Source organism: Moschus berezovskii, chromosome 22 (assembly GCF_049115385.1).
Source record: "Moschus berezovskii isolate FMDL1 chromosome 22, NW_MosBer_1.0, whole genome shotgun sequence".
Lineage (NCBI taxonomy): Eukaryota > Metazoa > Chordata > Mammalia > Artiodactyla > Moschidae > Moschus > Moschus berezovskii.
Window position 1 is genome coordinate 18,201,349 of NC_142481.1, and position 144,179 is coordinate 18,345,527.

General features: G+C 42.9%; 6 protein-coding genes, 1 non-coding gene and 1 pseudogene across 7 annotated transcripts; 5 read left to right on the plus strand and 3 right to left on the minus strand.

Annotated features, from left to right (window-relative positions):
• Positions 1-2,516: 2,516 nt before the first annotated feature.
• LOC129546226 (major allergen I polypeptide chain 1-like) lies at positions 2,517-4,029 on the plus strand. Its single transcript, XM_055411097.2, has 3 exons — positions 2,517-2,579; positions 2,717-2,907; positions 3,880-4,029. The coding sequence occupies exons 1-3, from the start codon at positions 2,519-2,521 to the stop codon at positions 3,907-3,909; spliced, it is 282 nt and encodes a 93-aa protein (XP_055267072.1). The 5' UTR covers positions 2,517-2,518; the 3' UTR covers positions 3,910-4,029.
• Positions 4,030-38,550: 34,521 nt separating this feature from the next.
• Positions 38,551-40,137, plus strand: LOC129546229 (major allergen I polypeptide chain 1-like). Its single transcript, XM_055411099.2, has 3 exons — positions 38,551-38,681; positions 38,819-39,009; positions 39,971-40,137. Exons 1-3 carry the CDS (start codon positions 38,621-38,623, stop codon positions 39,998-40,000), a joined length of 282 nt encoding a protein of 93 aa, XP_055267074.2. The 5' UTR covers positions 38,551-38,620; the 3' UTR covers positions 40,001-40,137.
• A 3,529-nt stretch (positions 40,138-43,666) lies between these two features.
• Positions 43,667-43,773, plus strand: LOC129547406 (U6 spliceosomal RNA). The gene has a single exon (XR_008684079.2). It is a non-coding gene; the product is annotated as a U6 spliceosomal RNA (small nuclear RNA).
• Positions 43,774-66,065: 22,292 nt separating this feature from the next.
• Positions 66,066-68,270, minus strand: LOC129546885 (secretoglobin family 2B member 2-like). The gene is made up of 3 exons (XM_055412287.2): positions 68,156-68,270; positions 67,475-67,656; positions 66,066-66,290 (listed from the first exon to the last, which is right to left on the minus strand). Exons 1-3 carry the CDS (start codon positions 68,268-68,270, stop codon positions 66,189-66,191), a joined length of 399 nt encoding a protein of 132 aa, XP_055268262.2. The 3' UTR covers positions 66,066-66,188.
• Positions 68,271-89,021: 20,751 nt separating this feature from the next.
• Positions 89,022-91,148, minus strand: LOC129546884 (secretoglobin family 2B member 2-like). The gene is made up of 3 exons (XM_055412286.2): positions 91,081-91,148; positions 90,396-90,577; positions 89,022-89,210 (listed from the first exon to the last, which is right to left on the minus strand). Exons 1-3 carry the CDS (start codon positions 91,145-91,147, stop codon positions 89,109-89,111), a joined length of 351 nt encoding a protein of 116 aa, XP_055268261.2. The 5' UTR covers position 91,148; the 3' UTR covers positions 89,022-89,108.
• A 32,280-nt stretch (positions 91,149-123,428) lies between these two features.
• LOC148774369 (SS18-like protein 2) lies at positions 123,429-124,153 on the plus strand. Its single transcript, XM_088830194.1, has one exon. It carries the CDS (start codon positions 123,473-123,475, stop codon positions 123,704-123,706), a length of 234 nt encoding a protein of 77 aa, XP_088686320.1. The 5' UTR covers positions 123,429-123,472; the 3' UTR covers positions 123,707-124,153.
• A 12,043-nt stretch (positions 124,154-136,196) lies between these two features.
• Positions 136,197-138,426, minus strand: LOC129546887 (androgen-binding protein homolog). The gene is made up of 3 exons (XM_055412289.2): positions 138,349-138,426; positions 137,652-137,833; positions 136,197-136,430 (listed from the first exon to the last, which is right to left on the minus strand). The coding sequence occupies exons 1-3, from the start codon at positions 138,416-138,418 to the stop codon at positions 136,353-136,355; spliced, it is 330 nt and encodes a 109-aa protein (XP_055268264.1). The 5' UTR covers positions 138,419-138,426; the 3' UTR covers positions 136,197-136,352.
• A 4,706-nt stretch (positions 138,427-143,132) lies between these two features.
• The window catches only part of LOC129546883 (large ribosomal subunit protein uL3m pseudogene), a 1,357-nt pseudogene continuing 310 nt past the window's right edge, over positions 143,133-144,179 (plus strand).

The window sequence follows — 144,179 nt, forward strand, 5'->3', positions numbered from 1 at the left end:
CTCCCGCAGTGCAGACAGATTCTTTACCAGCTGAGCCACAAGGAAAGCCCAAGACTACTGGACTGGGTAACCTATCCATTCTTCAGCAGATCTTCCCAACCCAGGGATCAAACTGGAGTCTCCTGCATTGCAGATGGATTATTTACCAACTGACCTATGAGGGAAGCTACAATGGAGAAAAGACAGTCTCTTTAATAAGTGATGTTAGGGAAATTGGTCAGCTACATGTATTATAGAAGAATGAAATTAGAACACTGTCTAGCACCATACACAAAGATAAACTCAAAATGGATTAAAAACCTAAATGTAACATCAGAAACTACAAAACACTTAAACACAAGCAGAACACTTTTTAAAATAAATCACAAAAAGATCCTCTATGACCCACCTCCTAGAGTAATGGAAATAAAAATGAAAATAAACAAATAGGAACAAATCAAACTTAAGAGCTTTTGCACAGCAAAAGAAACCACAAACAAGATGAAAGGACAGCCCTTAGAATGGAACAAAATAATTGCAAAGGAAGCAAGTGACAAAGGATTAATCTCCAAAATATACAAGCAACTCATGCAACTCAACATCAGGAGAAAAAAATTAATGAGCAGAAGATCTAAACAGACATTTTGCCAGAGAAGGCATCCTAATGGCTAATCAACACATTAAAGAATGGTCAACATCGCTTATTATTAGAGAATCGCAAATCAAAACTACAATGAGGTATCACCTCACATAGGTCAGAATGGACATCATCAATAAATCTACAAACAATAAATGCTGGAGAAGATGTGGAGAAAAGGGAACCCTCTAGCACTGTTGGTAGGAATGTAAATTGACATAGCCACTGTGAACATTCCTTAAAAAACTAGAAACGAAACTATCATATGACCCACTACTGGGCATATACACTAAGGAAATTATAATTGAAAAAGACACATGTATCACAATGTTCATTGCAGCACTATTCACAATAGCTAGGACATGGAAGCAACTTAGATGGCCATCAACAGATCAATGGATAAAGAATTGGTGGTATCCGTATACAATGGAATACTACTCACCCATAGAAAGGAATACATTTGAGTTAGTTTTAATGAGATGGGTGAAACTAGAGCCTATTATACAGAACAAAGTAAGTAGGAAAGAAAACAAACATTGTACATTAATGCATATATATGAAATCTAGAAGAATCGTACTGATGAACCTATTTGCTGGGCAGGAATAGAGACGTGGACATACACAACAGACTTATGGACACAGTTGGGGAAGGGGAGGTCAGGATGAATTGAGAAAGCAGCATGGAAATACAAATATTAGCATGTGTAAAATAAATATCTAACGGGAAGTTGTTGCATAGAGCAGGTAGCTCAGCCTGGTGTTCATAAAACCTACAGGGATGGGATGGGATGGTTTGGGAGGTAGGACAGAGGTGCAAGAGGGAGGAGACATGTGTATACCTCTGACTGATTCATTTAGATGAACGATAGAAACTGACACAAAACTGGAAAGCATTTATTCTCCAATTAAAAATAAATTTTAAATACATTGATAACCAACAAGGATAACTGTATAGCCCAGGGAACTCTGCTCATTGTTTTGTGGCAGCCTACATGAAAGGGGATTATAGGAAAGAATGGATAATGTTCACACATATGGAAGAGTTCATTCATGGTCTACCTGGAACTATCATAACATTCTTAACTGGCTATAATCCAATACAGGAAAAAAAAGTTTAATTAGAAAGAAGAAGAGGCGGCAGAAAATATTCCTGTGTAGAACAAGGTACTATCAAAGCCACCAGGTGGCAGGCCTAGGTCAAGAGAAAACTAGAAACTTCTGGGGCAGAGCATACAAGAGATTTCAGGGCTCTATAAGTGATTTGGGAAAGTGGCCCAACAGAGGCCAATGACGAGATCAAATGAAAGTGAATGTGGAGTCGCTCAATCGTATCTGACTCTGCGACCCCGTGGACTATAGCCTACCAGGCTCCTCCATCCATGGGATTCTCCAGGCAAGGATACTGAAGTGGGTTTCCAACAGTGATAACAGCAGGGTGGGAGCCACCAGAGAGCCTGACAAGGGGATCAGGGCTCATGCTTTGGCCTGCCTGGCACTTACTCCCTGTAAGAGCTTCCTGAAAACCCGAGTCCACACCAACCTGTCTTCAAGGTCACATGTTCTGATAGGCTCCCACTGGTCATCATTCAGGAGGCATGATTTGGGAGCATTTTTGTCCTTTCTGGTCAACCTGGGGATTTTCAGTTGTTAAGCTTCCTGTGTCAGCTGCCCCTCCCACAGAGCCCTCCAGCAGGGAGGAGGCTGAGCCAGTGCCCTCTGTGGACTCAAGGACTAGCATCTTGCCAACACGCACAGCTCCTCCTCTGCAGCCCTGGGCACCTTCACACTGTGGTCTGGCAGAATCTCGTGAAAAAGAAAGTATCTGACACAGTCCCCGGGAGTGAGGACAAGCAGAGGTATAAAAGGGCTCCAGGTGAGTAGGGAGCACCTGCCACTGGCAACATGACGCGGGCTGGAGCTCTCCTGCTGCTCTGCGCTGCCTTGCTCCTCATCGCGGGTGGAAGTGAGTGGCTGGGACCTGGGCTTCCCAAGGGTTCTCTCACCTTCCCAGGGCAGCACTGAGCATCTCAGGAGTGGGAAGGGAAAAGTCTCTTATGATGAGTGCCTTACAGGGAGTGTCCCCATATCTTTCTGTTTCAGAGTGTGATGACATCTGCCCAGCCTTGAGGGACACTGTTGACCTGTTCATATCAGGAAGCCATGACGACTATATTGAACAAGTTGAAAAGTATAACCAAGACTCTGATGTACTGGAAACTGCTGATACCCTGAAGAGCTGTGTTGATGAGAAGTTGACACCCCAGGATAAGCAGGATGCTCTCAGTGCTCTGGTGGGTCAGGCTGTGTGTGAATGTGCCTGTGGGGCCTGTGTAGGGGGTGGGGATGTCAGGGGCCTATTCAGGGTACTGGGATGTGGGGGGATCACATCTTCTCCACCCTGGCTCTTCCCCGGGAACCTGGGGGCAAAAAGATCCTTATGAATGAGGATGTCGAGAGGATGTGGTCGACACCCACATGTCGTGGGTGGGGAAGGATCATGGAGGGAGACTTAGTCCAGCCCTGGAGCTCCTGAGCTGGCCCTGACTGCTCAGCACTGCCTGGTCCGAGGCCTGGGACCCTCCAGGTCCTCCTGATTCTGTGGTGCCACCTGCCTTTGGAGTTAGGCCCTCAGCGCTGTCCTCCCTGACTCTAGCCTCTCCAGCACAGGAACCTGACTCTGCTGCAATCCATTTCTATTGAGACCTTCTCTTCTCCAAATATCAGTTTTTTTCCTAATGCCTCAAGGCCCTATTCCATTCCACCAAACACCCACATATGTTCTTGGTCCCTGAATGCCAAAGGGCCATTATGCCATGCATGCCCTAAGAAGAGGCTGCTTCCAAAAGCTGCCCACCTGCTCTCCCAAGGTCTGAGATGACCAGAGTCGAGGGTCAGGGTGAATCCTTTCTCTGCTGCCATAGAGGTGGTGGGACAAGCAGCTGTTTCAGCTCTAAGTGTCCAAGGGCCAGAGGGAGGAAGCAGACAAGGATCAACTTACCCCTGAAGACTTCCAGGAGTCACTCCTGAGCCCTGTCAGGTGGTCCTCAGCAGTGTCCCCCATTCTGTCCCAGGAGACTGCCCTCAGCCCTCCAGGGAGACCACACAGTCTCTGTTCCTTTGGAGGAAGACTCATTGGGATGTACCCAGCTTTACCCAGTCACATTCAGAGGCCTCCCTGCACAGACCCTTCCCCTGTGTTCAGTGCAGCTTCATGTCTTTTGGAACCCTGAGGCCTCACCAGGTTTCTGCGCCTTCTTTTACAGAATAAAATATACTCAAGTTCTCTCTGCTGATGGAACTGTCCCTGCCAGGCACCCAAGGAAGCAACTTGCCTGATCCCTAAGTCATGTCAGCAACCTGCCACATCCAGGTGTCTGATTATAGAGGATTCCAGCAATAAAAAGCCTTGCAATTCACAGGAGAGTGCTTACTCATGGAGATTTGACATCAGTTGGGGGGAGGGAGGACACAACCACAGTGGAGAGCATCAGTGTGCCTTCCCACTGCAGCTGGATTTCAGTGCTGTCAGGTGCTCCTCCACAAATTCAACAGGTGGAGCATGGGTAATGATCATTACATCAGCTAGAGGGTCTGATCACTTCTTTCACAAGGGCCCTCAGGTCATGAGCATATTCCACCAAATTTCAACCTTGCAGCAACCTTGAGGCATAAGAGTAATCATCCTCGTCTTACAAGGGAGAATCTGAGGCTCAGAGAGGGTAAAGCGTCTGCTGAAGAGACACAGCCTTCCCCACCCGTCCATGCTCGGGAGATGAGCTCAGCTAAATCACCCTATGACTGTGCACATATTACAGTCTTTCTTTGGGCCTCTGATTTCTATTTATAAAATCAAACTTTCCTACAGTGTCCAAGTCTGGGGTAAGTCCAAAGTAAAATAATGACTGACAAATGGCCCCTGTCCTAAGTGCCTGATGGGAGAGTAAGAACGAAGGGTCAAGGAACACGTGCTGAACTCTGTCACTCCTTGTGCTTCAGTTTATCCTAATACCAACCCCCAATTTGTGGACTCAGCTGCTTCCACATAAACACACTGTGAGTTGGGTCTCACACTCAGAGTGGACATCCAGGGGCCTGGGGTACTAGCTCCTCCTGTGTCTCTGCTGCCTGCCCACGAACAGGGCCCCATGCTGGAGCTGTCTCATTCTTTTTTGCCTGAACCCACTCCATCTCTGAGAGCTTCTTCCCACCCAACAGCTCCCCTACAGTTCAGAGTCTGCTGGGCTTTCTCCAAAGGGATGGGCCTAAGACGGGGAATCTCTAAGGTCCTGATTAGGAGGAGGCTTAGGACAGGTCCCCAAGGAGATCCAGAGCTGCTTCTTCTCCCTGGGGAGGGAGCCCTGGGGGACGCGGTCGAGGTCTCCTTGCCCAGAGTGACACCGGGCCCTTGTCTCTGCCCAACACTCCACCCCCATAAGGGTCTGTCTGGGGGCCCTTCTAAGATGGAGACCTGACTCTGTGGGAGCTAAGGTGAGCTGAGCTGGTGAGCGTAGGTCCTGGAGCAGGGACCCTTCTCTTCATCTGACCCAGGATGTGTATTCCATCCCACCACCACCCAACTGATGTTAAAGCTCCAGGCCTTCAGAAAGGAGAGATGCCACCCTGATAAGTTAGGTGTCTCTTCCAATGTCTTGGATATAAAATTACCCTGTTCTGCAGTGAGTGTACAGATGTGACGGGACCAGTCAAAGATTTGGTGGAAATGAGTGAGGGGCAGTTGGTCCTCCTGGGAAAGACATAAGCCATATCCTGGCTCTAGTTCAGCTGCACAGGACACCTGATGTTGCTGTGGAGACACCTCCATATTGCCCACTGCCCCCTCCCCTCTCCCTGACTTCCTATAATCTACAGCACCCTTATGTAATCTGGGATTCGTAGAAAAGGCAGCATCTGATTTCTCCCAAATCCTTTTCTGTCTGACATCCAAAACTCAGAGTCTGCAAAGATACCTGTTAAAAACCTGTGGCTTTGGAGCTCTGATTCTCACATGAGCTTCCCTCAGATCATAAGAGCCCCACTTTGTTTCCACCTAGGCCAACCTGAGTTTACCTGCAGCTGTGGGATAATCCTCCACTGCAGACACTCCCCTCCTCAAACTCCTGCATCTCCCCTGCCTGGGTGGTGGATTTCTCCAGCATCTGGGAGCTTGCTGAACTACAGGTGCTTGTGTGCTCAGTTGCTTCGGTTGTGTCTGACTGTAGCCCACTAGGTTCCGCTGTCCAGCAAGAATACTAGAGTGGTTTTCCCTGCCCTCCTTCAAACCACTGGGAGGCTCACTGGGAGTTTCCTCACTTAGGTACCTGACATCACCTTCCTAATTACATACCTGCTCCAAAGTCTCTGTGTCTAGGTCACCTTTGTTGGGAACACAAAGCCTCACGGTGTCCTGTGTCCATCTGCCTGATCAGGAAAGACAAGAATTCAAGTGAAAGATACCCAGTAAAAGCAGAAGGAGGAAGGGAGAGGGACACTATATTTGAAGCTTCAGAGGCATCACAGAGAACAGGAACATCCCTACACAGAGAAGAGAAACCTGGTGGTGGGAGGGAGAAGCTCTCTGGCCATGTATTTCTGTGAACCTTGCAATGAGATATTCTCAATCAGCTGGTATAAGGTGTTCTGAGGGTGTACTCCGACCCTAGACTATAGGAATCCATGGGGGAATTCAGCCAGAAACACAAATGGCTACATAGAAAGTCATAGAGAGGTAGGCGCAAGATCCAGATGGTAGAAGAGAGGTTTCAAGACTGAGACAAGTTTCCAACAAGGAAAAGGCCAGAATGAGACCATAGTTGAGGACAGGGCTTGCCTTCATGATTGCAATATGAAGACCTGCAGAGATACATCCACTGCTTCAGTGTTACCATCATACCTTGAAGTTTCCTTGAAAATTATTTTAAAATATGTTCTATTATATTGAGTAAAGTTCCAATGGTATAACATGTTTATACTCATCTTTAGGCTGGCCATGCTCATGGAATCAGAACACAGGGTACCCAGACGGGGCTTCAGACCCAGGCTTCTGAAGGGGTTCACATGGAAGGGTCAGAGGTTCTTTCATGTACCCCAAGCAGGTACCCAAGGAAGACAGAGCTCAGCAGATCCTAAGCAGACAGACAAGATAGATGACAGAAACACATCTTCCACTCGGAAGGACACCATAGAAAACACACACATGGATTCATCATATCCATTTCCAGATTACTGAGGTAATGGCAAACTCACTACTTAATAGACAAACAGGCCCCACTTGCAAAGCCAGCAGAGCTGCACACAGGCCTGTGTATCTGGGCAGCCAGGGCACAGAAACTAGCATGGTCAACACAACACAGCCTGGAGAAGAGGCCCTGCTGATGATAGCAGGACAAGCCCAGATTCTCATCATCACCAGTTCTACCACAGAGGCAGCTCTAAGCAAACTTTCAGGGCTGGCCCAGCCTCAGGATCATCTTCCATGCTCAATTCGTGAGGGTTTAGCCCATTCTACACTCCTTCCAGACGGGCGTGGAAGGAATAATAACAAATCACAGAAATACCTAAATGATTTTGGTTTAGTTGTCTGAGAGAAAAAATAATAGCAAAGACCAAGATAACTAATAAAGCCCCAAATGAAAAGAGACCCTGATGAGACTTTCCTGGTGATCCAGTGGTTAAGAATCTGCCTTACAATGCAGAGGATGTTGGTGTGACCCCTAATCAAGGAACTTAGATGTCACTTTCCATGGGATGACAGAGACCTTTGTGCCACAGCTATAGCAAAACCTGCAGGCTACAAGGACCTTTCTTACATCTGCCACAAGAAGACCCCATATCCACTGCATTGGAAGACAGCCTCTTAACCACTGGATCAACAACATTGTAAAGCAATTATCCTCCAATTAAAAAATAAAATTTAATTTTAAAATATTAAACTTCAAAAAGAAGGAGAGAGAAAGACCCTGAGAAGAAGCCAGGAAGAATAAGACAACACAGGATTCAAGTTGATGATCCAAGTTCAGGGAGGCTTCTCACAGCTATGTGGTTGCAATACAGGCTTACAAATCATTCTACTCCTGAACCATCTGATTGCTTTGGAGTCGAAAATATAAAGTGAAAAATAAATGACTCATTCTCCTCTCCTCAATCTGCCGTGAAAAAGATAGTAATGGAATTTTAAACTATGACCCCATAAGGACAAAAAGAACAATATGGGGTTATCACTTAAGGATGAAATAGAACAGATTTTCAGAACAGAGAAAGCACAGAAAGATGGGGTGACTATGGGCAGAGAAAGTCATATCTAACAAATAAGACAGAGCCAGTTTTTCCTACACAATTCCAAAGAGCTCTGGGCTAAAGAGACATGAGCCCTGCAGTGGGTAAGTGTAAATACGGCCGCAGAACTGAAAAGAGGTAACTGATAAAAAGAAGTAAGTGTTATCTACATGGAAACACTGAAACACCTAACACTCCGCCCCCACCTCTTTCATGCACAGAACACATGCATTCAGGTAAACATCCTCCAAGAAGGAAGCTGGAGAGCCAGCTTGATGTAATGGTTCAGATCAGGGACTCTGGAGTTGCACTTCATGGTTCTAACTTCATGGTTTGCATTCAAAACGTGCACTTTCAATGGCACCACTGTAAGCTAGAACATAACAGAGGAGTGTCTTCAAATTTCTAAAGCAAATTTAGATTTTCATTCTGAGGAATGTATCAATCCAAATAGGTAACAATCAAATAATTCTCCTTCCTTGCATCTTCTCTCAAGAATGTACAAGAGGATGTACCTCACTAACACAAGAGAACAGACTGAGAAGGGGAAGATGTCTGAATTCCCAAGAGGAACTGAAGGGAAATTCAGGACAACCACTGTATGGGGTTTGGGAAGTCGTCATTCCACACTGGAGTCTAGAAGGAGGGACGTCTCTAGGTGATATTGCTCTAGAGAGGGGAAAGGCAGATCAATATATTGTTTTATGTGTTCAATCATGGGAAGAAGAGCTTTTATTTTTTCTTAAATGAAGAGATTCTTCTTAAGAAGAGCTTTTCATTTTCTCTTGGAACAATTTAGATACATGCAAATAAAAACAAAGTATGAGCAAGGCTAATGTATTACTAACAAAGTATAAAATATATATATATATTTTAAAGTTTATTTTATTCTAAGAATGCAAACATAGCTTAGAATTACAAATATATATAATAAACTGCATAAATACAACTGAGCAGGACCCTAAGAGGTCTTCCCACAACAGATCACTCCCCTACCATGTCTTCCATATATCTTTTGTTCGTAGAAACACTTTTGTCTTCTAGGCTTTTCCCAAGTTCCAAAGAGTACATTGGATCAGATGCCTGAGAAAATGCAGAAAGAAAAATAGTCAAGCAATAAAATATAATAATAGTTGAGCCATTAGATAATTCCAAAGGCCTTCAGTTACTCCTCAAGTGCCATATATAATATTCTGAATCATATCCTTGGAGGTTTCTTAAAGATACTGAAACCCCCATTAGGTGGAAGAAGTTAACTATGTTTCCCACAAGAATGTAGACTCCAGTCCTTTTGGAATCAGAAGGTTGGTAATGTTGACTACCGATTCCCTGATCACCAGCCAATCACAAGAAACTCCACAAGCTGATCACATATCCCACAAACCACCTTCCCTCACCCTGTCTTTAAAAACCATTCCCTGAAAGCCTTTGGGGAGTTCAGACCCCAGATACTACCTACCTGGACTCCTTGCTTGGCAATGAACACTGCATTTTCCTTCACCACAACCCAATGTCAATAGATCGGCTTTACTATGCATGGGCAAACTGACACAGGCCAAGATCAGTAACGTACAGAGACTGAGGCAAAAAACTGAATGATCATCTTAACTGATGAAGAAAAAAAGTGTTTATGATACTAAGCAGTTGTTTGTGATTTAGAAAAATACAAAATGGGAATAAAGAGTTCTTTGTAATCACGATGAAGTGCATTTATGAGAAAACCTCAACAAACATTATATTTGATGGTCAAATGTAATGAGCAGTCAATTTATTTTTTTTCTTTTTTCTGACTTCTTTCGTATATTTTTTAACATAAATTTATTTATTTAAGTTGTAGGCTAATTACTTTACAATACATAGTGGTTTTGCCATACATTGACATGAATCCACCACGGGTATACATGTGTTCCCCATCCTGAATTCCCCTCCCACCACCCTCCCTATCCCATCTCTCTGGGTCATCCCAGTGCACCAGCCCCGAGCATCCTGTCTCTTGCATTGAACCTGGACTGGCGATCCATTTCACATATGATAATATACATGTTTCATTGCCATTCTCCCAAATCATCCCAACCTCGCCCTCTCCCACAGAGTCCAAAAGACCGTTCTATACATCTGTGTTCTTTTGCTGTCTCACAAGTGGGGTTATCGTTACCACCTTTCTAAATTCCAAATATATACGTTAGTATACTGTATTGGAGTTTTTCTTTCTGTCTAACATCACTCTGTATAATAGGCTCCAGTTTCATCCACCTCATTAGAACTGATTCCAATGTATTTTTTAATGACTGACTAATATTCCATTTTGTATATGTACCACAAGTTTCTTATCCATTCATCTACTGATGGACATCTATGTTGCTTCCATGTCCTGGCTACTATAAACACTGTTGCGATGAACATTGGGGAACACATGTCTCTTTCAATTTTGGTTTCCTCGGTGTGTATGCCCAGCAGTGGGATGGCTGGGTCATATAGCAGTTCTATTTCCAGTTTTTTAAGGAATCTCCACACTGTTCTCCGTAGTGGTTGTACTAGTTTGCATTCCCGCCAACAGTGTAAGAGGGTTCCCTTTTCTCCACACCTTCTCTAGCATTTACTGCTTGTAGACTTTTGGATCATTCTGTCGTTTTTAAGATTGCATCCAAGTACTGCATTTTGGACTCTTTTGTTGACCATGATGGCTACTGCATTTCTTCTAAGGGATTCCTGCCCACAGTAGTAAATATAATGGTCATCTGAGTTAAATTCACCCATTCCAGTCCATTTTAGTTCACTGATTCCTAGAATGTCTATGTTCACTCTTGCCATCTCCTGTTTGACCGCTTCCAATTTGCCTTGATTCATGGACCTAACATTCCAGGTTCCTATGCAATATAGCATCGGACCTTGCTTCTATCACCGGTCACATCCACAACTGGGTATTGATTTTGCTTTTGCTCCATCCCTTCATTCCTTCTAGAGTTATTTCTCCACTGATATCTAGTAGCATACTGGGCACCTACCGACCTGGGGAATTCCTCATTCAGTATCCTATCATTTTGCCCTTTGATACTGTTCATGGGGTTCTCAAGGCAAGTATACTGAAGTGGTTTGCCTTTCCCTTCTCCAGTGGACCACATTCGGCTGTGGTCCATGTGATCAGATCGACTAGTTTCCTGTGATTATGATTTCAGTGTGTCTGCCCTCTGATGCCCCCTCGCAATACCTACTGTCTTATTTGGGTTTCTCTTACCTTGGGTGTGGGATATCTCTTCACAGCTGCTCCAAGAAAGCGCAGCCACTGCACCTTACCTTGGAGGAGGGGTATCTTCTCAAGGCTGCCCCTCCTGACCTTGAAGGTGGAGTAGCTCCTCTCAGCCATCCTGCGCCTGCGCAGCCACCGTCTATTGGAGGTGGGGTAGCTCTTCTCGGCCGCCAGCCCTAGCCTCAGGCATGGGGTAGCTCCTCTCGGCAGCGCCTCTTTGCGTGGTCGGTGGGGCCGGGGCCAGCGTCTCTCGCCATTTGCCCCAGTAATGCTGAAGGAGCCGAAGTTGAACGGTTCTATGAAGACCTACAAAAACTTTTAGAAATAACACCCAAAAAAGATGTCCTTTTCATTATAGGAGACTGGAATGCAAAAGTAGGAAGTCAAGAAACACCTGGAGTAACAGGCAAATTTGGCCTTGGAGCACGAAATGAAGCAGGGCAAAGGCTGATATAGTTTTGTTGAGAGAACGCACTGGTCATAGCAAACACCCTCTTCCAACAACACAAGACTCTACAAATGGACATCACCAGATGGTCAACACTGAAATCAGATTGATTATATTCTTTGCAGTCAAAGATGGAGAAGCTGTATATAGTTAGCAAAAACAAGACCAGGAGCTGACTGTGGCTCAGATCATGAACTCCTTTTTGCCAAATTCAGACTTAAATTGAAGAAAGTAGGGAAAACCACTAGACCACTCAGATATGACCTAAATCAAATCCCTTATGATTATACAGTGGAAGTGATGAATAGATTGAAGGGATTAGATCTGATAGACAGAGTTACTGAAGAACTATGGGTAGAGGTTGGTGACATTGTACAGGAGGCAGTGGTCAAGACCATACCCAAGAAAAAGATATGCAAAAAAGCAAATGGCTGTCTGAGAAGGCCTTACAAATAGCTGTGAAAAGAAGAGAAGTGAAAAGCAAAGGAGAAAAGGAAAGATATAAGCATCTGAATGCAGAGTTCCAAAGAATAGCAAGGAGAGATAAGAAAGCCTTCCTCAGTGATCAATGCAAAGAAATAGAGGAAAACAACAGAATAGAAAAAACAAGAAATTTCTTCAAGAAAATTAGAGATACCAAGGGAACATTTCATGCAAAGATGGGCTCGATAAAGGACAGAAATGGTATGGACCTAACAGAAGCAGAAGATATTAAGAAGAGGTGGCAAGAATACACAGAAGAACTGTACAAAAAAGATCTTCAAGACCAAGATAGTCACAATAACGTGATCACTGACCTAGAGCCAGACATCTTGGAATGTGAAGTCAAGTGGGCCTTAGAAAGCATCACTACGAACAAAGCTAGTGGAGGTGGTGGAATTCCAGTTGAGCTATTTCAAATCTTGAAAGATGATGCTGTGAAAATGCTGCACTCAATATGCCAGCAAATTTAGAAAACTCAGCAGTGGCCACAGGACTGGAAAAGGTCAGTCTTCATTCCAATGCCAAAGAAAGGCAATCCCAAAGAATGCTCAAACTACCGCACAATTGCACTCATCTCACACGCTAGTAAAGTCATGCTCAAAATTCTCCAAGCCAGGCTTCAGCAGTATGTAAACCGTGAACTCCCAGATGTTCAAGCAGGTTTTAGAAAAGGCAGAGGCACCAGAGATCAAATTGCCAACATCCGCTGGATCATGGAGAAAGCAAGAGAGTTCCAGAAAAACATCTATTTCTGCTTCATTGACTATGCCAAAGCCTTTGACTGTGTGGATCACAGTAAACTGTGGAACATTCTGAAAGAGATGGGAATACCAGACCACCTGACCTGCCTCTTGAGAAACCTGTATGCAGGTCAGGAAGCAACAGTCAGAACTGGACATGGAACAACAGACTGGTTCCAAATAGCAAAAGGAGTGTGTCAAGGCTGTATATTGTCACCTTGCTTATTTAACTTATATGCAGAGTACATCATGAGTAATGCTGGGCTGGAAGAAGCACAACCTGGGATCAGGATTGCTGGGAGAAATATCAATAACCTCAGATATGCAGATGACACCACCCTTATGGCAGAAAGTGAAGAGGAACTCAAAAGCCTCTTGATGAAAGTGAAAGAGGAGAGCGAAAAGGTTGGCTTGAAGCTCAACATTCAGAAAACAAAGATCATGGCATCTGGTCCCATCACTTCATGGGAAATAGATGGAAAAACAGTGGTAACAGTGTCAGACTTTATTTTTTGGGCTCCAAAATCACTGTCGATGCTGATTGCAACCATGAATATAAAAGACGCTTACTCCTTGGAAGGAAAGTTTGACCAGCCTAGATAGCATATTAAAAAGCAGAGACATTACTCTGCCAACCAAGGTCCATCTAGTCAAGGCTATGGTTTTTCCCGTGGTCATGTATGGATGTGAGAGTTGGACTGTGAAGAAAGCTGATCGCCAAAGTATTGATGCTTTTGAACTGTGGTGCTGGAGAAGACTCTTGAGAGTCCCTTGGGCTGCAAGGAGATCCAACCAGTCCATTCTAGAGGAGATCAATCCTGGGTGTTCATTGAAAGGACTGATGCTAAAGCTGAAACTCCAATACTTTGGCCACCTCATGCGAAGAGTTGACTCACTGGAAAAGAGTCTGATGCTAGGAGGGATTGGGGGTAGGAGGAGAAGGGGACGACAGAGAATTAGATGGCTGGATGGCATCACCAACTCGATGGACATGAGTTTGAGTGAACTCCGGGAGTTGGTGATGGACAGGAAGGCCTGGCGTGCTGTGGTTCATGGGGTTGCAAAGAGTCGGACACGACTAAGCGACTGAACTGACTGAACTGATGGTATTAGAAAGAGTTCTAGTTTCAGTCTTTTACAATTGGTTGACCTGTTTTCCCAGAACCACTTGTTATAGAGATTGTTTTTTCTCCATTGTATATTCTGGCCTTTGTCAAAGATAAGGTGTCCATAGGTGCATGGATTTATTTCTGGGCTTTCTGTTTTGTTCCATTGATCTATATTTCTGTCTTTGTGCCAATACCATACTGTCTTGATGACTCTAGATTTTTAGTAGAGCCTGAAGTCAGGCAGGTTGATTTCTCCAGTTCCACCCTTCTTTCTCAAGATTGCTTTGGCTATTCGAGGTTTTTTGTATTTCCATACAAATTGTGAAACTATTTGTTCTAGTTCTGTGAAAAATACTGTTGGTAGTTGATAGGGATTGCATTGAATCTATACATTGCTTTGGGTACTATACTCATTTTCACTAAATTGATTCTTCCAGTATGTGAACATGGTATATTTCTCCATCTATTTGTGTCCTCTTTGATTTCTTTCATCAGTGTTTTCTAGTTTTCTATATATAGATCTTTTGTTTCTTTAGGTAGATATATTCCTAAATATTTCATTCTTTTCTTTGCAATGGTGAATGGAATTGTTTCCTTAATTTCTCTTTCCATTTTCTCATTGTTAGTGTATAGGAATGCAAGAGATTTCTGTGTGTTAATCTTATATCCTGCAAATTTACTGTATTCATTGATTAACTAGTAATTTTCTGGTGGCCTCTTTAGGGTTTTCTATGTAGAGGATCATGTCATCTGCAAACAGTGAGAGTTTTACTTCTTCTTTTCAAATCTGAATTCCTTTTATTTCTTTTTTTGCTCTGATTGCTGTGGCCAAAACTTCCAAAACGATGTTGAAAAATAGTGGAGAGAGTGGGCACGCTTGTCTTGTTCCTGACTTTAGGGGAAATGTTTTCAATTTTTCACCACTGAGGATAATGTTTGCTGTGGGTTTGTCATATATAGCTTTTTATTATGTTGAGGTATGTTCTTTCTATTTCTGCTGTTGAATTTTTTCCAAGGCTTTCTCTGAATCTATTTAGATAATCATGTGGTTTTTATTTTTTAATTTGTTAATGTGGTGTATTACATTGATTGATTTGTTGGTATTGAAGAATCCTTGCATCCCTGAGATAAAGGTCAATTGGTCATGATGCATGATCTTTTTAATATGCTTTTGGATTCTGTTTGCTAGAATTTTGTCATGGATTTATGCATCTATATTCATTAGTGATATTGGCCTGTAGTTTTCTTTTTATGTGGCATCTTTGTCTGGTTTTGGTATTAGGGTGATGGTGGCCTCATAGCATGAGTTTGGAAGTTTAGCTTCCTCTGCAATTTCTGGAAGAGTTTGAGTAGGATAGGTATTAGCACTTCTCTAAATTTTTGGTAGAATTCAGCGGTGAAGCCATCTGGTCCTGGGCTTTTGTTTGCTGGAAGATTTCTGATAATAGTTTCAATTTCTGGGCTTGTGATTGGTCAGTTAAGATTTTCTATTTTTTCCTGGTTCAGTTTTGGAAAGTTGTACTTTTCTAAGAATTTGTCCATTTCCTCCAAGCTGTCCATTTTATTGGCATATAGTTGCTGATAATAGTCTCTTATGATCCTTTGTATTTCTGTGTTGTCTGTTGTGATTTCTCCATTTTCATTTCCAATTTTGTTGATTTGCTCTTCTCCCTTTGTTTCTTGATGAGTTTGACTAATGGATTGTCAATTTTATTTATCTTCTCAAAGAACCAGCTTTTAGTTTTGTTGATTTTTGCCATGGTCTCATTTGTTTCTTTTGCATTTATTTCTGCCCTAATTTTTAATATTTATTTCCTTCTACTTACCCTGGGGTTCTTCATTTCTTCCTTTTCTAGTTGCTTTACATGTAGAGTTAGGTTATTTATTTGACTTTTTTCTTGATTCTTGAGGTAAGCCTGTACTGTTCTGAACCTTCCCCTTAGCATTGTTTTTACAGTGTCCCATAGGTTATGGGTTGTGGTGTTTCATTTTAATTCGTTTCTATGCATATTTTGATTTTTTTTATTTCTTTGATGATTTGTTGGTTATTCAGCAGCGTGTTGTTCAGCCTCCATATGCTTGAATTTTTAATAGTTTTTCTCCTGTTCAGTTCAGTTCATTCACTCAGTCGTGTCTGACTCTTTGCGACCCCATGAATCACAGCATGCCAGGCCTCCCTGCCCATCACCCATTCCTGGAGTTCACTCAAACTCATTTCCACCAAGTCGGGGATGCCATCCAGTCATCTCATTCTCTGTTGTCCCCTTCTCTTCCTGCCCCCAGTCCCTCCCAGCATCAGAGTCTTTTCCAATGAGTCAACTCTTTGCATGAGGTGCCCAAAGTATTGGAGTTTCAGCTTTAGCATCAGTTCTTCCAATGAACACCCAGGATTGATCTCTTTTAGAATGGACTGTTTTGGGAGGAGGGAACAAGATGGCAGAGGAATAGGACGGAGAGACCACTTTCTCCCCAACAAATTCATCAAAATAACATTTGAACGCTGAGTAAATTCCACAAAACAACTTCTGAATGCTGACAGAGGACATCAGGCACCCAGAAAAGCAGCCCATTGTCTTCAAAATGAGATAGGAAAAAGCATAAAAGATAAAAAGAAAGACAAAAGAGGTAGGGACAGAGCTCCTTCCCAGGAAAGGAGGCTTAAAAAAGAGAGAAGTTTCCAAACACCAAGAAACACTCTCACTGGCGAGTCTGTGGCAAGCCTTGGAACCTCAGAGGGCCACATAACCATGAGGAAAAAGAAATAAATAATTAAAACCCCAGACTACACAACCAACGGTAACTAACAGTGGAGAAGCAGTGCAGACGCCCACATCCGCCATTCGCAAGTGGGGGCTGGGCAGGGAGGCTCAGGATGCACTGCTTAGAGAGAGGACCGGGCCTGAATGCCTCGAGGGCAATCTGAGAGAGCTAACTGGAGATAGCAAAGCAGACTGCGGGACAGCTAACCCGCGAAAAGGCGAAAAGCCCTAACCTAAGACTCCGCCAGTCCCGCTCACAGAACAAAGGACTGAGCAGAGGTAGCCGGCTCTGGACATCCCATCCCCCACCGAGACAGGCAGAGGAGGGAAGCCAGAGCCAGAAGAGGGCATTCACAGCCCCAGAGAGGCATCCGATACCAAACTGCAAACAGGCTTCGCTGCTAACCAAGACTTCTTGGGTTTCAGACCGGTCAACATCTGCCTGAGAAGGTGTGCCGGTTGTACACCCAAAAAACCGGGCGGCAGGGACCAGGGAGGTGATAAGTCACAGAGACTGCGCTCGCCAAACACCTGGTTACCTGAGATGCTGATACTGAGGACGGGCACAAAACGCAGGCCCAACCAAGTCTGCACCTTTGTGGAATACCTGAGTACCTGAACCTGAGCAGCTTAGACCTGGGATGTGCATGTAACCCAGCGCTGGCCTCAGACAGTTCCTGGAAGAGCAACCTAGAGCCTGTGCAATGTAGACTGGGACAGCTGACGCGCCATGAGCGGGGGCAAACCCAGTGTGGCCGAGACACTGTGAGCACGCCGCACAGGCACCAGAGATACTTGTCTGCAGCACTCCTCCCTTCCCACAGTACAACTGAAAAAGTGAGCCTTAAAAGTGTCCACCACTGACCCCTAGTGTCAGGATGGAAATTGGACACTGAAGAGACCAGTAAACAGAAGCTAAAACAGAGGGAACCACCTTGGAAGTGACAGATAGAGAAGTCTTGAGGCTACTGCAAGAATAAGACTGAAAACCAGAGGCAAGAGACTTAAGTCCGAATCCTGAGAACACCAGAGAACTCCTGACTCCAGGGAACATTAATTGATAGGAGCTCATCAAACGCCTCCATACCTACACTGAAACCAAGCACCACCCAAGAGTCAACAAGTTCCAGAGCAAGACATACCATGCAAATTCTCCACCACCACAGGAAAATAGCCCTGAGCTTCAATATACAGGCTGCACAAAGTCACTCCAAACCCACTGACATCTCATAACTCATTACTGGACTCTTCATTGCACTCCAGAGAAAAGAAATACAGCTCCACCCACCAGAATACCGACACAAGCTTCCCTAACCAGGGAACCTTGATAATTCACCCATCCAACCCCACACACAGCAAGGAAACTACATAATAAAGAGAAATCCACAAACTGCCAGAAGACAGAAAGGCCACCCCAAACACAGCAATATAAGCAAGATGAAGAGACAGAGAAATAACCAGCAAATAACGGTAAAGGATAAATGCCCACTGACTCAAACAAAAGAGGAAGAGATAGGGAACCTACCTGATAAAGAATTCTGAATATTGATAGTGAAAATGATCCAAAATCTTGAAAACAAATTGGAGATATAGATAAATAGCCTGGAGACAAGGATTGAGAAGATGCAAGAAAGGTTTAACAAGGACCCAGAAGAAATAAAATAGAGTCAATATACAATCAATAATGCAATAGATGAGATCAAAAACACTCTGGAGGGAACCAAAAGTAGAATAATGGAGGCAGAAGATAGAATAAGTGAGATAGAAGATCAGTTCAGTTCACTTCAGTCGCTCAGTCGTGTCCAACTCTCTGCGACCCCATGAATCACAGCACGCCAGGCCTCCCTGTCCATCACCAACTCCCGGAGTACACTCAAACTCATGTCCACAGAGTCAGCGATGCCATCCAGCCATCTCACTCTCGGTCGTCCCCTTCTCCTCCCGCCCCCAACATTTCCCAGCATCAGAGTCTTTTCCAGTGAGTCAAGTCGTCGCATGAGGTGGCCAAAGTATTGGAGTTTCAGCTTTAGCATCAGTCCTTCCAATGAACGCCCAGGACTGATCTCCTTTAGAATGGACTGGTTGGATCTCCTTGCAGTACAAGGGACTCTCAAGAGTCTTCTCCAGCACCACAGTTCAAAAGCATCAATTCTTCGGTGATCAGCTTTCTTCACAGTCCGACTCTCACATCCATACATGACCACGGGAAAAATCATAGCCTTGACTAGACGGACCTTGGTTGGCAAAGTAATGTCTCTACTTTTCAATATACTATCAAGGTTGGTCATAACTTTCCTTCCAAGGAGCAAGCGTCTTTTAATTTCATGGCTGCAATCAGCATCTATAGTGATTTTGGAGCCCAAAAAAATAAAGTCTGACAATGTTACCACTGTTTTTCCATCTATTTCCCATGAAGTGATGGGACCAGATGCCATGATCTTTGTTTTCTGAATGTTGAGCTTCAAGCCAACCTTTTCACTCTCCTCTTTCACTTTCATCAAGAGGCTTTTGAATTATTGATATTTCTCCCGGCAATCTTGATTCCAGCTTGTGCTTCTTCAAGCCAAGCATTACTCATGATGCACTCTGCATATAAGTTAAATAAGCAGGGTGACAATATACAGCCTTGACGTACTCCTTTTCCTATTTGGAACCAGTCTGTTGTTCCATGTCCAGTTCTAACTGTTGCTTCCTGACCTGCATACAGGTTTCTCAAGAGGCAGGTCAGGTGGTCTGGTATTCCCATCTCTTTCAGAATGTTCCACAGTTTACTGTGATCCACACAGTCAAAGGCTTTGGCATAGTCAATGAAGCAGAAATAGATGTTTTTCTGGAACTCTCTTGCTTTCTCCATGATCCAGCGGATGTTGGCAATTTGATCTCTGGTGCCTCTGCCTTTTCTAAAACCTGCTTGAACATCCGGGAGTTCACGGTTCACATATTGCTGAAGCCTGGCTTGGAGAATTTTGAGCATGACTTTACTAGCGTGTGAGATGAGTGCAATTGTGCGGTAGTTTGAGCATTCTTCGGCATTGCCTTTCTTTGGGATTGGAATGAAGACTGACATTTTCCAGTCCTGTGACCACTGCTGAGTTTTCTAAATTTGCTGGCATATTGAGTGCAGCATTTTCACAGCATCATCTTTCAAGATTTGAAATAGCTCAACTGGAATTCCACCACCTCCACTAGCTTTGTTCGTAGTGATGCTTTCTAAGGCCCACTTGACTTCACATTCCAAGATGTCTGGCTCTAGGTCAGTGATCATGTTATCGTGACTATCTTGGTCGTGAAGATCCTTTTTGTACAGTTCTTCTGTGTATTCTTGCCACCTCTTCTTAATATCTTCTGCTTCTGTTAGGTCCATACCATTTCTGTCCTTTATCGAGCCCATCTTTGCATGAAATGTTCCCTTGGAATCTCTAATTTTCTTGAAGAGATCTCTTGTGATTCGTATTCTGTTGTTTTCCTCTATTTTTTTTTTTTTGCATTGATCACTGAGGAAGGCTTTCTTATCTCTCCTTGCTAATCTTTGGAACTCTGCATTCAGATGCTTATATCTTTCCTTTTCTCCTTTGCTTTTTGCTTCTCTTCTTTTCACAGCTATTTGTAAGGCCTCCTCAGACAGCCGTTTTGCTTTTTTGCATTTCTTTTCCATGGGGATGTTCTTGGCCCCTGTCTCCTGTACAATGTCACAAACCTCTGTCCATAGTTCATCAGGCACTCTATCTATCAGATCTAGTCCCTTAAATCTATTTCTCACTTCCACTGTATAATCATAAGGGATTTGAATGAGGTCATATCTGAATGGTCTAGTGGTTTTCTCTACTTTCTTCAATTTAAGCCTGAACTGGCAATAAGGAGTTCATGATCTGAGCCACAGTCAGCTCCTGGTCTTGTTTTTGCTAACTGTATAGAGCTTCTCCATCTTTGGCTGCAAAGAATATAATCATTCTGATTTCAGTGTTGACCATCTGGTGATGTCCATGTGTAGAGTCTTCTCTTGTGTTGTTGGAAGAGGGTGTTTGCTGTGACCAGTGCGTTCTCTTAACAAAACTCTATTAGCCTTTGCCCTGCTTCATTCCGTGCTCCAAGGCCAAATTTGCCTGTTACTCCAGGTGTTTCTTGACTTCCTACTTTTGCATTCCAGTCCCCTATAATGAAAAGGACATCTTTTTTGGGTGTTCGTTCTAAAAGATCTTGTAGGTCTTCATAGAACCGTTCAACTTCAGCTTCTTCAGCGTTACTGGTTGGGGCATAGGCCTGGATTACTGTAATATTGAATGGTTTGCCTTGGAAACGAACAGAAATCATTCTGTCGTTTTTAAGATTGCCTCCAAGTACTGCATTTTGGACTCTTTTGTTGACCATGATGGCTACTCCATTTCTTCTAAGGGATTCCTGCCCACAGTAGTAGATATAATGGTCATCTGAGTTAAATTCACCCATTCCAGTCCATTTTAGTTCACTGATTCCTAGAATGTCTATGGTAACTCTTGCCATCTCCTGTTTGAACACTTCCAGTTTGCCTTGATTCATGGACCTAACATTCCAGGTTCCTATGCAACATTGCTCTTTACAGCACCGGACCTTGCTTCTATCACCGGTCACATCCACAACTGGGTATTGGTTTTGCTTTTGCTCCATCCCTTCTAGAGTTATTTCTCCACTGATCTCCAGTAGCATACTGGGCACCTACCGACCTGGGGAATTCCTCATTCAATATCCTATCATTTTGCCTTTGATATTGTTCATGGGGTTCTCAAGGCGAGTATAGTGAAGTGGTTTGCCATTCCCTTCTCCAGTGGACCACATTCGGCTGTGGTCCATGTGATCAGATCTACTAGTTTCCTGTGATTATGATTTTAGTGTGTCTGCCCTCTGATGCCCCCTCGCAATACCTACCGTCCCCAGCGGCACAGACGCGGGAGACGCCGGTCCCAGGCAACCAACCATGCAAAGAGGCGCGACGGTGAGGAGCTACCTCACGCCTGAGGCCAGGGCCAGCAGCCAAGAGGAGCTACCCGACGTCCAATAGGCGGTGGCTGCATGGGCCCAGGAGGGCCGAGAGGAGCTACTCCACGTTCAAGGTCAGGAGGGGCGGCCTTGAGGAGATACCCCTCATTCAAGGTAAGGTGCAGTGGCTGCGCTTTCGTGGAGCAGCTTTGAAGAGATATCCCACGCCCAAGGTAAGAGAAACCCAAATAAGAGATAGAAGATAAAATGGTAGAAATAAATGAAACAGAGAAGAAAAAAGAAAAACAAATTCAAAGAAATGAGGACAATCTCAGAGACCTCTGGGACAATGTTAAATGCCCCATCATCTGAATCGTAGGAGTCCCAGAAGAAGAAGACAAGAAGAAAGACCATGAGAAAACATTTGAGGGGATAATAGTTGAAAATTTCCCTAAAATGGGGAAGGAAATAATCACCCAAGTCCAAGAATCCCAGAGAGTCCCAAACAGGATAAACCCAAGGCGAAATACCCTAAGACACATATTAATCAAATTAACAAAGATCAAACACAAAGAACAAATATTAAAAGCACCAAGGGAAAAGCAACAAATAACACACAAGAAGATTCCCATAAGGATTACAGCTCATCTTTCAATAGATTCCCTTCAGGCCAGGAAGGAATGGCAGGGCATACTTAAAGTGTTGAAAGAAAATAACATACAGCCCAGATTACTGTACCCAGCAAGGATCTCATTCAAATATGAAGGAGAATTCAAAAGCTTTACAGACAAGCAAAAGCTGAGAGAATTCAGTATCACTAAACCAGCTCTCCAACAAATGCTAAAGGACCTTCTCTAGACAGGAAACACAAAAAGAGTGTATAAACTTGAACCCAAAACAATAAAGTAAATGGCAACGGGATCATACTTATCAATAATTACCTTAAATGTAAATGGGTTGAATGCCCCAACCAAAAGACAAAGATTGGCTGAATGGATACAAAAACAAGACCCCTATATATGTTGTCTACAAGAGACCCAGCTCAAAACGAGGGACACATACAGATTGAAAGTGAAGGGCTGCAAAAAGATACTCCACGCAAATAGAGACCAGAAGAAAGCAGGAGTAGCAATACTCATATCATATAAAATAGACCTTAAAACAAAGGCTGTGAAAAGAGACAAAGGACACTGCATAATGATCAAAGGATCAATCCAAGAAGAAAATATAACAATTATAACTGTATACACACCCAACATAAGAGCACCACAATATGTAAGACAAATGCTAACAAGTATGAAAGGGGAAATTAACAATAACACAATCATAGTGGGAGACTTTAATACCCCACTCACACCTATGGATAGATCAACTAAATAGAAAATTAACAGGGAAACAAAAACATTAAATGATATAATAGACCAGTTAGACCTAATAGATATCTATAGGACATTTCACCCCAAAACAATGAATTTCACCTTTTCTCAAGCACACACGGAACCTTCTCCAGGATAGATCATATCCTGGGCCATAAATCTAGCCTTGGTAAATTCAAAAAATTGAAACAATTCCAAGCATCTTTTCTGACCACAATGCAGTGAGATTAGATCTCAATTACAGGAGAAAAACTGTTAAAAATGCCAACATATGGAGGCTGAACAACACGCTGCAGAATAACCAACAAATCATAGAAGAAATCCAACAAGAAATCAAAATATGCATAGAAACGAATGAAAATGAAAACATGACAACCCAAAACCTGTTGGACAGTAAAAGCAGTGCTAAGGGGAAGGTTCATAGCAATACAGGCATACCTCAAGAAACAAGAAAAAAGCCAACTAAATAACCTAACTCTACACCTAAAGCAACTAGAAAAGGAAGAAATGAAGAACCCCAGGGTTAGTAGAAGGAAATAAATATTAAAAATTAGGGCAGAAATAAATGCAAAAGAAACAAAAGAGACCATAGCAAAAATTAACAAAGCCAAAAGCTGGTTCTTTGAGAGGGTAAATAAAATTGACAAACCACTAGCCAGGCTCATCAAGAAAGAAAGGGAGAAAAACCAAATCAATAAAATTAGAAATGAAAACAGAGAGATCACAACCGACAACACAGAAATACAAAGGATCAAAAGAGACTACTATCAGCAATTATATGCCAATAAAACGGACAACTTGGAAGAAATGGACAAATTCTTAGAGAAGTACAATTTTCCAAAACTGAACCAGGAAGAAATAGAAAACCTTAATAGATCCGTCACAAGGACGGAAATTGAAACTGTAATCAGAAATCTTCCAGCAAACAAAAGCCCTGGCCCAGATGAATTCACAGCTGAATTCTACCAAAAATTTAGAGAAGAGCTAACACCTATCCTACTCAAACTCTTCCAGAAAATTGCAGAGGAAGGTAAAATTCCAAACTTATTCTAAAAAATAAATAAAAAAATTTTTTTGAAAGGTGAGCATATATAAGAAGGAAGAGCTGCAAAGAAAATGATCTTTGATATAGGATACAACCTGGAAAACCTGAGAAGTATCTTCCAGTAAATAGAAAAACAATAAACTGTGATGTCATGAAAGTCAAACTGACAGAGTGGGGAGGGGGTGGAGAAGAAATGAGCTGTGACAAATGAATAAACATTAGAATTATGGCAATTAAATCATTATTCCACATAAATCCACAGAAAAAGCCCCTGCAGATCCATCTAGATTGTTTTAATGTTAACTAATTTTTCTCAAAGCCATTTTTTAAATTTTAATTGAAGGCTAATTACTTTACATTATTGTATTGGTTTTGCCATACATTGACAAGAATCTGCCCCGGGTGTACATATGTTACCCGTCTTGAAACCCTCTCCCACCTCCCTGCCTTTTTAAAAAATACCCATTCCTTCTTCAAGATTCAATAAACTGTTATTATTATATGTTAAACTAACTTTGACTCTATGTATGGGTTTTCTCTTCTCTCAGCCTGAGCATGTATCTATTCTCCACTAAAACTCGACAATTCATGGAGACTTTTATTTCTGTTGCAAAAATGTGGTGAGAACAATCCTCTGGATAGTTTCGATTTATCTCAAATTTTTGGTTGACTTCAAAAATTTAGTTTCTGGGAGTAAACATTAAGTTAATCTTTATGAGAACAAAGGTTAATTTAGATGGATTTGGGAAGGGTTGACATTGCTATGATGTCAGTTTATCTCATAGAAGGATACGATTTAGCCCTTAATCTGTTCAATTTTTATCTTGTACATTTCAACAAAATTTTAAACCTCTTTAGTATGACTTGAGGGCTTCCCTTGTGGCTCATACAAGGTAAAGAATCTCCCTGCAATGCGGGAGACCTGGGTTCGATCCCTGGTTTGGGAAGATCCCCCAGAGAAGGGAAGAGCTACCCATTCCAGTATTCTTGTCTGGAGAATTCCATGGACAGAGGAGCCTGGCAGGCTACATGGGGTCAGAAAGAGTCAGACACAACTGCTCGCTTTTCACTTTCACTTTCACAGTATGACCTTAACACTTAATACTAACTCCAGCGGAGTGTCCAGCACTTGGTATATGTAAATCAAGGTGTAGGAAGAGCAAACAGTGAATTTAAATGCCTAATTTAGGCAGTAGGTCAAAGAAGATCCAGGACTCAAGGCCCTGGCTACTTAGCATCAAGTCCCATGTTCAGCTCCTGGTGTGTGACCTTAGTACATCTGCCTGGCCAGAAGGTAGAGAGATTTTTATCAGTTATGCCACTCTTTCTGTGGGTCATACTGAGAGTAGCCTGACAATGACCTAGACCCTAAAAAACTGGAATAAAACCTAATCCCATCCTGGTAACTTCACATATCTCCTATTGTAATGCAGCGACCTATTTCATGCCTTTACAAGTAGGTTGGAGGGTTCAGGACACGTGCCCCATATGGCACATCCTTCAATCCACACTTCATAGCATGAGCTGCTTCCACAGAAACAACATTCTCACTCGGGTAGTTTCTTGTATACACTTCCTTCATCCTGGTCCAACACTTCACGGAGGTCCTGGTCCCCATGGCAGGACCAAGAACAGCAGTGGCACTTAGTGTCCCTGAAGAAATGTCAGGCTAGAATTAGAAAATGGCAAATGCCACTAGGAGGGAGAGGGGACCTGTGATGACCCTCTCAGGTCATCTCAGGAGTCACCATTCAATAACCAGAGGGATATTTAAAGGACTGGAAGTTCTGCCACTGTGCTGAAGGCCAGAGTAGGAGATATGCTATCTGTGCCCACAAACAACAATTTTATCCTTAAAAGCTATTGGCTATAATCTTGTTATAAACTATCTTACTGGCTTAATCTTGACACACAATCCCCATTTAGCAGATGACTAAATGATTTGAAAAAGTTCAACAAACTTGTCCAAGTTTCCACAGCTTGCCAGGGACATGGCCTAGGTTTACCATCATTCTGTCTTACCCTGGTCCCCATGCTCTCAATGATCACATGTGTCACTTCTCACCATCTCCCAACACCTCCTGCCTCACATCCTCCCCAGAGCACACGCACACTTGGCACAATGAGAAATGCTGCAGTGATTTTATTAGAGTCAACCTCATAGAGACCACATCAGGTGGTTGAGGAGAACAGGGCAGAAAGCTTGAGTGCACGCTGGCATTCCTGGGAAAGATCATCTCACCAAAGACGTCACACTGAGAAGTAATCCAGAAACAGCGTTCACCACTGTGGACACTCTATAGCCAGAGCAATCCTCATTTAAAATGATGGAACTCTGGGAGGGAATAGGAGGAGAAAAGACAGGACCTGATACCACAGCCAGGCTATCCTGTCTCCCCAGGATCACCTCACACCTCACCCTCAGGGATTCAGCCCCATCCCCAGCAAGAACCTCTGCCCACAGACCCACCACTGGAGAAGGGGCTGCCAGCAGGCAACACGGGGAGGATGACTCCTTAACAGTCCAAGCACAGGTGTCAGGAGGAAGACAGAGTCACCAACCGTGCCAGGGAGGGGAGGAGATGACAAGGGCCATCAGGGCACAGCCAGGACTAGTCCTGAGGGAGGAGCAAGGTGCTGGTGTCTGGGTTTGGGCCACACCTCTTGCACCTGAGCCTCCTCTGTCAGGTGTGCTGGGTGGACAGAATGTGCATGCAGGAGTTGTAAACAAACCCATGTGCTCTGTGTGCTCCTAGTAGTGCATGAAACTCTGTTTGCAGAAAACCTCTCGTTTTGAACAGACAATAATTTGAGGAAAATGTGTTGAGAAAGACTATTCACAATCTCCAGTATTACTTGACAAGAACAAAAAAGGAAAGATGGTTTTTTGGGAGATACACTGCTTGCTCAGGTGAGCAGTCACAGATGCCTAGAATCCTCCTCAGGAGCCTCAGGCACCAAAACACCACAGTGAAAATTCTGGCTTGTAGACAAAGAGACCATGTGGGTGGAAATGGGGCTCTAAGCCAGAGCAATGGCCATCAGAGTGGGAATAAGAGGTGACGAGACCACAGGCCAGAAACCTCACAAAGCCAGGGAGTTCCATGCTGGAAAGAGACTCTAAAGCCAGGGGCTCCTTTTCAATATTCCTAAAGTAGATGGCTGGATGGCATCACCGACTCTGTGGACATGAGTCTGAGTGAACTCCGGGAGGTAGTGATGGACAGGGAGGCCTGGCATGCTGTGATTCATGGGGTCGCGGAGAGTCGGACACGACTGAACGACTGAACTGAACTGAACTGAAAGTAGAGCTGACAAGACTCTTACACATGTGTGAGCTGAATGCTTCCTTTTCCTGCCAAACATTAAAATTCTACTTCTCCAATACTAGCTCCTATCACTGAGGGAAAAAAGTCACATGACTCAAGACACTTGGCCTACTGCATTGATATTACAACCCTATTCTGTGTGTGACCTGACTGGCATGATACAGGCATATTCAGTAACAAGAGTCTGGATGTGCAGATGGACTGCACTTGCCTATTACAGGTGTTGCAGGGTGAAGCAAACGGTTTATGTGCTTCTTTGTTTATAGCTCTTGTCTGTCACATATCCCCTGACTGCATGATCTATTCCCATGTGGCATACTGCACTATGCATGTGAGTGGGCACAGAAGGGTAGGGGATGAAGAGAGTAATTAACACAAGTTCTATAATGAAAAGCTTGGCATGAAATCCACTCTCATTGAAGCAATCCTGGAGTTTCCCTACAGCTTCCTTTTCCTCATCAGTAGCATCAACCAAATCGAATGTTGAGTTCAACAATGTTTTGCTTCCAAGCAACAGTGCACCAACCGCTCCATAAAACACAGGGCAGGCTTCCGCTGAAAGCACAAACAGAAAGCATCTTATGAAGAGGATTACCAGAGTAGGAGGTTCCTGTTTCTCACCACTTGATAGAACTCACATCCAAAGCTTCCAGACTCATCTCACACAGAGACATGCCCTCTCCCAGGACTACTTATATTCCAGACAGAAAACCACCCAGCAGAAGGGAGCTGTAAGAGGGGGTAGGCCTGGAGACCCCTCTGCCCTTGACCACCGCCCCAGGCATACCAGCCTGCTTGCTCCCTTCCAATGAGCACCACTACCCCCAAACTAACTATCCCCCAGTGTGTACACAGCTAATGACCCTTCCAACTCCATACCACTCCTTCCATTCAAAGACTGAAAGCCTCAAGGAGTTTGCACAGGACTCCTGAGCACTAATCAGACAGCTTTCCTCAGAATCTGCCCCTAGAGGTGGTGTGGACAGGACTAGGAAGGATGCAGTGAGACGGCACTGGGCAAGGATCAGGAGGGCCATCTGGATGGACCCTCCTTCCTACCCTCATGCGTCTCAAAGGTCAGCTCTCTGGTCACCAGCAAGGCCAGCACAAGCAGTGCTCCCTTCATCGTGGTGGCAGCTGGAGTGCTCTGCTGAGGGCAGGGTTTCTGTTACTTTAAAAACCCCTAGCTCCCTGAACTCAGCCCAAACCCCTCCCAGGAGGAACACAGTCCTGTGGCTAGACACCTGGAACATGTGGATCCCTTGTCCTTGGGGTGTTTACTGTGGGAAGCCCTTCCCTCTCTGAGAGCAGAGCTTATGGAGAACATGTAGGGGTATCTTTGCCAAAGACCAAGTGGAGCTGATAAAACCATGTACAAGCCCCTGTGCCCTTGTCTTTTGAAGTAAAATGCTGACTCAAGAGTTAATGACTGGAAACTGTAAGAAATAAATCTGTGGTGTTTAAATCAAAAAAAAAAAAAAAAGAGTTAATGACTGGGAAATGTGAAGATATAGAAAAAAAGAATATCTGTTGGGCTGGGAAACTGGTAACAATTTAGAGTATAATTCTTCAACATAACAGAATCGCCAAATTCCAAGTTTCCTAAAACGTACAAGGGCCTGACACACATTCCTAAGTTGTTTTTACAGAAGGTAGACCCCCCTCCAGATTAAATCTGCTGACCACAAGAACATAGACCATAAACGGGCTGAAACCAAAAGTTTGATGATGCTTGAAAATTCACCTTGATGCCAACCCATCCGAGAACTGTTCACCAGCTAATCATGCCCTACCCCTTAAACACTATAAAACTCCTCACTACCAAGGTGGTTAACATGGTCTTCAGGACATTATCCCAGTGTGTCCACCTTTGCCTGGCAAAGCAATAAAAGCTACTCTTTTTATTTCACCCAAAACACTGTTTCTGTGTTTCTATTTGGCACCAGAGAACAGAGGCTGTGATTACAGCAACACTGACATTTCTAAGTGATTCCGTTTGGAGCCAAGTACTCTGTTGTCCCAGCCCCAATGATCACCTGTTTTCCTGATCAACCTTCCCCCAACCTATCCTGCTTCCAAGGGCAGCATTCTCCAAAACTGAGCAGATAGAATCACAAAAGAGCCAAGGACAGGTCTACACCACCGTCAGGTAGAAAAAAGGTCATCCAGAATCCTTCCTTTTTCCCCAAAGTTAAGTCCTGGAGATAAGAATGCACATAAAATTGTGCGTTGAGGCCTTACTGAAGCCCTCAAATATCTTAACATGTTCAGTCTCTAGACTGGGCCCCAAGCAATGGTGGACAACCAACCTTGGGCTCCAAAATATTCCCAACAAGAAACATATAGGACTTACAGCCATGTGGGTTTTCACCAGGCTTCTAATTCTGTTAATTTCACATCATGCTACCAGTCTTTCTCAAACCCTTAAGAGAGCAAGTTCCTGGGCACATTCTTAACCCCTAGCCATCTAGCCTTGCCCTTTCTGGCTGTCTCATCCTCTTCCACCAGTGAACCTGATCTCAAGAGGTACCCGAACTGCACAGTTTATCCAGTAATATCAGTGAGCAGCTGTGGGGTTGTAAGGTTTGTCTCCTGCATCAGAGACTCTGAGGTCCACAATCTTACAGGCCACTGGGGATGGGAATTCTAAGGCCAAGAGTGCTGGGTTCACCAGAGGCAGCACTCCGTGTGTGAAAACTCTGTCAAGAGTATTGTTCTTTACAGCATTGAACTTTACTTCCATCACCAGTCACATCAACAACTGGGGGTTGTTTTCGCTTTGGCTCCATCTCTTCATTCTTTCTGGTGTTATTTCTCCACTCTTCTCCAGCAGCATATTGGGTACCTACCAATCTGGGGAGTTCATCTTTCAGTGTCTATCTTTTTGCCTTTTCATACTGTTCATGGGGTTCTTAATGCAAGAATACTGAAGTGCTTTGCCATTGTCTTCTCCAGTGGACCACATTTTATCAGAGCTCTCCATCATGACCCATCCATCTTGGGTGGCCCTACACGGCATGGCTCATAGTGTCATTGAGTTAGACAAGGCTGTGGTCCATGTGATCAGTTTGATTAGTTTTCTGTGATTGTGGTTTTCATTCTGTCTGCCCTCTGAGGGACAAGGATAAGAGGCTTATGGAAACTTCCATAGACTGACTGGGGGAAACTAGGTCTTGTTCTGATGGGAGGGGCCATGCTCAATAAATCTTTAATCCAATTTTCTGTGATGGGAGGGGCTGTGCTCCCTCCCTGTTGTTTGACCTGAGACCAAACCATGGTGGAGGTGATGAAGATAATGGTGACCTCCTTCAAAAGGTCCTGTGCATGCACCACCTCACTCATTGCCCCTGACCCTGCAGCAGGGCACCACCGACCCATGCCTCTGCCAGAGACCCCTGGACACTCACAGGCAAGTCTGGGTCAGTCTCTTGTGGGGTCACTGCTCCTTTCTCCTGGATCCTGGTGCACACAAAGTTTTGCTTATGCCCTCCAAGAGGGTCATTGGGAAAAACCATGATGCTGGGAAAGATTGAAGGCAAGAGAAGAAGGGGATGACAGAGGATGAAATGGTTGGATGGCATCACCAACTCAGTGGACATGAGTTTGAGCAAAACCTGAGATTTGGTGATGGACAGGGAAGCCTGGTGTGCTGCAGTCCATGGGGGTAGCAAAGAGTCAGACATGACTGAGCAACTAAACTTAACTGATAAAAAGGAACCCATTTGAGTCAGTTCTAATGAAGCAGACGAACCTAGAGTCTATTATACAGAGTGAAGTAGGACAGAAAGAGAAATATAAATATTGTATACTGACACATATATACAGAATCTAGAAAGATTGTACTGATGAATTAGTTTTCAAGGCAGCAATGGAGAAACCGACATAGAAAACAAATTTGTGGACACAGAGGGGGGAGAAGTAGGAGAGGGTGAATGTATGGAAAGAATAACATGGAAACTTACATTACCATATGTAAAATAGAGAGCCAATGGGAATCTGCTGTATGACTCAGGGAACTCAAACAGGGGCGCTGTGACAATCTAGAAGGGTGGAGTGGTGAGGGAGATAGAAGGGAGGTTCTGGAGGGAGGCGACGTGGGTGAACCTATGATTGATTCTTGTTGATGTTATGACAGAAAACTACAAAATCTTGTAAAGCAATTATCCGTCAATTTAAAAAAATTAAAAAACAAACAAAAAGCCCTAGTGCACCTAAACAAAACTAAAATAATGTGGAAAAAGAGACAACCATTCCTTACTGAAACATCTCTAGTTACACAGATAGATTATCCCCGCCAGGATAAACTTACTGCTCTGCACTCCCTGAGCATGGGCTAGACTCAGTAACTCATTTCCAAAAAAAAAGAGGAGGGGAGGAGAAGGGGAAAACAGTGCATATCTGACAAACATAACATTAACCAACAATCAAATATGACATATCCAGTGGTAAGACACACAGCTGTCACATGTACCCAGAATAAGGAGACAAGCAGGGGGCTTCAGCTCTGTGGTGTCTTTTGCAAAACCCAAAGTCTGAACTCTCCTCTGTGCTGTGCTCAGAGTTATAAGATATGTTTGACTCTCTGTGACCCCAAGGACTATAACCTGAAAGGCTCTTCTGTCTGTGGGATTCACCAGGCAAGAATATTGGAGTGGACTGCCATTTCCTCCACTCTACATTATAAGAACAACAGCAGACAGACTCAGCTTGGAGAGCCTTCTACCACACCTGACCAGTCCTTTTCAGACCTCCCAAGGCCATGACAGACTAGGAGAGAATGAGCAGTTCCACAGAGCAGAGGACACTAGGGACACATGACAATGAATGCAGTGTGTATAGATCATGTATTGCATCCTGGAATTCAAAGACACATTAATGAACAAGCTGCTGCTGCTGCTGCTAAGTTGCTCCAGTCATGTCTGACTCCGTGCGACCCCAAAGATGGCAACCCACCAGTCTCCCCCGATCCCTGGGATTCTCCAGGCAAGAACACTGGAGTGGGTTGCCATTTCCTTTTCCAATGCATGAAGGTGAAAAGTGAAAGTGAAGTTGCTCAGTTGTGTCCGACTCTTAGCGACCCCATGGACTTCAGCCTACCAGGCTTCTCCATCCACGGGATTTGCCAGGCAAGAGTACTGGAGTGGGTTGCCATTGCTTTCTCTGAAACGGACAATCTGGTGAAATCCAAATCCACATATTGTGAGGTTGAGTTATTAGTAATGCTCCAAAGTTATCTGTCAGTTTTGACAAATATTTTCAACTATTCTATAAATCCAAAATTGTTCCAAATAAAATTTTATTGAAAAACAACTTGATACAGAGAGCTCAACATGGTACTCTGTGACAAACTAGAAAGGTGGGATTGGATGGAAGGCAGGGGGAGGTTCATGTGGCAGGAAACATATGTATGCTTATGGCTGAGTCATGTTGTATGGCAGAAGTCAACACAAATTGTAATTATCCTCCAATTCAATGTACACCCAGGGCAGATTCATGTCAATGTATGGCAAAACCAATACAATATTGTAAAGTAATTAGCTTCCAATTAAAATAAATAAATTTTAAAAATATGTTTAAAAAGACAACCTGCATTGGGAAAGGGTTACATCAGGTGAATCCTCCACTGACCCTGCCCAGCTTGTCACTCTGATGTCACTGAATATCCCCACCATCCAGGGATGGGTCAGAGGACTCTATGGCACCCTTGAAAGGGCACTGGGCTGGATACATAGCAGCCACCTGTGTTACTCAGCACTCCAAGCCCTAACTCCTGCCCAGGAACCTCTGAGACACATCTGCAGTCACCTGAGCCACGCGTGGGGTGACCTTCAGAGAGGTGGCCCCCAGGCAATAGGGGTCATGGTGAGTTGCATGTTGGTCAGTTGATACTACAGCTCAGTACTTGGTGCCTCTTTGCCAAGAGCAGTTACCGGATGTGAATCCTATATGGCATAGGGTTCTGACTGTGGTCACACCTTGTGTCCCAATTCAGCTCTGGCCTTCAGCAAGCTTTAATCTACTACAGGTGACTCAGGCAAAGACCAGTCAGGTGCCTCTAGCAAAAAGCTACTTGATTCTGACCTATCAAACATTTTAAATCTTTATTTATTTTCTCCCAGGCAATATTTATAAGCATATCTATAGTAAATAGAACTAAAAATATTCTTGTTTATCAACTCCAGAGAAATGGAATATTCTGCCATTATTCTAACAAGCATTGTGCAACATCTACCGAATGCTGGGCCCTCTCCTAGTCCTGGGGACGCAGCAGCACACAGCAAGCTCTCGCTCTCCTGCAGCTCTTCATCACCTAAGAGGGAGTGAAAGACAGTGACCCCATGGGAAGAAGTGCTCTGGGGGAAGATGAATCAGGGGGAGAAGATAGAGGGATGTGAGGGAAGGAGAGGGAAGATTGCTTTGATAATAGGGCTCAATAGTCTGGGGAAACCTGTGCCCTGTGATACTTGAAGATAACTGAGGATGAGGCAATGCATCACACCACCACAGGAGCAAGAGCCTTCCAGGCCAGGAGGGCCCCATGTGCAAAGGCCCTGCTGCAAGAGCACACTTGGTCAGGTCAAGAAGTAGAAAGGAGGCATTCAGGGAGGAGAGAAAGGTAGGTATATGTTCATAGAGGCAGCAGCAGCACAGGACTGGTTGTGCAACTGGCCCAAAGATTGTGGCCTAGAAGGGGCTTGGCTTTTCCTCAGGTGGGAGGTCTGGAGAGGAGATGGTGGAAACAGTACAGAGACACCCAAGGGTCAAAAGAGGTTGCAGAAAACGAATGGACCTAAAAACTGTCATAGTGAGTGAAGTAGGTCAGACAAAGAAGCAGAAATAACTTACAACTTCTCTTATATGTGGAATCTAAAAAGACACGATACAAACGAACTTATTTGCAAAACAGAAAGAGACTGATAGACTTAGAGACTGAACTTACAATTGCCAGTGGGAATGATGAGGGTAAGGCATAGTTAGGGAGTTTGGGTTGGACAAGTACACACTACTATATTTAAAATGGTTAAGGATGGTACACCATGATCAAGTTGGGTTTATCTAACGGATGCAAGGATTCTTCAATGTATGTAAACCAATCAATGTGATACATCATATTAACAAATTTTTTAAATTTATTTTTTAATTGAAGGATAATTTCTTTACAGAATTTTGTTGTTTTCTGTCAAATCAACATGAATCAGCCATGATAAACTCCACAGATGCCGAAAAAGGTTTTGACAAAATTCATCACCCATTTATGATAAAAACTCTCCAGAAAATCAGCATAGAAGGAATCTACCCGAATGTAACAAAGACTGTGTATGATAAACCCACAGGAAACATTATGTTCAATGGTGAAAAACTGAAAGTATTCATTCTAAAATCAGGAACAAGACAAGGATGCCCACACTGACCACTGTCATTTTGGAAGTCCTAGCAATGGCATTCAGAGGTGAAACAAAATAAAAGAAATCCAGATTGGAAAAGAAAAATAAAACTCTCATTGTTTGCAGATGATATGGTACCACACACAGAAAACCCTGAAAATACTATCAAAAAATTAACAGAGCTAATCAGTAATTTAGTAATGTCACAGGATACAAAATCAACACACAAGAATCTTCTGTATTCCTGTACACTAACAATACTCAGAAAGAGAAATTAAGGAATCAATCCCATTCACTACTGACATAAAAAGAATAAAATACCTAGCAATAAACCTACCTAAGGAGACAAAAGAATTGTGTAGAGAAAACTATATGAGACACTGATGAAAGAAATCAAAGATTACACAAACAGATGGAGAGATATACCATGTTCTTGGAAAATTGTGAAAATGACTATACTACTGAAAGCAATCTAGAGATTCATTGCAATTCCTATCACAGTACCAACTGCATTTTTCACAGAACTAGAACAAAAAAATTCAAAATTCATGTGGAAACACAAAAGACCTCTTATAGTCAAAGCAATCTTGAGAAAGGAGAATGAAGCTGGAAGAATCAATCTTCCTTATTTCAGACTATACTACAAAGCTACACTCATCAAGACAATATGGTACATGCAGAAATAGAAAAATATAGAACAATGGAACAAGATAAAAGCCCAGAAAGAAACCCACACACCTATGGGCAGCTTTTCTCTGACAAGGGAGGCAAGACTACAAAATGGAGAAATAGCCTCTTCAATAAGTGATGTTAGGGAAATTGGACAGCAGTGCGTATTATAGAAGAATGAAATTAGAACACTGCCTATCACCATACACAAAGATAAACTCAAAATGGATTAGAAACCTGAATGGAAGACCAGAAACTATAAAACTCTCAGAGGAAAACACAGGCAGAAAACTCTTTGACATAAACCGCAGTGAGATCCTCTATGACCCACCTCCTAGAGTAACATAAATAAAAACAGAAATTAACAAATGGGAACCACTTAAGTGGTTAAAGGAGATCAATCCTGGGTGTTCATTGGAAGGACTCATGCTAAAGTTGAAACTCCAATACTTTGGCCACCTCATGAGATGTGTTGAATCACTGGAAAAGACTATGATGCTGGGAGGGATTGCGGGCAGGAGAAGAAGCAGACGACAGAGAATGAGATGGCTGGATGGCATCACCGACTCGATAGACATGAGTTTGAGTGAACTCCGGGAGTTGGTGATGGACAGGGAAGCCTGGCGTGCTGTGATTCATGGGGTCGCAAAGAGTCAGACACGACTGAGCGACTGAACTAACTAACTAAGTGGTTAAAAGCTTTTGCACAGCAAAGGAAACCATAAACAAGATGAAAAGAAAACCCTCAGAATGTGATAGAATAATTGCAAATGAACCAACTGACAAAGGATAATCTCCAAAATATACAAGCAGCTCATTTAGCTCAATATCAGAAAAACAAACAACGTAATCCAAAAAATGGGCAGAAGATCAAAATAGATATTTCTCCAAAAAAGACATCCTAAAATTTAATCAATACATGAAAAAATGCTCAACATCACTCAATATTAGATAAATGCAAAACTACAATGAGATATCACTTCACACCAGTCAGAATGGTCATCATCAAAAGAATCTACAAAAAATCTGGAGAGCAGGTGGAGAAAAGGAAAACCTCTTGTGCTGTTTGTGGCAATGTAAATTGATGCAGTCACTACGGAGAACACTATAGAGAATCCTTCAAAAATTAGAAATGAAACTACCACATGACCCAACAAACCCACTACTAGGCACATACACTGACAAAATCATAATTGAAAAAGACACCTGTACTCCAATGTTCACTGCAGCACTATTTACAATACCTAGTACATGGAAGCCACCTAGAAGTCCACCAGCAAATACAAGGATAAAGAAGTTGTGGTGTATATATATGCAATGGAATACTACTCAGCCATAGAAAGGAACACATCTGAGTCGGTTATAATGAGGTGGATGAAACTAGAGTCCATTACACAGAGTGAAGCAAGTCAGAAAGAGAAAAACAAATATTACATACTAATGCACACATATAAAATCTATAAAATGGTACTGATGAACCTATTTGCTGGACAGGAATAGAGACTGAGACATAGAGAACAGACTTGTGGACACAAGGAGGGAGAGAGTGTGATGAATTTTAAGAGTAGCATTGAAATACGTACATTCAGTTCAGTTCAGTTCAGTCGCTCAGTCATGTCCGACTCTTTGCGACCCCATGAATCACAGCACACCAGGCTTCCCTGTCCATCACCAACTCCCGGAGTTCACTCAAACTCATGTCCATCGAGTCAGTGATGCCATCCAGCCATCTCATTCTCTGTCGTCCCCGTCTCCTCCCGACCCCAATCCCTCCTAGCATCAGACTCTTTTCCAGTGAGTCAACTCGTCACATGAGGTGGCCAAAATATTGGAGTTTCAGCTTTAGCATCAGTCCTTCCAATGAACACCCAGGATTGATCTCCTTTAGAATGGACTGGTTGGCTCTCCTTGCAGTCCAAGGGACTCTCAAGAGTCTTCTCCAGCACCACAATTCAAAAGCATCAATTCTTCGGCGATCAGCTTTCTTCACAGTCCAACTCTCACATCCATACACGACCACGGGAAAAACCATAGCCTTGACTAGACGGACCTTGGTTGGTAAAGTAATGTCTCTGCTTTTTAATATGCTATCTAGGCTGGTCATAAGCTAATGGGAAGTTGTTGTATACAGCAGGGAGTGCAGCCTGGTGCCCTGGGAAAACTTAGGGGAGCAGAATGGGTGGTCAGGTGGGAGAAATGTTCAAGAGGGAAGGGACAAGTGTTTACCTATGACTGATTTATTTTGATATATGGTAAAAACCAACACACATTGTAAAGCATTTATCTGTCAATAAAAAAATAAATAAATTTTAAAGAAATAAAATAGATAATCAATGAGGACCAACTCTAAAGCAAAGGGAACACTGCTCAATCCTGGATGGGAGAGGAGTTTGGGGAAAAATGGATAGTTGTGTTTATATGGCTGAGTCCCTTTGCACTCCACCTGAAATGATCATAACACTGTAAATCGGTTATACTCCAATACAACAATAAAGTTTAATTTAAAAACAAAAAGGAAGTTTCAGACAATATTGCAGTGTAGAATGAGGTGCTATTAAAGCTGCCAGGTAGTAGGACCTGGCCAAGAGAAAAATAGAAATTTCTGGGCCAGCACATAGAAGTTTCCAGGCTCCAGATACTGATTCAGGGAAGAGGCCCAATAAAGGCCACTGACAAGATGAAGGACATGGTGACAACAGCAGGACCGGAGCCACCAGAGTCTGACCAGGGGCTCAGGGCTTGTGCTCTGGCCAGCCTGGCACTAACCCCTGTGAGACGATTCACTAATCACTGATCTAACTGTAAACTGCTAAAGTCCACACGATCCTGTCTTCAAGGTCACATGTTCTGATAGGCTCCCACTGGTCATCATTCAGGAGGCATGATTTGGGAGCATTTTTGTCCTTTCTGGTCAACCTGGGGATTTTCAGTTGTTAAGCTTCCTGTGTCAGCTGCCCCTCCCACAGAGCCCTCCAGCAGGGAGGAGGCTGAGCCAGTGCCCTCTGTGGACTCAAGGACTAGCATCTTGCCAACACACACATCTCCTCCTCTGAGGCCCTGGGCACCTTCACACTGTGGTCTGGCAGAATCTCGTGAAAAAGAAAGCATCTGACACAGTCCCCTGGGAGTGAGGACAAGCACAGGTATAAAAGGGCTCCAGGTGAGTAGGGAGCACCTGCCACTGGCAACATGACGCGGGCTGGAGCTCTCCTGCTGCTCTGCGCTGCCTTGCTCCTCATCACGGGTGGAAGTGAGTGGCTGGGACCTGGGCTTCCCAAGGGTTCTCTCACCTTCCCAGGGCAGCACTGAGCATCTCAGGAGTGGGAAGGGAAAAGTCTCTTATGATGAGTGCCTTACAGGGAGTGTCCCCATATCTTTCTGTTTCAGAGTGTGATGACATCTGCCCAGCCTTGAGGGACACTGTTGACCTGTTCATATCAGGAAGCCATGACGACTATATTGAACAAGTTGAAAAGTATAACCAAGACTCTGATGTACTGGAAACTGCTGATACCCTGAAGAGCTGTGTTGATGAGAAGTTGACACCCCAGGATAAGCAGGATGCTCTCAGTGCTCTGGTGGGTCAGGCTGTGTGTGAATGTGCCTGTGTGGGGCAGGGGTGTCAAGGGTCTGCTCAGGCCACTGGGAAGTGGAGGGCATCATTTCTTCTCCACCCTGGCTCTTCCCCGGGAACCTGGAAGCAAAAGAAACCTCATGAATGAGGAGGTAGAGAGGAAGTGGCAACACCCACAGGGTGGGAAAGGATCCTGTAGGAAAGCTCAATTCAGCCTTGGAGCTCCTGAGCTGGCCCTGACTGTGCTCTGCCTGGTCACAGGCCTGGGACCCTCCAGGTCCTCCTGACTCTATGACGTCACCTGCCTTTGGAGGTAGGTCCTCAGCACTGGCCTCCCTGACTCCATCCTCTCCAGCACAGGAATCTGACTCTTCTGTAAACCATTCACCCTGAGTCCTTCCCTTCTCCAAACATCAGTTCTTTTCCTAGTGCTTCAAGTCCCTACTCCACCCTATCTAACACCCACATATGTCCTTGTTCCCTGGACCCAACAGGTCTCACATGCCTAAAAGAGGTAGCTGCTTCCAAAAGCTGCCCTCCTGCCCTCCCCAGGCCTGGGATGCCCAGAGTTGAGGATCAGCCGATGCCCAGGGTCAATCCTCTCTCTGCTGCCCTAGAGGTGGTGGGAACAAGCAGCTGCTTCAGCTCTAAGTATCCAATGGCCAGAGGAAGGAAGCAGACAGGGATCAGCTCATCCCTGGAGACTCCCAGGTGTCACTCTGGAGCCCTCCCAGGTGGTCCTCAGCAGTCCCTCACTGTATCCCAGAAGACTTCCCACAGCCTTCCAGGGAAACCCCACAATCTCTGTTCCATTGAAGGAAGCCTCATTCGGAAGTATCCACCTTTACCTGCTCACATCCAGAGGCTTCCCTCCAAACAACCTGCAGGCCCCTCCCCTTGTTCAGTGCAGCTAATTGTCACATCCACCCCGAGGCCTCACCAGGTTTCTGTACCTTCTCTTACAGAATAAAATATACTCAAGTTCTCTCTGTTGATGGAGCCATCCCTGCCAGGAACCCAAGGAAGCCACTTGCCTGATCCCCAAGTAGTGTCAGCAACCTGCCACATCCAGGTGTCTGATTATAGAGGATTCCAGCAATAAAAAGCCCTGCAATTCACAGGAGAGCGCTTACTCACTGGAGATGGGGCTTTGTGGGTGCGGGAGAGGACATGGCCACAGGGGAGACCACCAGTGTGCCTTCCTACTGCTGCTGTATTTCAGTGTTGTCAGATGCTCCTCCACAAATTCAACAGGTGGGGACATGGGTAATGATCATTACATCAGCCAGAGTGTCGATCATTTCTGTCATCAAGATCCACAGGTCACATGCATCATCCATCAGTTTTATTCCTCTCAGCAACCTTGATGGGTAGGAGTAATCTTCCTCATCTGACAGGGGAGAATCTGAGGCTCGGAGTGGGTAAAGCATCTGCTGAAGAGACACAGCTTCCCTCACCATCTATGCTGGGGAGACGAGCTCAGCTACCTCACCTGTGACTGTGCGCATATTACAGTCTTTCTTTGGGCTGTTGTCATTTACAGAATCGAACCACCTCCCATCTTCAAGGCTGGGGAGAGGACAAAATAAAATAACAGATGAGAAAGGCCCCTGTCCTAAGTGCCTGAAGGAGAGGAAGAACAAAGGGTCAAGTTTCACATGCTGAACTCTGTCACTCCTTAGGCCTCAGTTGATCCTAATGCCAACCCCCATTGTGGACTCAGCTGCTTCCACATACAGGGTGAGTTGGGTCTCACCTTTAGAGTGAACGTCTAGGGGCCTGGAGATTCTCGCTTCTTCTGTTTCTCGACTGCCTGTCCACGAACCAGACCCCACGCTTACACTGTCTGATTCTTCTTCACCTGACCCCCACTCCTTCCCACTTCTTCCCACCTGACAGCTCCCCTCAAGAAAAGAGTCTGCTGGGCTAACCCACAGGACTAGATCTAGGACAGGGAGTCTCTAAGGTCCTCATGGTGAGGAGGCTTAGGACAGGTCCCCAAGGTGATCCAGAGCTGCTGTTTCTCCCTGTGGAGGGGACCCTAGGGGACGCGGGGGGAGGTCTCCTTGCCCCAGGTGACAATGGGCTCTGTCTCTTCCCACCACTCCACCCCTGCCAGGCTCTGGCTGAGGGTGCTCCCACCTGTCTCTGTGGAAGCTAAGGTGAGTTGAGCAGGTGTAAGCAGGTTCTGGCGCAGGGACCCTTCTCATCTGACCCAGGATGTGTATTCTATCTCCGCCTCCCACCTAACAGATAAAAAAGCTCCAGGCTTTCTGAAAGGAAAAGCCACCCCTATGAGTTAGGTGCTTCTTACAGTGTCTTGACTATAGACTCACCCTGCTCTGCAGTGAGTGTACAGTTGTTATGGGGATCCATCCAAGGATGTGGCAAAGATGAGTGAGGGGTAGTTGGTCCTCCTGGGGAAGAGAGAGTCTGTCTCTTGGCTCTTGCTTAGCTGCACAGAATTCCTGAGGCTACTGGGGTGATACCTCCATATTGCCCACTGCCCACTCTCCTCTCTCTGCCTTCCTCCAATCTATAGCACCCTTATCTAATCTGGGGTTAGTAGAAAAGGCAGCATCTGTTTTCTCCCAAATACTTTTCTGTCTGACATGCAAAACCTCAGATGTGTGGAAAGGTAACTATCAAAAACTTGTGGCACTTGATCTCTGATTCTCACATGAATCTCCCTCTGAGATCATAGAAGCCCTACCTCACCTCCACCTAGGCCAACCTGAGTTCACCTGCAGCTGTGGGATAATCCCCCACCGCCGACACTCCCCTCCTCAAACACCAGCATCTGCCCTTCTAGCTTGGTGGATTTCTCCAGCACTTGGGAGCTTGCTGAACAAAGCTCAGTAGAAAGTGTGGGGAGTTCATGCCCACAGGGCAACCCTCAGACACTACAGACCCCAGCCTCCTTGATTGCTGGTGTGTCTCCTTAGAGGTGAGCTCCACACTCTCTCTTAAAGGGCTCCAGGGTCCTTGAGCCCCACCTGCTCACCCCCGTGGCCTTTCTCACTTGGGTGTTCACTGTCCTTAGTTCCTCACTTCAGCACCTGACATCACCTCTCTAATTACCTACATACTCCCAAGTCCCTATCTGGGTCTCCTTTGTTGGGAACACAAAGTCTCATGGTGTCCTATGTCCATCTGCCTGTTTATGAAGGAAGAGAATTCAAGTAGAAGATGCTCAGTGAAGGCAGCAGGAGGAAGGGAGAGGGATACCATAGTTGAAGCTTCAGAGGCATCATCACCCTACACAGAGAACAGGAATCCCGGTGCAGGAGGGAGATGCTCTCTAGCCGTGTATTTATCCAAGGACCTTGCATGGAGATATTCTTAAACTGCCCTGAAACGGTGTTTGGGGGCTGCACCTCCTACCCAGCCCATAGGAATCTGCTGAGGATTCCAGGCAGAAGGACATATTGCCCCATGGATCAAGACCTGGAAGCCAGAAAGTCAGAGAGAGAGATGGGAGCAAGCTCTGAGTGCCAAGACAGAGGCAACAAGACTGAGACAAGCGCCCCAGAAGGAAAAGCCCAGAATCAGGCCACAGTCGAGGACACAGCTTGTCTTCATGATTCCAGTGAAGACTGGCATACACATACCCACTGCTTCTGTGTTGCCATCATACCTGGAAGTTTTCTTCCGAATTCCTTTTGAAAAATACTCTGCTATATTGACTACAGTTCCAGTGGTGTAACATATCTCCCGTCATCCTTAGACTGGCAATACTCATGGACTCAGAACACAGGATACCCAGTCAGGGCATCAAACCCAGTCATCTGAAGCCGTGCACGTGGAAGGACAGATGCTCTCTTATGTGCCCCAAGAGGGACTCCTCAGGAAGGCACAGACCTCAGCAGATCCTGAGGGGTGCTCAGCACAGGAAAGAGTTGACAGAAACACATCTTCCATTCAAAGGACACTGTTGAAAATATATGGGTGGATTCATCTTGTCCATTCCTAGATTACTGAGGTAACTGCTAACTGACTACTTTGCTAGATAAATAGGTCCCACTTGTAAAGTTTGCAGGGCTTCACACAGCTTCATGCATGTGGGCACTAAGGACAAAGAAATTGGCATGGGCAACACAACACAGTCAGGTGAATAGGCCCTACTGATGATAGCAAGACCAGCCCAGACTCACATCATCAGTGCTTCTACCACAAAGGCAGCTCTGAGCAGACACACAGGGCTGGCCCAGACTCAGGAGCACTCTCCACACTCAATCCGTGAGGGATAAGCTTATTCTACACTCTTTCAGAAGAAGCATGGAAGGAATACAATAAATCAGAGCGAGACCTAAACCATTTGGACTAATGGTCCATGAGAAAAAATAAAGAGCAAGGGATAAGACTACTGAGGAAGCCCCTAAATAAGACAGACCTTGATGGGACTTGCCTGGTTCTCCAGTGGTTAATAATCCACTTCCAATGCAGGGGATGCTGGTTTGATCCCTGGTTGTGGAATGTCACATGCTGTGGGGCCCCTAAAACCTATGTGCCACAACTAGAGTGAAGCCTGCGCACTGCAACAAAAGTTCTCATAAACGGCCACAAAAAGATCCCTTGTGCCACAACTAAGACCAAACAGAGCTGAAAATTAAAAAAATAATAATAATAACAAATAGATATTTTAAAAGGAGAGAGAGAGAGTGCTTGCTTCAGCCACACATATACTAAAACTGCAACAATACAGAGACGCTTAGCATGGCCCTTGAACAAGAACGACAAATAAATCTGTGAAACATTCCATATTTTTTATGTGTAAAATAGACATCTAGCAGGAAGCTACTGTATAGCACAGGGAGCCCATCCTGGCACTCTCTGATGACCTAGAGGGGTGGAATTGGTGATGGTAGGGGGAGGTTCAAGAGGTAGGAGATATATGTATATATCTATAGATCTATCTATATATATATAGGCAAGAATACTGGAGTGGATTGCCATGCCTTTCTCCAGGTACGTGTGTATATGTATACACACACACACACACACATATAACTAATGAAGTGTAAAACTATATCTATTTTATTTTATTCTAATGCAAACATAGCCTAGTATTACAAATATATATAATAAACTGCATAAATACAACCAAGCAGAACCCTAAGAGGTCTTCCCAGAACAGACCACTCCCAACCATGTCCTCCACATGCTTCTTGTCTGTAGAAAAACCTATCTCCTAGGTTTTCCCCAAGTTCCAAAGAGTATATTTATAATCAGAGATGTAAGAAAAATTCACAGAAAAAGAAAAAAAGTCAAGCAAGACAATATAATAATAGTGTAGCCATTCAACAATTAGATAAAGTCAAAGACCTTCTGTAACTCCTCAAGGGCTACACATAGTATTCTGAGCCATATCCTTGGAGCTGTTTTGCAGATACTGAAACCCCCATCAGGTGGAAAAAATTAACTGTATGTTTCCCACAAGAATGTAGACTCCAGTCCTTTTGGAACCAGATGGTTGATGTTGACTCTAGATTACCTCAGCACCAACCAATCACAAGAATGTCCACCAGCTGATCACATATCCTAAAAACCCTTCTCCCTCAACCTGTCTTTAAAAACCTTTCCTGGAAACCCTGTGGGGAGTTCGGGCCTCTGAAGTACTAGCTACCTCGACTCCTTTATTGCTTTGCGTTGCATTAGTCGCTCAGTCGTGTCCAACTCTTTGCGACCCCATGGACTGTAGCCTGGCAGGCTTCTCTGTCCATGGGATTCTCCAGGCAATAACACTGAAGTGGGCTGCCATTCCCTTCTCCAGGACTCCTTCATTGGTTCCCTATAATAAACACTGCACTTTCCTTCACCACAACCTGGTGTCAATAGATTGGCTTTACTGAGCATGGGCAAACAGACTCATACCTAGTTCAGAAGCATACACAGACTGAAGTAGAAAAATTGACTGATCTCTTAACTGATAAAGGAAATAAACAGTATTATAATACTAAGCAGTTATTTGTGATTTAGAAAAAACTTTAAAAATTATAATAAAGAGTTCTTCGTAATCATGATAAAGTGTGTTTATAAAAAAAACTCAGCAAATGTCATATTTGATGGTAAAATGGTATGAGCAATCCATTTAAAACGAGAAACAAGGTAATGATGTTTGAATTGTTGTTTGTACTAAACACTGTAGTATATTTACTAACTAATTCAGTACGAAAAGAAAGTTTGATGATCTCAAAGTAGAAAACAAATAAATAATTAAGAATATCAGACTTTCCTGGTGGTTCTGTCGGTTGGGAGTTGGCCTACCAATGCAGGGGACATGGGTTTGATCCCTGGTCTGGGAAGACCCACATGATGCAGGACAACTAAGCATGTGCACCAGAACTACTAAGTTCCCACTCTTAGAGCTTGGGAGCTGCAACTACTGAAGAGGTGTGCCCTAAGTCCCATGTACTGCAACTACTGAAGACTGCACATCCTAGAGTTCAGCCTCTGCAAGTAGATAGTCGCTACTCACTGTAAGTAGATAAAGCCCACATATAGTGATGAAGACCCAATACAGCCGAAAAAAGAGAGAAAAGGATATCAATGACCATTAAAACAAGGATCTTTGAAAGTTCAAAAAATTTTATAAATGTGTATCACTTATTTAAAAAGCATTAAGACACAAATTACCATAATAAATAAAAGAAGGGATGTCTTTATAGATCCACACACATAAAAATAAGAAAGCACTAGCAACAAATTGTGCAATTAATTGGATGGCTTAATGAATTGGCCACTTTTCTTGAAGACAAAAATTACATAAAGTGACTCAATGCAAAAGAGAGTATCTAAATAGCCATATATCTGTTAAGAAAGATAAACTTTAATAAAACCATCACATATAGAAAGTTCAAACCCACAAAGTTAAAGAGGGGAATTTTATTATATATGTAAAGAAGAAATAATAACAAACCTATATAAATGCTTTAAGAAAATGGAGAACAAATGAACCTTCCCAACTCATCTCTTGAGGCAAGTATTTCCTCATATATTTTTAGGAAAAACCATTACCAGAAAACTATGGACTGATACCATTCATAAACATTTACTCACAAAAATCAACACATTAGCAAATCAAACCCAGCAACACATAAAAGAAGCAGCACATAAAGACACAGTGATCTTTATCCTGGGCATGCACATTTCGTTCAACATTCAATCAAGGTAATCCATCACATTAACAGAATAATGGAGAAAAGTCATATGATCATCTCAACAGATGAAGAAAATATGTTTTAAAAATCAAAGCATTCACCTAGAGGGGTGGGATGGGGTGGGAGGTGGGAGGAAGTTTCCAGAGGGAGGGGACATATTTACACCTATGGCTGATTTACATTGATGAATGGCAGAAACCAACAAATATTGTAAAGCAATTATCTTCCAATTAAAAATAAATTTTTTTTTAAAAAATTGAACTATTCATAATAAAACACACCCATGAACTAAGAAAAAAGTATTCTTCTTCAACATTGTGAGCATACTTACAAAACCACCTACTAACTGAATACTTAATGGGAATACTAACTAACTGAATACTTAATGGGAAAAGATTGAATGTTTTCCTCCTAAAATCGAGAAGAAGGCAAAGATGTCCACTTTTATAATTTTTTTTGTAACATTTTACTGACAATTCTGACTAGTAAAACAAAAGAATAAAAAAGGAACACAGACTGGAAAGGAAGAGGTAAAACTATGTATCAAATCATGCAGAAAAGAAATAGAAAAAACTAAACACCCATTTTAAAAAGCAGGGACATTACTTTGCCAACAAAGATCTGTCTAGTCAAGGCTATGGTTTTTCCCGTGGTCGTGTATGGATGTGAGTGTTGGACTGTGAAGAAAGCTGAGCGCCGAAGAATTGATGCTTTTGAACTGTGGTGTTGGAGAAGACTCTTGAGAGTCCCTTGGACTGCAAGGAGATCCAACCAGTCCATTCTATAGGAGATCAATCCTGGGTGTTCATTGGAAGGACTGATGCTAAAGCTGAAACTGCAATACTTTGGCCACCTCATGCGACGAGTTGACTCACTGGAAAAGACTCTGATGCTGGGAAAGGTTCGGGGTGGGAGGAGAAGGGGACGACCGAGAATGAGGTGGCTGGATGGCATCACCGACTCTGTGGACATGAGTCTGAGTGAACTCCGTGAGTTGGTGATGGACAGGGAGGCCTGACGTGCTATGATTCATGGGGTCGCGGAGAGTCGGACACGACTGAGCGACTGAACTGAACTGAACTGAAACATCCATTAAATTTCTCAGTACAATAGTAATAGAAGAACATAGTCTCCATCTAACAAATGGCATCAAAATAACAAAGAAGACTTCAGCTGACTGCATTTAATGAACAAACGCTGGATTTTTCCCCCTAATATCAAGGATGAGGGAAAGTCACTAGTCTCCTTTTCTATTTAACATTGGACTGGAAGCTCTCACAAGTGCAATAAGGCAGGAAATAATGAAAACAAACTACAGTTGGAAGGGGAAAAAAATCAAACTCTCTTCCTCACCGTTCCGTTCCGTTCCGTCGCTCAGTCGTGTCCGACTCTTTGCGACCCCATGGACTGCAGCCTACCAGGCTTCTCTGTCCATGGGATTCTCCAGGCAAGAATACTGGAGTGGGTTACCGTTTCCTTCTCCAGGGGATCTTCCCGACCCAGGGATCGAACCCAGGTCTCCCGCATTGGAGGCAGACGCTCAGAAAAGAACATAATATACAGAGAAAAACCTAAAGAATCCACAAAAACACCACTAATTCATGTAAGTGAGTTTAGCATATTTGTAAAATACAAGTCAGTATATAAAAAATCATGTGTATTTTACATACTGGCAACAAACAATTTAAAATCAAAGTAAAATATCACAATAGCACCAAAAATGTAAAATATTTTGGCAGGGAATTAATAAAATATGTGTAGAACGTGTAAAATGGAAAGTACAAAATTAGTACTTAATTTCTAAGTAAAGTAAAAGTCACAAAGAATGCTTATTTAAAGACTTAATAAGATTTCAATTCTATTGATCTTTAGAGTCAATACAATCTTGATTTATATGCCAAGCAGGGGGATTCCCAGGTGGTGATAGAGGTAAAAAAACCTGCCTGCCAATGCAGGAGACTTAGGAGACTGGGGTTTGATCCCTGGGTCAGGAAGACCCCCTGGAGGAGGGAATGGCAATTCACTCCAGTATTCTTGCCTATAGAATCCCATAGACAAAGAAGCCTGGCAAGCTACAGTTCATGGAGTCGGATAGAGTTGGACATGACTGAAGTGAATGATTACACATGTACATACCAAGCAGGAAGTGTGTAGAAAGTGAGAAACTGATTCTAAAACTTATATACAGAATAATGTTAGCAGGATGGTTTAGTAAGAGATCCCAGTCTCTATCTCCCCAATGGAAAAAAAAAAAAAAACAAAACATTGGACAGGCAGATGTTAATGAAAATAGTTCTGACAGAGCTCAGGAGTTCAGTTAAAAAACTGAAGCAACACAGTAGTACTGCAGGAAGGGGCACCCCTTCCAGGGGCCAAAAGGGGGCTCCAGTCAAACACTTGAAATGAAATGTCCAAGGAGACACACGTGCTGACGAGGTAAGAGACTTTATTGGAAAGGGGTGGCAGGACAGAAAGCAGTAGGGTAAGAGAACGCAGGAGAACTGCTCTGCCACATGACTCACTGTCTCAGGTTTTATGATGATGAGGTTAGTTTCCGGGTTGTCTCTGGCCAATCATTCCAACTCAGGGTCCTTCCTGGAATTGCATGCACTGCTCAGCCAAGATGGATGCCACTGATGATTCTGGGAGGTGGTAGGACATGCAGCATCTCCTTTTGATCTTTCCCAAATTCTTCTGGTTGATGGTGTCTTACTAGTGCCATGTTTCATACAGGACTTCCTGTTGTAAAATAACTCACACAAATGGTTACTATGGTGCCTGGCCAAGGTGGGCAATTTCAGTCAGTGTGTTTCCCCTAACAGTAGCATGAATTAAAATGAGGGAAAGTTGTGGAGGAAACCAACAGCCAGCACAACTACTACATATGCCCACAGCTCTCACCACAGAAGGTCTCACAGGTTTCAAGGTCTCAGAGTCCTGGTGCTGAGTCCCTCCACTCTCCCTAATAGGACCCATGACAGCTAGTGCCTCCTTGGAACTCCACACAGCCATCATGCATACAGCTAAGCTATCCCTGGTACTGAAGCCAGGTGCATACATGCTACCAGCTATGACCTCAGCAACTGAACTTGTGCCTGCAATCAGACCCAGATTTTAACACAAGCCCTATCCTTGCCACGATGCATACTCCACTGCCCCTGTGCATTTACCTACAGCCTCACAGCTGAGTCTGTGCACACTCCTGGCACTACCAACCACCACCACCTGCCCTAGTTTCCTATTACTGAACCCAGAGACACTGCTGAGCACCATTACACTAACAGTGAAGACTCCAAAAGGAAATTAAGAAAAGATAAAATACTTAGAATGAATCACAAAGGGGGAAAAACTTCTACATTGAAAACTACAAAATACTGATGAAAAACATTAAAGAAGACACAAAGAAGTAGAACAACATCCCACATTCACAGATTGGAAGACTAATGTTGTTATGATATCCATACCACCAAATATGATATAAACAGTCAATGAATTCCCAGATTCCAAGACATATTTTTTAAATTTTTTTTCTTTTTTATTGGAGGCTAATTATTTTACAATATTATATTGGTTGGTTTTGCCATACATTGACATAAAGAACTAGAAAAATGGTCATAAAAATCATATTCAACCACAAAGGAATCTGAATAGCTAAAACAATCTTGAGAAAGAAAAACAAACCTGGAGGTACCACACTTCTTCGTTTCAAAACATATTACAAAGCTGCAGTCATTAATATAGTACGATACTAACATGCAGACATATAGACCAGTGGAACAGAAGAGAGAGCCCAGAAAACACACACTCATACACGTACACTCAACTGATCTTTGACAAGGTTGCCAGGAATACAAAATGGGAAAAGATGATCTCTTCCATAAATAGTGTTGGGAACTACTGGATATGGTAAAGAAAAAGAATGAAATTTTATTTTTATCTTATACCACACACACAAAACAATTCAAAATAGGTTAAACACAATGCCTGAAACTGTAAAATTACTAGAAGGAAACATAGGGGGAAAACTGTATGACATGGGTTTGGCAATGATTTCTTGGATATTAAAACCAAAGCACAAGAAACAAAAACAAAAGAGGACAAGTGGAACAAAGTAAAATAAAAAGTTTCTGCTGAGCAAAGGAAATCATCAACAAAGTGAAAATGCCACCTACATAATGGGAAAATATTTTCAAACCACATATCTGATAAGAAGTTAATATCCAAAATAAAAAAGGATTCCCACACTAGGCTTCCCAGGGGTCGCTGGTGGTAAAGAACCTGCCTGCCAATGCAGGAAACATAATGAGACATGGATTTGATCCCTGGCTGGGGAAGATCCCCTGGAGGAGGACATGGCAACCCACTCCAGTATTCTTGCCTGGAGAATCCCATGGACAGAGGAAACTGGCATGCTGCAGTCCATGGGGCCACTGAGTTGGGACACAACTGAAGTAACTTAGCATGCACACAAAAGTACCTACACCTCCATTAAAAGAAAAAACCAAAAAACATTCCAACTAAAAATTAAGCATTGGACCTGAATAGACAGTTCTCCGAAGAAGATAAAAGAAGGGCAAGCAGGTATATAAAATGTTCTCAATATCAATAATTATCAGGGAAATATAAAGCAAAACCACACTGAGATGTCACTTCATACTTATTATAAAGGCTATTTTTAAAAAACACATGCAAGTACTGGTATGGATGCCGAGAAACTGAGACTGTAACCTGGCACAGCCATTATAGATAAGAGCATGGAGGGCCTTCAAAAACTGAAAAATACAATGCCATCTGATCCAGCAACCCCACTTAAGGGTATTTATCTAAAAGAATTAAAATCAAGATCTCAAAGAGATATTGCAATCCCAGGTTCATTGTACCACTATTCGTGGAACATGGGGGTAACCCAAATATCCATCTATATATTTATATAGATAAATAAAATGTGATATATATATATATATATACACACACACACACACAGTGGAATATTATTCAGTCTTTAAAAAGAAAAAATTTTACTATATGCAGCAATATGGATGAGCCTTAAGGACATTATTGCAAGTGAAACAAGCCAGTCACAGAAAGGCAAATTCTGCTTGATTCCACTCATATGAGGCAGTATATAAAGTGGCTAGTTAAACTCAAGAACTCCCTGGTGATTCAGTGGTTAGGACTCCATCTCTCATTGCAGAGGGCCCTAGTCAAGGAACTAAGATCTCACAAGTTACATGATGCAACAAAGATATAAAACTATTTTTAAAGTATTTTTTATTAAAAAAAGAAAGCATTTAGAGCGATAGAAACAGAAAGTAGACCAGTGGTTGCCAGGGGCTGACAGTAGTTGGCAAACGGGAATATCTGTTGGCAGGTTATACAATGTGTAAAATGCAACACTTCTGGAGAACTAATGTACAATATTGTGCTTACAGTTAACAAGACATACAAAGTCATTAAAAATGTAGATTTCCTGAGGGAAGTGTTAGGGCTGCTGGGACATTGACACAACAGGTATAAACTGGGATTGTCCCACTTATAGGAGATAAAGAAGCTTCAATTTTGGCTCCTTTTGGGATGGTGTTTGTCATTTTTCTACCAGGTATACTACTATGACTGAGTCTTCTTAACGTGTCATTTCCTAGGTTTGAGTTCACTTAGCTAATGAGAGTACATGAGCTTAGCACACAAGCCTGATATCTATGGCTATGTGTCCATTGGTCAGTCTCTTTTGCCATTGAAAGTAATTTAACTCTGCTGATGAACTAGGCTGTCTTTGTCCTTTAGTTATAAGCATAGAGCTGAGCAAGCCAGGGGACAAAAGACCTGGCACATTCTGTCTGGTCAATAAATATTTCAATAAAGGAGACATTGTTGGAGGTGTTATTGAAAGCCACCAACTTCCTCACCTCACCTGAGAAACTGTTTCTGTCCTTGTAACAGTAGTGATCTTGGCAGAGATTCTATGGCTGTAGGTGTATGATTCATATAAACAAATAAATATGTAATAGAAATTTAAATGAAGAATCAAAAAGCTTAAAAAAAAGAATGTACATTTCATATGGTTTTCCATGACAATAAAAATATAATTTGGAAAATAGAACAGAAGGGTCTGCTATCAAGTAGCTAGATTAACAAATTTTGGTATACCAACATGAAGAAATACTACTTGGTAAAACCTAACCTAACCTATCGCTTGGAGAATTTTGAGCATGACTTTACTAGTGTGTGAGATGAGTGCAAATGTGTGGTACTTTGAGCATTCTTTGGTATTGCCTTTCTTTGGGATTGGAATGAAGACTGACCTTTTCCAGTCCTGTGGCCACTGCTGAGTTTTCCAAATTTGCTGGCATATTGAGTCCAGCACTTTCACAGCATCATCTTTCAGGATTTGAAAGAGCTCAACTGGAATTCCATCACCACCACTAGCTTTGTTCATAGTGATGCTTTCTAAGGCCCACTTGACTTCACATTCCAAGATGTCTGGCTCTAGGTCAGTGATCACGTTATCGTGATTATCTTGGTCGTGAAGATCTTTTTTGTACAGTTCTTCTGTGTATTCTTGCCACCTCTTCTTAATATCTTCTGCTTCTGTTAGGTCCATACCATTTCTGTCCTTTATCGAGCCCATCTTTGCATGAAATGTTCCCTTGGAATCTCTAATTTTCTTGAAGAGATCTCTTGTTTTTCCTATTCTGTTATTTTCCTCTATTTCTTTGCATTGATTGCTGAGGAAGGCTTTCTTATCTCTCCTTGCTATTCTTTGGAACTCTGCATTCAGATGCTTGTATCTTACCTTTTCTCCTTTGCTTTTCGCTTCTCTTCTTTTCACAGCTATTTGTAAGGCCTCCTCAGACAGCCGTTTTGCTTTTTTGCATTTCTTTTCCATGGGGATGGTCTTGGTCCCTGTCTCCTGTACAATGTCACGAACCTCCGTCCAGAGTTCATCAGGCACTCTTTCTATCAGATCTAGTCCCTTAAATCTATTTCTCACTTCCACTGTATAATCATAAGGGATTTGATTTAGATCATATCTGAATGGTCTAGTGGTTTTCTCTACTTTCTTCAACTTAAGTCTGAATTTGGCAATAAGAAGTTCATGATCTGAGCCACAGTCAGCTCCTGGTCTTGTTTTTGCTAACTGTATAGAGCTTCTCCATCTTTGGCTGCAAAGAATATAATCAATCTGATTTCGGTGTTGACCATCTGGTGATGTCCATGTGTAGAGTCTTCTCTTGTGTTGTTGGAAGAGGGTGTTTGCTATGACCAGTGTGTTCTCTTGACAAAACTCTATTAGCCTTTGCCCTGCTTCATTCCGTGCTCCAAGGCCAAATTTGCCTGTTACTCCAGGTGTTTCTTGACTTCCTACTTTTGCATTCCAGTCCCCTATAATGAAAAGGACATCTTTTTTGGGTGTTCGTTCTAAAAGATCTTGTAGGTCTTCATAGAACCGTTCAACTTCGGCTTCTTCAGCATTACTGGTTGGGGCATAGGCCTGGATTACTGTAATATTGAATGGTTTGCCTTGGAAATGAACAGAAATCATTCTGTCGTTTTTAAGATTGCATCCAAGTACTGCATTTTGGACTCTTTTGTTGACCATGATGGCTACTCCATTTCTTCTAAGGGATTCCTGCCCACAGTAGTAGATATAATGGTCATCTGAGTTAAATTCACCCATTCCAGTCCATTTTAATTCACTGATTCCTAGAATGTCTATGTTCACACTTGCCATCTCCTGTTTGACCGCTTCCAATTTGCCTTGATTCATGGACCTAACATTCCAGGTTCCTATGCAATATTGCTCTTTACAGCACCGGACCTTTCTTCTATCACTGGTCACATCCACAACTGGGTATTGGTTTTGCTTTTGCTCCATCCCTTCATTCCTTCTAGAGTTACTTCTCCACTGATCTCCAGTAGCATACTGGGCACCTACCGACCTGGGGAATTCCTCATTCAGTATCCTATCATTTTGCCCTTTGGAGTTGGTGATGGACAGGGAGGCCTGGCTTTCTGTGATTCATGGGGTCGCGGAGAGTCGGATATGAGCAACTGAACTGAACTGAACTGAACTATTCATGGGGTTCTCAAGGCAAGTATACTGAAGTGGTTTGCCATTCCCTTCTCCAGTGGACCACATTCGGCTGTGGTCCATGTGATCAGATCAACTAGTTTCCTGTTACTATGTTTTCAGTGTGTCTGCCCTCTGATGCCCCCTTGCAATACCTACCGTCTTATTTGTGTTTCTCTTACCTTAGTCGTGTAAAATCTCTTCACAGCCACTCCAACAAAGTGCAGCCTCTGTACCTTACCTTGGACGAGGGGTATCTCCTCAAGGCCGCCCCTCCTGACCTTGAACGTGGAATAGCTCCTCTCGGCCCTCCTGCGTCCACGCAGCCACCACCTGTTGGACGTGGGGCAGCTCCTCTCGGCCGCTGGCCCTGGCTTCAGGCGTGGGGTAGCTCCTCTCAGCGCGCCTCTTTGTCTGGTCGGTTGCGCCGGGGCCGGCGTCTCTCGCGTCTGCGCCACCGGGGCCGGCTGGCAGAAAGTGAAGAGGAACTCAAAAGCCTCTTCTTGAAAGTGAAAGAGGAGAGTGAAAAGGTTGGCTTGAAACTCAACATTCAGAAAACAAAGATCATGGCATCTGGTCCCATCACTTCATGGGAAATAGATGGAAAAACAGTGGAAACAGTGTCAGACTTTATTTTTGGGGGCTCCAAAATCACTGCAGATGCTGATTGCAGCCATGAAATTAAAAGACGCTTACTCCTTGGAAGGAAAGTTATGACCAACCTTGATAATATATTGAAAAGCAGAGACATTACTTTGCCAACAAAGGTCCGTCTAGTCAAGGCTATGGTTTTTCCCGTGGTCATGTATGGATGTGAGAGCTGGACTGTGAAGAAAGCTGATAGCCGAAGAATTGAAGCTTTTTAACCGTGGTGTTGGAGAAGACTCTTGAGAATCCCTTGTACCGCCAGGAGATCCAACCAGTCCATTCTAAGGGAGATCAATCCTGGGTGTTCATTGGAAGGACTGATGCTAAAGCTGAAGCTACAATACTTTGGCCACCTCACTCGACGAGTTGACTCACTGGAAAAGACTCTGATGCTGGGAAAGGTTGGGGGCGGGAGGAGAAGGGGACGACAGAGAATGAGATGGCTGGATGGCATCACCGACTCTGTGGACATGAGTTTGAGTGAACTCCGGGAGTTGGTGATGGACAGGGAGGCCTGGCATGCTGTGATTCATGGGGTCGCGGAGAGTCAGACACGACTGAGCGACTGAACTGAACTGAACTGAAATTTTTGGTAGAATTCATCTGTGAATTCGTCTGGGCCAGGGCTTTTGTTTGCTGGAAGATTTCTGATTACAGTTTCAATTTCCATGCTTGTGATGGATCTGTTAAGGTTTTCTATTTCTTCCTGGTTCAGTTTTGGAAAGTTGTACTTCTCTAAGAATTTGTCTATTTCTTCCAAGTTGTTCATTTTATTGGCATATAATTGCTGATAGTAGTCTCTTATGATCCTTTGTATTTCTGTGTTGTCTGTTGTGATCTCTCCATTTTCATTTCTAATTTTATTGATTTGGTTTTTCTCCGTTTGTTTCTTGATGAGTCTGGCTAGTGGTTTGTCGATTTTATTTACCCTCTCAAAGAACCAGCTTTTGGCTTTGTTGATTTTTGCTATGGTCTCTTTTGTTTCTTTTGCATTTATTTCTGCCCTAATTTTTAAGATTTCTTTCCTTCTACTCACCCTGGGGTTTTTCATTTCTTCCTTTTCTAGTTGCTTTAGGTGTAGAGTTAAGTTATTTAGTTGGCTTTTTTCTTGTTTCTTGAGGTATGCCTGTATTGCTATGAACCATCCCCTTAGCATTTCTTTTACTGTCCAACAGGTTTTGGGTTGTTGTGTTTTCATTTTCTTTCGTTTCTATGCATATTTTATTTCTTGTTAGATTTCTTCTAAGATTTGTTAGTTATTCAGCAGCCTGTTGTTCAGCCTCCACATGTTGGAATTTTTAACAGTTTTTCTCCTGTAATTGAGATCTAATTTCACTGCATTGTGGTCAGAAAATATGCTTGGAATTGTTTCAATTTTTTTGAATTTACCAAGGCTAGATTTATGGCCCAGGATATGATCTATCCTGGAGAAGGTTCCGTGTGTGCTTGAGAAAAGGTGAAATTCATTGTTTTGGGGTGAAATGTCCTATAGATATCTATTAGGTCTAACTGGTCTATTATATCATTTAATGTTTGTGTTTCCCTGTTAATTTTCTTTTTAGTTGATCTATCCATAGGTGTGAGTGGGGTATTAAAGTCTCCCACTATGACTGTGTTATTGTTAATTTCCCCTTTCATACTTGTTAGCATTTGTCTTACATATTGTGGTGCTCCTATGTTGGGTGTGTATACAGTTATAATTGTTATGTCTTCTTCTTGGATTGATCCTTTGATCATTATGTAGTGTCCTTTGTCTCTTTTCACAGCCTTTGTTTTAAAGTCTATTTATCTCATATGAGTATTGCTACTCTTGCTTTCCTTTGGTCTCTATTTGCGTGGAATATCTTTTTCCAGCCCTTCACTTTCAATCTGTATGTGTCACTTGTTTTGAGCTGGGTCTCTTGTAGACAACATATATAGGGGTCTTGTTTTTGTATCCATTCAGCCAGTGTTTGTCTTTTGGTTGGGGCATTCAACCCTTTTACTTTTAAGGTAATTTACTTTGCCATTTACTTTATTGTTTTGGGTTCGAGTTTATACACCCTTTCTATGTTTCCTGTCTAGAGAAAGTCCTTTAGCATTTGTTGGAGAGCTGGTTTGGTGATGCTGAATTCTCTCAGCTTTTGCTTGTCTGTAAAGCTTTTGATTTCTCCTTCCTATTTGAATGAGATCCTTGCTGGGTACAGTAATCTGGGTTGTACGTTATTTTCTTTCAACACTTTAAGTATGCCCTGCCATTCCTTTCTGGCCTGAAGAGTTTCTTTGTAAGATCAGCTGTTATCCTTATGGGAATCCCCTTATGTTTTATTTGCTATTTTTCCCTTGCTGCTTTTAATATTTGTTCTTTGTGTTTGATCTTTGTTAATACAATTAATGTGTGTCTTGGGGTATTTCACCTTGGGTTTATCCTGTTAGGGACTCTCTGGGTTTCTTGGACTTGGGTGATTATTTCCTTCCCCATTTTAGGGAAGTTTTCAACTATTTTCTCCTCAAGTATTTTTTCATGGTCTTTCTTTTTGTCTTCCTCTTCTGGGACTCCTATATTCGAATGTTGGGGTGTTTAACATTGTCCCAGAGGTCTCTGAGATTGTCCTCATTTCTTTTAATTAGTTTTTCTTTTTTCCTCTCTGTTTCATTCATTTCTACCATTCTATCTTCTAGCTCACTTATCCTCTCTTCTGCCTCCGTTATTCTACTGTTGGTTCCCTCCAGAGTGTTTTTGATCTCATCTGTTGCATTATTGATTGTATATTGACTCTTTTTTATTTCTTCTAGACCCTTGTTAAACCTTTCTTGCATCTTCTTGATCATTGTCTCCAGGTTATTTATCTCTGACTCCAATTCATTTTCAAGATTTTGGATCAGTTTCACTATCATTATTCAGAATTCTTTATCAGGTAGGTTCCCTATCTCTTCCTCTTTTGTTTGGTTTGGTGGGCATTTATCCTGTTCCTTTACTTGCTGGGTATTTCTCTGCCTTTTCATCTTGCTTATATTGCTGTTTAGAGTGGCCTTTCCGTCTTCTGGCAGTTTGTGGAGTTCTCTTTACTGTGGAGTTTCTTCACTGTGGACGGGGCTGGATGGGTGTCTTGTCAAGGTTCCCTGGTTAGGGAAGTTTGTGTCGGTGTTCTGGTGGGTGGAGCTGGATTTCTTCTCTCTGGAGTGCAATGAAGTGTCCAGTAATGAGTTATGAGATGTTAGTGGGTTTGGACTGACTTTGGAAAGCCTGTATATTGAAGCACAGGGCTATGTTCCTATGTTGCTGGAAAATTTGCTTGGTATGTCTTGCTCTGGAACTTGTTGACCCTTGGGTGGTGCTTGCTTTCAGTGTAGGTATGGAGGCGTTTGATGAGCTCCTATCGATTAATGTTCCCTGGAGTCAGGAGTTCTCTGCTGTTCTCGGGATTCGGACTTAAGCCTCTGCCTCTGGTTTTCAGTCTTATTCTTCCATTAGCCTCAAGACTTCTCCATCTGTCACTTCCAAGGCGGCTCCCTCTGTTTTAGCTTCTTCTTTTGCTGGTCTCTTATGTGTCTAATTTCCTCTCCACACAAGGGGGCGGTGGTGGAGGACACTTTTTTATGCTCACTTGTTCAGTCCTGTTGTGGAGAGGGAGGAACGCTGCAAACAAATATCACTGGTGTCTGTGGGGAGTGATCACAGTGTCTCGGGCCACACTGGGTTTTCCCCTGCTCAGCATGTATGTGCTTTCCCTGTTTATACTGCTTAGGCTCTAGGTTGCTTTGCTGGGAACTAGGTTGCTCTGCTGGGAACTGTCTGAGGCTGGCGCTGGGTTGTATGCACTTCCCAATTTTAAGGCGCTCAGGTTCAGGTACTCGGGTACTTCACAAAGGAGCAGACTTGGTTGGGCCTGCGTTTTGTGCCCTTCCCTGGTCTGAGCAGCTCAAATGACCAGGTGTTTGACGAGCACAGTCACTGCAACTTATCACCTTCCTGGTCCCTGCCGCTTCTGGGTGTACCACCAGCGCACCTCAGGCGGATGTCGACTGGCCAGAATCCCAAGAAGTCTTTGTTAGCAATGAGGCCTGCTTGCAGTTTGGTATTGGATGCCTCTCTGGGCCCACAATTGCCCTCTTCCAGCAATGGCTGCCCTACCCTGCCTGTCTCGGTGGGGGATGGGATGTCCACAGCTGGCTAGTTCTAGTCAGCCTTTTGTTCTGTGAGCGGGACTGGTGGCGTCTTAGGTTAGGGCTTTTCACCTTTTCGAGGGGTAGCTATCCCACAGTCTGCTTTGCTATCTCAAGTTAGCTTCCTCAGATTGCCCTCAGGGCATTCAGGTCCGGTCCTTACTCTAAGAAATGCAGCCCACGCTCCCTGCCCAGCCCCTTCTTGCTAGTGTCAGATGCGTGCTTCTGTGCTGCTTATCCACTGGGAGTTACCATTGGGCACGTAATCTGTGGGTTTTAATTATTTATTTTTCCTCCAGATTATGTTGCCCTCTCAGGTTCCAAGGCTCGCCACAGACTCACCAGTGAGTGTTTTCTGGTGTTTGGAAACTTCTCTCCTTTTTAAGCCTCCCTTCCCAGGATGGATCTCCGTCCCTACCTCTTTTGTCTCTCTTTTTATCTTTTATATTATTTCCTAGCTCCTTTCAAAGACAATGGGCTGCTTTTCTGGGTGTCTGATGTCCTCTGCTGGCATTCAGAAGTTATTTTGTGGAATTTACTCAGTGTTCAAATGTTCTTTTGATGAATTTATTGGGGAGAAAGTGGTCTCCTTGTCCTATTCCTCTGCCATCTTCCTCCCTCCCCCTCTCTCTAATTTTCTTGAAGAGATCTCTAGTTTTTCTTATTCTGTTGTTTTCCTCTATTTCTTTGCATTGATCGCCGAGGAAGGCTTCCTAATCAATCTTTGCTTTTCTTTGGAACTCTGCACTCAGATGTTTTATTCTTTCCTTTTCTCCTTTGCTTTTCCCTTCTCTTCTTTTCACAGCTATTTGTAAGGCCTCCCCAGACAGCCATTTTAGTTTTCTGCATTCCTTTTCCATGGGGATTGTCTTGATCCCTTTCTCCTGTACAGTGTCATGAACCTCCATCCATAGATCATCAGGCACTCTGTCTATCAAATCTAGTCCATTAAATCTATTTCTCAATTCCACTAAATAATCATAAGGGATTTGAAACCTATATGCAGGTCAGGAAGCAACAGTTAGTACTGGACATGGAAGAACAGACTTGTTCCAAATAGGAAAAGGAGTAGGTAAAGGCTCTATATTGTCACCCTGCTTATTTAACTTATATGCAGAGTACATCATGAGGAACGCTGGGCTGGAAGAAGCACAGGCTGGAATCAAGATTGCCAGGAGAAATATCAATAACCTCAGATATGCAGATGACACCACCCTTATGGCAGAAAATGAAGAGGAATTCAAAAGCCTCTTGATGAAAGTGAAAGAGGAGAAGGAAAAAGTTGGCTTAAAGCTCAACATTCAGAAAACGAAGATCATGGTATCTGGTCCCATCACTTCATGGCAAACAGATAGGGAAACAGTGGAAATAGTGTCAGACTTTATTTTGGGGGGCTCCAAAAATCACTGCAGATGGTGATTGCAGCCAGGAAATTAAAAGACGCTTACTCCTTGGAAGGAAAGTTATGACCAACCTAGATAGCATATTAAAAAGTAGAGACATTACTTTACCAACCAAGGTCCATCTAGTCAAGGCTATGGTTTTTCCAGTGGTCATGAATGGATGTGAGAGTTGGACTGTGAAGAAAGCTGAGCGCCGAAGAATTGATGCTTTTGAAATGTGGTACTGGAGAAGACTCTTGAGAGTCCCTTAGACTGCAAGGAGATCCAACCAGTCCATCCTAAAGGAGATCAATCCTGGGTGTTCATTGGAAGGACTGATGCTAAAGTTGAAACTCAATACTTTGGCCACCTCATGCGAAGAGTTGATTCATTGGAAAAGACTCTGATGCTGGGAGGGATTGGAGGCAGGCGCAGAAGGGAACGACAGAGGATGAGATGGCTGGATGGCATCGCCGACTCGATGGACATGAGTTTAAGTGAACTCTGGGAGTTGGTGACGAACAGGGAGGCCTGGCATGCTGCGATTCATGGGGTCGTAGAGTCAGACACGACTGAGCGACTGAACTGACCAAGCTCTAGTAGTTTCCTGGTAGAGTCTTTAGTGTTTTCTATGCAGAGGATCATGTCATCTGCAAAAACTGAGAGTTTTACTTCTTTTCCAATCTGGATTCCTTTTATTTCTTTTTCTGCTCTGATTGCTGTGGCCAAAACTTCCAAAACTACGTTGACTGTAGTGGTGAAAGTGGGCACCCTTGCCTTGTTCCTGACTTCAGGGGAAATGCTTTCAATTTTTCACCATTGAGGATAATGTTTGCTGTGTGTTTGTCATATATAACTCTTATTATGTTGAGGCATGTTCCATCTATTTCTGCTTTCTGGAGAGTTTTTATCATAAATGGATTTTGAATTTTGTCCAAGGCTTTCTCTGTATCTATTGAAATATCATGTGGTTTTTATCTTTCAGTTTGTTAATGTGGTGTATTACATTGATTGATTTGTGGATGTTGAAGAATCCTTGAATCCCTGGGATAAAGCCCACTTGGCCATGATGCATGATCTTTTTAATATGTTGTTGGGTTCTGTTCGTTAGAATTTTTTAAGGATTTTTCATGTATGTTCATCAGTGACATTGGCCTGTAGTTTTCTTTTTTTGTGTGACATCTTTGTCTGGTTTTGGTATTAGGGTGATGGTGGCATCATAGAATGAGTTTGTAAGTTTACCTTCCTCTGCAATTTTCTGGAAGAGTTTGAGTACGATAGGTTTTAGTTCTTCCCTAAATTTTTGGTAGAATTCAGCTGTGAAGCCGTCTGGTCCTGGGCTTTTGTTTGCTCGAAGATTTCTGATTACTGTTTTCATTTCCGTGCTAGTGATGGGTCTGTTAAGATTTTCTATTTCTTCCTGGTTCACTTTTGGAAAGTTATACTTTTCTAAGAATTTGTCCATTTCTTCCAAGTTGTCCATTTTATTGGCATACAGTTGCTGATAGTAGTCTCTTATGATCCTTTCTAAGTGGATTAAAGATCTAAACGTAAGATCAGAAACTATAAAACTCCTTGAGAAAAATATAGGCAAAACACTCTCTGACATAAATCACAGCAGGATCCTCTATGACCCACCTCCAAGAGTAATAGAAACGAAGGCAAAAATAAACAAATGGGATCTAATTAAAATTAAAAGCATTTGAATAATGAAGGAAACTATAAGCAAAGTGAAAAGACAGTCTTCAGAATGGGAGAAAATAATAGCAAATGAAGCAACTGACAAAGAATGAATCTCAAAAGTATACAAGCAACTCCTGCAGCTCAATTCCAGAAAAATAAACGACCCAATCAAAACATGGGCCAAAGAACTAAACAGACATTTCTCCAAAGAAGACATACAGATGGCTAACAAACACATGAAAAGATGCTCAACATCACTATCAGAGAAATGCAAATCATAACCACAATGAATCCAAAAATCTACAAGCGATAAACGCTGGAGAGGGTGTGGAGAAAAGGGAACCCTCTTACACTGTTGGTGGGAATGCAAACTAGTACAGCCACTATTGAGAATAGTGTGGAGATTCCTTAAAAAACTGGAAATAGAACTGCCATTCGACGCAGCAATCCCACTTGCTGGGCATACATACTGAGGAAACCAGAATTGAAAGAGACACGTGTACCCCAATGTTCATCGCAGCACTGTTATAATAGCCAGGACATGGAAGCAACCTAGATGTCCATCAGCAGACGAATGGATAAGAAAGCTGTGGTACATATACACAATTGTATATTACTCAGCTTTTAAAAAGAATACATTTGAATCATTTCTAATGAGGTGGATGAAACTGGAGCCTATTATATAGAGTGAAGTAAGCCAGAAAGAAAAACACCAATATAGTATGCTAATGCATATATATGGAATTTAGAAAGATGGTAACAGTAATCCTATATATGAGACAGCAAAAGAGACACATGTAAAGAACAGACTTTTGGATTCTGTGGGAGAAGGCAAGGGTGGGATGATTTGAGAGAACAGCATTGAAACATGTATATTATCATATGTGAAACAGATCACCAGTCTAGGTTCTGTGCATGAGACAGGGTTCTCAGGTCTGATGCACTGGGATGACCCTGAGGGATGGGATGGGGAGGGAGGTGGGAGGGGGGTTCAGGATGGGGAATCAGCCTACACCCATGGCTGATTCATGTCAATATATGGCAAAAACCACTACAGTATCATAAAGTAAATAGTTTCCAATTAAAATAAAAATGTTTAAAAATAAATAAGTAAGAAAAATATAGATCTAATAGTTGATGACTTACAATATGTCACTTCAGAAGGAAACAACCACTAGCAGAAATATAGAAATGACCCCCCAAAAGAATTGTTATTACATAATTTATTTGCTACCTGGTGTGAATAAGTCACTTAGTTCTCTGAAACTCTCTGGGCCTTTCTACCTATCAAGTGGCTTACCAACCTTGCTGTTAGGATTAATTACATTATGTGTAGTACCCAGTGTAGCATCTGATGTGCTCAATGATACGTGGCTGTTGCTATGGTAACTGGGTTAGTAACATAAAAGCTATGACAAGGATAAACAGTGTATTGACAAGCAAAGACATCACTTTGCCAACAAAGTTCATATAGTCAAAGCTATGGTTTTTCCAGTAGTCATGTATATGTGAGAGTCATACTGTAAAAAAGGCTGAGTGCCAAAGAATTGATGCTGGACAAGACTCTTGAGATTCCTTTGGACAGCAAGGAGATCAAACCAGTCAATCCAAATGGAAATCAACTCTGAATATTCTCTGGAAGGACTGATGCTGAAGTTGAAGCTCCAATACTTTAGGCACCGGATGCAAAGAGCCAACTCTTTGGAAAAGACCCCAATGCTGGGAAAGGTTGAGGGCAGGAGAGAAGAGAGTGACAGAGGATGGTATGGTTGGATGGCATCACTGACTCAATGGATATAAGTTTGAGCAAGCTCTGGGCTATAGAGAAGGACAAGGAAGCCTGGCATGCTGCAGTTCATGGGGTATCAAAGAGTTGGACCCGACTTAGTGACTGAACAAACAACAATAATACAATAATTAGGTATGTGGCCTTAGATAATAATAGGTTTCACACACCAAAAATAAGGCCCTTCTAAATTTCTCAAAATCTTTGAGTGCTTGAACGAGAGGTTCTCCAACTTCTGTGCCCATCTGGGACCACAAAGTTTCAGTGGTCTTGCAGATTCTAAAAGGTTGATTTAAAAATCAACATTTTTGAATTGTTTTTCTCTCTAACCCTTTAATCTTTTATTTTTGACTATCATTTAACTTAGCAGCAATGAAAATTTGGATTCATACAATTATGAAAGGTAGTTGATAAGTGAGGTTGAGTGCCTCATACTGCAAGATTTCATGAGCCTTATAAAGTCAGCTGGACCTCCTTTCAGTACTGCCTGATGTGCTGATTAGAAATGTCCCTGTACCAGAGGGGTGGCATGGGGAGGAAGTTGGGAGGGGGGTTCAAGATGGGGAACACATGTACACCTGGGGCAGATCCATGTCAATGTATGGCAAAACCAACACAATAATGTAAAGTAATTAGCCTCCAATTAAAATAAATAAATTTTTTAAAAAATATGAAGAACTAAAAATAATAATAAATAAATAAATAAATGTCCCTGTCAAATGGTTCTTTGTACATAAGAATGCATTGCTTAGATTCATCTATATATGATAAAAATATGAATTTAAGTAGAATCAAAATTAGGTCTAATTAATATGTGAGAAGAAACTAGGCATTAGAGAAATAATTTCAGTGGTCCTGTAAGGAAGCAATCAGTTAAATATACAAGGACATTCTAAACTAAAATGACTTCATATCACCATCAATTAAGGTAAAAAAGAATTGCACCATTATAAGAACAGACAGAAAGTGGAAAGTAACCTAACAACTAAACATGATAGAGAATTTTCTTTGGAGTTTGATTCACACATGTAACAGTGGGAAAAAAAAAATCTTTAGCTGAAACTCTAGGATATCAATTCATCTCATACAAGAATACAAATAAGCCCTTAATCTGTTCAGTTTTTATTTTGTACTTTTCAACAACATTTTAGACCTCTTTAGTATGACCTGAACACTTAATACTAAGTCTGGCAGAGCATCCAACCCTTGGTATATGTAAAATCAAGTTGTAGAAAGAACAAAAGTGAATTTAAAGGCCTATATTCAGATAGCATGTCAAAGAAGAGCCGGGACTCCTCACCGCTTACCCCAAGTCCAAACTTCAGCTCCCAGAATGTGACCTGCTTGGCCAGAAGGTAGAGACATTTTACCAGTAGTGCCACTCTTTTTGTGGGTTATGCTAAGAGTAACCTGACAGAGGCTTAGACCCTAGGATAAAATATAGTCCTTTCCTTGTACCTTCACAAATTTCCTACTATTAATGCAGCTACCTATTTCATGCTCTTAGAATTAGGCTGGGGCATTCAGGACACTCGCTCATGTGGCACATCCTGTAATTCACACTTTACAGCATAAGGAGTTTCCACGGTAACAACATTCCTGCTGGGGTAGCTTCTTCCATCAACTCCGTTCCTCCTGGTCCAACACTTACTGGGGGTCCTGGGCAGTGGTACTAAGTGTCCCTGAAAAAAAAATTCCGACTCCTCAAAAGTCATCCACCTAACAATTAGAAAATGGTAAATGCCTCTGGGTGGAAGAGGGGACCTGTTTCAAGCTTGCTCAGGGCATCTCCTGAGTCACTCATCAGTAACAAAAGGACACTTAAAGGACTAAAGGTTCTGCCCCTGTGCTAAAAGCCAGAGTGAGATATGCTAGCTGTGACCACAAATAACAGTTTTATCCTTCCAGGCTGGTGATGACAAGGGTTACCTGTATCTTCTTTTGCTTAATCTTCATACACAACCCCCATTTAGCAGATGACAGAATGACTTGAGTAAGTTACCATAAACCTGCCCATGGTTCCACAGTTTGTCTGGTCAGGGCCTAGGTTTACCTCGTTCTGTCTGATCCCAGTTCCCATGCTCCCCACAGTGACCACATGGGTCACTTTTCACCATCACCCAAGACCTCCTGCTTCACGTCCTCCCCACAGCAGACAGACACTGGGCACACTGAGCAATGCTGCAGTGATTTTATTAGAATAAGCCTGATAGAGACCACATAGGAGGGACAGGTGTCAGGATTCCAGCTTCAGTTGAGAAGAACAGGGCGGCACATGGAGCGCAGACCAGGCATCACTGGCAAAGACTATTTTACCAAAGAGACCGCACTGAGAATTATTCCAAAGACACTACCCAGAACCGAGGACACTTGATAGCCGGTGCAATCCTTGTCAAAGATGATGGAACCCTGGGAAGGAGTAGGAGGAGGAGGGACAACACCTGAGCCCACAGTAGGGCTATCCTGTCTAACCAGCATCACCACATGCTATACCCTCAGGGATTCAGCTCCCTCCCCAGCAAGAAACTCTGCCCACAGACCCACCAATGGAGAGGAGGCTGCCATCAGGGACCAGGGGGAGGATGGCTCCCTCATAACCCAGGCACAGGCATCAGGATGGAGACTAGCCATCACCCCAGGGAGAAGTGGAGATAATAAGGGCCATCAAGGAACAGCCGAGGTGGGTCCTGAGGGAGGAGCAAGGTGCTGGTGTCTGGGTTTGGGTCACACCTCCTGCAACTGAGACTCCTCTGTCAGGTGTGCTTGGAGGATAGAATGTGCGTGCAGGAGTCATAAACAAACCCATGTGCTCTGTGTGCTCCTATTAGTGCATGACACTCTGTTTGCAGAAAACCTCTCGTTTTGAACAGACAACAATTGGAGGGAAAAAAATGTTGAGACAGACTATCCAAAATCTCCAGTATTGTTTGACAAGGAATAAAGGAAAGATGGTTCTTTGGGAGATATACTGCTAGCCAAGGTGAGCAGTCACAGGTACCTAGAAGCCGCCTCATGAGCCTCAGGCACCTAAACACCACAGCGGAAAATCAGGTTTGTAGAAACGGAGACCAGTGGAAATGGGGCTCTGAGCCACAGCAATGGCCATCAGAGTGGGAACAAGAGGAGATGATGAACTTATAAAGCCAGGGAGTCCCATGCTGGAAAGAGACTCTAAGGCAGGGGCTCCTTTTCAATATTCCCAAAGTAGAACTGACATGACTCCTACATGTGTGTGAGTTGAAAGCTTCCTTTCCTGCCAAACGTTAAAATTCTACTCCTCCAATGCTAGTTCCACTCACTGAAGGAAAAAATAAATCACCTGCCTCAACACACTTGCCCTCGCAACCCTATTTTGTGTGTGAGTTGATTCGCATGCTGTGGGCATATTCAGCAACAACAGAGGCTATATGTGCACATGGACTGCCCTTGCATATTACAGGTGTTGCAGGGTGGATAAAGGGTTTAGTGCTTCTTTGTTTGTAACTCTTGTCTGTCATATATCCCATGACTGCATGATCTATTCCCATGTGGCATACTGCACTATGCATGTGAGTGAGTCGCAGGGCAGAGTCGGGGTCAGGAGAGTAAATTACCACGAGTTCTATAATATTCAGCTTGGCATCAAATCCCGCCTCATTGAAGCAATCCTGGACTTTTCCAAACGCTGCCTTTTCCTCATCAGTAGCATCAACCAAATCGAGCGTTGAATTCAACAATGTTTTGCTTCCAAGTAACAGCGCAGCAACCCCGCCATAAAACACAGGGCAGGCTTCCACTGAAGGAAAGACAGAAAACATCTTGTCAAAGAATAACCAGAATAGGAGGTTACTGTTTCCATCACTTGATAGGAAGTCACATATCCAAAGCTTCCAGAATCACCTCCCACAGAGACCTGGCCTCTCCTAGGACTACTTAACATCCCAGACAGAAAACCTCCGAGCAGAGGGAGCTCAAGAGGGGTGAGCCCTGGGTACCCCTCTGGTCTTGACCACTATCCCCGGGCATATCAGCCTTCTTCCTCCCTCCCAATGAGCACCAATACCGCCAACAAAATATTCCTCAGGGTTTGCACAGCTAATGATCATTCCAGCTCCACGCCACCCTCTATATTCAAAGACTGACAGGTTCAAGGAATTTCTGCAGGACTCCTGGGCACTGATCTGTCAGCTGCCCTTGGAATCTGTCCACAGAAGTGGCTTGAACAGGAATGTGGAAGATGCAGTGAGATAGCAAGAGGCAAGGATCAAGAGGGCCATCTGGAACCTCCTTCCTACCCTCATTTGTCTTGAAGGTCAGCTCTCTGGTCACCAGCAGGGTCAACACAAGCAGTGCTCCCTTCATCGTGGCAGCAGCTGGAGTGTGCTGCTCAGGGCAGGGTTTCTGCGGCATTATAAACCACCAGCTCCCCAAGCCCAACCCACATCCTTCCCAGGAGGACCACAGGCCTGTGGCCAAGAACCTGGCTTGGGTCGTTCTCTTGGACCTTGGGGTATTTACTTGGAAGCCCATCCTACTCTGAGAACAGTGCTCAGGGAAAACTTTTGGTAGCAGCTTTGCCAAAGATCAAGTGGACCATTTCTAAGTGACTCGATTTGAAGCCAAGTGCTCTCTTGTCCCATCCTCAACCATCACCTGTTTTCCTGGTCATCCTTCCCCCAACCTATCCTGGCTCTGAGGCAACACTCTCCCAAACTGAGCAAATGGAATCACAGGAAGGCCAAGGACAGGTCTACACCACTCTCAAGTAGAAAAAAGATCATCCAGAATCCTCCCTTTTATCCAAAACTCAAGTTCTGGAGATAAAAATCAGGAGTTGCACCTTCCTGAATCGTCAAATATGTTAACATCTGCAGTCCCTAGACAGGGCCCTGAGCACTGCTGGACAGCAGCTTTGGCCTCCAAATCATTCCCAAGAAGGAACTCACAGGACCTGGGACCAGATGGATATTCTCCAGCACTGATAATTCTGATAAATTTGGATCATGCCACAACTTTTCTCTAACACTTAAGGAAGCAAGTTCCTGGCAACATTCTGGACCCCCAGTGGTTGAGACTTGTCCTTTCTGGTTGTCTCATCCTCTTCCATCAGTGAACCTGGTCTCAAGAGGTACTAGCCCTGCACAGTCTATCCAGAAACATCAGTGAGCAGCTGTGAGTTTGTGTGGTTTGTCTCATGCATCAGAGACTCGAGGTCCACAGCCCTACAGGACACTGAGGACAGGAGTTCTAAAGCCCAGAGGGCTGGGCCATCAGAGGTGGCATTCTACATATGAAAACTCTCAGTGTCAAAATCAAACTTCCACGCTGGGAGAGCAGTTGGTTAGCAAAAACAAAATGAAACGGACCTTGAAACTCTAAAAGGAAGTGTGAGGCACTCTCAATGGCCAAACTGGAAACGGTCTGACAGACAAAATATATAACAGAGTATTGGATGATAACCCAAAGTATAAAGTAATATGTTTGAGTCCATACTGATACAAACAAATGATTAAGTAAATAAATGGGGGCTTCCCTGGTGGTCCAGTGGTTAAGAATAGGCCCTCCAGTGCAGCAGTAGTTGGTTTACTCCCTGGTCAGGGAACTAAGCTCCCACCTGCCCTGGGGCAACTAAACACCTTCCAGCTGCAACTAGAGAATGTGCTCTGCAAAGAGAAGGCCCACACGCCACAACAAAGACCTAGCCAATTTAAATAAAACTAAACTAAATAATGTGGTGAAGAGAAAACTATTTCTTACTGAAACATCCCTAATAACAGACAGATTATCCCCTCCAGGATGGAGAACATACTGCCCTGCACTCCTCCCTGAACGTGGGCTAGACTTAGTAACTCATCTCCAAAGAAAAGAAGAGGAGAGGAGAAGGGGAAAACAGTGCAGGTCTAACAAACACAGTGTTAATCAATAGTCAAAGCTGACACACCCAGTGGTAAGACACACAGCTGTCACATGTAACCTGATATAAGGAGACAGGAAGGCCGCTTCACCTCTGTGGTGTCTTCCTCAAAAACCAAAGTCTAAACCCCACTCTCTGCTATGCTCAGTTGCTTCAGTCATGTCCCACTGTTTGTGACCCCATGGACTGTAGCATGTGAGGCTCCTCTGTCCATGGGCTTCTCCAAGCAAGAGTACTGGAGTGAGCTGCTGTTTCCTCCTCCACTCTACATTTGTCTTCTATACAACAGCAGACAAATTCAGCTTTGAGGTCCTTCTACCATCCCTAGTCAGTTCCTGGGATGGCCAAAGTCATGACAGACCCATAAGAGAGTTAAAACTTAGGCAGTCCAGGGCCCTTTAAGGAGGAGGTGAACATTCTCCCTCATGCTATCCTAAGCCTTGTGCAATAATGTATCTTACCCAAGAACTGGCCTTTCATTAGGTCCAGAACCTATGAACATGGAAATTTTCTTGATTATGTTAATGATTATAATGTTAATGTTAATGATTATAATTGTAACAGATCTTGTCTGGGAACCTGTTACTCAAGACTTGTACCCCTGATTACACAGCAACAGTATATCTCACCCAGAGAAGTTGTATGGAACCATTCTCCCTGGCAAGACCCGTGCTCTCTGGCCAATCTTGTGCTGAAGTTATCTCAGGATGTATGCCTTCAGAAAGGGTCTGGTGGAACTCTTACAACCTTGAGGTATTCTATTTATCTGTTCTTAGCAGCCAGTATGAGAAGTATGTAATGCCATGCTTAAACTAGTGAGGGTGGGTACTCTTTCTACCCCCTTCTGATATCCATGTCAGAAGCTTTCTCTGTCCTGTCACTTTAAATAAAAATCCTTGCAGCACAAAGATTTGAGTGACTGGGACTGTCTTTGGTCCTGGAGTCAAATCTTCTCCTTTGGAGACCACAAACACAACACCAAACTCCATACGTGTAAGCTATTACCAGGAGAGAATGAGTGACTCTACAGAGCAGAGAACACTGGAGACACATGACAATTAATGCAGTGTGTGTAGATTGTGGATTGAATTCTGAAACCCAAGACACATTAAGGGACAACCTGGTGAAATCCCCATAATATGTGAGGTTAAGTTAGAAGTAATGCTCCAAAGTTGCTTGTCAGTTTTGACAAATATTTTCAATTCTTCTATAAATCTAAAATTATTCCAAGTTAAAATTTTATTGAAAAACAACTTGACACAAGGAGTGCAATGTGGTACTCTATGACAACTTACAGTAATGGAATTGAGTGGGACATTGGGAAAGGTTCAAGAGTCAGGAGAAATGTGTAAGTTTACACCTAGGCCATCATGTATGGCAGAAGCCAATATAATATTGTAAAGTAATTATGCTCCAATTAAAAATACATTTAAGAAAACAACTTGCATTAGGAAAGGGTTATATATGCTGTATTCCAGCGACTCTGACCACATCTTTGCCCTGATTTCATCAAATGTCCCCACAATTCGGGGATGTCTCAGACAATCCTGGGGCACCCTTGGAAGGGAACTGGGCTGGATCCATAGCAGGCACCTGTGTTACTCAGTACTCCAGGCCCTGACTCCTCTCCTCACAGAGCTGCAGAGGGCACTGGGGGCAGTGTCTTCTGAAGGACAGTAGTCATGGGATGTATGGCAGGTGTCCCACCACACAAAAGTTCTGCCCCAAAAGAAAACAGCCAGCATGTGCAGCCTGGGCCTTGGGGGTGTTCACCTTCCTGCCCAGGAAGCTCTGAGACACATCTACAGCCACCTGATCCCTTCTGGGGTGACCTTCAGTGCAGTGGCACCTAGGCAGTAGGAGCCCTGGCAAGGAGGGGCTCCACGGTGGTCAGCTGACACTATAGCTCAGTACTTGGTGCATCTTTGCCAAGGGCAGTTACAGGATGTGAATCCTATTTGGCACAGGGTTCTGACTGTGCTAATACCTTGCATCCCAACTTCAGTTCAGTTCTTCAGTTAACCTGAAGTTCACTCAGAGGAAGAACAGCCAGGTTCCTCCAGCCAAAAGCTATTTGACTCTGGCTTACCAAACACTTTAAACCTTTATCTTATTTATTTAATGCCAGGCAATATTCATAAGCATATCTATAGCAAATAGAACTAAAAATACTCTCAATTATCAACTACAGAGAAATGGAATCCTCCTGCGATTACTCTAACAAACATTGCACATCTACTGAATGCTGGACCCTCTCCTGGTCCTCAGGATGCAACAGCACACACAGCATAGCTCTCGCTCTCCTGCTGCTCTCCATCACCTAAGAGGAAGTTAAAGACAGTGACCCCAAGGGAAAAAGCACTATGGGGGAAGATGAAGCAGGGGGAGAAGACAGACGTCCATGGGGGGAGGATGGAGGCAGTAACCTTTGATATGAAGACTCGAGATACGAGGAAATCTCTGCCCTGCAATACTTGAAGACACCTGATGATGAGGGAATGAATCAGGCAACCACTGGAGGAAGAGCCTCCCAGTTAAGGTGGGACCACACAGAGAGGCCCTGTGGCATAAGCACACCTACTCTGGTCAAAAAGCAGACAGGAGGTATTCAGGGAGGAGAGAAAGATTGAGATAAGTTCACAGAGGCAGCAGCAGTGCAGAACTGGTTGTGCAACTGCCCAGAGACAATGGCCTGGAAGGGGCCTGGCTTTTCATCAAGTGGGAGCTCTGTAGAGGAGATGGGGGAACATTACAGAGACACTCAAGGGTAGAAAGGCTGCAGAAAATGGATGGACCTACAGACAAAGCTTGTGGAGGTGATGGAATTCCAGTTGAGCTATTTCAAATCTTGAAAGATGATGCTGTGAAAGTGCTGCACTCAATATGCCAGCAAATTTGGAAAACTCAGCAGTGGCCACAGGACTGGAAAAGGTCAGTCTTCATTCCAATCCCAAAGAAAGGCAATCCCAAAGAATGCTCAAACTACCGCACAATTGCACTCATCTCACACGCTAGTAAAGTCATGCTCAAAATTCTCCAAGCCAGGCTTCAGCAATATGTGAACCGTGAACTCCCAGATGTTCAAGCAGGTTTTAGAAAAGGCAGAGGCACCAGAGATCAAATTGCCAACATCCGCTGGATCATGGAGAAAGCAAGAGAGTTCCAGAAAAACATCTATTTCTGCTTCATTGACTATGCCAAAGCCTTTGACTGTGTCGATCACAATAAACTGTGGAACATTCTGAAAGAGATGGGAATCCCAGACCACCTGACCTGCCTCTTGAGAAACCTGTATGGCAGGTCAGGAAGCAACAGTTAGAACTGGACATGGAACAACAGACTGGTTCCAAATAGGAAAAGGAGTACGTCAAGGCTGTATATTGTCACCCTGCTTATTTAACTTATATGCAGAGTATATCTTGAGAAGTGCTGGGCTGGAAGAAGCACAAGCCGGAATCAAGATTGCCGGGAGAAATATCAATAATCTCAGATATGCAGATGACACTACCCTTATGGCAGAAAGTGAAGAGGAACTCAAAAGCCTCTTGATGAAAGTGAAAGAGGAGAGTGAAAAGGTTGGCTTAAAGCTCAACATTCAGAAAACAAAGATCATGGCATCTGGTCCCATCACTTCATGGGAAATAGATGGAAAAACAGTGGAAACAGTGTCAGACTTTATTTTTGGGGGCTCCAAAATCACTGCAGATGCTGATTGAAGCCATGAAATTAGAAGACGTTTACTCCTTGGAAGGAAAGTTATGACCAACCTTGATAATATATTAAAAAGCAGAGACATTACTTTGCCAACCAAGGTCCGTCTGGTCAAGGCTATGGTTTTTCCAGTGGTCATGTATGGATGTGAGAGTTGGACTGTGAAGAAAGCTGAGCGCCGAAGAATTGATGCTTTTGAACTGTGGTGTTGGAGAAGACTCTTGAGAGTCCCTTGGACTGCAAGGAGATCCAACCAGTCCATTCTAAAGGAGATCAATCCTGGGTGTTCATTGGAAGGACTGATGCTAAAGCTGAAACTGCAATACTTTGGCCACCTCACGCGACGAGTTGACTCACTGGAAAAGACTCTGATGCTAGGAAAGGTTGGGGGCGGGAGGAGAAGGGGACGACAGAGAATGAGATGGCTGGATGGCATCACCGACTCGATGGACATGAGTTTGAGTGAACTCCGGGAGTTGGTGATGGACAGGGAGTCCTGGCGTGCTGTGATTCATGGGGTCGCGGAGAGTCGGACACGACTGAGCGACTGAACTGAACAGACTGTCATAGTGAATGACGTAAATCAGACAGAGAAGCAGAAATGTCTTATGACATCTAATATGCGGAATCGAAAAAAATGATACAAATGAACATATTTCCAAAACAGAAGACTGATGGACTTCGAGAATGAGCATATTATTGCCACTGGGGAGGATGTCAGAGAGTTTGGGATGCTCATATATATACTGTTATACTGAAAATGAATAAGGATCACACATGATGATCAAGTCAAGTATATACAAGGGAGGCAGGGATACGTCTATACATGCAAATCAGTCAACGTGATACATTATATTAACAAATTAAAAGATAAAAGTCAACTGATGGCATCTGGTGCCATCACTTCATAGCCAATAGATGGGGAAACAATGGAAACCATGACAGACCTTAATTTTTTCGGCTCCAAAATCACTCCAGATGGTGACTGCAGCCATGAAATTAAAAGACGCTGGCTCCTTGGAAGAAAAGCTATGACCAATGTAGACAGCATATTAAAAAGCAGAGACATTACTTTGCTGATAAATGTCCGTCTAGTCAAAGCTATGGCTTTTCCAGTAGTCATGTATAGATGCGAGAGCTGGACTATAAAGAAAACTGAGCATCAAAGAGTTGATGCTTTTGAACTGTGGTGTTGGAGAAGGCTTGAGAGCCCCTTAGACCTCAAGGAGATCCAACCAGTCCATCCTAAAGGAAAATCAGTCCTGAATATTCACTAGATGGACTGATGCTGAAGTTGAAGTTCCAGTACTTTGGTCACCTGATGTGAAGAATTGACTCACTGGAAAAGACCCTGATGTTGGTGATAGAGTCATTTCCTAGGGAGGTTGATAAGAAGTCCAGGGGTCCCCAAGGAGAGCAGGGTCTGGAATTTTCAAGGAGGAAGAAAGGACAAACTTTTTGTCCCCCTCTACATTCATTAGGATTATATAACAATAATGTATCCTGCTTGAGGACAGTCTCTGAAAAAAACCTTCAGGCTAATCCTGTTATCTTAAATGTAAATTATGGGAGTAGGTCTAGTGAGGTCTTTACAACCTCCAGACATTCTTTGGATTCATTGTAATAACTAATTCCTCATTCAGTATCCTATCATTTTGCCTTTTGATACTGTTCATGGGGTTCTCAAGGCAAGTATACTGAAGTGGTTTGCCATTCCCTTCTCCAGTGGACCACCTTCTGTCAGACCTCTCCACCGTGACCCGGTCTCCTGGGGTGTCCCCACACGGCATGGCTTAGTTTCATTGAGTTAGACAAGACTGTGATCCGTGTGATCAGATCAACTAGTTTCCTGTGATTATGATTTCAGTGTATCTGACCTCTGATGCCCTCTCACAATACCTACCATCTTATTTGGGTTTCTCTTACCTTGATCATGGGGTATCTCTTCACAGCTGCTCCAGCAAAGTGCAGCCACAGCACCTTACCTTAGATAAGGGGTATCTCTTCATGGCCACCCCTCCTGACCTTGAACGTGGAGTAGGTCTTCTCGGCCCTCCTGCACCTGCGAAGCCACCACCACATGGACGTGTGGTAGCTCCACTCGGCCGCTGCCCCTGACCTTGGGCAAGGGGTAGCTCCTCTTGGCCGCCACCCCTGGCCTCAGTCATGGGGTAGCTCCTCTCGGCCGCCACCTCTGGCCTCGGGCGAGGGGTAGCTCCTCTCGGCTATGCTTCTGCATGTGGTTGGTCATGGAGCTGGCGTCGCTACTGGAGATCAGTGGAGAAATAACTCCAGAAAGAATGAAGGGATGGAGCCAAAGCAAAAACAATACCCACTTGCGGATGTGACTGGTGATAGAAGCAAGTTCCGATTCTGTAAGAGCAATATTGCATAGGAACCTGGAATGTTAGGTCCATGAATCAAGGCAAATTGGAAGTGGTCAAACAGGAGATGGCAAGAGTGAACGTAGACATTCTAGGAATCAGTGAACTAAAATGAACTGGAATGGGTGAATTTAACTCAGATGACCATGATATCTACTACTGTGGGCAGGAATCCCTTAGAAGAAATGGAGTAGCCATCATGGTCAACAAAAGAGTCCAAAATGCAGTACTTGGAGGCAATCTCAAAAACGACAGAATGATCTCTGTTCGTTTCCAAGACAAACCATACAATATTACAGTAATCCAACCCTATGCCCCAACCAGTAACTCTGAAGAAGCTGAAGTTGAACGGTTCTGTGAAGACCTACAAGACCTTTTAGAATGAACACCCAAAAAAGATGTCCTTTTCATTATAGGGGACTGGAATGCAAAAGTAGGAAGTCAAGAGACGCCTGGAGTAACAGGCAAATTTGGCCTTGGAGCACGGAATGAAGCAGGGCAAAGGCTAATAGAGTTTTGCCAAGAGAACACACTGGTCATAGCAAACACCCTCTTCCAATAACACAAGAGAAGACTCTACACATGGACATCACCAGATGGTCAACACTGAAATCAGAATGATTATATTCTTTGCAGCCAAAGATGGAGAAGCTCTATTCAGTTAGCAAAAACAAGACCAGGAGCTGACTGTGGCTCAGATCATGAACTCCTTATTGCCAGTTCAGGCTTAAATTGAAGAAAGTAGAGAAAACCACTAGACCATTCAGATATGACCTAAATCAAATCCCTTATGATTATACAGTGGAAGTGAGAATTAGATTTAAGGGACTAGATCTGATAGATAGAGTGCCTGATGAACTATGGACAGAGGTTTGTGACATTGTACAGGAGACAGGGGCCAAGAACATCCCCATGGAAAAGAAATGCAAAAAAGCAAAACAGCTGTCTGAGGAGGCCTTACAAATGGCTGTGAAAAGAAGAGAAGCAAAAAGCAAAGGAGAAAAGGAAAGATATAAGCACCTGAATGCAGAGTTCCAAAGAATAGCAAGGAGAGATAAGAAAGCCTTCCTCAGCAATCAATGCAAAAAAAAAAATTGAGGAAAACAACAGAATACGAAAGACAAGAGATCTCTTCAAGAAAATTAGAGATACCAAGGGAACATTCCATGCAAAGATGGGCTCAATAAAGGACAGAAATTGTGTGGACATAACAGAGGCAGAAGATATTAAGAAGAGGTGGCAAGAATACACAGAAGAACTGTACAAAAAAGATCTTCAAGACCAAAATAATCACGATGGTGTGATCACTCACCTAGAGCCAGACATCTTGGAATGTGAAATCAAGTGGGCCTTAGAAAGCATCACTACGAATAAAGCTAGTGGAGGTGATGGAATTCCAGTTGAGCTCTTTCAAATCCTGAAAGATGATGCTGTGAAAGTGCTGCACTCAATATGCCAGCAAATTTGGAAAACTCAGCAGTGGTCACAGGACTGGAAAAGGTCAGTCTTCATCCCAATCCAAAAGAAAGGCAATGCCAAAGAATGCTCAAACTACCGCACAATTGCACTCATCTAACATGCTAGTAAAGTTGTGCTCAAAATTCTCCAAGCCAGGCTTCAATAATAGGTGAACTGTGAACTTCCAGATGTTCAAGCTGGTTTTAGAAAAGGCAGAGGCACCAGAGATCAAATTGCCAACATCCGCTGGATCATGGAAAAAGTGAGAGAGTTCCAGAAAAACATCTATTTCTGCTTCATTGACTTTGCCAAAGCCTTTGACTCTGTGGATCACAATAAACTGGAAAATTCTGAAAGAGATGAGAGTACCAGACCACCCAACCTGCCTCTTGAGAAACCTGTATGCAGGTCAGGAAGCAACAGTTAGAACTGGACATGGAAAAACAGACTGGTTCCAAATAGGAAAAGGAGTACGTCAAGGCTGTCTATTGTCACCCTGTTTATTTAACTTATATGCAGAGTACATCATGAGGAACACTGGGCTGGAAGAAGCATGAGCTGGAATCAAGATTGCCGGGAGAAATATCAAGAACCTCAGATATGCAGATGACACCACCCTTATGGCAGAAAGTGAAGAGGAACTAAAAAGCCTCTTGATGAAAGTGAAAGAAGAGAGTGAAAAGGTTGGCTTGAAGCTCAACATTCAGAAAACGAAGATCATGGCATCTGGTTCCATCACTTCATGGGAAATAGATGGGGAAACAGTGGAAACAGTGTCAGACTTTTATTTTTCGGGGACTCCAAAATCGCTGCGGATGCTGATTGCTGCCAGGAAATTAAAAGATGCTTACTCCTTGGAAGGAAAATTATGACCAACCTAGATAGCATACTAAAAAGCAGAGACATTACTTTGCCAACCAAGGTCCGCCTAGTCAAGGCTATGGTTTTTCCCGTGGTCATGTATAGATGTGAGAGTTGGACTGTGAAGAAAGCTGATCGATGAAGAATTGATGCTTTTGAACTGTGGTGTTGGAGAAGATACTGTTCAGTATTTCAGTCTCTTGAGAAACCTGTATGCAGGTCAGGAAGCAACAGTCAGAACTGTACATGGAACAACAGACTGGTTCCAAATAGGAAAAGGAGTGCGTCAAGGCTCTATATTGTCACCTTGCTTATTTAACTTATATGCAGAGTACATCATGAGGAATGCTGGGCTGGAAGAAGCATAAGCTGGGATCAAGATTGCTGGGAGAAATATCAATAATCTCAGATATGCTGATGACACTACCCTTATGGCAGAAAGTGAAGAGGAACTCAAAGGCCTCTTGATGAAAGTGAAAGAGGAGAGTGAAAAAGTTGGCTTGAAGATCAACATTCAGAAAACAAAGATCATGGCATCGGTCCCATGAAGTGATGGAAATAGATGGAATAGATGAAATAGATGGAAAAACAGTGGAAACAGTGTCCGACTTTATTTTTTTGGGCCCCAAAATCACTGCAGATGCTGATTGCAGCCATGAAATTAAAAGACGCTTACTCTTTGGAAGGAAAGTTATGACCAACCTTGATAATATATTAAAAAGCAGAGACATTACTTTGCCAACAAAGGTGCGTCTAGTCAGTTCAGTTCAGTTCAGTTCAGTCGCTCAGTCGTGTCCGACTCTCCGCGGACCCCATGAATCACAGCACGCCAGGCCTCCCTGTCCATCACCAACTCCCGGAGTTCACTCAAACTCATGTCCACAGAGTCGGTGATGCCATCCAGCCATCTCATTCTCCGTCGTCCCCTTCTCCTCCCGCCCCCAACCTTTCCCAGCATCAGAGTCTTTTCCAGTGAGTCAACTCGTCGCATGAGGTGGCCAAAGTATTGCAGTTTCAGCTTTAGCATCAGTCCCTCCAATGAACATCCAGGATTGATCTCCTCCAGAATGGACTGGTTGGATCTCCTTGCAGTATAAGGGACTCTCAAGAGTCTTCTCCAACACCACAGTTCAAAAGCATCGATTCTTCGGCGGTCAGCCTTCTTCACAGTCCAACTCTCACATCCATACATGAACACGGGAAAAACCATTGCCTTGACTAGACGGACCTTGGTTGGCAAAGTAATGTCTCTGCTTTTTAATATACTATCAAGGTTGGTCATAACTTTCCTTCCAAGGAGCAAGCGTCTTTTAATTTCATGGCTGCAATCAGCATCTGCAGTGATTTTGGAGCCCAAAAAAATAAAGTCTGACACTGTTTCCACTGTTTCCCCATCTATTTCCCATGAAGTGATGGGACCAGATGCCATGATCTTTGTTTTCTGAATGTTGAGCTTCAAGCCAACCTTTTCACTCTCCTCTTTCACTTTCATCAAGAGGCTTTTGAGTTCCTCTTCACTTTCTGCCATAAGGGTAGTGTCATCTGCATATCTGAGGTTATTGATATTTCTCCCGGCAATCTTGATTCCAGCTTGTGCTTCTTCCAGCCCAGCGTTCCTCATGATGTACTCTGCATATAAGTTAAATAAGCAAGGTGACAATATACAACCTTGACGTACACCTTTTCCTATTTGGAACCAGTCTGTTGTTCCATGTCCAGTTCTAACAGTTGCTTCCTGACCTGCATACAGGTTTCTCAAGAGGCAGGTCAGGTGGTCTGGGATTCCCATCTCTTTCAGAATGTTCCACAGTTTATTGTGATCCACACAGTCAAAGGCTTTGGCATAGTCAATAAAGCAGAAATAGAAGTTTTTCTGAAACTCTCTTGCTTTCTCCATGATCCAGTGGATGTTGCAATTTGATCTCTGGTGCCTCTGCCTTTTCTAAAACCTGCTTGAACACCTGGGAGTTCACGGTTTATATACTGCTGAAGCCTGGCTTGGAGAATTTTGAGCATGACTTTACTAGCGTGTGAGATGAGTGCAATTGTGCGGTAGTTTGAGCATTCTTTGGCATTGCCTTTCTTTGGGATTGGAATGAAGACTGACCTCTTCCAGTCCTGTGGCCACTGCTGAGTTTTCCAAATCTGCTGGCATATTGAGTGCAGCACTTTCACAGCATCATCTTTCAAGACTTGAAATAGCTCAACTGGAATTCCATCACCTCCACTAGCTTTGTTCGTAGTGATGCTTTCTAAGGCCCACTTGACTTCACATTCCAAGATGTCTGGCTCTAGGTCAGTGATCACGTTATCGTGACTATCTTGGTCGTGAAGATCTTTTTTGTACAGTTCTTCTGTGTATTCCTGCCACCTCTTTTTAATATCTTCTGCTTCTGTTAAGGCTATGGTTTTTCCCGTGGTCATGTATGGATGTGAGAGTTGGACTGTGAAGAAAGCTGATCGCCAAAGAATTGATGCTTTTGAACTGTGGTGTTGGAGAAGACTCTTGAGAGTCCCTTGGACTGCAAGGAGATCCAACCAGTCCATTCTAAGGGAGATCGATCCTGGGTGTTCATTGGAAGGACTGATGCTAAAGCCGAAACGCCAATACTTTGGCCACCTCATGCGACGAGTTGACTCACTGGAAAAGACTCTGATGCTGGGAAGGGTTGGGGGCGGGAGGAGAAGGGGACGACCGAGAATGAGATGGCTGGATGGCATCACCGAATCTGTGGACATGAGTCTGAGTGAACTCTGGGAGTTGGTGATGGACAGGGAGGCCTGGCGTGCTGTGATTCATGGGGTCGAGGAGAGTCGGACACGACTGAGCGACTGAACTGAACTGAACTGTTGGAGAAGACTCTTGAGAGTCCCTGGGACTGCAAGGAGATCCAAGCAGTCCATTCTAAAGGAGATCAATCCTGGCTGTTCATTGGAAGGACTGATGCTAAAGCTGAAACTCCAATACTTTGGCCACCTCATGCAATGACTTGACTCACTGGAAAAGACTCTGATGCTGGGAGGGATTGGAATCAGTAGGAGAAGGGGACGACAGAGAATGAGACGGCTGGATGGTATCACCTACCTGATGGACATGAGTTTGAGTGAACTCCGGGAGTTGGTGATGGACAGGGAGGACTGGTGTGCTTTGATTCATGGGGTCGCAAAGAGTCAGACATGACTGAGCGACTGAACTGAACTGAAAACTTCCAAAACTATATTGAATAGTAGTGGTGAGAGTGGGCACCCTTTACTTGTTCCTGACTTTAGGGAAAATGCTTTCAATTTTTCACCATTGAGGATAATGTTTGCTGTGGGTTCTATATATGGCTTTTATTATGTTGAGGAATGTTCCTTCTATGTCTGCTTTCTGGAGGGTTTTTATCATAAGTGGATGTTGAATTTTGTCAAGGCTTTCTCTGCATCTATTGAGATAATCATATGGTTTTTACCTTTCAATTTCTTATCACATTGATTGGTTTGCAAATATTGAACAATCTTTGGATCCCTGGTATAAAGCCCACTTGGTCATGATGTATGATCTTTTTAATGTGTTGTTGGATTCTGTTTGCTAGAATTTTGTTGAGGATTTTTTATTCTATGTTCATCAATGATATTGGCCTGTAGTTTTCTTTTTTGTGGCATCTCTGTCAGGTTTTAGTATTAGGGTGATGGTGGCCTCATAGAATGAGTTTGGAAGTTTACATTCCTCTGCAATTTTCTGGAAGAGTTTGAGTAGGATAGGTGTTAACTCTTCTCTAAATTTTTGGTAGAATTCAGCTTTGAAGCCATCAGGTCCTGGGCTTTTGTTTGTTGTAAGATTTTCTATTACAGTTTTCATTTCTGTGCTTGTGATGGGTCTTTTAAGATTTTCTCTGTCTTCCTGGCTCAGGTTTGGAAGGTTATACTTTTCTAAGAATTTGTCCATTTCTTCCAAGTTGTCCATTTTATTGGCATATAGTTGCTGACATTAGTCTCTTAAGATCCATTGTATTTCTGTGTTGTCTGATGTGATTTCTCCATTTTCATTTCTAATTGTGTTGATTTGATTCTTCTCCCTTTTTTTCTTGATGAGTCTGGCTAATAGTTTGTCAATTTTATTTATCTTCTCAAAGAACCAGCATTTAGTTTTGTTGATTTTTGCTATAGTCTCGTTTCTTTTTCATTTATTTCTTCCCTAATTATTATGATTTCTCTCCTTCTATAAACCCTTGGGTTCTTCAGTTCTTCTTTCTCTAGTTGCTTTGGGTGTAAAGTTAGGTGATTTATTTGATTTTTCTCTTGTTTCTTGAGGTAAGCTTTTATTGCTATGAACCTTCCCCTTAGCACTGCTTTTTACTGAATCCCATAGGCTTGGGGTTATCATGTTTTCATTTTCATTTGTTTCTATGCATATTTTGATTTCTTTTTTGATTTCTTCTGTGATTTGTTGGTTATTCAGAAGCATGTTGTTTAGCCTCTATATTTCGTATTTTTAATAGTGTCTTTCCTGGAGTTGACATCTAATCTTACCACATTGTGATCAGAAAAGATGCTTGAAATGATTTCAATTTTTTTGAGCTTACCAAAGCTAGATTTATGACCCAGGATGTGATCTATCCTGAAGAATGTTCCTGTGCACTTGAGAAAAAGGTGAAATTCATTGTTTGGGGTTGCAATGTCCTATGGATATCAATTAAATCTAACTCATCCATTTTATCATTTAAAGTTTGTGTTTCCTTGCTAATTTTCTGTTTAGTTAATCCATCCATAAGTGTGAGTGGGGTATTAAAGTCTCCCACTATTATTGTGCTACTGTTAATTTCCCCTTTCATATTTGTTGGCATTTGCCTTATTTATTGTGTCACTCCTATGTTGTGTGCATATATATTTATAATTGTTATATCTTCTTCTTTATCCTTTGATCATTATGTAGTGTCCTTCTTTGTTTCTTTTCACAGCCTTTATTTCAAAGTCTATTTCATCTGATATGAGTATTGCTACTCCTGCCTTCTTTTGGCCTCCATTTGCATGAAATATATTTTTCCAGCCCTTTACTTTCAGTCTGTATGTGTCCCTTGGTGAGGTCGGTCTCTTGTAGACAACATATATAGGGGGTCTTGTTTCTGTATCCATTCAGGCAGTCTTTGTCTTTTTGCTGTGGCATTCAATCCACTTACCTTTAAGGTAATTGTTGATAAGCATGATCCTTTTGCCATTTACTTTGTTGTTTTGGGTTTGAGTTTATAAACCTGTTCTGTGTTTCCTGTCTAGAGAAGATCCTTTAGCATTTGTTGAAGAGCTAGTTTGGTGGTTTGAATTCTCTCAGCTTTTGCTTGTCTGTAAAGCTTTTGATCTCTCCTTCATATTTCAATGAGACCCTTGCTGGGTATAGTAGTCTGAGTTGTAGGTTTTTCTCTTTCATCACTTTAAGTATGTCCTGAAAGTTATGACCAACCTTGATAATATATTAAAAAGCAGAGACATTACTTTGCCAACAAAGGTCCGTCTAGTCAAGGCTATGGTTTTTCCCGTGGTCATGTATGGATGTGAGAGTTGGACTGTGAAGAAAGCTGATCGCCGAAGAATTGATGCTTTTGAACTGTGGTGTTGGAGAAGACTCTTGAGAGTCCCTTGGCCTGCAAGGAGATCCAACCAGTCCATTCTAAGGGAGATCGATCCTGGGTGTTCGTTGGAAGGGCTGATGCTAAAGCCGAAACGCCAATACTTTGGCCACCTCATGCGACGAGCTGACTCACTGGAAAAGACTCTGATGCTGGGAAGGGTTGGGGGCGGGAGGAGAAGGGGACGACCGAGAATGAGATGGCTGGATGGCATCACTGACTCTATGGACATGAGTTTGAGTGAACTCTGGGAGTTGGTGATGGACAGGGAGGCCTGGCGTGCTGTGATTCATGGAGTTGCGGAGAGTCGGACACGATTGAGCGACTGAACTGAACTGAACTGAACTGCCATTCCCTTCTGGCCTGAACTTTCTATGAAAGATCAGCTGTTATCCTTATGCGGACCCCTTTCTGAATTCTTTATTGCTTTTCACTTGCTGCTTTATTTTTAAAAACTAGTTTCACCGGGCTAATAGAGATTCACAATATTTTTCCTTTAATATTTTCAATACTTCACTTCATCACATTGTTTCCTAAGGGAAGTGTGCTGTCCTCTTATCTTTGTTGTTTCTCTAGCTGCTTTGAACACTTCAGTTTTATCACTGCATTCAAGAAATCTGATTACAGTGTGCTAAGTGCAATGTTCTTCATTTTTCTTATGCTTAAAGTTCAGTAGGTGTTGTATATCTATAAGCTTATACTTTTCATCAAACATGGGAAGTTTGTAGCCATCATCCCTAAGAGATTCCAATTAATCATGCATTTCCCCTCCCACAGATTTGTCTCACAATTCATTGATCTACTTATCATTTTTAAACAGTTTCTGTTTTTAATTTTTATAGTTTCTTTCATTGTCTATTTCAAAGTCATTAACATTTTCTCTTACAGTGCCTAATCCATTGTTAACTCCATTTACTGGAATTTTTTTTTAATCTATTCAAGTTTGAGTTTTTAAAAAATGTATCTATGCTTCTAGCTTACATGCCCAAGTGGTTCGCTCCCTTCTTAAACATTTGAAATACAATTTTTAATAACTTTTAATATTTCATCTAATATGCTGCGTTTGTTTCTATTGATTTCTTCTTCAATTGTTTATATTGATGTTATTCTTCAACTGTTTATTTTGATGGTTTATTTATATTGATTATTTCTGATAAAAGTTCATATTTTCTGCTGCTTTATATGCCTGCTACTTACTTTTCGGATTTCAAATATTCTAAAATTTAAACTTTTAGGTGCTAGGTACCTCTATAGTTCTATAGATATTTATCAGCCATATTTCTTTTATTTTTAAATATCTTGATCCATTTGCAGCTTCTTTTAAGTATTGTTGTTTCTGTTTTCAGTCATGAAGTCATGTCTGACTCTTGTGACTCCATGGACTGTATAGCCTGCCAAGCTTCTCTGTCCAGGGATGTCCAAGACAAGAATACTGAAGTCATTATTATTTCCCTCTCCAGGGTATCTTCCCAACCTGGGATCGAACCCATGTCTCCTGCATTAGCAGGTGGGTTCTTTCCCACTGAGACACAAGGGAAGCCATTTAAGCATTGTTAAGATGACACAAAAGCATCCATATTAAAGGTAAATTTTATACCACTGCCAAGAAACCTTCCTGAATAAACGACTTGACATTCCATGAATAACCATGGTATCCCTACAAGAGAGGCTGTTAGAAGTACAAATTATTTTCAGACTTGTATAAATTCTTGGTGTTATTTCTTCTGCTTCTTTCAGGTTGTTATTTCCTACATTTGGGCAGTTTTCTCACATGAACACATCGGGCAGTATTCAGTGAATACGGTGGAGACGTGTTGCAGAACCCAGGAGTTCTATTTCTGTGCAACTCTCTCCTCTTCAGTATTATCTCCCAAAATGTCACGACACTGACCGTATTGGACTCGTAACTCTCATGGACTCAGAGAAACTGCTCTTTTCTCTCCTTGAACTCCTGCCTCCTGCAGGGCAATCTGTCCAGGCAGTAAAGGGGGGACAATCATAGAGCGCAACTTTTTCCCCTTCTCTCAGAGACCACTCTCCTGTGCTAACAGAAGTTCAATTTCTGGACATCATTCTTCCCTATATTTTCTCCAGGTTTACTTATTTCAGGTGGAAGGATAAATCCACCACCTGCCCAGAGTCAATAATTTTTTTTTTTTTTTTTTGGTCTTACTGTCTTGGGATATTCCATTGACTATCAGCATGGGAAAGGCATTGTTTTAATTATATATTTCACACTGGAGTAAGCAAAGAACATTCTGGAATTTCGCTTAGTAAAGAAAGGGTAATACATAGATAGAAAGACAGATGACAGATAATCTCCAAATGGAGAATATTTCTTTAACGACTAGAATTTCTTTACCTATGCAGTTTATGCCTGATGCTGGTTGAAACATAACAAACAAGAAAGCCTGGCATCTTGCTGGTCTGTACCTTGCTGTGCACACTGTTCGTTGAACCCAGGCTAGGCAAGGCATGAGTGGGGAAGCTGGAAGAAAACTTGAAGAGCTGTATGATCTGCAGACATGTTTATTCTCTCTGGGCTGGCACTGACAGCCATAGCAGCAGCAGACATGCTGTATTCTCTCCTCTCGTGCACCCCGTGGACACAGCCACAAGGCAGCCTCACCACCACCTAAAGTAGCCACAAAGTGGACATAACACAACACAACCTCCAGAGCTTTTTCAGGTGAAGTTTATATACGCTTACAGAACAAAAGTAGCCCTGGTCAACTGAGTACCTTGTGATGTACATGCGCAGTAGCTGTTTCAGGATCATTGTTTACAAAACGTGGGGCAAGAGTAAGAGGGTGTGGGGCGAGAGAGCCTGACCATGCCATCTTATCTAATTTTCTCTTCCCCTACACCTGGTAAATACATAGCACATTAGAAAAGAAATCAGGGAAAGAAGATGGGCGATAGAGGACAGAGGAAGGGGTAGGCTTGTTATAATTTAAACAGAATTGACAAACTCATCAATGAGGGGCTTCCTTGGTGACTCTGTGGTAAAGAATCCACCTGCCAATACAGGAGACATGGTTCGATCTATCCCTGGTCCCAGAAGATCCTATGTGTCGTGGAACAACAAAACCTGTGCGCCACAGCTACCGAGCCTATGCTCTAGATTTCAGGAGCCCTAACTACTGAGCCCATGTGCTGCAACTACTGAAGTCCACAGGCCTGGAATCTGTGCTCTGGCACAAGAGAAGCCATGGCAATGAGAAGCCCACTCACCACAACTAGAGAAATGCCCATACAATAATGAAGACCCAGAAACACCAAACATAAAAATAATAAGAAAACAACAATGAAATAACATTTGACTGATGTCCTGAAAAGGTATACACGGTATATTTTGCCATGCAATAACACTTTTTTTCTTTTGTTTAATTATTATTTTTTTTAAAATTTATTTATTTTAATTGGAGGCTAATTACTTTACATTATTGTATTGGTTTTGCCATACATTGACATGAATCTGCCCCGGGTGTACATGTGTTCCCCATCTTGAACCGCCCTCCCACCTCCCTCCCCATCCCATCCCTCTGATTCATCCCAGTACACCAGCTCTGAGCATCCTGTATCATGCATCAAACTTGAACTGGCGATTCATTTCACATATGATAATATACATGTTTCAATGCCATTCTCCCAAATCATCCCACCCTTGCCCTCTCCCACGGAGTCCAAAAGACTGTTCTATACATCTGTGTCTCTTTTGCTGTCTCGTATACAGGGTTATTGTTATCATCTTTCCAAATTCCATATATACGTGTTAATATACTGTATTGGTGTTTTTCTTTCTGGCTTACTTCATTCTGTATAATAGGCTCCAGTTTCATCCACCTCATTAGAACTGATTCAAATGTATTCTTTTTAATTGCTGAGTAATACTCCATTGTGTATATGTACCGTAGCTTTCTTATCCATTCACCTGCAGACGGACATCTAGGTTGCTTCCATGTCCTGGCCATTATAAACAGTGCTGTGATGAACATTGGAGTACACGTGTCTCTTTCAATTCTGGTTTCGTCAGTGTGTATGCCCAGGAGTGCGATTGCTGGGTCGTATGGCAGCTCTATTTCCAGTTTTTTAAGGAATCTCCACACTGTTCTCCATAGTGGTTGTACTAGTTTGCATTCCCACCAACAGTGTAAGAGGGTTCCTTTTTCTCCGCACCCTCTCCAGCATTTAAGTTGTAGAAAGAGTGAAAGTGAATTTAAAGGCCTAAATTCAGGTAGCAGGTCAAAGAAGAGCCAGGACTCAAGGCCCTTACTGCTTACCCCAGGTCCAACCATCAGCTCCTAGAATGTGACCTGATTTCACCTGCTTGGTCAGAAGGTAGAGACATTTTACCAGTAGTGTCACTCTTTTTGTGGGTCATGCTAAAAGTAATCTGACAAAGGCCTAGACCCTAGGATAAAACCTAGTCCTTTCCTTGTACCTTCACAAATGTCCTACTGGTAATGCAGCTACCTATTTCATGCTCTTAGAACTAGGCTGGGGCATTCAGGACACTCGCTCATGTGGCATATCTTGTAATTCACACTTCACAGCATGAGGTGTTTCCACAGAAACAACATTCCTGCTGGGGTAGCTTCTTCCATCCACTCCCTTCCTCCTGGTCCAACACTTCCTGAGGGTCCTGGTCCCCATGGCAGAACCCAGGAACAACAGTGGTACTAAGTGTCCCTGAAAACAAAAGGTCTGGCTCCTCAAAAGTCACCCACCTAACAATTAGAAAATGGTGAGTGCCACTGGGAGGAAGAGGGGACCTGTTACAAGCTTGCTCAAGGCATCTCCTGAGTCACTCATCAATAACTGAAAGTACACTTAAAGGAATGGAGGCTCTGCAAACATGTTAAAGGCCAGAGTGAGATATGCTAGCTGTGGCCACAAACAACAACTTTATCCTTCCAGGCTGGTGATGGCAAGGGTTACTTATATCTTCTTTTGCTTAATCTTCATACACAACCCCTATTTAGCAGATGACAGAATGACTTGAGAAAGTTACAATAAACCTGCCCGTGGTTCCACAGTTTGTCTGGACAGGGCCTAGGTTTACCTCGCTCTGTCTGATCCCAGTTCCCATGCTCCCCACAGTGACCACATGGGTCACTTCTCACCATCACCCAAGACCTCCTGCTTCATGTCCTCCCCAAAACAGACAGACATTGGGCACTGAGCAATGCTGCAGTGATTTTATTAGAGTAAGCCTGATAGAGACCACATAGGAGGGACAGGTGTCAGAATTCCAGCTTCAGATGAGAAGAACAGGGCAGCACATGGAGCGCAGACCAAACATCACTGGCAAAGACTATTTTACCAAAGAGACCACATTGAGAATTGTTACAAAAACACTGTTCAGCACCGAGGATACATGATAGCCATTGCAATCATTGTCGGAGATGATAGAACCCTGGGAGGGAGTAAGCAGAAGAGGGACAACACCTGAGCCCACAGCAGGGCTCTCCTGTCTCCCAAGAATCACCTCACCCTCCAGGATTCAGACCCCTCCCCAGAAGAACCTCCTTGCACAGACCCACCACTGGAAGGGGGCTGCCATCAGGCACCAAGGGGAGGATGGCTCCCTAACAGCACAGGCACAGGTGTCAGGAGGGAGACTAGCCACTAGCCACGCCGGGAGGGAAGAAGACAAGGGTCAATAGGGCACAGGCAGGACTATTCCTGAAGGCAGAGCAAGGTGCTGGAGCCTGGGTTTGGGTCACACCTCCTACACCTAAGCCTCTTCTTTCAGGTGTGCTAGGTGGACTAATGTGCATGCAGGAGTCATAAACAAACTCATGTGCTCTGTGTGTACCTATTAATGCATGAAACTCTGCTCATAGAAAACATCTCGTTTTGAGCAATCAACAATTTGAGGAAAATGTATTGATACAGACTATCCAAAATCTCCAGTATTGTTTGACAGGAACTATAAAGGAAAGATGGTTCTTCGGGAGATACACTGATAGCCCAGGTGAGCAGTCACAGGTGGTACCTAGAAGCCTCCTCAGGAGCCTCAGGCACCAAAACACCAGAGTGGAAAATCAGGCTTTGTAAACACAGAGACCATGTCAGTGGAAATGGGGCTTTGAGTCAGAGCAATGGTCCACAGAGTGGGAACAAGAGGAGGTGATGAAAACTAACAAAGCCAGGGAGTTCCTTGCTAGAAAGAGACTCTAAAGCCAGGGACTCCTTTTCAATATTCCTAAAGTAGAACTGACACAACTCCTACATGTGTGTGAGTTGAATGCTTCCTTTCCTGCCAAGCATTAAAATTCTGCTCCTCCAATGCTAGTTCCATTCACAGAGGAAAAAAAAAAAATCACCTGTCTCACCACACTTGGCCTCACAACCCTATTCTGTGTGTGAGTTGATTCGCATGCTGTGGGCATATTCAGCAACAACAGAGGCTGGATGTGCAAATGGACTGCCCTTGCATATTACAGGTGTTGCAGGGTGGAGAAAGGGTTTAGTGCTTCTTTGTTTGTAGCTCTTGTCTGTCACATATCCCAGGACTGCATGATCTGTTCCCATGTGGGATACCACACTATGCATGTGAGTGGGCAGGGAAGAGTGGGGGGTCAGGAGAGTAAATTACCACAATTTGTGCAATGTGCAGCTTGGCATTAAAACCCTCCTTGTTGAAGCAATCTTGCATTTTTCCAAAGCCTGCCTTTTCCTCATCAGTAGCCTCAACCAAACTGAGCGTGGAGTTCAACAATGTTTTGCTTCCAACTAACAGCGCAGAAAGCACAGCATAAAATGAAGGGCAGGCTTCCACTGAAGGAAAGACAAAAAATACAACATCTTGTCAAAAGAATAACCAGAGTAGGAGGTTCCTGTTTCCACCACTTGATAGAAACTCACACATCCAAAACTTCCAGACTCACCTCCCACAGAGACCTGACCTCTCTCAGGACTGCTAATATCCCAGACTGAACACCTCCCAGCAGAGGGAGCAGCAAGAAGGGTGAGGCCTGGAGACCCCTCTGGCCTTGACCACCATTCCCAGGCATATCAGCCTTCTTCCTCCCTCCCAATGAGCACCACTATCCCCAACAAACTATCCCCTAGGGTTTGCACAGCTAATGACCCTTCCAGCTCCACACCACCCTCTCCATTAAAGACCGAAAGTACCAGGGAGTTTGTGCAGGACTCCTGGACACTGATCTGCCACCTGCCCTCAGATCTGCCCTTAGAAGCAGCTAGGACAGGACTGTGGAGGATGCAGTGAGACGGCATGGGGCAAGGACCAGGAGGACTATCTGGACCCTCCTTCCTACCCTCATTCGTCTTGAAGTTCAGCTCTCTAGTCACCAGCAGGGCCAGCACAAGCAGTGCTCCCTTCATCATGGTGGCAGCTGGAGTGCGCTGCTCAGGGCAGGGTTTCTGATGCTTTATACACCACTAGCTCCCCAAGCCCAGCCCACATCCCCCCAGGACCACAGGCCAGTGGCCAGTAACCTGGCACAAGTGTCTCCTTTGGCCCTTGGGGTGTTTACTGTGGAAGACCATCCTACTCTGAGAACAGTGCTCAGGGAGAACTTGTGGTAGCATCTTTGCCAAAGATCAAGTGGAGCTGACATTTCTAAGTGACTCCATTTGGAGACAAATGCTCTGTTGTCCCAGCCCCAACCATCACCTGTTTTCCTGGTCATCCTTCCCCCAACCTATCCTGGCTCTGAGGCAACAATCTCCCAAACTGAGCAGATGGAATCACAGGAGGGCCAAGGACAGGTCTACACCACTCTCAGGTAGATAAAACGTCATCCAGAATCCTTCCTTTATTCCCAAGTTCAAGTCCTGGTGATAAGAATGGGGAGCTGGGTTTTTTTGCATCTTCAAACATATTAACATTTGCAGTCCCTAGACAGGGCCCTGAGCACTGCTGGACAGCAGCCTTGGCTTCCAAATCATTCCCAAGAAGGAACTCATAGGACCTGGGCCAGGTGGATTTTCTCCGACACTGATAATTCTGATAATTTCAGATTATGCCGCCAACTTTTCTCAAACACTTAAGGAAGCAAGTACTTGGAAGCATTCTGGACCCCCAGTAGTCCAGACTTGTCCTTTCTGATTGTCTTACCCTCTTCCAACAGTGAACCTGGTCTCAAGAGGTACTAGCACTGCACAGTCTACCCAGAAATGTCAATGAGCAGCTGTGAGGTTGTGTGGTTTGTCTCATGCATCAGAGACTCTGAGGCCCACAGCCCTACAGGACACTGAGGACAGCAGTTCTAAGGCCCAGAGGGCTGGGTCCATCAGAGGTGGCATTCCACATGTGAAAACTCTCTCAGTGTCAAAATCAAACTTCCACATTAGGAGAGCAATTTGTTTGCACAAACAGATGACATGGACCTTGAAACTGTAAAAGGAAGTGTGAGACGCTCCCAATGGCCAAAGTGGAAACAGTCTGACAAACAAAATATATAACAGAGTATTGTATGATATCCAAAGTATAAAGTAATATGTTTGAGTCCATACTGATACAAACAAATGATTAAGTAAATAAATGAGGACGTCCCTGGTGGTCAAGTGGTTAAGAATCTGCCCTCCAATGCAGCAGTAATTGGTTCAACCCCTGGTCAGGGAACTAAGCTCCCACATGCCCTGGGGGAACTAAAAACCCTCCTGCTGCAACTAGAGAGAACATGCTCTGCAAAGAGAAGGTCCACATGCCACAACAAAGACTTAGCCTATTTAAACAAAACTAAACTAAAATAATGTGGGTGAAGAGACTATCATTCCTTACTGAAACATCCCTAATAACAGAGTTAGATTATCCCCTCAAGGATGGGGAACATACTGCCCTGCACTCGCTGAGCGTGGGCTAGACTTAGTAACTCATCTCCAAAGAAAAGAAGAGGGGAGGAGAAGGGGAAAACAGTGCAGGTCTAAGAAATACAGTGTTAACCAATAGTCAAAGCTGACACACCCAGTGGTAAGACACACAGCTGTCACATGTACCCTGATATAAGGGGACAGGAAGGGCGTTTCACCTCTGCGGTGTCTTCCTCAAATCCCAAAGTCTAAACCCCACTCTCTGCTATGCTCAGTTGCTTCAGTCGTGTCCCACTCTTTGTGACCCCATGGACTGTAGCATGTGAGGCTCCTCTGCCCATAGGCTTCTCCAGGCAAGTGTACTGGAGTGAGCTGCTGTTTTCTCCTCCACTCTATATTTGTCTGCTATACAACAGCAGACAAATTCAGATTTGAGGTCCTTCTACCATCCCTAGCCAGTCCTCCTGGGATGGCCAAGGCCATGACAGACCCCTAAGAGTTAAAGCTTAGGCAGTTCAGGGCCATTTAAGGAGGAGGTGAACATTCTCCCTCATGCTTTCCTTAAGCCTTATGCAACAATGTATCTTACCCAAGAACTGGCCTTTCTTTAGGTCCAGAACCTATGATCATGGAAATGTTCTTCTTACCCTCTATGTTAAAGATTATGATTCTAACAAATCTTGTCTGGGAACATGTTACTCAAGACTTGTACCCCTGACTACACAGCAACAGTATATCTCACCCAGAGAAGTTGTATGGAACCATTCTCCCTGGCATGACCTGTGCTCTCTGACCAATCTTGTGCTGAAGTTATCTCAGGATGTATGTCTTCAGAAAGGGTCTGGTGGAACTCTTACAACCTTGAGGTATTCTATCTGTTCTCACCAGCCAGTTGAGAAATATATAATGCCATGCTTAAATTAGTGAAGGTGGGTACTCTTTCTACCCGCTTCTGATGTCCATGTCTTAAGCTTTCTCTGGCCTGTCATTTAAATAAAAATCTTTGCTGCACAAAGCTTTGAGTTACTGAAACTGTCTTTGGTCCTGGAGTCAAATCTTCTCCTTCAGAGACCACGAACTCAGCACCAAACACCATATGCATAAGCTATTACAAGGAGAGAATGAGTGACTCCACAGAGCAGAGGACACTGGAGACACATGACAGTTATTGCAGTGTGTGTAGGTTGTGGTTGAATTCTGAAATCCAAAAGCATCTAATGGACAACCTGGTTAAATAAAAAATAATATGTGAGGTTAAATTAGAAGTACTGCTCCAAAGTTGCTTATCAGTTTTGACAATTATTTTCAACTCTTCCATTAATCTAAAATTACTCTGAAGTAAAATTTTATTGAAAAACAACTTGACACAAGGAGTTCAACGTGGTACTCTATGACAACTTCAGTTCAGTTCAGTTCAGTTCAGTGCTCAGTAGTGTCCGACTTTTTGTGACCCCATGAATCGCAGCATGCCAGGCCTCCCTGTCCATCACCAACTCCTGGAGTTTACCCAAATTCATGCACATCGAGTCGGTGATGCCATCCAGCCATCTCATTCTCTGTCACCCCCTTCTTTTCCTGCCCCCAATCCCTCCCAGCATCAGGGTTTTTTCCAATGAGTCAACTCTTCACTTGAGGTGGCCAAAGTATTGGAGTTTCAGCCTCAGCATCAGTCCTTCCAATGAACACCCAGGACTGGTCTCCTTTAGGATGGACTGGTTGGATCTCCTTGCAGTCCAAGGGACTCTCAAGAGTCTTCTCCAACACCACAGTTCAAAAGCATCAATTCTTCAGTGCTCAGCTTTCTTCACAGTCCAACTCTCACATCCATACATGAACACTGGAAAAACCAGGAGTGTAATTGGGTGGGACATGGGGGGAGGTTCAAGAGGCAAGAGACATATGTATGCTTACAGCTGAATCATCTTGTATGCAAAAGCCAACATAATATTGTAAAGTAACTATCTTCCAATTAAAAATACATTTAAAAAAACAACTTGCATTAGGAAAGGGCTGCTGCTGCTGCTGCTGCTAAATCACTTCAGTCGTGTCTGACTCTGTGCAACCCCATAGACGGCAGCCCACCAGGCTCCACTGTCCCTGGGATTCTCCAGGCAAGAACAGTGGAGTGGGTTGCCATTTCCTTCTCCAATGTGTGCAAGTGAAGTCGCTCAGTCGTGTCCGACTCTTAGCGACCCCATGGACTGTAGCCCACCAGGCTCCTCCATCCATGGGATTTCCAGGCAAGAGTACTGGAGTGGGGTGCCATTGCCCTCTCCGGGGAGGAAAGGGATACATGTGCTGTATTCCATTGACTCTGACCAAGTCTTCACCCTGAAGTCACCAAATGTCCCCACAATCTGGGGACGTCTCAGAGGATCCTGTGGCACCCTTGGAAGGGCACTGTGCTGAATCCCTAGAAGCTACCTGTAACTCAGCACTCCAAGCCCTGACTTGTCTCCTCACAGAGCTGCAGAGGGCATTGTGGGCAGTGTCTTTTGAAGGACAAGAGGCATGGGATACAGACAGGGCTCCCACCACACAGACGTCCTGCCACCAAAGACAAAGAGCCAGCATGTGCAGCCTGGGCCTTGTGGTGTTCACCTTCCTGTCCAGGACCCTCTGAGACACATCTGCATCCACCTGAGCCCTCGTGGGGTGACCTTCAGGGCAGTGGCCCCCAGGCAACAGGAGCCATGGCAAGGAAGGGCTCCACAGAGGCCAGCTGACACTGCAGCTCAGTACTCGGTGCCTCTTTGCCAGGAGCAGTTACCGGATGTGAATCCTGTTTGGCATAGAGTTCTGACTGTGGTCACACCTTGTGTCTCAACTTCAGATCATGTCTTCCATAAACCTGAAGGTGACTCAGAGAAAGAACAGCCAGTTGCCTCCAGCCAGAAGCTACTTGATTCTGAAATGTTTACCTTATTTATTTAACCCCAGGCAATATTCATAAGCACATCTATAGTAAATAGAACTAAAAATATTCTTGTTTATTGACTCCAGAGAAATGGAATATTCCTGCCATTATTCTAACAAACATTGTGCAACATCTACCGAATGCTGGGCCCTCTCCTAGTCCTGGGGATGCAGCAGCACACAGCAAGCTCTCGCTCTCCTGCAGCTCCTCATCACCTAAGAGGGAGTGAAAGACAGTGACCCCACGGGAAGAGGCGCTCTGGGCGAAGATGAAGCAGGGGGAGAAGACAGAGGGCCTTGGGGGGAGGATGGAGGCAGAACACTTTGACAGCAGTTCTCAAGAGTCTGGGGAAATCTGCCATGTGATACCTGAAGACACCTGAGGATGAGGGAATGAATCATGCAGCCACTGGAGGAAGAACCTTCCAGACTTGGAGGGCTCCATGTTCAGAGTCCCTGCTGCAGGAGCACACTTGGTCAAGTCAAGAAGCAGACAGGAGGCACTGAGGGAGGAGAGAAAGGCAGGGATAAGTTCACAGAGGCAGCAGCAGTGCAGGCGTGGTTGTACAACTGGCCCAGAGATTGTGGCCTAGAAGGGGCCTGGCTTTTCCTCAAGTGGAAAAGGAAAGGAAGTAGTGGAAACAGTACAGAGACACTTATTAGTAGAAAGAGGCTGCAGAAAATGGATGGACCTAGAGACTGTCATACTGAGTGATATAACTTAGAGTAACAGAAACATAACTTGTCTTATATGAGGAATCTGAAAAGACATGATACAAATGACCTTATTTACAAAACAGAAACTCACAGATTTAGAGAGACTCACAGATTTAAAGAACAAACTACTATTGCTGGGAGTAAGGATAGGGGGAAAAGATATTAGAAGTTTGGAATGGACAGGTGCACCCTACTATATTTAGAATGGATAACCAAAAAGGTCCAGCTGCATAAGCGCAGGGAACTCTGCTCAATATTATGTGGAAGCCTGAATAAAATTCTTCAGCCAGTTAGGACTGCACACTACAACAGTGAGAGTAACAACTAGCAGAATAATTTCAATAGCAAAAAAAAAATTATGCATAATCTTATTTTTCATAAAAGTATAAGAAGTTCAAACAGCTATTATTCAAGAATAGCCATTTCTTTTGCATCTGAGTCACCAAGAATGAACAGTTTTAAAACTTGCTAGGAATTCTTGGAGGCTTTTGAAATAATAATCCAACTTACCTAAGAACTTTAAAATATACCTTCATTTTGTTTCTCTTTCATGGCTCATTTTGAATTGATATTCTCAGCTGTCAGTAAAGTGTCTTTTACTTCAGCACTGTTGTTTTATTTCTTCATGTACATGAGTGCTTGGTAAAGTCCACACTTGAAGGTATTGTACTCTTTCCCAAGATAAACTGCTATAAATCTGCAGATTCTTTTCTTTCCAGTTTTTTTTAATTTATTTGTTTTAATTGGAGGTTAATTATTTTACAATATTGTATTGGTTTTGCCATACATTGACATGAATCTGCCCCAGGTGTACATGTGTTCCCCATCCTGAACCCCCCCCCCACCTCCCTTCCCATCCCATCCTTCCGGGCCATCCCAGCGCACCAGCCCTGAGCATCCTATATCATGCATCGAACCTCGACTGGTGATTCGTTTCACATATGATAATATACATGTTTCAATCCCATTCTTCCAAATCATCCCACCCTCACCCTCTCCCACAGAGTCCAAAAGACTATTCTATACATCTGTGTCTTTTTTGCTGTCTCGCATACAGAGTTATCGTTACCATCTTTCTAAATTCCATATATATGCGCTAGTACACTGTATTGGTGTTTTTCTTTCTGGCTTACTTCACAAGGCAGACTTTCGCTAACATTGCATTTAAAGAAGAGACTGAGTTTTTCCCCCTATGATTAAGGATAAGGCAAAGAGGCCTATGATTTCTATTTCTATTAAACATTGGACTGGAAGCTCTCAAAACTACAGTAAGGCAAGAAAAAATAAACACAAAGTACAGTTGGAAGAGAAGAAATCAAATTCTCTTCTTTCAGAGAAAACATTAAATATGGAGTAAAATATACAGAGAAAATCCTATGAATCTACAAAAACATGATTATTCATATAAGTGAGTTGAATATATTTCCAAAATAAAAGTCAATATATAAAAATCAAGATTATTTTACATACAGGAAACAAACAATTGGAAATTGAAGTACAATATCATGCATAATGGAGTTTCCCTGGTGGCTCAGACGGTAAAGAATCTGCCTGCAATGTAGGAGACCCAGGTTCAATCCCTGGGTCGGGAAGATCCCCTGGAGAAGGGAATGGTTACCCACTCCACTATTCTTGCCTAGAGAAGTCTATGGAGACAGGGTTCTGGTGGAGTACACAGCCCATGGGGTCACAAAGAGTTGGAAACAACTGAGTGACTAACACTTTCATTCATCATCCAGAACAGCACCAAAAACATGTTGTGGTACAGAATTAATAAAATACATGCAAGACCTGTATGGTGAAAGCTACACAAGACATTAATTTCTGAGAGAAATAAAATTCATAAATAAATGAGACATACACCATGATTCTATATTGAAAGACTTAATATTGCTAAGATTTCAATTCTATTGATCTTCAGTTTCAATGAAATCCTGATTCATATGCCAGTGGGAAGTTTGTAGAAAGTGACAAACTGATTCTAAAATGTATATAGAGAGTAATGTCAGCAAGATGATTTAGTAGGAGATCCTACTCTCTACCCTCATAATGAAAATAACAATTGGACAGACAGATGTGAATGAAACAGCTCTGGCAGAGCCCAGGGGTCCACTTAAGATACAGGATGGTCCAGCGCAACTGACCATGTGCAGAATCGTGGCTGAGAGGAGCTGCCCCGCGCCCAGGGTTAGGGCGGTGGCCGAGAGGAGCTGTACCACGTCCAGGAGGCGGTGGCTGCTTGGGCACTGGAGGGCCGAAAGGAGCTGATCCACATTCAAAGCAGGAGGGGCAGCCTTGAGGAGATACCCCTTGTCCAAGGTAAGGTACAGCGGCTGCACCTTGCTGGAGCAGCTGGGAAGAGATACTCCATGACCAAGTGGAATATAAGAATCCAGTGTTCTGGGGAGGAAGGAACAAGATGGCGGAGGGATAAGACGGCGAGACCACTTTCTCCCCCACAAATTCATCAAAAGAACATTTGAACGTGGAGTAAAGGCCACAAAACAACTTCTGAATACTGGCAGAGAACATCAGGCTCCCAGAAAAGCAGCCCATTGTCTTCTAAAGGAGAGAGAAGAAATCCAGCTCCACCCACCAGAACACCGACACATGCTTCCCTAACCAGGGAACCCGGACAAGTCACCCGTCCAACCCCACACACAGCGAAGAAACTACATAATAAAGAGAACTCCACAAACTGCAAGAAGAGGGAAAGGCCACCCCAAGCAAAGCAATATAAGCAAGATGAAGAGGCAGAGAAATACCCAGCAAGTAAAGGAACAAGATAATTGCCCACCAACACAAACAAAATAAGAAGATATAGGGAATTTACCTGATAAAGAATTTCAAATTTTGATGGTGAAAATGATTCAAAATCTTGAAAGCAAAATGGAGTTACAGATAAATAACCTGGAGAAAAGGATTGAGAAGATGGAAGAAAGATTTAATAAGGACTTAGAAGAAATAAAAAAGAGTCAGTATACAATGAATAATGCAAGAAACACTCTGGAGGGAACAAACAATAGAATAACAGAGGCAGAAGACAGGATTAGCAAACTAGAAGATAGAATTGTAGAAATAAATGAAACAGAGAGGAAAAAAGAAAAATGAATTAAAAGAAATGAGGACAATATTAGAGCCCTCTGGGACAATGTTAAACGCTCCAACATTCAAATCATAGGAGTCCCAGAAGAAGAAGACAAAAAGAAAGACCATGAGAGAATACTTGAAGAGATAATAGTTGAAAACTTCCCTAAAATAGGGAAAGAAATAATCACCCAAGTCCAAGAAACCCAGAGAGTCCCCAACAGGATAAACCCAAGGCGAAATACTCCAAGACACATATTAATCAAATTAACAAAGATCAAACACAAAGAACAAATCTTAAAAGCAGCAAGGAAAAAGCAGCAAATAACACATAAGGGGATTCCCATAAGGATAACAGCTGATCTTTCAACAGAAACTCTTCAGGCGAGAAGGGAGTGGCAAGACATACTTAAAGTGATGAAAGAAAATACCCTACAGCCCAGATTACTATACCCAGCAAGGATCTCATTCAAATATGAAGGAGAAATCAAAAGCTTTACAGACAAGCAAAAGCTGAGGGAATTCAGCATCACCAAACCAGCTCTCCAACAAATGCTAAAGGATCTTCTATAGACAGGAAACACAGAAAGAGTGTATAAACTTGAACCCAAAGCAATAAAGAAAATGGCTATGGGATCATACTTATCAATAATTACCTTAAACGTAAATGGGTTGAAATTTTCAAAAAGGCTAGGAAACAATTCTCATAGCCATCAATAGTTCAGTGTTGAGTTCATGAATAGTTTTTAAAGTTTGGGACAAACTGTAGTATTTGCTATTTGAAGTACTATTTGTAACTGGCATATTACGATGTAACATTGGTCTTCATTTCCAACTTAAAACGCCTAAAAATGCCTAACAGGTTTTTAGATTTGTGAATTTTAGTTGATATGTATTTTATGATGTTACTGAACCTGCAGAAATATTGAAATATTTCAGAGAACTTATTCACTGTACATTTAATTTATTTTATTTATAAAAGTTATGAACTGTAGAAAGTTTTACTTGTTGGGTCAAATGCTTGTTGCTTCAAATGCTTTTTGCATTTGAAGTGCTAGTTACAAGAAAATCAAATACCTTCAATGTATAAATGCTATTAAGTTTTTAAAGGACTCTGGAGTATAAGTAAGTTTGTTTAAAGAAATTTAGTCTATTCAACCTGAATCAGCTCTGTCAAACATTAATTAAAAGCTTCATTTAAAATAAATAAATAAATAAATAATGGTGGTGGGAGGGAGGGTTGGGAAGCTGGCTGGAGGTGGAGGTGGAGGTGGTGAAGTTTATTAATCTAATTAAAAACGAAGTTGCATTTCCATTTTCCAAAACCACCCATTCACCAGCGTACTGTGTCACTAGACATTATGTACGATTTTACTTTGCAACAGAAACCATTACATTTAAAAATTCATTACAGCAAGGTTAGTTAGACACATGATGGATGCAGCTTTAATCCTGCCATATATTATTATAGTTAAAATGTAAATGATGAAAAATATTTTGTGCTTATCAGCATTTATGTGGAAATGTGTTTTACAGTGATACATGGTGTTATATTTCTATTATTGTGATGAAAAAGAAAGAAATACAAAAAGACGAAGTGTTTATTAAAACATGAAAAAAAAAAGAAATAAATGGTTTTGCAGCACTGAAGAGATTATAGAAAGTAAATAAGCTAGATCAGACCTGTTTTATGTAGTAATTTTATAGTTTATTTTAATTATTTCAGTTGTAAAATATTGTTATACTGTTCATTAGTTCTGATTGTTCATATTAAACTATTGTAATGCAAATAAATAATTAGAAAAAAAAAAGATACAGGATGCTCAGGGCTGGTGTACTGGGATGAACCAGAGGGATGGAATGGGGAGGGAGGGGGGAGGGGGGTTCAAGATGGGGAACACATGTACATCCGGGGCAGATTTACGTCAATGTATGGCAAAACCAACACAATAATGTAAAGTAATTACATTTTTAAAAATCCTCCAATTAAAGTAAATAAATTTTTTTTTTAAGTAATGAAAAAAAAAAGAAGAAGTTGCAGCAACAAAGTAGTGCAAAGTAAAATGAGAAAAGCTGTGGAGGAAACCAACAGCCAGCACAACTACTGCATGTGCCCACAGCTCTCAGCACAGATGGTCCCACAAGTTTTTATGTCTCAGACTCCCGATGCTGAGTCCCTCCACCCTCCCAAACAGGAACCATGACAGTTAGTGCCACCTTGAAACTCAGCACAGCCATCATGGATGCTGCAAAGTTAGTCCTGGTCCTGAAGTCAAGCATGTACATGGCGCCAGCTCTGACCTCAGCAACTGAACTTGCTCCTGAGATCAGACCCAGAACCTCCACGGGGCCCACCCTCCCCACAATGCATACACACTGCCCCTATGCATTCACCTACAGCTCCATAACTGAGCACGTGCACACTCCTGGCACTAGCAATCACCAGTGCTTGCCCTAGTCCCTTATTGCTCTACCCAGAGGACCACAACAGTTATATTTCCATGCAATAACAATGAAAACTTCAAAGGGAAATTAAGAAAAGATAAAATACTTAAGAATAGACTGAATCACAGAGGGGAAAGACTTATACACAGAAAACTACAAAACATTAATGAAAAACATTAAGAAGACACATAGGTAGAACAATACCCAACATTCATGGATTGAAAGATGAATATTGTTAAGATATTCATACCATGGAAAATGATATAAACAGTCAATTAAGTCTCTATCTAAATTCCAAGGCATTTTTTGGTGTTCTAGAAAAACGGTCCTAAAAATCATATGCAACCATCAAGGACTCTGGATAGCCAAAACAATCTTGAGGGGAAAAAAAAAAACAAAGCTGGAGGCACCAAACCTCTTCATCTCAAAACATATTACAAAGTTGCAGTAATTAAGACAGTATAATACCAACATTTGGACATATAGACCGGTGGATCAGAATAAACAGCCAAGGAAACACACACACACACACACAGAGTCAACTGATCTTGGACAAGGGTTCCAGGAATACACAATGGGAGAAGATGGTATTTTCAATACATGGTGCTGAGAACCACTGGATATATAAGTGAAAAAGAATAAAATTTGATTTTTACCTTACACCACACACACAAAACAATTCAAAATAGATTACAGACTGAAACATATGCCTGAAACTTTATTACTAGAAGGAAACATGGGGGGAAACTATATGACAGGGTTTTGGCAATAATTTCTTGAATGTTACACCCAAAGCAAGGCAACAAAATCAAAAGTAGACAAGTGAAAATGATGTAAAGAAAAAGCTTCTACAAAGCAAAGGAAATCATCAACACTAAAGGGAAAATATTTTCAAATCACATATTTGAAATGAAGTTAATATTCAAAATACAGAAGGAATTCCTACATCTCCATGTAAAAACACAAATATCCCAATTAAAACTGAGCATTGAATCTGAACAGATAATCTCCAGAGAAAATACAATAATGGCAAAGAGTGAAAGTGAAAGTTGCTCAGTCATCAACTTTTGGGACCCCATGAACTGTAGCTTGCCAGGCTCCTCTGTCCATTAAATTCTCTAAGCAAGAATACTGGTGTGGGTTGCTATTCTCTTCTCCAGGGGGTCTTCCCAACCCAGGGATTGAACCCAGGCCTCCTGCATTGTAGGAAGATTCTTTACAGTCTGAGCCACCATGGAAACCCAACAGGTATACAAAGGGTGCTCAATATCAATAATTATCAGGAAAATACAAAGATATTACCACACTGAGATATTACCTCCTACTTATTGTGAAGGCCATTAAAAAAAAAAAAAGACAAGTACTGGCATTGACTTTGAGAAATTGAGAATGTATTCTGGCACAGTCAGTATGGATCACAGTATTGAGGGTCCACAAAAATTGAAAAATAAAATTTTCATATGATCCAGCAACCTCACTTCGGAGTATTTATCTATTTTAAATAATTAAGAGGAAAATAATAGAATTGGAAAGACTAGAGATCTATTCATGAATATTGGAGATACCAAGGGAACATTTAATGAAAGATAGGCACAATAAAGGACAAAAATGGCAAGGACCTTACAGAAGCAGAAGATATTAAGAAGAGGTGGCAAGAGTACACAGAAGAATTACACATAAAAGGTCTTAATGACCCAGATGACCATGACGGTGCGGTCACTCACCTAGAGGCAAACATCCTGGAGTTTGAAGTCAAGAAGGTCGTAGGATGTATTACCTGCAAACAAAGCTAGTGGAGGTGATGGAATTTCAGCTGAGGTATTTCAGATCCTAAAAGATGATGGTGTTAAAGTGCTGCATTCAATATGTCAGCAAATTTGGAAAACTCATCAGTGGCCACAGGACTGGAAAAGGTCAGTTTTCATTCCAATCTCGGAGAAGGGCAATGCCAAAGAATATTCAGACTACCATAGAATTGAGCTCATTTCACATGCTAGCAAGGTAACGTTCCAAATCCTTCATGAAAGGCTTCAGAAGTACATGAACTGAGGACTTCAAGATGTTCTGGAATCAGAAGCAGAAGAACCAGAGATCAAATTGCCAGTATCCACTGGATCATAGAAAAAGCAAGGAAATTCCAGAAAAACATCAACTTCTGCTGCATTGACTAAAGCCTTTGTGTGGATCACAATAAAGTGTGGAAAATCCTTAAAGAGATGAGAAATCAAGATCACTTTACCTGCCTCCTGAGAAACGTGTATACAGATCAAGAAGGAACAGTTAGAATCAGACATGAAACAATGGACTAGTTCAAAATTGGGAAAGGAGTACATCAAGGCTGTATATTGTCACCCTGCTTATTTAATTAATATGCAGAGTACATCATGAGAAATTTTGGCCTGGATGAATCACAAACTGGAATCAATATTGCCAAGAGAAATATCAACAACCTCAGATATGCAGATGATACCACTCTAGTGGCAGAAAGTGAAGAGGAACTAAACAGCCTTTTGAAGAGGATGAAAGAGAAAAGTGAAAAGGCTAGCTTAAAACTCAACAATACACCACATTAACAAATTGAAAAATAAAAGCCATATGATTATCTCAGTAGATGCAGAGAAAGCCTTTGACAAAATTCAACATCCATTTATGATAAAAATCCTCCAGAAGGCGGGAATAGAAGGAGCATACCTCAACATAATAAAAGCTATATATGACAAACCCACAGCAAACATTATCCTCAATGGTGAAAAATTGAAAGCATTTCCCCTAAAGTCAGGAACAAGAGAAGGGTGCCCACTCTCACCACTAATATTCAACATAGTTTTGGAAGTTTTGGTCATAGCAATCAGAGCAGAAAAAGAAATAAAAGGAATCCAGGTTGGAAAAGAAGAAGTAAAACACTCACTGTTTGCAAATGACATGATCCTCTGCATAGAAAACCCTAAAGACTCCACCAGAAAATTAATAGAGCTAATCAATGAATATAGTAAAGTTGCAGGATATAAAATCAACACACAGAAATCCCTTGCATTCTTATTCACTGACAATGAGAAAACAGAAAGAGAAATTAAGGACACAATCCCGATCACCATTGCAATGAAATGAATAAAATACTTAGGAATAAATCTACCTAAAGAAACAAAAGACCTATATGCAGAAAACTATAAAACACTGATGAAAGAAATCAAAGATGATACAAATGGATGGAGAAACATACCATGTTCATGGATCGGAAGAATAAATATAGTGAAAATGAGTGTACTACCCAACACAATCTATAGATTCAATAAAATCCCTATCAAGCTACCAACGGTATTTTTCACACAGCTAGAACAAATAATTTCACAATTTGTATGGAAATACATAAAACCTCGACTAGTCAAAGCAATCTTGAGAAAGAAGAATGGAACTGGGGGAATCAACCTGCCTGACTTCAGGCTCTACTACAAAGCCACAGTCATCAAGACAGTATGGTACTGGCACAAAGACAGAAATATAGATCAATGGGATAAAATAGAAAGTCCAGAGATAAATCCACGCACCTATGGACACCTTATTTTCGACAAAGGAGGCAAGAATATACAATGGAGAAAAGACAATCTCTTTAACAAGTGGTGCTGGGAAAACTGGTCAACCACTTGTAAAAGAATGAGACTAGAACACTTTCTAACACCATACACAAAAATAAACTCAAAATGGATTAAAGATCTAAACTTAAGACCAGAAACTATAAAACTCCTAGAGGAGAACATAGGCAAAATACTCTCAGACATAAATCACAGCAGGATCCTCTATGACCCATCTCCCAGAATACTGGAAATAAAAGCAAAAATAAATGAATGGGACCTAATTAAAATTAAAAGCTTCTACACAGCAAAGGAAACTATAAGCAAGGTGAAAAGACAGCCTTCAGAATGGGAGAAAATAAGAGCAAATGAAGCAACTGATAAAGGATTAATCTAAAAAATATACAAGCAACTCCTGAAGCTCAATTCCAGAAAAATAAACCACCCAATCAAAACATGGGCCAAAGAACTAAACAGACATTTCTCCAAAAAAGACATACAGATGACTGACAAACACATGAAAAGATGCTCAACATCACTCATTATTAAAGAAATGCAAATTAAAACCACAATGAGGCACCATTTCATGCCAGTCAGAATGGCTGCTGTCCAAAAGTCTACAAACAATAAATGCTGGAGAGGGTGCGGAGAAAAGGGAACCCCTTACACTGTTGGTGAGAATGCAAACTAGTACAGCCACTATGGAGAACAGTGTGGAGATTCATTAAAAAACTGGAAATAGAACTGCCATACGACCCAGCAATCCCACTGCTGGGCATACACACTGAGGAAACCAGAATTGAAAGAGACACATGTACCCCAATGTTCATCACAGCATTGTTTATAATAGCCAGGACAGGGAAGCAACCTCAATGTCCATCAGCAGACGAATGGATAAGAAAGCTGTGGTACATATACACCATGGAATATTACTCAGCCATTAAAAAGAATACCTGTGAATCAGTGCTAATGAGGTGGATGAAACTGGAGCCTATTATACAGAGTGAAGTAAGCCAGAAAGAAAAATACCAATACAGTATATTAATGTATATATATGGAATTTAGAATGATAGTAATGATAACCCTGTATGTGAGACAGCAAAAGAGACACAGATGTATAGAACAGTCTTTTGGACTCTGCGGGAGAGGGCGAGGGTGGGATGATTTGGGAATGGCATTGAAACATGTATATTACCATATATGAAACGAATTGCCAGTCCAGGTTCGATGCATGATACAGGATGCTCGGGCCTGGTGCACTGGGATGACCTGGAGGGATGGGATGGGGAGGGAGGTGGGAGGTGGATTCAGGATGGGGAACACATGTACACCCGTGGCGGATTCATGTCAATGTATGGCAAAACCAATACAATATTGTAAAGTAATTAGCTTCCAATTAAAATAAATAAATTTATATTTTAAAAATAAAGTTAAAAACACAAGGAGAACATAAATAAATAAAACTCAACATTCTAAAAACTAAGATCATGGCATCTGGTCGGACATGACTAAGCAACTGAAAAACGAACAAAAAGAATTAAAATCAAGATCTCAAAAGATATAGCATTATGCGGTTCATTGCAGCATTATTCACAATAGCCAAGACATGGGGGTAAGCCAAATATCCATCAACAGATATAAAAAGAAAATGTGATATAGACACATATGTACAGTGCAGTGTTATTCAGTCTTTAAAAAGAAGGAAATCTTACTATATACAACAACATGGATGAACCTTAAAGACACTGAAAGTGAAAGTGTTAGTCGCTCAGTCATGTCCAACTCTTTGCAACCCCATGAACTGTAGGCTGCCAGGCTCCTCTGTCCATGGGATTCTCCAGGCAAGAATACTGGAGTGGGTTTCCATTCCCTTCTCCAGGGCACTGAACCCAATCTCCTGCATTGTAGGCAGTTTCTTTACCATCTGAGCCACCAGGGAAGCCCCAAGGACATTATTGCAAGACAAATAAGCCAGTCACAGAAAGACAAATTCTGCACAATCCCACTTACATGAGATAATATCTTGAGTAGATAAACCAGGAAATTCCCTGGCAGTTCAGAGGTCAGGACTCAATATTTCATTGCCGAGGGCCCAGGTTCAATCCCTGGTCAAAGAACTAAGATCTCACAAGCTGCATGGCAGGGCAAAAAAATAAATATTTCAAGAAAACACATTTTTTACAAAAAATACAAAGTTTGAAACCCACAGAAACAGAGAGCAGAATAGTGGTTACCAAGGACTGAGAGTAGCTGAGAAATGAAAATTTCTGTTGACAGGTTATGCAATGTACAAAATATAAAGCTGCTAGAGAACTACTGTACAGTTGTTAACTGCTTCTTTTTAACAATACTTACAGTTACTAAGAATACAGATTCCCTGGGGGAAATGTTTGGGCAGATGGGACTGTGAAACAACAGGTGTAAACTGGAACTGTCTCACTTAGAAAATTAAAAGTTTCATCTTCTTTGCCCCTTTGGAAATGGTGTTTGTAATTCTGCTACTCAGTAAGCTAGTGTGTCTGAGTTTTCTAAAGCTGTGGTTTCCTAGTTTTGATTTCATTTAGCTAACGACGATACATGAGCCCAGGATGCTGGAGTGATAGCTATGGCTGTGTGTTCACCAGTCCATTTCTTTTGTCACTGAAAGAAATGTAATTCTGCCTGATTGATGAGACTGTCTTGATTGTTTAAAGAACAGAGTTGAGCAAGCCAGGGGACAAATGAACAAGCACATGCCGTGTGGTCAGCAAATACTTCAATAAACAAGTCATTGATTAGAGGTGTTCTGGAAAGCCAACAATTTCCTCAGGTCTGTTTTCCTGATAACAGTGACCTCAGAGGAACTTCCATGGTTATGTGTTTAAGATTCATATTAACATATATATACTTACTAGAAATCTAAATAAATAATCAAAAAGAAAAATATAGATTTCATGTGTTTTCCATTACAATAAAAATAAGAATATAATTCTAACAAAAATACAGAAATTTCTACCAACATGTAACAAATTTTGGTATATCCATATGATAAAATACTATTTAGCAAAAGAACTGAACTACTGCTGCCCACAACAACATATCTCAACAAAAAAACTAGGTATAAAAGAGTGTATCTTGCATGATTTCATTTGGGTAAAATAATGGAAATACTTAATATCTTGATTATATGTGTTTATCAGTGTAAAAAATTTCAAAACTCATCAATGTGCATACTAAAATTGAGTGCAAATATTGTACACGCACTCCTTTGAAATAAATAGTTTTGAAGAGACTCAATACTTCCATTGCCAAAAAGAAAAACAAATATACACAGGAAAACCCCACAAAACAAAAGAAAGTAACTCAAACTTTCCAATAATGTAAACAAGGGCAAATCAGAATAGAAAGAATACATATTTTAACTGTGCTTAAAATATTTATTTGTCAAATTTTACTTTAAAAAGAGATGACCATGTCAATATACACTATGTTCCTTTCTAGTAACTGCAGTTCAGTTCAGTTGCTCAGTCGTGTCCAACATTTGCGACCCCATGGACTGCAGCATGCCAAGCCTCCCTGTCCATCACCAACTCCCAGAGTTTACTCAAACTCATCTCCATTGAGTCGGTGATGCCATGCAACCATCTCATCCTCTGTTGTCCCCTTCTCCTCCCGCCTTCAATCTTTCCCAGCATCAGGGTATGTAGAGCTCGGTGGAGTTGCTTCTGAAAGAAGGGACACAGACAGCCTTCTGGAGACTGACAATTTGCGCTATTCTTCAGGCATTATTATATAGTTTTACAAGGAAGTAGGACTTCAAAAACCATAGCAACATGAGGAAAACCAGAACATCTGCGGAATGTTGATAACATCAGGTTTACTAAACATGCTGTCTCCACCTCTAAGCTTAATCAGTTTCCCAAGCCCCCAGGTTAGCTATAATCATGGCTCCTGGCATAGTTTTTGGTTATCTCAAGGATTACAGGCTCAGGGAATGTTCCTTAGGCTAAATGAAAAGAGCAGGAAGTGTTCCTTAGGCTAAATAGAAAGAGTTGTTAAGGGCTGAGTGAAACAGCTTCAAGGGATGAGATGTCTATGAGAACATTGGAGTGAGGCCAAGGCCTCTGGTGAGGACCTTCTCCTCAGGCAACCTCTTCCTCAGTTTCTCAACATCCCCTCCCTTTCTTTTTTAATGCTGCAACTGTTTTTACTCCTGTGGTGTGGGTGTAGGAGAACTTGGTCCAGAGGCATCAGAACCCTAGGAGCCCAAAAATAATAACAGCAATCAGAACATAGGGTAGCCAATGCGGCGAGGAAAACCACTTAGGAGGATCAAAAGGAGAAAAGGCGTCAGACAAAGCAGCATAGAAAGCCGAACTATACATCTCGGGGGGCAGTTAAGCACAGCGACGGCTAATTTGTTGTTTAAGTTTGTCTATGTCTAAAGTTATGTTAGAGTTAATACGAGTCATCCGCAGATGGGCCTTAATAACTTCCCAAGGATATTCAGTGCTATTATAAGGCAAATTAGTAACACAAAAATTAGTAAAGTTCCAATGACATTTCAACCTCAATTGTGCTTGTATTCTTGTTACTTGATCCTCCACGTACAATAATGCATCCTGGAGCTCATCTAGGCGTGCCTGAATTTGTTGATCTGTTTTAGCCTGTTGGGACCATAGCTCCTGAGAATCTTTGTGCCAGGTAGTAATGAATTCATGATTCTGTATGGAGTTATGTAAAGCCATACCAGAAATAGTCCCTACAGAGACCACGCCAATAAGACTAACAATCCCTGCTATAATCCATCCTACAGATCTTTTGTAACGTTTGGACAATCGCTTTACCAAAAAGGATAGAAACATGGAATCAATCCAGGGCTCATCAAGAGAAACAGGTATCCATAAGTCCGGTCGCTGTTTCATGAGGAAAAGCCCGTCAGTACTCTGGTTAAAAACAATAGTTCAGACAAGTATAAAGTTGTTTATCTGAGCCCATGTCGGATAAGGTGGAGCTGGGCTTGCCCGGTGTCGTTTGGTCCTCCGTTGGCGATCCTCCTCCAGCGGGACCGACGCCATCCGTTTGGTGATGTGCGTCACCCATTTTGGCACTCCTGAGGGATCGGTCGGATCGGGGACGTATATTCCGCTGCAGAACCCAAATTTCTTTTCCTCCATCTCTAACGACAAGACCATATCCTTTGCCTAGGAGTTTTAATACCCCTGGCTGCCAGTCATCAAAGCGCTTCACCCATACAGTAATATTCAGTGAGGATGAAGGGAGAGCTTTAGATTGTTCAAAATGACGCTGTCCTCTTGTTACATGATCATCATTTTTATTTTAAAAATTAATAGTAAATAGGATCAAAAGTAAGTAATTCTTAATACCGTACTTCATGCCTAATGTCCCCCCTTTTAATTTTGTTGCTGCGAACTTGAGAGTGTGATGCGCTCGTTCTATAATAGCTTGCCCCTGTGGATTGTAAGGAATACCACGAATATGGCGAATGCCCCAATCATTTAAGAATGAGGAGAATGCAGCCGAAGTGAAAGCCAGGCCATTGTCTGTCTTGAGTGTCAATGGGAGTCCCATTACAGACAAGGCAGCAAGGAGGCCATGAATGGCTGCTTTGGAAGATTCTGAAGTGGCAGTAGTTGCCCATATAAATCCAGAATAAGTATCTATAACCACGAAAAGAAGGGTGGCGCAAGGAAGAGAAAAATGTGTGAAATCAGCCTGCCAGAGTTCGTTAGGGTTTAGTCCTTTGGGATTAGATCCTGCGGGAATTGAACGTTGATGTAAAGGGGCACATATTGAACATGTACGAACAAGTTGCCTTGCTTCCTTTAAGGGAATGCAATAATGGGCATGTAACCTATTTGCATTTACATGAAAAAGGTCATGTTCTTCTTGTGCTGAGGAGAAAATCATCCCCAGTAATTTATCAACTTTAGCATTCCCTTTGGCTAGAGGGCCAGGGAGGCCCGTGTGCACCCGAATATAAGCAATGAAAAAAGGTTCAGTTCGGGCTTGGATAAGGGTTTGTACAGAAGAAAATAACTGTAGTAATTCCTCATCAGAAGAGGAGAATCCAGCAGTAACGAATTGTGGAAACATATTAGCAATGTATAAAGAGTCGGTGAGCACATTAAAAGCATTCGGTTCCATTTGCAAGAGAAGAAAAAGAGCATAGAATTCAGCACGCTGCACTGAGGAGAAAGGGCTTTTGACTCGTTTTATGCATTTGGGGCCTACCACCCCAGAACAGCCTGCTTTATTGCCATCAATGAAATAAGTAGGCACTGCAGAAAGTGGTTGGGAAGATACTATGTTGTTAATAACGAATGGGGTGGTTTGTAAGAAATCCCATAGCATGCCTTTCAGGGGGTTAGAAATAAGTTGCCCCTGGTAACCAGAAAAAGCTAATTGGAACATGAGATTAACCTGTAAAGCAGCAGTAAACTTTTCTTTGGAAATTGGGAGATAAATTCCCACAGGGTCATAACCCATAAGGGCCTGTATAAGTTGCCTTCCCGAATGAACAAGTTTGCCAATTAATTCAATATAAGCAACAATCTTCTTTGTTTGTTTGGTATGTAAATAAACCCATTCTAAAGGCTTTTCTTCCTGTGCTATTATGGCTGTAGGGTAATCTACAGTAGCAAAAACATAAAGAGAAATCGGAGTACCTAATTGTAGCCGAGAGGCAAAGGCTTTAAATAGTCTTTCCTCCACCAGTTTCAATTTTTGTTTGGCTGAGGGAGTTAAAGTTCGGGAACTATTTAAATCAGAGGGTCCTTCTAATGTTTTAAAAAGGTTTTTTAATGCATAGTTGGGTATACCCAGAGAAGGCTGAAGCCAATTAATATTACCAAGAAGTTTTCGAAAATCATTCAAGGTTTGAGTTTTGTCTAATCTCACAGGCATTTTTTGAGGTTTTACAGCCTGTTTAGTCATAACATATCCCAAATAATTAAAAGGTTCCTGGAATTGTACTTTTTCTTCAGAGACTATTAGATTTCTCATTTGCAATTGTTGTGTGGTAGCCACTAACAAGGCTTCCACAGTTGCTGTTGTTGACACAGCAAGTAAGATATCATCCATGTAATGAATTATATATGCGTCTGGGAATTTCTCCCTTATGGATAGTAGGATCTATCCCACCAAATATTGGCAAATAGTGGGGGAATTTTTCATTCCCTGAGGAAGCACTTTCCAATGATACCTTTGAACAGGTTGCTTGTTATTTGTTGAAAAAGCAAATCGCTGTCTGTCATCTGGATGAAGAGGAAGAGTGAAAAAACAATCCTGAAGATCTATAATAATTACTGGCCATTCTTTGGGTATCATACTCGGATTTGGAAGTCCTGGCTGTAAGGCTCCCATGGTGACCATGGTCTCATTAACATTTCTTAAATCTATTAACATTTGCCATTTTCCTGATTTTTTCTTAATTACAAACACAGGAGAATTCCATGGCGAGAAAGAGGGCTCGATTCACCCTTGATCAAGTTGCTGTTTTGTCAATTTTGTTCAGTTCAGTTCAGTCGCTCAGTCGTGTCCAACTCTCCACGACACCATGAATCACAGCACGCCAGGCCTCCCTGTCCATCACCAACTCCAGGAGTTCACTCAAACTCATGTCCACAGAGTCAGTGATGCCATCCAGCCATCTCATTCTCTGTCGTCCCCTTCTCCTCCCGCCCCCAACCTTTCCCAGTATCAGAGTCTTTTCCAGTGAGTCAACTCGTTGCATGAGGTGGCTGAAGTATTGCAGTTTCAGCTTTAGCATCAGTCCTTCCAATGAACGCCCAGGATCTATCTCCCTTAGAATGGACTGGTTGGATCTCCTTGCGGTACAAGGGACTCTCAAGAGTCTTCTCCAGCACCACAGTTCAAAAGCATCAATTCTTTGGCGATCAGCTTTCTTCACAGTCCAACTCTCACATCCATACATGACCACGGGAAAAATCATAGGCTTGACTAGACGGACCTTTGTTGGCAAAGTAATATCTCTGCTTTTTAATATGTTATCAAGGTTGGTCATAACTTTCCTTCCAAGGAGTAAGTGTCTTTTAATTTCCTGGCTGCAATCAGCATCTGCAGTGATTTTGGAGCCCAAAAAAATAAAGTCTGACACTGTTTCCACTGTTTTTCCATCTGTTTCCCATGAAGTGATGGGACCAGATGCCATGATCTTTGTTTTCTGAATGTTGAGCTTCAAGTCAACCTTTTCACTCTCCTCTTTCACTTTCATCAAGAGGCTTTTGAGTTCCTCTTCACTTTCTGCCATAAGGGTAGTGTCATCTTCATATCTGAGATTATTGATATTTCTCCCAGCAATCTTGATTCCAGCTTGTGCTTCTTCCAGCCCAGCGTTCCTCATGATGTACTCTGCATATAAGTTAAATAGGCAAGGTGACAATATACAGCCTTGACGCACTCCTTTTCCTATTTGGAACCAGTCGGTTGTTCCATGTACAGTTCTGACTGTTGCTTCCTGACCTGCTTACAGGTTTCTCAAGAGGCAGGTCAGGTGATCTGGTATTCCCATCTCTTTCAGAATGTTCCACAGTTTATTGTGATCCACACAGTCAAAGGCTTTGGCATAGTCAATGAAGCAGAAATAGATGTTTTTCTGGAACTCTCTTGCTTTCTCCATGATCCAGCGGATGTTGGCAATTTGATCTCTGGTGCCTCTGCCTTTTCTAAAACCTGCTTGAACATCTGGGAGTTCATGGTTCACGTATTGCTGAAGCCTGGCTTGGAGAATTTTGAGCATGACTTTACTAGCGTGGGAGATGAGTGCAATTGTGCGGTAGTTTGAGCATTCTTTGGCATTGCCTTTCTTTGGGATTGGAATGAAGACTGACCTTTTCCAGTCCTGTGGCCACTGCTGAGTTTTCCAAATTTGCTGGCATATTGAGTGCAGCACTTTCACAGCATCATCTTTCAAGATTTGAAATAGCTCAACTGGAATTCCATCACCTCCACTAGCTTTGTTTGTAGTGATGCTTTCTAAGGCCCACTTGACTTCACATTCCAAGATGTCTGGCTCTAGGTCAGTGATCACGTTATCGTGACTATCTTGGTCGTGAAGATATTTTTTGTACAGTTCTTCTGTGGATTCTTGCCACCTCTTCTTAATATCTTCTGCTTCTGTTAGGTCCCTACCATTTCTGTCCTTTATCGAGCCCATCTTTGCATGAAATGTTTCCTTGGAATCTCTAATTTTCTTGAAGAGATCTCTTGTTTTTCCTATTCTGTTGTTTTCCTCTATTTCTTTGCATTGATCACTGAGGAAGGCTTGGCCACTAATTTTTCAAAAGGCAGGGGCCATTGAGCCATCCATACGGGTGCATTAGACTTCCATTGTAATTTTAGCGGCTGTATCTCAATGGCCCCTAACAAAAAGGTTCATTTAATACCAAACGAGCTTAAGTCTGTTGCAAAAAATCTCAGCCCCACACATTTATAGGGACCTCTGTAATATAAGGTTTAACGTAAGCTACAATCGGCTCGGGCCCTCGAGCCTGCAGGTAAGAGACACTTTCAAAAGTCTTATTAAGGCTGGCCTCTCCCAAGCCGATAATACGGTTTGCTGGGGTCTGGAGAGGCCATTCAGGGGGCCACTCTGACAAGCAGATAATGGAAATATCGGCCCCAGTATCTAACATTCCTTTAAAAATTTTTCCCCTAATGTTCGAAGTCAAAATAGGCTTTTCTAATTCCTGTAAGAGAGTAGTTAATCCTGCAAATAAGTTAGTGCTGCCAAAACCTCCAGCATGAACAGCTTGGGATGTTTTTTGTGGTTTTTCATAGGGTAACAAAAGCATCTGGGCAAAACGATCCCCTTTTTGTAAATATATATTTCGGGTGACTTGTACCATTACTGAAATCTCTCCACTATAATCCTCATCAATAACTCCAGTCATAACATGCAACCCTTTCATAGTACAACTACTCCTGCCCAATATAAGTCCCACAGTGTTAGCAGGAATAGGCCCATAATAACCAGTATCTATTTTATATGGAGAATTAATCATCAACAGTTCTATGTCCTTCAGGCTAGGAATATCTACACAGGCACTGCGCTGCGTAGCTGAGGATAGAGTCATAATACTAGGTTTTGCATTATCCCCTTCTTTTGGTGCGGGGCTGAAAGGAAGCCCCATTTCTAGTTTCCTGAATCTCCTTGATTGTGTTTTAACTTTAGGGGCAATGGATTGCCAACTTTGTCAAATTTCGACTTGCATTCATTTAACCAATGATTGCCCTTTCTGCATCGCGGACAGGCCTGGGGAGGTTTCCCTTTCATATTTATGGAAGCTGTCAAAGATGGATTTACAGGTAGACGGCATTGTTTTTGCTTTTGTTTTTATGTGACCTGGTTTACCACAATTAAAACACTTTATATTCATACTTTTTTGTATGGCATATGTTTCCATAGCGGCGACCTTTGCCCTATGACGTATGGAGCCAATATTTCTACATACCTTTATGTAATCTATAATAGAACCTGTTTCTCTGATAGGTCTGATAACATTTTGACAGTCCTCGTTTGCATTTTCAAATGCTAATTGCTTTAAAAACATTTGTTGCACATTTGCGTCCCTAATAGATTTTTCCACTGCATCTTTTAACTTTCCGAGGAACTGTGCATATTTCTTACTTGGTCCTTGAAATATTTTTACAAAGGACCCATCAGACAGAGTGCTATCCACTTTAGACCAGGCACGCAGGGCCACTTGTTTAATCCAAAACATCAGGTTCGACGCATGATACAGGATGCTTGGGGCTGGTGCACAGGGATGACCTGGAGGGAGGATATGGGGAAGAGGGAGGTGGGAGGGGGGTTCAAGAGGGGGAACACATGGACACCCGGGGCAGATTCATGTCAATGTATGGCAAAACCAACCAATATATTAATGTAAAGTAATTTGCCTCCAATTAAAAAAAAAAAAAATCATAGGCGGAGCCATGCCCTGTAGTTGATGGGCCATCTCCGCCATGGTCCCTGTGCCTGTTAAAATATCAAAGGTGAGCTGTGCAGGGTTTCTCCGACTCTGGTGTTCCTGAAGGACTTCCTTCGCCTCATCATTTACCCACATTTGCCATTGAAGTAATTGTTGGGGTGGTTTTTCCCGTGGTCATGTATGGATGTGAGAGCTGGACTGTGAAGAAAGCTGATCGCCAAAGAATTGATGCTTTTGAACTGTGGTGTTCAAGAAGACTCTTGAGAGTCCCTTGGACTGCAAGGAGATCCAACCAGTGCATTCTAAAGGAGATCAATCCTGGGTATTCATTGGAAGGACTGATGCTAAAGCTGAAACTACAATACTTTGGCCACCTCATGCGACGAGTTGACTCACTGGAAAAGACTCTGATGCTAGGAAAGGTTGGGGGCGGGAGGAGAAGGGGACTCTGTAGACATGAGTTTGAGTGAACTCCGGGAGTTGGTGATGGACAGGGAGGCCTGGCGTGCTGTGATTCATGGGGTCGCGGAGAGTCGGACACGACTGAGCAACTGAACTGAACTGAACTGAACTGAAGGACCATTTTCACGATGGCAGTAAAATCTGCTGGTAGCCAGTTTTCTGCCCAGTTCCCAAGGAATTCAAGACAGTAAGGAGCGGTGGGCCCATAGAGTGTACATGCTTTTTTAAAGGTCGAAATGATGGTGAAATCAGGAGTACTCCAGGTCACTTGCCCCTGTTGGGGATGGTCAAATAATACAGGACTTGCCCCTGTTGGGGATGGTCAAATAATACAGGAAAGGCCTGCTCGACCAAATCCCAAGGAGTCAAGGAGCGGGCAGCGGGGGTCAGAAAAGAGGCAGGGTGAACATTAGTTGTCAGTGATGGGAGAGTCAAAGTTGGAGCAGTAGGGAAAGATAGAAATTCTTTCGGAGGAGGGGGAAACTGGCTCTCCAATGATTCAGCCGTTTTTGCATCCGTTTTTGTTGGCAGAGGCGGTGATGGCAAATGAGGCACATCTTTTTGCCCAAAAAGGACATTTTTGTGATGAAGAGCTCCCTGCATATCCTTTTTCTTCTAATTCATATTCATGCAGTGATTGCACCGTTTCCACCTCAACATGCACCTTTTTCCCATCTAATTGTTCAATGATGGCACGAATCAGAGTCCAGGTTACCCACCAACGGGGAGGAATCTGGGCTCCTCGTCTGTATGCCGTCAAGACATTGGTTCACACTCGGTGCCACACTTGCTCATCTAATGTTCCCTCCTCAGGAAACCATGAATTATAATCAACAACAAGGTTATAGCATTCCATTAGCTGTTCTGTAGAAACAGTCGCTCCAAACTGTTTCAAAAATGATGCATCAAAGAAACAAATGGAATTTTACTTGCCTGGTGTCCCATGATCTGCTTACCTCCTTCTGCAGGAAGCAATCCTCCATGTTCGAAATGCACATTCTTCGAGCCCCACATTGGGCACCAGTTGTAGAGCTCGGCGGAGTTGCTTCTGAAAGAAGGGACACGGACAGCCTTCTGGAGACTGACAATTTGCTTTATTCTTCAGGCGTTATTATATAGTTTTACAAGGAAGTAGAACTTCAAAAACCATAGCAACATGAGGAAAACCAGAACATCTGTGGAATGTTGATAACATCAGGTTTACTAAACATGCTGTCTCCACCTCTAAGCTTAATCAGTTTCCCAAGCCCCCAGGTTAGCTATAATCATGGCTCCTGGCATAGTTTTTGGTTCTCTCAAGGACTACAGGCTCAGGGAATGTTCCTTAGGCTAAATGGAAAGAGCAGGGAGTGTTCCTTAGGCTAAATAGAAAGAGCAGGGAGTGTTCATTAGGCTAAATGGAAACAGTTGTTAAGGGCTGAGTGAAACAGCTTCAAGGGATGAGATGTTTATGAGAACATGTTGGAGACTTGTGGGGCTGGCCCTCCGCCAAGGCCTCTGGTGAGGACCTTCTCCTCAGACAACCTCTTCCTCACTTTCTCAACAGGGTCTTTTCAAATGAGTTAGTTCTTTGCATCAGGTGGCCAAAGAATTGGAGCTTCAGCTTCAGCATCAGTCATTCCAATGAATACTCAGGATTGATTTACTTTAGGATGGACTGTTTGGATCTCCTTGCAGTCCAAGGGACTCTCAAGAGTCTTCTCCAGCACCACAGTTCAAAAACGTCAATTCTTCAGCACTCAGCTTTCTTGATAGTCCAACTCTCATATCCACACATGCCTACTAGAAAAACCGTAGCTTTGACTAGATGAACCTTTGTGGGCAAAGTAACATCTCTGGTCATAACTTTTCTTCCAAGGAGTAAGTGTCTTTTAATTTCATGGCTGCAGTCACCATCTGCAGTGATTTTGGAGCCCAAAAATGTAGTCTGCCACTGTTTCCATTGTTTCCCCATCTATTTGCCATGAAGTGATGGGACCAGATGTCATGATCTTAGTTTTCTGAATGTTGAGTTTTAAGCCAATTTTTTAACTCTCCTCTTTCACTTTCATCAACAGGCTTTTTAGTTCTTCTTTACTTTCTGCCATAAGTGTGGTGTCATCTGCATATCTGAGGTTCTTAATATTTCTCCCGGCAATCTTGATTCCAGCTGGTGCTACATCCAGCCCAGCGTTTCTCATGACATACTCTGCATATAAGTTAAATAAGCAAGGTGACAATATACAGCCTGGAAGTGTCCCAGAATGGTAGTGACCCTAAATCCTGGAAGCACACCAGTGTTCCCTATATGGTCAACATGAATCTGTTGGGAGGCTAAAGGAAGAATAGGAAATATTTGGGACCAAAAAGTGAAGTAAGATGAGAATTAATATAAAAGCTAAAGGAAATGGTTGAGGAGAAATGTAAAGTAAGCATAGACTAGGTGTCATCAAAGTACATAGGAGTCATTAAACCCAGTTGTCATAAAAATGCTCCAGCTCAACTGAAACAGTAGTACTAATGAAATAAGGATGTTCCCAGCAAGTTCTGTGAGTGTACAATGAATAGGTACTCAGAAGTATATGGTGTCCTGAAGGATACAGGCTGGTTAGGGAGGATAGAATCATGTGCAAACAGGAATGGGTTCCAGGAAGACCTGACATTAAGTTGGTTCACTCCAGTATATTTGTGTCGGTTTGTAAAGTGGTGAAATATTTCTACATTATTAATAATTGCATTTCTAAGATTTCCAAGAGTCTCACCATGACCATGGTCTCAGGTATCCTAGTTCCATTCCTCCTGTGCCTGCCAAATCAACTGTTGACTCCTCAACTAAACTTTTAAAAAGTGGAACACTGGTGTGCTTCCAGGACTCTGCAACAGCTGACTATAGTTCTAATATATCACTGCTCAAAATGGTAAATCCCTTTAGACATTTTCTACTGTAAGGAAGATGTGGTACGGGGGGGGGGGAGGGGGTCCTGAGATGGTGAAGGAATAGGATGGTGAGACTATTTTTTCCCCACAAATTCATTGAAAGATCATTTGAATGTTGAGCAAATTCCACAAAACAACTTCTGAACACTGGTAGAGGACACCGGGAACCCATAAAGGCAGCCCATTGTCTTCAAAAGGAGGTAGGACAAAATATAAAAGATAAAAAGAGAGACAAAAGACTCAGGGATGGAGACCTGTCCCAGGAAGGGAGTCGTGAAAGAGAAGTTTCCAAACACCAAGAAACCCTCTCACCGGTGGGTCTGTGGGGAGTTTTGGAATCTCAGAGGGTAACATAACCAGAAGGAAAAATAAATAAATAAATAAAACCCACAGATTACACGCCTAACCACAACTCCCAGAGGAGAAGTAGCCCAGACGCTAGCATCCACCACTAGCAAGCGGGGGCTGAACAGGGAGGCGCGGGCTGCATTGCTTAGGGTAGGGACCGGGCCTGAATGCCCTGAGAACAATCTGAGGGAGCTAACATGAAATAGCAACCCCAACGGTGGGATAGCCAGCCGCCGCCGCTAAGTCGCTTCAGTCGTGCTCAACTCTGTGCGACCCCATAAACGGCAGCCCACCAGGCTCCCCCGTCCCTGGGCTTCTCCACTGGAGTGGGTTAGCCAGAGAGAGAGGTAAAAAAAAGAGAGAAAACTTTCCCGAGAAAGGCTCTAACCTAAGGCACTGCTGGGCCCACTCACAGAACAAAGGACTGAGTAATACCACAGGAGAGTTAGCCGGCTGTGGACGGGCTCCTCCTCCCGCCAGAGTCAGAGAGGCAGGCAGGCGACAGCCAGAGCTGGAAAGGGGCAAACTCGGCCCCAGAGACAGCATCCTCTACCAAACTGCGAGCAGGCTCCCAGTTGCTAACCAAGTCTTCCTGGGATCCTGGACGGTTGCCATCCACCAGGAGGGTCACAGCCAGAGATCAGCTCCGCAGCTCCCCAGAAGACACACATGGCACACCTGAGATGGCGCTCCTGCTGCACACCCAGGAAACTGAGCAACTGGGACTGGAGAGATGATAAGATGCACCGCACACCTGGGGAGAGTGCGCTTGCCAAGCACCTAGTCACCTAGGTTGCTCGGACCTGGGAAAGGCACAAAATGTAGGCCCAACAGTCTGTGCCTTCGTGGAGTACCTGAGAACTTTAACCTGAGTGGCTTAGGCATGGGAAGTGCATGCAACTGAGGGCCTGCTTTAGACAGTTCCCCTGGAGCCTGAGCAGTGTAGACTGGGAAAGCACACACGCCATGAGTAGGGGCAAACCCAGTGTGGCCCAGGCACTGCGAGCACTCCCCACATATGCCAGTGATATTTGTTTGCAGTGTTCCTCCCTCCCCGTGGCACAAATGAACAAGTGAGCCTAAATAAGTGACCACCTTCGCCCCCTTGTGTCAGGGCAGAAATTAGATACTGAAGAGACTTGAAAACAGAAGCCAAAATAAACAGAGGGAACCGCATTGGAAGTGACAAGAACAGCAGATGAAAACCCTGTAGTTAGCACCGACTACATTGGAAGGGGCCTATAGACCTTGAGAAGAAGTATAAGCTGGAACAAGGAACTATCTGAAACTGGAAAGAATGAAACTATAATACTTTCTAACACCATACACAAAAATAAACTCAAAATGGATTAAAGATCTAAATGTAAGACCAGAAACTATAAAACTCCTAGAGGAAAACATAGGCAAAACACTCTCTGACATAAATCACAGCAGGATCCTCTATGACCCACCTCCTAGAATAATGGAAATAAAAGCAAAAATAAATAAATGGGACCTAATTAAAATTAAAAGCTTTTACACAACAAAGGAAACTATAAGCAAGGTGAAAAGACAGCCTTCAGAATGGGAGAAAATAATAGCAAACGAAGCAACTGACAAAGAATTAATCTCTTAATACAAGCAGCTCCTGCAGCTCAATTTCAGAAAAACAAACGACCCAAGCAAAAAATGGGCCAAAGAACTAAACAGACATTTCTCCAAAGAAGACATACAGATGGCTGACAAGCACATGAAAAGATGCTCAACATCACTCATTATCAGAGAAATGCAAATCAAAACCACAACGAGGTACCATCTCACGCCAGTCAGAATGGCTGCTATCAAAATGACTGCTGCTGCTGCTGCTAAGTCACTTCAGTCGTGTCCGACTCTGTGTGACCCCATAGACGGAAGCCCACCAGGCTCCCCCGTCCCTGGGATTCTCCAAGCAAGAACACCGGAGTGGGTTGCCATTTCCTTCTCCAATGTGTGAAAGTGAAAAGTGAAAGTGAAGTCGCTCAGTCGTGTCCGACCCTTAGCGACCCCAGGGACTGCAGCCTACCAGGCTCCTCCATCCATGGGATTTTCTAGGCAAGAGTACTGGAGTGACTTGCCATTGCAATAAATGTTGGAGAGGGTGTGGAGAAAAGGGAACCCTCTTACACTGTTGGTGAGAATGCAAGCTAGTACAGCCAGTATGAAGAACAGTGGGGAGATTCCTTAAAAAACTGGAAATAGAACTTCCATACGACCCAGCAATCCCACTTCTGGGCACACACACTGAGGAAACCAGAATTGAAAGAGAAACGTGTGCCCCAGTGTTCATCACAGCACTGTTTACAATATCCAAGACATAGAAGCAACCGAGATGCCCATCGGTAGACGAGTAGATAAGAAAGCTATGGTACATATACTCAGCCATTAAAAAGAACGAATTTGAATCACTTCTAAAGAGGTGGATGAAACTGGAGCCTATTATACAGAGTGGAATAAGTCAGAAAGAAAAACACCAATACAGTATACTAACGCATATATATGGAATTTAGAAAGATGGTGCCGATGACCCTATATGCGAGACAGCAAAAGAGACACAGATGTATAGAACAGTCTTTTGGACTCCGTGGGAGAAAGCAAGGATGGGATGATTTGAGAGAATAGCATTGAAACATGTATATTTAGCATATGTGAAGTAGATCGCCAGTCCAGGTTCAGTGCCTGAGACAGGGTCCTCAGAGCTGGTGCACTGGGATGACCCTGAGGGATGGATGGGGTGGGAGGTGGGAGGGGAGTTCAGGATGGGGGACACATGTACACCCATAGCTGAGTCATGTCCATGTATGGCAAAAACCACTACAATATTGTAAAATAATTAGCCTCCAATTAAAATAAATTAATTTAAAAAAAATTTTTTAAATGTTGATTTCTTACCATTGAAATAAAGATCAAATCTGACCAGCAGTTGTTAAAAAAAAAAAAAAGAAGAAGATGTGGTACCTATAAACAACAGAAAAGGAACAAAACTGTGCCACTTGTGAGAGACATGGAAGGCCTAGGGACAGTCATAAGGAGTGAAGTAAGGCAGAAAGAGAAAAACAAATATCATATAGGGACACATAAATGTGGAACCAACAAAGATGGTTTGGTATAGATGATCTTCTTTGCAAAGCTGAAACAGAGACACAGACATAGAAAATAAAGATATATATATAAGAAGGAGGGAGTGGGATGAAGGAGATTTAGATTCACATATATACATTATTGACTATGTATAAAATGGATAACTAATGAGAACCTACTGTATAGCACAGGGAACTCTACTCAGTGCTCTTTGGTGACCTAAATGGGAAGAAAATCCAAAATAAAATGGGTACCTGATTCACTTTGCTGTACAGCAGAAACACAACACTGTAGAGCAACTATAATCCAACAGAGTAAAAAAAAAAAAAAAGGGAGAGGGAGTCGGCCGGGCCTGACGCAGAGTTCCACCCTGGCTTCCCGGGATGTCGGTGGCTTTCGTACCGGACTGGCTGAGAGGGAAGGCAGAAGTCAATCAGGAGACCATCCAGCGGCTCCTGGAGGAGAATGACCAGCTGATCCGCTGTATCGTGGAATATCAGAACAAAGGCCGAGCGAATGAGTGCGTCCAGTACCAGCATGTGTTACACAGAAATCTCATTTATTTGGCTACTATCGCAGATGCCAACCCAACCAGTGCTTCAAAACCAATGGAATAGTCTTCCATTTGGCTGTTGTGAGGAGTAATTGAATGTGATCTATTTCCTATGAAACGGATTTTTGCCAACTCAGCTGCTTAGAATGTGAATGGAACCTCTGTGGCTCTTTTAAAAATGTGAAAATGTGAAGAAAGCTACTAACTTAACCATATTCTCTAAATATTTAATAATTAAGTGGATTCCCTCAATTAAGTTGACTCCAAGTGTCCTCCATCCTGAAATAAGTGTGTTTGGATAACAGAGATACAATGGGCATCTTCAAGTCAACCTTTTTAGTTTCAACCTGAAGAGGAAACTGAGCAAGTATTGGGCGATCAGCAGGAATTGGTGAGACTTTCCACCGAGACACAGCCAAATGGACGTGTAACTGTTTCTCCCTCCTACCAGTTTGTGCTTGTGGACCTCTGACTGCTCTTTTCATGTTGCTTTGAAATAAAGCTTGCCTTTCCACAGGAAAAAAAAAAAGAACACCCTCTCCTGGCACTGCACACTGCTAAGGATTTCTCTTGGTGCCCAGGAGGCTGGCTAATATCTCATCCAGGAAACCCCACTTGGCTTTGGTGGTACACCCAATCTAGGATATGCCAGAGGATTGCCTTTTTATCTTTCAAGGAGCTCTTTGAGTGTCCTTCGTTTTGGCCCATGTCCCTCAGGACCCTCCAGCCAGAGCCATCCTTGAGACAAGTAGGGCAGAAAGCAACACAAGCAGCAGCACTGACCGCCTGGTGTACTAAGGCCAGCATCCCCGCTGACCTACTCCACGCCCACAACTGTGGGCTCACACACTGCAGCTTCTGCTCCCTGGGAGTCCTGTCAGTCAGCTCTGGGCAGGAGACAGGACTCCTACCAGTAATTTCAGCCTCTACTTATAGAAGGTCTTTTCACTGTGTCCCATGTTATCTCTTACACACTCTTCCATATTTTATTACCCTTTATGTCTCGGTTTTATCAAGTTATTGTTCTTTGAGCTAAATTAAAACTTACTAATTTTATCAACAGCTGTCATTTCTGCTTTTGAATGTATCATTTGAATATTTTAGTCCAAGAAAATCCATTGCGAATGTATTAAATCTCTCTATATAAGGGATGTGTGCGTGCTCAGTTGTGTCTGACTCTTTGCGACCCTATGGACTTGTAGCCCACCAGGTTCCTCTATCCATGGGATCCTCAAGATAGGATAGTGATAGAGAAATAGACAGATCTCCTCAGACAATCATCCATGCTCTCCCTCCCCTGGTACAGTTTGAGATTTCCACCTTGCACCACATCAATCCCTCCTGCAGGCCTTCCTCTAGTATTTCCTATAGTGCAGGTATGATGGTGATGAATCCTTTAAGCTTTTGCATATGTGAAAAAGTGTTTCTTTTTCCTTTATTTTTTAAAAATAGTTTCATCAGGTGGAGAATTGGAGATTCACTGTATTTTTTCTTTTAATACTTTCAATACTTGGTAAATTGCATTGTTTCCTAAGAGAAGTGTGCTGCTGTTCTTCTCTCTGTCCTCTGGCTGCTTTGAAGATTTCCATTTTATCACCACACTTAAGAAATCTGATTACAATGAGCTAAGTGCAATTTTTTTCATTTTTCTTATGCTTAAAGTTAACTAAGTTGTATAGATCTATAGCTTTATATTTCTCATCAAATATGGGAAGATTTTGGCCCTTACTCCCTAAGAGATTCCAATTATTCATGTATTACCCCTCCCCCAGGTTGTCTCACAGCTCACTGATCCTCTTATCGTTACTTAATTTTTTCTGGTTTTTATTTTGGATAGTTTCTGTCACTGTCTATTTCAAACTTATTAATATTTTCTCCTATGGTGTCTAACCCATTGTTCATTCCATCTAGTGGAATATATTTTTTAACCTATTCAAGTCTTTTTTAAAATATATCTATGCTTCAAGTTTACATGTCCAAGTGGTCCTCTCACTTCTTAAACATCTGGAATACAATTTTAATAAGTTTTAATATTTTGTCTACCAACTGTATCATGTTTGTGTTTTCTGGGTTTGTTTATATTGAGTTCTTCAATTATTTACATTGATTCTATTCTTCAATTCTCCAATTGTTTGTATTGATGTCTTTGTTCCTATGACATATACACAATGGAGTATTACTCAGCAATTAAAAAGAATACATTTGAATCAGTTCTAATGAGGTGCTTTTATATTGATTATTTTTTATCACAGTTCATATTTTTCTGCTGCTTTGCATGCTGCTAGCTAGTTTTTTGATGCCATATAATTGTAAAATTTAAAATTTAGGTACTAGGTACCTCTGTAGTACTATAGATATTCCTGAGCTTTTATCTTTTACTTTGAAATAGGTTGATCCATTTGAAGCTTCTTTTAAGCCTTGTTTAGCTGGTACATAAGCATCCACATGAAAAGGCAAATTATATACCACTGTTAAGATCCCTTCCTGAATCAAATACTTGACCCCCCATGAATAACCTAGGTATTTCTCTAAGACTGTTAGAAATACAAACTATTTTCAGACCTGTACAATTTCTCAGTATTGTTTCTTCTGCTCCTTTCAGATTATTTCCTCACTTTGGGCAGTTTTCTCACATACACACAGTGAGCAATATGCAGTGAAGACTTGGGGACTTCTTGCAGAAACCTGGAATTGTTTTTCTGTGCAACTCTCTCCCCTTCAGTATTCTGCTCTGCAGATGTGACCACACTGGCCACCGTGGACTGAAGTTCAATTTCTGAATATCATTCTTTCCTATATTTTGTCCAGTTTTAGTTGTTCCAGGTGGAAGTATAAATCCATTTCCTGCCCAGAACCACTAATATTTTTATTTTGTTTTGTCTGAATGCCTTAGCATATTTCATTGACTACAAATTCAGAAGGGCATTGTTTTATTATAAATTCTCCACTGGAGTAAATAAAGAACATTGTGGAATCTGGATTAAAAGAATATGTATGGGGCTAGGTGGAGAGGGGATGGATAAAAGACAGACAGACTAGATAGACAGATAGATAGGTGAGATACTTTCTCAATGGAGACTATTTCTTTAATGATTAAAATTTCTTTCCCATATAGATTAGGTCTGATAGTGTTAGAAAATCAATAAGCAAAAAACTTGGTAAACATATAGCACATTAGGAGAGAAATCAGGGAAAGCAGATCAACAATGCAGAGGGCAAGTGGAGTGGTACACTGTTATAATTTAAACAGAATGACCAAAGACGTCAATGAAATAACATTTGAGTGATGTCCTGAAAAAGGCGTATGTGGTGCATTTTGCCATGCAGTAACATTTCAATTTTTATGCAGTCAAAATTATCAATCGGGTTTCATTTCATCTTTAGAAAGGTCTTCTCTACTCTGAAATTTAAAAAAAAATTTAAAAGTCTTCCATAACATTTTCTAAGAATTTGATGACTTTTTCTATCCCAGTCTTCAAAAGTGAAATTAATTTTTGAGAAAGCTATGGAGACACAGATACAATAGTTTTATTTCCCCAAATATTCAATTAGTTTATTCAGCACCAAAATTTCATGTATGAAACAATGCAAATTTCCCGCTTGGCAAGTTATCTTTTTCATAAAATCCATGATGACTTAGATCTATTTCTGGTTTTCCTTTAATAGCTCATTTATCTGCCCATGATATGAGTGTGCATGTTTAGGCATCTCCTCAGCTTACTACTAATTACTTAACATTTTTTTCACAAATATGCTTGCTGATTTTTCCAAATATAACACAATAAATGGACTATAAATAAACAATATGATTGTAGTCTTTAATGTTCCTTTTAATTTTTATTTATTATTTGGCTGTGCTGAGTATTAGTTGGGGCGTGGGGGATCTTTGATTTTTGCTGCCACATGTGCGGTCCAGTTCCCTGATCAGGGATCCAACCTGGGCCCCCGGATTGGGAGCTCAGAGTCCCAGCCACTGAACCACCAGGGAAGCGTAATCTTTAAGTTCCAAATCTTTAACTTATCAGAATACATTTGAAATTCCTCCACGTTGTTGCATGTGGCAACAAGTTCTTTTTTAAATATATATATGTACACACAGAGATACTCATGTGTGCGCTCTGCCTAGTCGCTCAGTCATGTCCAACTCTGTGTGACCCTGTGGACTATTGCCCACCAGGCTCCTCTGTCCATGGGATTCTCCAGGCAAGATTACTGCAGTGGGTTGCCATGCCCTCCTCCAGGGGAATCTTCCCAACCCAGGGATCAAACTTAGGTCTCCCACACTGCAGGCAGAATCTTTTCTGTCTGAGTTACCAGGTCACAGCAAGTTTATTTGTAACACCTCAAACTTGAAAAGCAACTGCTGTAGCCCTAACTCTGTAGGTAGATAAACAAATTAGCATATATCAATTCAGTGAAGCATTACTTATCAATAAAGAGAATAAACTATTGATACATGCAACAATATGGCATTTGCAAGGGGTTTTTTCCTGCTTCTTCCTTTTAATTGATGAGTAGATTCAAATGTAGGAATGTGGCATGCTTTGTTTATCTATTCACTAGCTGAAGGACACTTAGATAATTTCCAGTTTTTATAAACTGAATAAAGTTGCAATAAATAGCAGTGGGCAAGTTTTTATGTGAACACAAATTTTCATTCCTATCGAGTGTAAACCTAGGAAGGAGATTTTTGGATAATATGATAATGGTTGCTGCTGCTGCTGCTGCTAAGTCACTTCAGTCGTGTCCGACTCTGTGTGACCCCACAGACGGAAGCCCACCAGGCTCCCCTGTCCCTGGGATTCTCCAGGCAAGAACACTGGAGTGGGTTGATAATGGTTAAGATCCATTTTATAAGAATAAAATATCTTTCAAAAAATGCTCTTGTTATTTTCATTGTTCAGTTCAGGTCAGTCGCTCAGTTGTGTCTGACTCTTTGTGATCCCATGAACCACAGCACACCAGGCCTCCCTGTCCATCACCAACACCCCGAGACCACACAAACCCATGTCCATTGAGTCAGTGATGCCTTCCAACCATCTCATCCTCTGTCATCCTGTTCTTCTCCTGTCCTCAATCTTTCCCAGCATCAGGGTCTTTTCAAATGAGTCAGTACTTTGCATCAGGTGGCCAAAGTATTGGAGTTTCAGCTTCAACATCAGTCCTTCCAATGAACACCCAGGACTGATCTCCTTTAGGATGGACTGGTTGGATCTCCTTGCAGTCCAAGGGACTCACAAGAGTCTTCTGCAACACCACAGTTCAAAAGCATCAATTCTTCTGTGCTCAACTTTCTTTATAGTCCAACTCTCAAATCCATACATGACCACTGGAAAAACCATAGCCTTGACTAGACGGACCTTTGTTGGCAAAATAATGTCTCTGCTTTTTAATATGCTGTTTAGGTTGGTCATAGCTTTCCTTTCAAGGAGTAAGCGTCTTTTAATTTCATGGCTGCAGTCACCATCTGCAGTGATTTTGGAGCAGAAATAAAGTCAGCCACTGTTTCCCCACCTACTTGCCATGTAGTGATGGGACTGGATGCCATGATCTTAGTTTTCTGAACGTTGAGCTTCAAGCCAACCTTTTCACTCTCCTCTTTCACTTTCATCAAGAGGCTCTTTAGTTCTTCTTCGCTTTCTGCCATAAGGGTGGTGTCATCTGCATATCTGAGGTTATTGATATTTCTCCCAGCAAACTTGATTCCAACTTGTGGTTCCTCCAGCCCAGCGTTCCTCATGATGTACTCTGCATATAAGTTAAATAAACAGGGTGACAATATATAGCCTTGACGTACTCCTTTTCCTATTTGGAAGCAGTCTGTTGTTCCATGTCCATTTCTAACAGTTGCTTCCTGACCTGCATACAGGTTTCTCAAGAGGCAAGTCAGGTGGTCTGGCATTCCCATCTCTTTCAGAATTTTCCACAGTTTACTGTGATGCACACAGTCAAAGGCTTTGGCATAGTCAGAGTACCTGATGAACTATGGACGGAGGTTTGTGACATTGTACAGGAGGCAGGGATCAAGACCATCCCCAAGAAAAAGAAATGCAAAAAAGCAAAATGATTGTCTGAGGAGGCCTTACAAATAGCTGTGAAAAGAAGGGAAGTGAAAAGCAAAGGAGAAAAGGAAAGATATACCCATTTGAATGCAAAGTTCCAAAGAATAGCAAGGAGAGATAAGAAAGCCTTCCTCAGCGATCAGTGCAAAGAAATAGAGGAAAACAATAGAATGGGAAAGACTAGAGATCTCTTCAAGAAAACTTTCATTGAGATTACATTAAACTAACTGCTAATTGTAAGGGGAAATTATATTTTTATTCAGTTGAAAATTTCCCTTGAAGAGTCTATTGATTTATTTAAATTTTGTGGGTATTTGTCCCTCAAGAAAACTTTAGAGATTTTTTTAAAAAGTATTCATTAATTTAACAACTGTTTCAGTTCAGTTCAGTTGCTAAGTCATGTCCGGCTCTTTGCGACCCCATGAATCACAGCATGCCAGGCCTCCCTGTCCATCACCAACTCCCGGAGTTCACTCAAACTCATGTCCATTGAGTCGGTGATGCCATCCAGCCATCTCATCCTCTGTCGTCCCCTTCTCCTCCCGCCCTCAATCCCTCCCAGCATCAGAGTCTTTTCCATTGAGTCAGCTCTTCGCATGAGGTGGCCAAAGTATTGGAGTTTCAGCTTTAGCATCAGTCCTTCCAATGAACACCCAGAGTGAGGGTTAATTCTGTGCTTTGTAATATTTTAGTAATGGGCTTGAAGATTTAAATTTGAAACTTATAAAGTAAAGATGAAGCTACATGTTATCACTGAGAAAGTGAGTATATACAACAAAGAGAAGAGATGCAAAGAGTTGATCCTTGCTGTAGGATACAGCCTTGAGGACCTGAGGATTTTCCAGTAAAGCAGGAGAAAAATAAGAAACTTGGCTGTCATTGGCAACATCATTTTTTTTTATTTTTCTTTTTTTTCTTTTTTTATCTTTTTTTAAATTTTAATTGGAGGCTAATTACTTTACATTATTGTATTGGTTTTGCCATATACTGACATGAATCTGCCCCAGGTGTACATGTGTTCCCCATCTTGAACCCCCCTCCCACTTCTCTCCCCATCCCACCCCTCTGGTTCATCCCAGTACACCAGCCCTGAGCATCCTGTATCATGCATCGAACCTGGACTGGCGATTCATTTCACATATGATAATATACATGTTTCAATGCCATTCTCCCAAATCATCCCACCCTCTCCCTCTCCCACAGAGTCCAGAAGACTGTTGTATACATCTGTGTCAACCACTTGTAAAAGAATGAAACTAGAACACTCCCTAACACCATACACAAAAATAAACTCAAAATGGATTAAAGATCTAAATGTAAGACCAGAAACTATAAAACTCCTAGAGGAGAACAGACGCAAGACACTGTCTGACATAAATCACAGCAGGATCCTCCATGACCCACCTCCCAGAATATTGGAAATAAAAGCAAAAATAAACAAATGGGACCTAATTAAAATTAAAAGCTTCTTCACAGCAAAGGAAACTATAAGCAAGGTGAAAAGACAGCCTTCAGAATGGGAGAAAATAATAGCAAATGAAGCAACTGACAAAGAATTAATCTCAAAAATATACAGGCAACATCATTTTTTAAAAAAAATCCATTCCTTCATCAAAAATCAAAAACCTGTTATTCTCTTGCAGTGACCATGTATTCCTCTACTAAAACTGGAGTATTGATGGAGACTAATACTTCTGTTGTAGTACCTGAAGAGAACAATCCTCCATATAGTTCTTATTCATCTCAATGTTTTCTGGTTGAGCTCAAAAGTTTAGTTTTCAGGGTAAACATTAAGATAATCTTCATTAGAACAAAGGTTAATTTAGACGGATCTGGGAATATTTGACATTTCTACAGGTCAGTTCATCTCATAACAAGAATACGATTTAGCTATTAATCTGTTCAATTTTTACTGTGCACTTCTCAACAAAATTTTAGACCTCTTTAGTATGACCTGAACACTTAATACTAACTCTAGTAGAGCATACGTAACTTGGCACACATACAAAAATCAAGGTGTAGAAAGAGTGAATCAGTGAATTTAAAGGCCTAAATTCAGGTAGCAGGTTAAAGAAGAGCCAGGACTCAAGGCCCTTACCACTTAGCCCCAAGTCCCAAGTTTATCTCCCAGTATGTGAGTTTTGGTCAGAATTTGTCAATAAGGAGTTCATGATCTGAGCCACAGTCAGCTCCCAGTCTTGTTTTTGCTGACTGTATATAGCTTCTCCATCTTTGGCTGCAAAGAATATAATCAGTCTGATTTCGGTGTTGACCATCTGGTGATGTCTATGTGTAGAGTCTTCTCTTATGTTGTTGGAAGAGGGTGTTTGCTATGACCAGTGCGTTCTCTTGGCAGAACTCTATGAGTCTTTGCCCTGCTTCATTCTGTACTCCAAGTCCAAATTTGCCTGTTACTCCAGGTATCTCTTGACTTCCTACTTTTGCATTCCAGTCCCCTATAATGAAAAGGACATCTTTTTTGGGTGTTAGTTCTAGAAGGTCTTGTAGGTCTTCACAGAACCATTCAACTTCAGCTTCTTCAGTGTTACTGGTCGGGGCATAGACTTGGATTACCATGATATTGAATGGTTTGCCTTGGAAACGAACAGAGATCATCCTGTCGTTTTTGAGATTGCATCCAAGTACTGCATTTCAGACTCTTTGTTGACTATGGTGGCTATTCCATTTCTTCTAAGGGATTCTTGCCCACAGTACTAGGCAAGTAGTGGTCATATGAGTTAAATTCACCCATTCCAGTCCATCTTAGTTCACTGATTCCTAGAATGTCTACATTCACTCTTGCCATCTCCTGTTTGACCACTTCCAATTTGCCTTGATTCATGAACCTAACATTCCAGGTTCCTATGCAATATTGCTCTTTACATCATCGAAACTTGCTTCTATCACCAGTACCATCCACAACTGGGTGTTGTTTTTGCTTTGGCTCCATCCCTTCATTCTTTCTAGAGTTATTTCTCCACTAATCTCCAGTAGCATACTGGGCACCTACCGACCTGGTGAGTTCATCTTTCAGTGTCCTATTTTTTTTCCTTTACATACTGTTCATGGGGTTCTCAAGGAAAGAGTACTGAAGTGGTTTGTCATTCCCTTCTCCAGTGGACAACATTCTCTCAGACCTCTCACCATGACCCGACCTCCTTATTGCCAAATTCAGACTTAAATTGAAGAAAGTGGGGGAAACCATTAGACCATTCAGGTATGACCTAAATCAAATCCCTTACAATTATACAGTGGAAGTGACAAATACATGTAAGGGACTAGATCTGATAGAGTGTCTGATGAACTATGGACGGAGGTTCATGACATTGTACAGGAGACAGAAATCAAGACCATCCACAAGAAAAAGAAATGCAAAAAAGCAAAATGACTGTCTGAGGAGGCTTAACAAACAGCTGTGTAAAGAAGGGAAGTGAAAAGGAAAGGAAAAAAGGAAAGATAAACCCATTTGAATGCAGAGTTCCAAAGAATAGCAAGGAGAGATAAGGAAGCCTTCCTCAGCAATCAATGCAAATAAATAGAGGAAAACAACAGAATGGGAAAGAATAGAGATCTCTTCAAGAAAATTAGAGATACCAAGGGAACATTTCATGCAAAGATGGGCTCGATAAAGGACAGAAATGGTATGGACCTAACAGAAGCAGAAGATATTAAGAAGAGGTGGCAAGAATACACAGAAGAACTGTACAAAAAAAGATCTTCATGACCCAGATAGTCACGATGGTGTGATCACTCATCTAGAGCCAGACATCCTGGAATGTGAAGTCAAGTGGGCCTCACTACGAACAAAGCTAGTGGAGGTGATGGATTTCCAGTTGAGCTATTTCAAATCTTGAAAGATGATGCTGTGAAAGTGCTGTACTCAATATGCTAGCAAATTTGGAAAACTCAGCAGTGGCCACAGGACTGGAAAAGGTCAGTTTTCATTCCAATCCCAAAGAAAGGCAATGCCAAAGAATGCTCAAACTACCACACAGTTGCACTCATCACACATGCTATTAAAGTCATGCTCAAAATTCTCCAAGCCAGGCTTCAGCAATATGTGAACTGTGAACTTCCAGACATTCAAGCTGGTTTTAGAAAAGGCAGAGGCACCAGAGATCAAATTGCCAACATTTGCTGGATCATCAAAAAAGCAAGAGGGTTCCAGAAAAACATCTATTTCTGCTTCATTGACTATGCCAAAGCCTTTGATTGTGTGGAACACAATAAACTGTGGAAAATTCTGAAAGAGATGAGAATGCCAGACCACCTGACCTGCCTCTTGAGAAACCTGTATGCAGTTCAGGAAGCAACTGCTAGAAATGAACATGGAACAACAGACTGATTCCAAATAGGAAAAGGAGTACGTCAAGGCTATATATTGTCACCCTGTTTATTTAACTTATATGCAGAGTACATCATGAGGAACGCTGGGCTGGAAGAAGCACCAGCTGGAATCAAGATTGCTGGGAGAAATATCAATAACCTCAGATATGCAGATGACACCACCCTTATGGCAGAAAGCGAAGAACTAAAGAGCCTCTTGATGAAAGTGAAAGAGGAGAGTGAAAAAGTTGGTTTAAACTAAGATCATGGCATTCAGAAAACTAAGATCATGGCATCCAGTCCCATCACTTCAAGGCAAATAGATGGGGAAACAGTGACTGACTTTATTTTTCTGGGCTCCAAAATCACTGCAGCTGGTGACTGCAGCCATGAAATTAAAAGATGCTTACTCCTTGGAAGGGAAGTTATGACCCACCTAGACAGCATATTAAAAAGCAGAGACATTACTTTGCCAACAAAGGTCCATCTAGTCAAGGCTATGGTTTTTCCCGTGGTCATGTATGGATGTGAGAGTTGGACTATAAACAAAGGTGAGCACCAAAGAATTGATGCTTTTGAACTGTGGTGTTGCAGAAGACTCTTGAGAGTCCCTTGGACTGCAAGGAGATCCAACCAGTCCATCCTAAAGGAGATCAATCCTGGGTGTTCATTGGAAGGACTGATGTTGAAGCTGAAACTCCAATACTTTGGCCAACTGATGTGAAGAACTGACTCATTTGAAAAGACCCTGATGCTGGGAAAGATGGAGGGTAGGAGTAGAAAGGGAAGACAGAGGATGAGATGGTTGGATGGCATCACCGACTCAATGGACATGGGTTTGGGTGGACTCGGGGGAGTTGATAATAGACAGGGTGGCCTGGTGTGCTGCTGTTCATGGGATCACAAAGAGTCGGACGCCACTGAGCAACTGAACTAAACTGAACTGGACTGATGTGACCTTATGCCTACCTGGCCAGAAGGTTGAGACATTTTACCAGTTTTGCCACTCTTTTTGTGGGCCACGCTGACAATAGTCTGACAATACCCTAGACCCTGGGAAACAGGGATAAAACCTAGTCCTATCCTTCCAAAGGTAGTGTCATCTGCATATCTGAGGTTATTGATATTTCTCCCAGCAATCTTGATTCCAGCTTGTGCTTCTTCCAGCCCAGCGTTCTTCATGATGTACTCTGCATATAAGTTAAATAAGCAAGGCGACAATATACAGCCTTGACGTACTCCTTTTCCTATTTGGAACCAGTCTGTTGTTCCATGTACAGTTCTGACTGTTAGTGGACATGAATTTGAGTGAACTCCGGGAGTTGGTGATGGACAGGGAGGCCTGGCATGCTGTGATTCATGGGGTCGCGGAGAGTTGGACACGACTGAGCGACTGAACTGAACTGAACTGATCCTTCCAAGTCTCCTATGGTAATGAGAAATACCCATTTCATAATTTCAGAAGTAGGCTGGAGGTTTCAGGACACGTGCTGTGGGGCAATCCTGCAATTTACACTTCACAGCATGAGGTGTTTCCATAGAAACAACATTCCCACTGGGGTAACTTCTATCCTTCCTCCCTTCCTCCTGGTCCAAGACTTAATGGGGATACTGGTCCCTGTGGAAGAACCCAAAGACAGCAGAGGTACTTAATGTCCCTAAGAAAAGGTCTGCTCTTCAAGTCACCTACCTAAGAAGCAGAAAATGGCGAATGCCACTGGGACAAAGAGGGGACCTCTGATGAGCCTGCTCAGGTCATCTCCTGAGTCTCCTGTCAATAACCAGAGGGACATTTAAAGGACTGGAGGCTCTGCCACTTGCTAAAGGACAAAGTGGGAGATAAGCAATCTGTGGCCAAAAAAAAATAATAATTTTATCCTTTCAAGATAATGAAGTTGGGGGTTACATATCTGCTATTTTGCTTAATTTTCACACACAATCCATGTTCAGCAGATGACAAAAATGACTTGAGAAATTTACAACAAACTTGCCCATGCTCCTACAGCTTGCCAGTGACAGGGCCTAGGTTTACTCTTGTGCTATTTGACCCCAGTCCCCATGATCTCAAAGACAACATGGGCCATTTCTCCCCGCCATCATCCAAGGCCTCCTGCCTCACATCCTCCCCGCAGCACACAGACACTGGTCACACTGAGCAATGCTGCAGTTATTTTATTAGAGTCAACCTGACAAAGCTGACATCAGGGCGTACAGGTGTTTAGATTCCAACTTCAGCTGAGAAGGAAAAAGGGCGGGAAGATCAAGGGCAGATGAGGCATCACTGGCAAAGGCTATGTGCACAAAGAGCGCACTGGGCGTGGCTCATAAAATGGAATTCACCACCGAGGAGACCGAGGAGACCGAGTGCTCGATGCAGTCCTTACTCAAGGTGATGGAACTCTGGAAGGGAGTAGGAGAAGGGACAGGACCTGAGCCCACAGCCAGGCTATCCTGCCTCCCCAGGATCACGTCACCCCTCACCCTCAGGGATTCAGCCCCATCCCCAGCAAGAACCTCTGCCCACAGACCCACCATTGAAGGGGGGCTGCCATCGGGCACCAGGGGGAGGATGGCTCCCTAACAGCCCAGGCACAGGTGTCAGGATGGAGACAGAGTCACCAGCCACACCAGGGAAGGGAGGAGATGATAAGAGTCAGCAGGGCACAGTCGAGGTTGGTCCTGATGGAGGAGCAAAATGCTGGTGTCTAGGTTTGGGTCACCTATTCTGCACCTGAGCCTCTTCTGTCAGGTGTGCTGGGTGGATGAAATGTACATGCAGGTGTTGTAAACAACCCCATGTGTCCTGTGACCTCCTATTAGTGCATGAAACTTTGGTTCTTTAAAACCTCTCATTTTGAACAATTAAAAATTTGAGAAAAATATGCTGAGACAGACTATTCACACAATCTCCAATACTGTATGACAAGAACAAGAAAGAAGAGAAAGGCCATTAGGAGATACATTGCTAGCCCAAGTGAGCATCCACGGGTACCTAGAAGACTCCTTAGGAGTCTCAGTCACCAAAACACCACAGTGGAAAATCAGGCTTGTAGACACTGAGACCATGTCCGTGGAAATGGGGGTCTGAGCCAGTGCAATGGCCAATAGAGTGAGCACAAGATGAAGTGAATTGGCGATAAGTCATAAACCTTACAAACCCAGAGAATCTCATCCTGGAAAGAGACTCTTGAGGCAGGGGCTCCTTTTCAATATTCCTTAAATAGAGCTGACATGATTCCTACACATGTGTATATTAAATGGTTGGTTTCCTGCCAAAGATTAAAATTCTAGTCCTCCAATGCTAGCATGTCTCACACTAGAAAAAAAAAAAAAATCACATGAGTCAACACACTTGGCATATTACATTGACATCAGTCCCTTACTCGGTATGAGTTAATTAGCATGATATGAACAGGTTTGGTCATGGGATGCTGGATGTGCAGGTGGATTGTGCTTGCATATTATAGGTGATGCACGCTGGAGCAAAGGTTTTATTGTGCTTCTTTGTTCATAGCTCTTCTCTGTCGCATATCCCATGACAGCATGATCTATTACTGTGTGGCACGTTACACTATGCTGCATGTGAATTCTCAGGGTGGGAGTTAAGGAGGGGTAAATTACCATGAGTAGCATATCCAAAAACTTGACTTCAAATCCCGCCTCATTGAAGCAATCCTGGATTTTTCCTAGAGCTGCTTTTTCCTCATCAGTAGCATTGAACTGATCAAGCATCACATTCAACAATTCTTTGTTTCCAAGACTCAACACACCAAACACTGTATAAAAAGCAGGGCAGGCTTCCGCTGAAGGCACAACAGAAAACACCTCATCAACAGAATCACCATGTCAGAAGGTTCCTGTTTTCCCACCACTTGATAGGAACTCACACATCCAAAACTTCCAGATTCACCTCCCCCAGAGACCTGCCCTCTCCCTAGACTGCTTACATCCCAGACAGAAAACCTTCTCTATGAGGCATTCCCAGCATTGGGAGCAGCAAGAGGGGATGGGCCTGGAGACCCCTCTACCCTTGACCACCGCCCTAAAGAACATCAGCCTGCTTCTCTTTCTCTACTAAGCACCACTAACTTGAAGGAACTATCCCCAAGGGTGTGCACAGGTAATGGCCCTTCCTGCTCCACACCATCCCCTCTACAAAGAATGAAAGCCTAAGGCAGTCTGTGCAGGACTCCTGGGCACTGATCAGACAGCTGCCCTCTGAATCTGACCCTAGAAGCGGCTTGGACAGGACTGGGGAAGATGCAGTGAGACGGCATCAGGCAAGGATTAGAAGGGCCCCTCGGTTCCTCCTTCCTACCCTCACTCGTCTCAAAGATCAGCTCTCTGGTCACCATCAAGGCCAACACAAGCAGCGCTCCCTTCATCATGGCGACGGCTGGAGTGCTCTGCTCAGGGCAGGGTATCTATCACTTTATAAACCACTAGCTCCCCAAGCCCAACCCACATCCCTCCCAGGAGGACCAAAGGCCTGTGGCCAGGCACCTGGCACAGGTGGCTCCCTTGGGCCTTAGGGAGTTTACTGTGGGAAGCCTTTCCTACTCTGAGAGCAGAGCTCCTAGAGAAAATGTGGAAGTATCTTTGCCAAAGATCAAGTAGAGTTGACATTTCTAAGTGATTCCATTTGCAGCCAAGTGCTCTGTTGTCCCAGCCCCAACCATCACCTGTTTTCCTGGCAACCCCAACCTATCCTGGCTCTGAGGTCAGCACTCTCCCAAACTGAGCAGATAGAATCACAGGAGAGCCAAGGACAGATCTACACTACTCTCAGGAAGAAAAAAGGTCATTGAGAATACTTCTTTTTCCCCCCAAGTTTAAGTTCTGGAGATAAGAATGTGGAGCTGGGCCTTACTGAAGCCCCCAAATATCTAAATGGCTGAGGACTGGTGGACAGCAGCCTTGGGCTCCAAATCATTCCAACCTGGGAACTCGCAGGACTTGAGGCCACGTGGGTTTTATCAGGCACTGGTAATTCTGTAATTTCGGATCACACCACAAGCTTTCCTCAAGCCCTTAAGAGAACAAGTTCCTGAGAAGGCGCCAACCTTGCCCCTTCTCCTGGCTGTCCTTCCTCCTCCATCAGTTGAGCCTGGTCTCAAGAGGTGCTTGCACTGCAAGTCTATCCAGGAACATCAGGGAGCATCTATGGGGTTTGGGAGGCTGCTCCTGGGCAGAGACTCTAAGGTCTACAGTGCTAAAGGACACTGGGGATGGGAGTTCTAAAGCCCAGAGAGCTGAGTAAACCAAAGGTGGCACTCTGTGTGTGAAAACTCTCTCAAAAGTCAAACTCAACCTTTCAGGCTAGGAAAGCAGTTTGTTGGCTCAAACAAGATGAGATGGTCCTGAAAAACTCTTGAAGGAAGTCTGAGAAAGCTCCCAACAGCCAAACTGGAAACAGTTTGAGAAACAAAATAAATAACAGAGTATTAGATGATAACCCAAAGCATAAATCAATACCTCTGAGTCCATACTGACATAAATAAATGATCAAATAAACAGAGACTCTCCTGGTGGTCCAGTGGTTAAGAACCCACCATTCAAGGCAGTGGACACTGGTTCAAGCCCTGGTCAGGGAAGTAGGAATCCACATGCCCTGGGGCACAATAAAACCCTCACACACCAACTAGAGAGAACGTGCTCTGCAAACAGAAGGTCTTTGTGCCAAAAAGTAGAGCCAATACAGCAAGACAAAGACCCAGTGCCCCTAAACTAACCTGAAGTGATGTGGGAGAGGAGACAACCATTCCTTACAGAAACATCCCGAATAACAGACAGAAATCATCTGCTCCAGGAGGGTTAACTGACAGCCCTTCCCCTCCAAAGTCTGGGCTAGACAGAGTAACTTATTTTCAAAGAGAAGGGGGAAAGGGGAAAACAGTGCAGAAACCTGGCAAACACAACATAATCAACTAATCAAGGCTGATATCCTCAGTGGTAAGATACACAGCTGTCATGTGTACCCCGAGTGAGGGGACAGGAAGGGCGATTCACCTGTGTGGTTTCTTCCTCAAAACCCAAAGTCTGAACCACACTCAACATTATGAGTACAGCAGCCAAAAACTAAGCTTTTGGCAGTCCTTAATCATCCCTGATCAATCCTCCTCAAGACTGTGAAGGCCATGACAGACCAGGAGAGAATGAGTAATCCACAGAGCAGAGGACACTGGGGACACATGACAATGAATGCAGCGTGTGTAGGTTATGGACTGGATGCTGGGATCCAAAGAGACATTAATGGACAACCTGGTAAAATCCAAATAGCGGGTGAGGTTTAGTTAGTAGTAATGCTCCAATTAAAAGACGCTTACTCCTTGGAAGGAAAGTTATGACCAACCTAGATAGCATATTAAAAAGTAGACATTACTTTGCCAACCAAGGTCCGTCTAGTCAAGGCTATGGTTTTTCCCGTGGTCGTGTATGGATGTGAGAGTTGGACTGTGAAGAAAGCTGATCGACGAAGAATTGATGCTTTTGAACTGTGGTGTTGGAGAAGACTCTTGAGAGTCCCTGGGACTGCAAGGAGATCCAACCAGTCCATTCTAAAGGAGATCAATCCTGGGTGTTCATTGGAAGGACTGATGCTAAAGCTGAAACTCCAATACTTTGGCCACCTCATGTGACGAGTTGACTCACTGGAAAAGAGTCTGATGCTGGGAGGGATTGGGGGTGGGAGGAGACGGGGACGACAGAGAATGAGATGGCTGGATGGCATCCCCGACTCGATGGACATGAGTTTGAGTGAACTCCGGGAGTTGGTGATGGACAGGGAGGCCTGGCGTGCTGTGATTCATGGGGTCGCGGAGAGTCGGACACGACTGAGCGACTGAACTGAACTGAACTGAATGCTCCAATGTTGTTTCTCACTGTGAGAAATATGTGCAAATTTTCTATAAATCTACAATAATTCCAAATTAAAATTTTATTAAGAAAAAAAATGCATTAGAAAAGGGAATGCACTGCATTCCTCCACTGACCTTGCCCAGCTCTTCACCCTGATGTCACCAAAAGTCCCCATGATCAATAGATGTCTCAGAGGAACCTGTAGCACCCTCAGAAGGGCACTGGGCTGGATCCATTGCAACCACCTCTGTTACTCAGCACTCCAGGCCCTGACTCCTCTCCTCACAGAGCTGCAGAGGACATTGGGGGCAGTGTCTTCTGAAGGACAGGAGGCACGGGATGCATGAGCAGGGATTCCACCACATGGAAGTCCTGCCCCCACAAACAAGGAGCCAGCATGTGCATCCTGGGGTCTTGTGGTGTTCATCTTCCTACCCAGGAACCTCTGAGACACACCTATAGCCCCCTGAGACCCTCATTCAGTGACCTTCAGAGGGGTGGCCCCCAGGCACCAGGAGCCATGGTGAGGATGGGCTCCACTAGGCCAACTGTCACTGCAGCTCAGTACTTGATGCCTCTTTGCCAAGAGCAGTTACCGGATGTGAATCCTATATGCCATAGGGTTCTGACTGTGGTCACACACCTTGCAACCCAACTTCAGATTAGGTTTTCAGCAAACCGGATTCCACAACAGATGACTCAGAGAAAGGTCAGCCAGGTGCCTCAAGCAAGAAAATACTTGATTCTGATTTACCAAATATTTTAAACCTTTACCTTATTTATTTAATCCCAGGCAATATTCATAAGCACATCTATAGTAAATAGAACTAAAAAATATTCTCGTTATTGACTCCAGAGAAATGGACTATTCCTGCCATCATTCTAACAAACATTGCGCAACATCTACCGAATGCTGGGCCCTCTCCTAGTCCTGGGATGCAGCAGCACACAGCAAGCTCTCGCTCTCCTGCAGCTCTTCATCACCTAAGAGGGAGTGAAAGACAGTGACCCCATGGGAAGAGGCGCTCTGGGCGAAGACGAAGCAGGGGGAGAAGACAGAGGGCCTTGGGGGGAGGATGGAGGCAGCACGCTTTGATAGGCGGGCTCAATAATGCGGGGAAATCTGTGCCCTGTGATACTTGAAGACACCTGAAGATAAGGGAATGAATCTTGCAGCCACTGGAGGAAGAGCCTTCCAGGCCAGGAGGGCTCCATATGCAGAATCCCTGCTGCAAGAGCACACTTGATCAGGTCAAGAAGCGGACAGGAGACACTGAGGGAGGAGAGAAAGGCAGGGATAAGTTCACAGAGGCAGCAACAGTGCAGGGCTGGTTGTGCAACTGGCCCAGAGATTAGGCCTAGAAGGGGCCTCACTTTTCCTCAAGTGGGAGCCCTGGAGAGGAGATAGTGGGAACAGCACACTCAAGAGTAGAAAGAGGCTGCAGAAAATGGATGGACCTAGAGACTGTCGTAAGTAAGTGAAGGAAGTAAGTGAAGTAAGTCAGACAGAGAAACAGAAACATCCTATGACATCTTTTATATGTGGAATTAGTTTATAAATGAACTAATTTAGAAAACAGAAACTGACACACAGATTTAGAGAATGACCTATGGTTGACCAGGGCAAGGAGGGGGAGAAGAGATAGTTAGAAATTTCAGGATGAACAGGTCCACACTGCTGTATTTACAATGGACAGCCAACAAGGAACAACTGTATAGCACAGGGAAATCTACTAAATGTTTTGTAAGAGCCTAGATGAGAGGGGAGTTTGTGAAAGAATGGATACATGTGTATATACAGCTGAGGCCCTTTGTTGTCCACCAGAAACTATCATAAAATTGTTAATGGGCTAGACTTCATACAAAAGGAAAAGTGAAAGGAAAAAAAAAAAGAAGCTGCAAAAATATTTCTGTGTGGAATGAGGTCCTATCAAAATTACCAGGTGGCAGACATAGGTCAAGAGAAAACTAGAACGAGGAAACATGATGGCAGAGGAATAGGATGGGGAGACCACATTCTCTCACGCAAATTCATCAAAAGAACATTTGAACGCTAAGTAAATTCCACAAAACAACTTCTGAATGCCGGCAGAGGACATCAGGCACCCAGAAAAGCAGCCCACTGTCTTTGAAAGGAGGTAGGAAAAAGCATAAAAGATGAGAGACAAAAGAGGCAGGAACAAGGCTCCATCCCAGGAAGGGAAGCTTAAAAAAGAGAGAAGTTGGTTCTTTTTTGTCCGGGAAGGCAGTGCGGGAGGCTGCGGGACAGCGCCAGACGGTTCACAGGACCGGGACACGGTCGCTGCGGCGCCCTGAAAGTCAAGCCGAGCGGCAGGGCGCCCGAGGGTGAAGGGGCTGCGCTCTCCCGGCCTTACCATGCCCAGTTGGAGGCTGCTGGCTTGGGCCGGCGCCCGGGTGCTGGACCGCGGCACAGGTGGCCTGGGCACTGCCCTGGGATCGGGAAACAGAACAGACATCTGGGTTTTGGTTAGAAGTCTCCATGGCAAGAGTGGTACTTGGTGGGATGAGCATCTTTCTGAAGAGAATGTTTCCTTTGTTAAGCAATTGGTCTCTGATTAAAATAAAGCCCAGTTAGCAAGTAAACTCTGTCCTCTGAAAGATGAACCATGGCCTATACATACTTGGGAACCAGGTTCCTCTAGAGTGGGCCTTATTGCACTGAAGCTAGGCATGATGCCTTTATGGACCAAAGATGGTAAGAAGCATGTGGTCACATTACTTCAGGTACAAGACTGTCATGTCCTAAAATATACTCCAAAGGAATATCATAATGGAAAAATGGCAGCCCTGACTGTAGGAGGAAAAACTGTGTCACGTTTCCATAAATCTACATCTATATTGGAATTTTACCAAGAACTTGGATTGCCACCAAAGCAGAAAATTAAAATGTTTAATGTAACAGATATTGCTGTTATTAAGCCAGGCACTCCTCTTTATGCTGCTCACTTTCTCCCAGGACAATATGTGGATGTTACAGCCAAAACTGTTGGTAAAGGTTTTCAAGATGTCATGAAAAGATGGGGATTTAAAGGCCAGCCGGCTACTCATGGTCAAACAAAAACCCACAGGAGGCCTGGAGCTATTTCAACTGGTGATGTTGCCAGAGTCTGGCCTGGAACTAAAATGCCTGGACAATTGGGGAATGTGGATAGGACAGCATTTGGACTAAAAGTGTGGTGAATAAACACAAAGCACAATATAATCTATGTCAATGGTTCTGTACCTGGACACAAAAATTGCTTAGTAAAGATCAAAGATTCTATACTGCCT

Bases quoted from the DNA above. Each gene is read 5' to 3' on its own strand.
- LOC129546884 (XM_055412286.2), bottom strand. From the start codon at position 91,147: ATGAAGGGAGCACTGCTTGTGCTGGCCCTGCTGGTGACTAGAGAGCTG. The intron at 90,578-91,080 runs GTAGGAAGGAGG...TCTTTCCTTCAG, and splicing joins GAACTTCAAGACGAATGAGG to TGGAAGCCTGCCCTTCATTT. The intron at 89,211-90,395 runs GTAATTTACTCT...ACTCCCTCCCAG, and splicing joins TGCACATTGCACAAATTGTG to GGTTCTATCATCTCCGACAA.
- LOC129546885 (XM_055412287.2), bottom strand. From the start codon at position 68,270: ATGCCGCAGAAACCCTGCCCTGAGCAGCACACTCCAGCTGCTGCCACG. The intron at 67,657-68,155 runs GTAGGAAGGAGG...TCTTTCCTTCAG, and splicing joins GACCTTCAAGACAAATGAGG to TGGAAGCCTGCCCTGTGTTT. The intron at 66,291-67,474 runs GTAATTTACTCT...ACTCCTTCCCAG, and splicing joins TGAATATTATAGAACTCGTG to GGTTCCATCATCTTTGACAA.
- LOC129546887 (XM_055412289.2), bottom strand. From the start codon at position 138,418: ATGATGAAGGGAGCGCTGCTTGTGTTGGCCTTGATGGTGACCAGAGAG. The intron at 137,834-138,348 runs GTAGGAAGGAGG...TTGTGCCTTCAG, and splicing joins GATCTTTGAGACGAGTGAGG to CGGAAGCCTGCCCTGCTTTT. The intron at 136,431-137,651 runs GTAATTTACCCC...ACTCCCTTCCAG, and splicing joins TTTTGGATATGCTACTCATG to AGTTCCATCACCTTGAGTAA.
- LOC148774369 (XM_088830194.1), top strand. From the start codon at position 123,473: ATGTCGGTGGCTTTCGTACCGGACTGGCTGAGAGGGAAGGCAGAAGTC.
- LOC129546226 (XM_055411097.2), top strand. From the start codon at position 2,519: ATGACGCGGGCTGGAGCTCTCCTGCTGCTCTGCGCTGCCTTGCTCCTC. The intron at 2,580-2,716 runs GTGAGTGGCTGG...TTTCTGTTTCAG, and splicing joins GCTCCTCATCGCGGGTGGAA to AGTGTGATGACATCTGCCCA. The intron at 2,908-3,879 runs GTGGGTCAGGCT...CTTCTTTTACAG, and splicing joins AGGATGCTCTCAGTGCTCTG to AATAAAATATACTCAAGTTC.
- LOC129546229 (XM_055411099.2), top strand. From the start codon at position 38,621: ATGACGCGGGCTGGAGCTCTCCTGCTGCTCTGCGCTGCCTTGCTCCTC. The intron at 38,682-38,818 runs GTGAGTGGCTGG...TTTCTGTTTCAG, and splicing joins GCTCCTCATCACGGGTGGAA to AGTGTGATGACATCTGCCCA. The intron at 39,010-39,970 runs GTGGGTCAGGCT...CTTCTCTTACAG, and splicing joins AGGATGCTCTCAGTGCTCTG to AATAAAATATACTCAAGTTC.